The following is a 107,481-nucleotide window of genomic DNA, read 5'->3' on the forward strand; positions in this document are numbered from 1 at the left end:
AGGAAGAGGAGGATAAATGAGGAAGAGGAGGATAAATGAGGAAGAGGAGGATAAATGAGGAAGAGGAGGATAAATGAGGAAGAGGAGGATAAATGAGGAGGAGGATAAATGAGGAAGAGGAGGATAAATGAGGAAGAGGAGGATAAATGAGGAAGAGGAGGATAAATGAGGAGGAGGAGGATAAATGAGGAAGAGGAGGATAAATGAGGAAGAGGAGGAGGATAAATGAGGAAGAGGAGGATAAATGAGGAAGAGGAGGATAAATGAGGAAGAGGAGGAGGATAAATGAGGAAGAGGAGGATAAATGAGGAAGAGGAGGATAAATGAGGAAGAGGAGGATAAATGAGGAAGAGGAGGATAAATGAGGAGGATAATAAATGTGAAAGGCAACTAACTGCAGCTGTAGTTTTTATGTCACAGTTTACCTATAACAACAAAGTGTCACAAAGTCGTAAAACGCTGAAATTATGTCCTTTTCTAATGGTCCCCCCCCCCGACGAGGTGCCATCTTCTCTCCTCAGCAAGCATCATTAGAAGGTTATAACAGGCCCATCATAAGACATATGTGTTTGCTGCTGCAGGTGTTTTACTGTAGATATGCTGATAGATATAATTCCACAAGACAAAATAATAGACGTTAAATCAAGGATGAACCTCGTTTTGAACATTTATCATAAATAGTTTTAGACCGCCATCTACTGGTGAATTTAGATTACATTTTTTGTTATATAAGGGACTGTAAAATGACTAGTTTCTTACAGCAGGCTTATACAATCGCCACTATAATATTTAGTTCTTTGTTCAAGACATTCTGGTGTTGAGTTAAATTGTCAATATCAAGCGCTTGTGCTACACAAAATCTACACAAATGTCTCATACTACCGAGCCAAAAATGATACAGCGCGCAACATTTTCTCAGTAGCTTGGTACCTAATTGTTCTTTCTCAGAGGTAAAATGGAATATTGTCACACCTGTCCATGGGAAAAAGATGTTGGATTGCGTCATCAGTCGACAAGCGCAGAAAACAAAGCGACTGATGTTCTTGAACGTGGCCCTTCCTATTTGCGCCTGCGCAGAAAACAAAGCGACTGATGTTCTTGAACGTGGCCCTTCCTATTTGCGCCTGCGCAGAAAACAAAGCGACTGATGTTTTTGAACGTGGCCCTTCCTATTTGCGCCTGCGCAGAAAACAAAGCGACTGATGTTTTTGAACGTGGCCCTTTCTATTTGCGCCCTGTGCAGAAACAAAGCGACTGATTGTTCTTGAACGTGGCCCTTCCTATTTGCGCCTGCGCAGAAAAACAAAGCGACTGATGTTCTTGAACGTGGCCCTTCCTATTTGCGCCCTGCGCAGAAAACAAAGCGACTGATGTTCTTGAACGTGGCCCGTCCTATTTGCGCCTGCGCAGAAAACAAAGCGACTGATGTTCGTGAACGTGGCCCTTCCTATTTGCGCCTGCGCAGAAAACAAAGCGACTGATGTTCTTGAACGTCGCCCTCCCTATTTGCGCCTTCGCAGAAAAACAAAGCGACTGATGTTCTTGAACTTGGCCCTTCCTATTTGCGCCCTGCGCAGAAAACAAAGCGACTGATGTTCGTGAACGTGGCCCTTCCTATTTGCGCCCTGCGCAGAAAAACAAAGCGACTGATGTTCGTGAACGTGGCCCTTCCTATTCGCGCCTGCGCAGAAAGGCCGAGTGAAATGACAGCTCTCTCCTCTGTCTCTGTGGAAATCGACACAGCTGGTGATTTCTGGCAACTTCAAAAATGGAAAAGAATAAAAACATTACCTAGATAATTGCATGGAATGTAATGACTATATATATATATTGTTTCTGAAATATTAATGGTTTTTGTTGTAGTATCCGGTTAATGTCATTCGGGTTGTCAGCGTTTTTTTAGGGAGCTTTTTGTTTTGTTATAAAGCTAGCAGCAAGCTAACTGTTAGCTTTTACGAGAAGGCCAGACTTTTCTTTATTTGCTGTCATGATTCGCATGAACTAGTTAACTACCTTTTTATTTTACACAGGGAATAAATTAGCTCTACATATCGTCGTGCTTGCTCTGTTTGTTTACACTTGTTTATTTTCAAACTCTTGATTCTCTTACGTGACCGCATTTTATTTTGTAGGTTTTGTGTTGTTGAGGGGGACAATAAGGAGGCAAGTAACGTTTACTTGTTACTAGTCTTAGTTTCGGACACCTTTGTGTTTTATCTTCTGTATTGAAGTATCTGCTGAAAGGAAAGGGAACATTTTCCACCATGCTTGTGGAAGGTGCTGTGTTGATTTGGGCCAGTTTCCACGGTCCAAAACTGTAAAAACAACAAGGGACTTTGACGACTCAACAATCATCAGCTGTTTCACCTGGACGTGTTGGATACCAACGTTAAAACGACATCAACTCAACTACTTCACTTAACTTGCTCTGTACCAATTCACAGCTTATTTATCGACCTCCTCATATATGATCCGTTTTCTGTCTGGGACATTTTAGTTAACAGTTGTTACTTTTTCGTTTCCATCATGTCTTGTGTTCATTATAAATTCTCATCTAAACTCAACTACGACACGGTCACTTTCGACGGTGTGAACATCACTTTATCCGATCTGAAACGGCAGATTATGGGTCGGGAGAGACTCAAAGCTGTCGACTGCGGACTACAAATCACCAACGCACAAACTAAAGAAGGTAAGAAGTAGTTTTATGGTTTAACAAAACATGTGTAAACATTTTTTTGTTTCTTAACTAGTTAATTACTTGGGATGTTTTAAAAGCTGCTGACCAGCTGTTGTGATTTATAGCTAACTACTAGTAGCTTGCTAACTAGCTATTAGCTTAGCATGTTAGCATGCAGCTAGCTTGTCGCTAAGAACTAATTAGTCCAGTAACGACAAGCCCCTAAAATCAGACATTAAAACTTTGTTTTAATGAAATGTGTAACGTGATGTTACTGAGTTCTTCGTGTTTAGGTGTTTTTCTAACACTATAGTCCATCATCCACCATCACTATATCAGACAAAAACACGTGTGTGTGTTTGACTTGTGTCCTGTTGCTGTTTAGCTGCTAACTAGCTACTTTCTGACTTGACTAACCAGGACTACTGCTTCAACCTTGATGACAGCTAGCTTAGCTTAGCTTTGTAACTTTAGCTAACTAGTAAGTTGGTTGACGAGCTATATAGCTCAAGTGCAGGGCTTTTTATCCCGTGTTGGTTTGCTGATGCTGAAACCCTCGGGAAGCTGCACATACATAAAGGCCTGGATGAAAATCTAACGTTAGGTGACCTAGTGTCAACCAAAGGCATCAATAAGCCCTGTCGGGATCCATTGAGAATGAAGAAGTCTTGACAGCCAAGAACCACTGTGGTTACTGGTCTAGGGGGCCCCTGTCTATTGAGGGGTCAATGGGTTTGAGCCGTTTATATTGAAGGGAGATTTTTAATTTTATATAACTTTTTAGTTAGCTTACCTGTAAGGTTCCATCATCCACAAAACCCCCGTTTCAGCCCAGGTGGTTTGGCTTGTAAGGCCTGTCCCCTACCATGCCAGCACAGTCAGGGAATCTGGTCCCTCTTAAGGTTTCTAACTTCTAGTGTGAACTGCCTGCTATTTGGGGGTCGAGGACAGTTTTACTTTTAAAAGCACTTCCTGACAATCATGGATGTGAAACGTCATATGTAAATTGAATAGATAAGATGGATAGATTTTTATATTTGTATGTCAACTATTTGGGATGAGCCAACTATAGGATAGTACCCAGGGAACTAGATATCTAGACCTGTAGGATACCACCCTGGGAACTAGATATCTAGACCTGTGGGATACCACCCTGGGAACTAGATATCTAGACCTGTGGGATACCACCCGGGGAACTAGATATCTAGACCTGTGGGATACCACCCGGGGAACTAGATATCTAGACCTGTGGGATACCACCCGGGGAACTAGATATCTAGACCTGTGGGATACCACCCGGGGAACTAGATATCTAGACCTGTGGGATACCACCCAGGGAACTAGATATCTAGACCTGTGGGATACCACCCGGGGAATTAGATATCTAGACCTGTGGGATACCACCCGGGGAACTAGATATCTAGACCTGTGGGATACCACCCGGGGAACTAGATATCTAGACCTGTGGGATACCACCCGGGGAACTAGATATCTAGACCTGTGGGATAGTACACAGGGAACTAGATATCTAGACCTGTGGGATACCACCCAGGGAACTAGATATCTAGACCTGTGGGATACCACCCGGGGAACTAGATATCTAGACCTGTGGGATACCACCCGGGGAACTAGATATCTAGACCTGTGGGATACCACCCGGGGAACTAGATATCTAGACCTGTGGGATACCACCCGGGGAACTAGATATCTAGACCTGTGGGATACCACCCGGGGAACTAGATATCTAGACCTGTGGGATAGTACACAGGGAACTAGATATCTAGACCTGTGGGATACCACCCAGGGAACTAGATATCTAGACCTGTGGGATACCACCCGGGGAACTAGATATCTAGACCTGTGGGATAGTACACAGGGAACTAGATATCTAGACCTGTGGGATACCACCCTGGGAACTAGATATCTAGACCTGTGGGATACCACCCGGGGAACTAGATATCTAGACCTGTGGGATACCACCCGGGGAACTAGATATCTAGACCTGTGGGATACCACCCGGGAACTAGATATCTAGACCTGTGGGATACCACCCGGGGAACTAGATATCTAGACCTGTGGGATACCACCCAGGGAACTAGATATCTAGACCTGTGGGATACCACCCGGGGAATTAGATATCTAGACCTGTGGGATACCACCCCGGGAACTAGATCTCTAGACCTGTGGGATACCACCCGGGGAACTAGATATCTAGACCTGTGGGATACCACCCGGGGAACTAGATATCTAGACCTGTGGGATAGTACACAGGGAACTAGATATCTAGACCTGTGGGATACCACCCAGGGAACTAGATATCTAGACCTGTGGGATACCACCCGGGGAACTAGATATCTAGACCTGTGGGATACCACCCGGGAACTAGATATCTAGACCTGTGGGATACCACCCCGGGGAACTAGATATCTAGACCTGTGGGATACCACCCGGGGAACTAGATATCTAGACCTGTGGGATACCACCCGGGGAACTAGATATCTAGACCTGTGGGATACCACCCGGGGAACTAGATATCTAGACCTGTGGGATACCACCCGGGGAACTAGATATCTAGACCTGTGGGATACCACCCGGGGAACTAGATATCTAGACCTGTGGGATACCACCCGGGGAACTAGATATCTAGACCTGTGGGATACCACCCGGGGAACTAGATATCTAGACCTGTGGGATACCACCCGGGGAACTAGATATCTAGACCTGTGGGATACCACCCGGGGAACTAGATATCTAGACCTGTGGGATAGGACCCGGGGGGGAACTAGATACCTGGGATACCACCCGGGGAACTAGATATCTGGGATAGGACCCGGGGGGGAACTAGATATCTGGGATACCACCCGGGGGGGAACTAGATATCTGGGATACCACCCGGGGGGGAACTAGATATCTGGGATACCACCCGGGGAACTAGATATCTGGGATACCACCCGGGGAACTAGATATCTGGGATACCACCCGGGGGGGGGGAAACTAGATATCTGGGATACCACCCGGGGGGGGGGGGGGGGACTAGATATCTGGGATACCACCCGGGGGGGGGGGGGGGGGAACTAGATATCTGGGATACCACCCAGGGGGGGGGGGAACTAGATATCTGGGATACCACCCGGGGGGGGGGGGGGAACTAGGTATCTGGGATACCACCCGGGGGGGAACTAGGTATCTGGGATACCACCCGCGGGGGGAACTAGGTATCTGGGATACCACCCGCGGGGGGAACTAGATATCTGGGATACCACCCGCGGGGGAACTAGATATCTGGGATACCACCCGCGGGGGGAACTAGATATCTGGGATACCACCGGGGGGAACTAGATATCTGGGATACCACCCGCGGGGGGAACTAGATATCTGGGATACCGGGGGGGGGGCTACTATCAACAGACAGACCAGTAATTCCCTCGTCTCTGATCTGTAGAATACAAAGACGACGAGGCCCTGATATCCAAGAACTCCTCTGTCATCATCAGAAGAATACCCATCGGCGGAGTCAAGGCTACAAGCAAGACGTATAACATGTAAGTACATATTCGCATTGCATTGTGGGCTCCCGGGTGGCGCAGCGGTCTGAGGTCGCTGCATCTCAGTGCAAGAGGGGTCAATACAGTCCCTGGTTCGATTCCAGGCTGTATCACATCCGACCGTGATTGGGAGTCCCGTAAGGTGGCGCGCGATTTGCCCAGCATCGTCCGGGTTTGGCCCGGGCTAGGCCTTCATTGTAATTAAGAAATTGTTCTGAACTGACTTGCCTAGTTAAATTAAAGGTTAAATATTATTTTTTATTTAAAAAATTCAGGAACTATTCATACTCCTTTCTCCACATTGTGTTTTACGTTACAGCCTTATTCTAAAATGGTTTCAATATTTTTTTTCCTTCATCAATCTACCCCATAATGACAAAGCGAAAACGGTATTTAGAAATATTTGCAAATGTATTAAAAATAATATTTACCTTATTATTCTGACCCTTTGTGATGAGACTTGAAATTGAGCTCAGGTGCTTCCTGTTTCCATTGATCGTCCTTGAGATGTTTCTACAACTTGATTGGAGTCCACCTGTGGTAAATTCAATTGATTGGACATGATTTGGAAAGGCACACATCTGTCTATATATGGTCCCACAGTTGACAGTGCATGTCAGAGCAAAAACCAAGCCATGAGGTCGCACGAGTTGTCCGTGAAGCTCCGAGACAGATCTTTGCCTTGACACAATCCTGGGGAAGGGTAGCAAAACATTTCTGCAGCATTGAAGGTCCCCAAGAACACAGTGACCTCCATCATTCTTAAATGGAAGAAGTTTGGGACCCACAAAGACTCTTCCCAGAGCTGGCCGCCCAGGCAAATTGAGCAATCGGCGGAGAAGGGCCTTGGTCATGGAGGTGACCAAGAACCCGATGGTCACTCTGACAGAGCTCCAGAGTTCCTCTGTGGAGATGGTTGTCCTTGTGGAAGGTTATCCCATCCCAACAGCACTCCACAAATCAGGCCTTTATGGTAGAGTGGCCAGACGGAAGCCACTCCTCAGTAAAAGGCACATGACAGCCTGCTTGGAGTTTGCCAAAAGGCACCTAAAGGACTCTGACCATGAGAAACACGATTCTCTGGTCTGATGAAACCAAGATTGAACTCCTTGGCCTGAATGCCGAGCGTCACTTCTGGAGGAAACCTGGCACCACCACAATTTTGAAGCATGGTGGTGGCAGCATCATGCTGTGGGGATGTTTTTCAGCGGCAGGGACTGGGAGACTAGTCAGGATCGAGGCAAAGATGAACGGAGGAAAGTACAAAGAGATCCTTGATGAAAACCTGCTCCAGAGCGCTCAGGACCTCAGACTGGGGTGAAGGTTCACCTTCCAACAGGACAACGACCCTAAGCACACAGCCGAGAGAACACGAGTGCCTTCGGGACAAGTCTCTGAATGTCCTTGAGTGGCCCAGCCAGAGCCCGGACTTGAACCTGATCGAACATCTCTGGAGAGACCTGAAAATAGCTGTGCAGCGACGCTCCCCATCTAACCTTAGAGCTTGAGAGGATCTGCAGAGAAGAATGGTAGAAACTCCGCAAATACAGGTGTGCCAAGCTTGTAGCGTCAAAGTACTGAGTGAAGGGTATGAATACTTATGTAAATGATATATTTCCGTTTTTTATTTTGAGTACTTTTGCCAAAATGTCTAAAACCTGTTTTTGCTTTGTCATTATGGGCTATTGTGTGTAGATTTGAATCAATTTTAGTATAAGTCTGTAACGTAACAAAATGTGGAAAAAATCGAGGGGTCTGAATACGTTCCGACTGCTCTGTATTTCCATTTGAATAGCAGGACACTGTAAAGTCCATTATTCACCTGAAGAGTAGGAATTAGGCTTTTTGAGAAGGTTTTGAATTCTAAGCAACTTGCATACACATTTGTTTTTGATGTACAATAGACCAACTTAGCCACTGCAGTAGGGGAAAGCTGTGTGCTGGAATACATTGGTAGGCATTGTGATGCTCAAGTGAAGTTCCTTTATCGGCGTCATACCAATGCCTACTTCTCATTTAAAACAAACATAGATTTTATGTTTTAAATTTCCATGGATTTTTACCCCCTGCAAGGTGTTTTCTGAAAATTGTAATTTGCGCTTCCAAATTATGTTTTTAAAATAAAATATATGTTTTGTCTTAGATAATTTATTTCCCAGGGCCTTCGGTTTCCCAAAAGCATCTTAAGGATACTTGCATGGTTTTTACCTTCGTAGGGGCATCGTTAAATCTCAGAGCGGTTTTCGTAAAAACCCTCGTTAATGAAGTTGAACTTTTCCACGTCACTTTATACACAGAAGATCCCCGTTTTTAAACACAGAATCGAGACGTTTATCTGTCTCTCTGTGACCGCCGATCGCTTCAGAACCAAGTTCACTAGGATTTACAAAGTTGCCGATGTCTTTGCGATTGTTACAAACAAGCAAACGGTAAAAATGAAAAGAATGACTGGACACTAGTAAACAATAGTACGCAATTATAAACACCATGGGACCACGCAGCCGTCATACCGCTCAGGAAGGAGACGCGTTCTGTCTCCAAGAGATGAACGTACTTTGGTGCAAAAAGTGCAAATCGATCCCAGAACAAAAGCAAAGGACCTTGTGAAGATGCTGGAGGAAACAGGTACAAAAGTATCTATATCCACAGTAAAACGAGTCCTATATCGACATAACCTGAAAGGCCGCTCAGCAAGGAAGAAGCCACTGCTCCAAAACAGCCATAAAAAAATCCAGACTACGGTTTGCAACTGCACATGGGGACAAAGCTCGTACTTTTTTGAGAAATGTCCTCTGGTCTGATGAAACAAAAATAGAACTGTTTGGCCATAATGACCATCGTTATGTTTGGAGGAAAAAGGGGGAGGCTTGCAAGCTGAAGAACACCATCCCAACCGTGAAGCACGGGGGTGGCAGCCTCATGGTGTGGGGGTGCTGTGCTGCAGGGGGGACTGGTGCACTTCACAAAATAGATGGCATCATGAGGCAGGAACATTATGTGGATATATTGACTCAACATCTCAAGACTTCAGTCAGGAAGTTAAAGGGTGGTCGCTGATGGGTCTTCCAAATGGACAATGACCCCAAGCATACTTCCAAAGTTGTCAAAATGGCTTAAGGACAACAAAGTCAAGGTATTGGAATGGCCATCACAAAGCCCTGACCTCAATCCTATAGAAAATCTGTGGGCAGAACTGAAAAAGCGTGTGTGAGCAAGGAGGCCTACAAACCTGACTCAGTTACACCAGCTCTGTCAGGAGGAATGGGCCAAAAATCACCCAACTTATTGTGGGAAGCTTGCGGAAGGCTACCTGAAACGTTTGACCCAAGTTAAACAATTTAAAGGCAATGCTACCAAATACTAATTGAGTGTATGTAAACTTCTGACCCACTGGGAATATGATGAAATAAATTAAAGCTGAAATAAATAATTCTCTCTACTATTATTCTGACATTTCACATTCTTAAAATAAAGTGGTGATCCTAACTGACCTAAGACATGGAATTTTTACTAGGATTAAATGTCAGGAATTGTGAAAAACTGAGTTTAAAAGTATTTGGATAAGGTGTATGTAAACTTCTGACTTCAACTGTATGTGTGTTTTTATGTATTTACACAATACTTTATTCTGTTTACGGTACAAATCCCATTATTGTGGGAGCAGCAGCACCTTCTCAAAAACAGCCTAATTCATACTCTTAGAAGGTTTTTGAATCCTAAGCAACCTTCCTACACATAGTTTGAAGTACAATAGACCAACAAAGCTACTGTAGCAGGTCAAAGCTGTGTGCTGTCAAACCTTGGTGGAGCATGGGTGGAGTAGGCATTATGGTGCTGTAGAACCTTGGTGGAGCATGGGTGGTGTAGGTATTGTGGTGCTGTAGAACCTTGGTGGAGCATGGGTGGAGTAGGTATTGTGGTGCTGTAGAACCTTGGTGGAGCATGGGTGGAGTAGGTATTGTGGTGCTGTAGAACCTTGGTGGAGCATGGGTGGAGTAGGCATTGTGGGGCTGTAGAACCTTGGTGGAGCATGGGTGGAGTAGGTATTGTGGTGCTGTAGAACCTTGGTGGAGCATGGGTGGAGTAGGCATTGTGGTGCTGTAGAACCTTGGTGGAGCATGGGTGGAGTAGGTATTGTGGTGCTGTAGAACCTTGGTGGAGCATGGGTGGAGTAGGTATTGTGGTGCTGTAGAACCTTGGTGGAGCATGGGTGGCGTAGGCATTGTGGTGCTGTAGAACCTTGGTGGAGCATGGGTGGAGAAGGTATTGTGGTGCTGTAGAACCTTGGTGGAGCATGGGTGGAGTAGGCATTGTGGTGCTGTGGAGCATGGGTGGAGTAGGCATTGTGGTGCTGTAGAACCTTGGTGGAGCATGGGTGGAGTAGGCATTGTGGTGCTGTAGAACCTTGGTGGAGCATGGGTGGAGAAGGCATTGTGGTGCTGTAGAACCTTGGTGGAGCATGGGTGGAGAAGGCATTGTGGTGCTGTAGAACCTTGGTGGAGCATGGGTGGAGTAGGCATTGTGGTGCTGTAGAACCTTGGTGGAGCATGGGTGGAGTAGGCATTGTGGTGCTGTAGAACCTTGGTGGAGCATGGGTGGAGAAGGTATTGTGGTGCTGTAGAACCTTGGTGGAGCATGGGTGGAGTAGGTATTGTGGTGCTGTAGAACCTTGGTGGAGCATGGGTGGAGTAGGTATTGTGGTGCTGTAGAACCTTGGTGGAGCATGGGTGGAGTAGGTATTGTGGTGCTGTAGAACCTTGGTGGAGCATGGGTGGAGTAGGTATTGTGGTGCTGTAGAACCTTGGTGGAGCATGGGTGGAGTAGGCATTGTGGTGCTGTAGAACCTTGGTGGAGCATGGGTGGAGAAGGTATTGTGGTGCTGTAGAACCTTGGTGGAGCATGGGTGGAGAAGGCATTGTGGTGCTGTAGAACCTTGGTGGAGCATGGGTGGAGTAGGTATTGTGGTGCTGTAGAACCTTGGTGGAGCATGGGTGGAGTAGGCATTGTGGTGCTGTAGAACCTTGGTGGAGCATGGGTGGAGTAGGCATTGTGGTGCTGTAGAACCTTGGTGGAGCATGGGTGGAGAAGGTATTGTGGTGCTGTAGAACCTTGGTGGAGCATGGGTGGAGAAGGCATTGTGGTGCTGTAGAACCTTGGTGGAGCATGGGTGGAGTAGGCATTGTGGTGCTGTAGAACCTTGGTGGAGCATGGGTGGAGTAGGCATTGTGGTGCTCATGTGAATTTACTTGCTTTTTTTTGGGCTTCAGACCAGTGCCTACTTCTCACGTGAAACAGTTTTGTTTTTAATCGCCTGTATATTTGTCAAAGTATATTAGTCATTATTGTGATATTTTAATGGCGCTTCCTGATGATGGAAGCAGTGAGTCAGATCATTTATCTAGATTCGTTTCTACGTGAGGAGCTCTGGATTGTTTGTGTGACTGAGAACTGAGATTGTCTAAGTTAAGATATTCAAATTAGTGACGTTGGACCGCAGCTCTGCTCTCAGCCACCTGCTCTGATACCTGCTGCAGGGGGGGGGTACTGCTCTCAGGGTATGGTGATACTGGTCTGGTCTGAGGGGAAACGGGACTGTAGAGACAGGTCTGGTCTGGTCTGAGGGGAAACAGGACTGTAGTGACAGGTCTGGTCTGGTCTGGTCTGAGGGGAAACAGGACTGTAGTGACAGGTCTGGTCTGGTCTGAGGGGAAACAGGACTGTAGTGACAGGTCTGGTCTGGTCTGAGGGGAAACAGGACTGTAGTGACAGGTCTGGTCTGGTCTGAGGGGAAACAGGACTGTAGTGACAGGTCTGGTCTGAGGGGAAACAGGACTGTAGTGACAGGTCTGGTCTGAGGGGAAACAGGACTGTAGTGACAGGTCTGGTCTGGTCTGAGGGGAAACAGGACTGTAGTGACAGGTCTGGTCTGGTCTGAGGGGAAACAGGACTGTAGTGACAGGTCTGGTCTGAGGGGAAACAGGACTGTAGTGACAGGTCTGGTCTGAGGGGAAACAGGACTGTAGAGACAGGTCTGGTTCTGAGGGAAACAGGACTGTAGAGACAGGTAGGTCGAAAGTGGTCGGGTCTGAGTGGAAACAGGACTGTAGTGACGGTCTGGTCTGAGGGGAAACAGGACTGTAGTGACAGGTCTGGTCTGAGGGGAAACAGGACTGTAGTGACAGGTCTGGTCTGAGGGAAACAGGACTGGTAGTGACAGGTCTGGTCTGAGGGGAAACAGGACTGTAGTGACAGGTCTGGTCTGAGGGGAAACAGGACTGTAGTGACAGGTCTGGTCTGAGGGGAAACAGGACTGTAGTGACAGGTCTGGTCTGAGGGGAAACAGGACTGTAGTGACAGGTCTGGTCTGGTCTGAGGGGAAACGGGACTGTAGTGACTGGTCTGGTCTGAGGGGAAACAGGACTGTAGTGACAGGTCTGGTCTGGTCTGAGGGGAAACAGGACTGTAGTGACAGGTCTGGTCTGAAACAGGACTGTAGTGACAGGTCTGGTCTGAAACAGGACTGTAGTGACAGGTCTGGTCTGAGGGGAAACAGGACTGTAGTGACAGGTCTGGTCTGAGGGGAAACAGGACTGTAGTGACAGGTCTGGTCTGAGGGGAAACAGGACTGTAGAGACAGGTCTGGTCTGGTCTGAGGGGGAAACAGGACTGTAGTGACAGGTCTGGTCTGGTCTGAGGGGAAACAGGACTGTAGTGACAGGTCTGGTCTGGTCTGAGGGGGAAACAGGACTGTAGTGACAGGTCTGGTCTGGTCTGAGGGGAAACAGGACTGTAGTGACAGGTCTGGTCTGGTCTGAGGGGAAACAGGACTGTAGTGTCTGGTCTGGTCTGAGGGGGAAACAGGACTGTAGTGACAGGTCTGGTCTGGTCTGAGGGGAAACAGGACTGTAGTGACAGGTCTGGTCTGAGGGGAAACAGGACTGTAGTGACAGGTCTGGTCTGGTCTGAGGGGAAACAGGACTGTAGAGACAGGTCTGGTCTGAGGGGAAACAGGACTGTAGTGACAGGTCTGGTCTGAGGGGAAACAGGACTGTAGTGACAGGTCTGGTCTGAGGGGAAACAGGACTGTAGTGACAGGTCTGGTCTGAGGGGAAACAGGACTGTAGTGACAGGTCTGGTCTGAGGGGAAACAGGACTGTAGTGACAGGTCTGGTCTGAGGGGAAACAGGACTGTAGTGACAGGTCTGGTCTGAGGGGAAACAGGACTGTAGAGACAGGTCTGGTCTGAGGGGAAACAGGACTGTAGTGACAGGTCTGGTCTGAGGGGAAACAGGACTGTAGTGACAGGTCTGGTCTGAGGGGAAACAGGACTGTAGTGACAGGTCTGGTCTGAGGGGAAACAGGACTGTAGTGACAGGTCTGGTCTGGTCTGAGGGGAAACAGGACTGTAGAGACAGGTCTGGTCTGGTCTGAGGGGAAACAGGACTGTAGAGACAGGTCTGGTCTGAGGGGAAACAGGACTGTAGTGACTGGTCTGGTCTGGTCTGAGGGGAAAATGGACTGTAGTGACAGGTCTGGTCTGGTCTGAGGGGAAACGGGACTGTAGTGACAGGTCTGGTCTGGTCTGAGGGGAAACAGGACTGTAGTGACAGGTCTGGTCTGGTCTGAGGGGAAACAGGACTGTAGTGACAGGTCTGGTCTGAGGGGAAACAGGACTGTAGTGACAGGACTGTAGTGACAGGTCTGGTCTGAGGGGAAACAGGACTGTAGTGACAGGTCTGGTCTGAGGGGAAACAGGACTGTAGTGACAGGTCTGGTCTGGTCTGAGGGGTAACAGGACTGTAGTGACAGGTCTGGTCTGGTCTGAGGGGAAACAGGACTGTAGTGACAGGTCTGGTCTGGTCTGAGGGGAAACAGGACTGTAGTGACAGGTCTGGTCTGGTCTGAGGGGAAACAGGACTGTAGAGACAGGTCTGGTCTGAGGGGAAACAGGACTGTAGTGACAGGTCTGGTCTGAGGGAAACAGGACTGTAGTGACAGGTCTGGTCTGAGGGGAAACAGGACTGTAGTGACAGGTCTGGTCTGAGGGGAAACAGGACTGTAGTGACAGGTCTGGTCTGGTCTGAGGGGAAACAGGACTGTAGTGACAGGTCTGGTCTGGTCTGAGGGGAAATGGGACTGTAGTGACAGGTCTGGTCTGGTCTGAGGGGAAACGGGACTGTAGTGACAGGTCTGGTCTGAGGGGAAACAGGACTGTAGTGACAGGTCTGGTCTGAGGGGAAACAGGTGTGGTGCCAGGTCTGGTCTGGTCTGGTCTGAGGGGAAACAGGACTGTAGTGACAGGTCTGGTCTGAGGGGAAACAGGACTGTAGTGACAGGTCTGGTCTGAGGGGAAACAGGACTGTAGTGACAGGTCTGGTCTGAGGGGAAACAGGACTGTAGTGACAGGTCTGGTCTGAGGGGAAACAGGACTGTAGTGACAGGTCTGGTCTGAGGGGAAACAGGACTGTAGTGACAGGTCTGGTCTGAGGGGAAACAGGACTGTAGTGACAGGTCTGGTCTGGTCTGGTCTGAGGGGAAACAGGACTGTAGTGACAGGTCTGGTCTGAGGGGAACAGGACTGTAGTGACAGGTTGGTCTGAGGGGAAACAGGACTGTAGTGACAGGTCTGGTCTGAGGGGAAACAGGACTGTAGTGACAGGTCTGGTCTGAGGGGAAACAGGACTGTAGTGACAGGTCTGGTCTGGTCTGAGGGGAAACAGGACTGTAGTGACAGGTCTGGTCTGGTCTGGTCTGAGGGGAGAGAACAGGACTGTAGTGCAGGTCTGGTCTGGTCTGAGGGGAAACAGGGACTGTAGTGACAGGTCTGGTCTGGTCTGAGGGGAAACAGGACTGTAGTGGACAGGTCTGGTCTCGAGGGGAACAGGACTGTAGTGACAGGTCCTGGTCTGGTCTGAGGGGAAACAGGACTGTAGTGACAGGTCTGGTCTGGTCTGAGGGGAAACAGGACTGTAGTGACAGGTCTGGTCTGGTCTGAGGGGTAAACAGGACTGTAGTGACAGGTCTGGTCTGGTCTGAGGGGAACAGGACTGTAGTGACAGGTCTGGTCTGGTCTGAGGGGAAACAGGACTGTAGTGACAGGTCTGGTCTGGTCTGAGGGGAAACAGGACTGTAGTGACAGGTCTGGTCTGGTCTGAGGGGAAACAGGACTGTAGTGACAGGTCTGGTCTGGTCTGGTCTGAGGGGAAAAAGGACTGTAGTGACAGGTCTGGTCTGGTCTGAGGGGAAACGGGACTGTAGTGACAGGTCTGGTCTGGTCTGAGGGGAAACGGGACTGTAGTGACAGGTCTGGTCTGGTCTGAGGGGAAACGGGACTGTAGTGACAGGTCTGGTCTGGTCTGAGGGGAAACGGGACTGTAGTGACAGGTCTGGTCTGGTCTGAGGGGAAACGGGACTGTAGTGACAGGTCTGGTCTGGTCTGAGGGGAAACAGGACTGTAGAGACAGGTCTGGTCTGGTCTGAGGGGAAACAGGACTGTAGTGACAGGTCTGGTCTGGGGGGAAACAGGACTGTAGTGACAGGTCTGGTCTGGTCTGAGGGGAAACAGGACTGTAGGAACTTAACCTTGACTCTCACCACCAAACTGCCCATCGAAGGTCCTGGGATTGAAACAGACAGATGGACTGACATCTCAGGGACTGTAGAATATTACTCTGCTTTAGATTTCTAGGTCATAACTGAGACACACGGCCTAACCGTTATCAGACGTGGTGTTTGTAACACACACACACACACACACACGTCAGCCTAATGGTTTCCGACGTGTCGTTGTGGGATTTCAGGCTCAAACAAGTTCTGAATCCTGTCTTTTTTTTTTTTTTCTAGACTGAATATTTAAACTTGGAAGTGTCTGTCTGGAGAAGAGCGTCTCAATGACAAACATGAATTTAACTCTCTCTCTCTCTCTCTCTCTCTCTGTCTCTCTCTGTCTCTCTCTGTCTCTCTCTGTCTCTCTCTGTCTCTCTCTGTCTCTCTCTGTCTCTCTCTGTCTCTCTGTCTCTCTGTCTCTCTGTCTCTCTGTCTCTCTGTCTCTCTGTCTCTCTCTGTCTCTCTCTGTCTCTCTGTCTCTCTCTCTCTGTCTCTGTCTCTCTGTCTGTCTCTCTCTCTGTCTGTCTGTCTCTCTCTCTGTCTGTCTCTCTGTTCCTCTCTGTCTCTCTGTTCCAGTGATCGTTCTTCAGAACACAACCTCCCTGTTCAGAACTACCCCGTTGGATCCTCCAAAGCAGTATGTAACACACACACACACACACACACACACACACACACTCCCACCTCTCTCTCTCACACACACACACACACTCCCACCTCTCTCTCTCTCTCACACACACCACTGCACGTGTACCCATTTCCCCCCTCACACTTCTCACAAAGCAAGTCACACAGGATGTTAGCATGTGTGCTAACACCTACACAAGCTAGATCTTTCATTTTTTTAATTGAACCTTTTAGTTAACGAGGCAAGTCAGTTAAGAACAAATTCTTATTTTCAATGACGGCCTACCGGGGAACAGTGGGTTAACTGCCTTGTTCAGGGGGCAGAATGACAGATTTATACCTTGTCAGCTTGGGGATTCGATCTAGCAACCTTTCGGTTACTAGTCCAACGCTCTAACCACTAGGTTACCTGCCGCCCCTCCACTCTAACCACTAGGCTACCTGCCGACCCTCCACTCTAACCACTAGGCTACCTGCCACCCCTCCACTCGAACCACTAGGCTACCTGCCGTCCCTCCACTCTAACCACTAGGCTACCTGCCTCCCCTCCACTCTAACCATTAGGCTACCTGCCGTCCCTCCACTCTAACCACTAGGCTACCTGCCGTCCCTCCACTCTAACCACTAGGCTACCTGCCGTCCCTCCACTCTAACCACTAGGCTACCTGCCGTCCCTCCACTCTAACCACTAGGCTACCTGCCGCCCCTCCACTCTAACCACTAGGTTACCTGCCGCCCCTCCACTCTAACCACTAGGCTACCTGCCGCCCCTCCACTCTAACCACTAGGCTAACCTGCCGCCCCTCCACTCTAACCACTAGGCTACCTGCCGCCCCTCCACTCTAACCACTAGGCTACCTGCCGCCCCTCCACTCTAACCACTAGGCTACCTGCCTCCCCTCCACTCTAACCACTAGGCTACCTGCCGCCCCTCCACTCTAACCACTAGGCTACCTGCCGCCCCTCCACTCTAACCACTAGGCTACCTGCCGCCCCTCCACTCTAACCACTAGGCTACCTGCCGCCCCTCCACTCTAACCACTAGGCTACCTGCCGCCCCTCCACTCTAACCACTAGGCTACCTGCCGCCCCTCCACTCTAACCACTAGGCTACCTGCCTCCCCTCCACTCTAACCACTAGGCTACCTGCCGCCCCTCCACTCTAACCACTAGGCTACCTGCCTCCCCTCCACTCTAACCACTAGGCTACCTGCCGTCCCCCCACTCTAACCACTAGGCTACCTGCCGCCCCTCCACTCTAACCACTAGGCTACCTGCCGCCCCTCCACTCTAACCACTAGGCTACCTGCCTCCCCTCTAACCACTAGGCTACCTGCCGCCCCTCCACTCTAACCATTAGGCTACCTGCCGCCCCTCCACTCTAACCACTAGGCTACCTGCCGTCCCTCCACTCTAACCACTAGGCTACCTGCCTCCACTCTAACCACTAGGCTACCTGCCGCCCCTCCACTCTAACCACTAGGTTACCTGCCGCCCCTCCACTCTAACCACTAGGCTACCTGCCGCCCCTCCACTCTAACCACTAGGCTACCTGCCGCCCCTCCACTCTAACCACTAGGCTACCTGCCGCCCCTCCACTCTAACCACTAGGCTACCTGCCGTCCCTCCACTCTAACCACTAGACTACCTGCCGCCCCTCCACTCTAACCACTAGGCTACCTGCCGCCCCTCCACTCTAACCACTAGGCTACCTGCCGTCCCTCCACTCTAACCACTAGGCTACCTGCCGTCCCCCCACTCTAACCACTAGGCTACCTGCCGCCCCTCCACTCTAACCACTAGGCTACGTGCCGTCCCTCCACTCTAACCACTAGGCTACCTGCCGTCCCTCCACTCTAACCACTAGGCTACCTGCCCCCCCCCTCTAACCACTAGGCTACCTGCCGTCCCTCCACTCTAACCACTAGGCTACCTGCCCCCCCCTCTAACCACTAGGCTACCTGCCGTCCCTCCATTCTAACCACTAGGCTACCTGCCGCCCCTCCACTCTGACCACTAGGCTACCTGCCGCCCCTCCACTCTAACCACTAGGCTACCTGCCGGCCCTCCACTCTAACCACTAGGCTACCTGCCGTCCCTCCACTCTAACCACTAGGCTACCTGCCGCCCCTCCACTCTAACCACTAGGCTACCTGCCCCCCTCCACTCTAACCACTAGGCTACCTGCCCCCCTCCACTCTAACCACTAGGCTACCTGCCGCCCCTCCACTCTAACCACTAGGCTACCTGCCCCCCTCCACTCTAACCACTAGGCTAACTGCCCTCCATCCACTCTAACCACTAGGCTACCTGCCGCCCCTCCACTCTAACCACTAGACTACCTGCCGTTCCTCCACTCTAACCACTAGGCTACCTGCCCCCCTCCACTCTAACCACTAGGCTACCTGCCCCCCTCCACTCTAACCACTAGGCTACCTGCCGTCCCTCCACTCTAACCACTAGGCTACCTGCCGCCCCCCCACTCTAACCACTAGGCTACCTGCCGTCCCTCCACTCTAACCACTAGGCTACCTGCCGTCCCTCCACTCTAACCACTAGGCTACCTGCCCCCCTCCACTCTAACCACTAGGCTACCTGCCCCCCTCCACTCTAACCACTAGGCTACCTGCCGTCCCTCCACTCTAACCACTAGGCTACCTGCCCCCCTCCACTCTAACCACTAGGCTACCTGCCGTCCCTCCACTCTAACCACTAGGCTACCTGCCGTCCCTCCACTCTAACCACTAGGCTACCTGCCGCCCCCCCACTCTAACCACTAGGCTACCTGCCGTCCCTCCACTCTAACCACTAGGCTACCTGCCGTCCCTCCACTCTAACCACTAGGCTACCTGCCCCCCTCCACTCTAACCACTAGGCTACCTGCCCCCCTCCACTCTAACCACTAGGCTACCTGCCGTCCCTCCACTCTAACCACTAGGCTACCTGCCGTCCCTCCACTCTAACCACTAGGCTACCTGCCGTCCCTCCACTCTAACCACTAGGCTACCTGCCGTCCCTCCACTCTAACCACTAGGCTACCTGCCGCCCCTCCACTCTAACCACTAGGCTACCTGCCGCCCCTCCACTCTAACCACTAGGCTACCTGCCGTCCCTCCACTCTAACCACTAGGCTACCTGCCGTCCCCCCACTCTAACCACTAGGCTACCTGCCGCCCCTCCACTCTAACCACTAGGCTACGTGCCGTCCCTCCACTCTAACCACTAGGCTACCTGCCGTCCCTCCACTCTAACCACTAGGCTACCTGCCCCCCCCCTCTAACCACTAGGCTACCTGCCGTCCCTCCACTCTAACCACTAGGCTACCTGCCCCCCCCTCTAACCACTAGGCTACCTGCCGCCCCTCCACTCTAACCACTAGGCTACCTGCCTCCCCTCCACTCTAACCACTAGGCTACCTGCCGTCCCCCCACTCTAACCACTAGGCTACCTGCCGTCCCCCCACTCTAACCACTAGGCTACCTGCCGCCCCTCCACTCTAACCACTAGGCTACCTGCCGCCCCTCCACTCTAACCATTAGGCTACCTGCCGCCCCTCCACTCTAACCACTAGGCTACCTGCCGTCCCTCCACTCTAACCACTAGGCTACCTGCCTCCACTCTAACCACTAGGCTACCTGCCGCCCCTCCACTCTAACCACTAGGTTACCTGCCGCCCCTCCACTCTAACCACTAGGCTACCTGCCGCCCCTCCACTCTAACCACTAGGCTACCTGCCGCCCCTCCACTCCAACCACTAGGCTACCTGCCGTCCCTCCACTCTAACCACTAGACTACCTGCCGCCCCTCCACTCTAACCACTAGGCTACCTGCCGCCCCTCCACTCTAACCACTAGGCTACCTGCCGTCCCTCCACTCTAACCACTAGGCTACCTGCCGTCCCCCCACTCTAACCACTAGGCTACCTGCCGCCCCTCCACTCTAACCACTAGGCTACGTGCCGTCCCTCCACTCTAACCACTAGGCTACCTGCCGTCCCTCCACTCTAACCACTAGGCTACCTGCCCCCCCCCTCTAACCACTAGGCTACCTGCCGTCCCTCCACTCTAACCACTAGGCTACCTGCCCCCCCCTCTAACCACTAGGCTACCTGCCGTCCCTCCATTCTAACCACTAGGCTACCTGCCGCCCCTCCACTCTAACCACTAGGCTACCTGCCGCCCCTCCACTCTAACCACTAGGCTACCTGCCGGCCCTCCACTCTAACCACTAGGCTACCTGCCGTCCCTCCACTCTAACCACTAGGCTACCTGCCGCCCCTCCACTCTAACCACTAGGCTACCTGCCCCCCTCCACTCTAACCACTAGGCTACCTGCCCCCCTCCACTCTAACCACTAGGCTACCTGCCGCCCCTCCACTCTAACCACTAGGCTACCTGCCCCCCTCCACTCTAACCACTAGGCTAACTGCCCTCCATCCACTCTAACCACTAGGCTACCTGCCGCCCCTCCACTCTAACCACTAGACTACCTGCCGTTCCTCCACTCTAACCACTAGGCTACCTGCCCCCCTCCACTCTAACCACTAGGCTACCTGCCCCCCTCCACTCTAACCACTAGGCTACCTGCCGTCCCTCCACTCTAACCACTAGGCTACCTGCCGTCCCTCCACTCTAACCACTAGGCTACCTGCCGCCCCCCCACTCTAACCACTAGGCTACCTGCCGTCCCTCCACTCTAACCACTAGGCTACCTGCCGTCCCTCCACTCTAACCACTAGGCTACCTGCCCCCCTCCACTCTAACCACTAGGCTACCTGCCCCCCTCCACTCTAACCACTAGGCTACCTGCCGTCCCTCCACTCTAACCACTAGGCTACCTGCCGTCCCTCCACTCTAACCACTAGGCTACCTGCCGTCCCTCCACTCTAACCACTAGGCTACCTGCCGTCCCTCCACTCTAACCACTAGGCTACCTGCCGCCCCTCCACTCTAACCACTAGGCTACCTGCCGCCCCTCCACTCTAACCACTAGGCTACCTGCCGTCCCTCCACTCTAACCACTAGGCTACCTGCCGTCCCCCCACTCTAACCACTAGGCTACCTGCCGCCCCTCCACTCTAACCACTAGGCTACGTGCCGTCCCTCCACTCTAACCACTAGGCTACCTGCCGTCCCTCCACTCTAACCACTAGGCTACCTGCCCCCCCCCTCTAACCACTAGGCTACCTGCCGTCCCTCCACTCTAACCACTAGGCTACCTGCCCCCCCCTCTAACCACTAGGCTACCTGCCGTCCCTCCATTCTAACCACTAGGCTACCTGCCGCCCCTCCACTCTAACCACTAGGCTACCTGCCGCCCCTCCACTCTAACCACTAGGCTACCTGCCGTCCCTCCACTCTAACCACTAGGCTACCTGCCGTCCCTCCACTCTAACCACTAGGCTACCTGCCGCCCCTCCACTCTAACCACTAGGCTACCTGCCCCCCTCCACTCTAACCACTAGGCTACCTGCCCCCCTCCACTCTAACCACTAGGCTACCTGCCGCCCCTCCACTCTAACCACTAGGCTACCTGCCGCCCCTCCACTCTAACCACTAGGCTACCTGCCGCCCCTCCACTCTAACCACTAGGCTACCTGCCGCCCCTCCACTCTAACCACTAGGCTACCTGCCGTCCCTCCACTCTAACCACTAGGCTACCTGCCGTCCCCCCACTCTAACCACTAGGCTACCTGCCGCCCCTCCACTCTAACCACTAGGCTACCTGCCGTCCCTCCACTCTAACCACTAGGCTACCTGCCCCCCCCCTCTAACCACTAGGCTACCTGCCGTCCCTCCACTCTAACCACTAGGCTACCTGCCCCCCCCCTCTAACCACTAGGCTACCTGCCGTCCCTCCACTCTAACCACTAGGCTACCTGCCGCCCCTCCACTCTAACCACTAGGCTACCTGCCGCCCCTCCACTCTAACCACTAGGCTACCTGCCGTCCCTCCACTCTAACCACTAGGCTACCTGCCGTCCCTCCACTCTAACCACTAGGCTACCTGCCGCCCCTCCACTCTAACCACTAGGCTACCTGCCGCCCCTCCACTCTAACCACTAGGCTACCTGCCCCCCTCCACTCTAACCACTAGGCTACCTGCCCCCCTCCACTCTAACCACTAGGCTACCTGCCGCCCCTCTACTCTAACCACTAGGCTACCTGCCCCCCTCCACTCTAACCACTAGGCTACCTGCCCTCCATCCACTCTAACCACTAGGCTACCTGCCGCCCCTCCACTCTAACCACTAGACTACCTGCCTTTCCTCCACTCTAACCACTAGGCTACCTGCCCCCCTCCACTCTAACCACTAGGCTACCTGCCCCCCTCCACTCTAACCACTAGGCTACCTGCCGTCCCTCCACTCTAACCACTAGGCTACCTGCCGTCCCTCCACTCTAACCACTAGGCTACCTGCCGCCCCTCCACTCTAACCACTAGGCTACCTGCCGTCCCTCCACTCTAACCACTAGGCTACCTGCCGTCCCTCCACTCTAACCACTAGGCTACCTGCCCCCCTCCACTCTAACCACTAGGCTACCTGCCCCCCTCCACTCTAACCACTAGGCTACCTGCCCCCCTCCACTCTAACCACTAGGCTAGCTGCCGTCCCTCCACTCTAACCACTAGGCTACCTGCCGTCCCTCCACTCTAACCACTAGGCTACCTGCCGTCCCTCCACTCTAACCACTAGGCTACCTGCCGTCCCTCCACTCTAACCACTAGGCTACCTGCCGCCCCTCCACTCTAACCACTAGACTACCTGCCGCCCCTCCACTCTAACCACTAGGTTACCCTGCCGTCCCTCCACTCTAAGCACTAGGCTATCTGCCGCCCCTCCACTCTGACCACTAGGCTACCTGCCGCCCCTCCACTCTAACCACTAGACTACCTGCCGTCCCTCCACTCTAACCACTAGGCTACCTGCCGTCCCTCCACTCTAACCACTAGGCTACCTGCCGCCCCTCCACTCTAACCACTAGGCTACCTGCCGCCCCTCCACTCTAACCATTAGGCTACCTGCCGCCCCTCCACTCTAACCACTAGGCTACCTGCCGTCCCTCCACTCTAACCACTAGGCTACCTGCCTCCACTCTAACCACTAGGCTACCTGCCGCCCCTCCACTCTAACCACTAGGTTACCTGCCGCCCCTCCACTCTAACCACTAGGCTACCTGCCGCCCCTCCACTCTAACCACTAGGCTACCTGCCGCCCCTCCACTCTAACCACTAGGCTACCTGCCGCCCCTCCACTCTAACCACTAGGCTACCTGCCGCCCCTCCACTCTAACCACTAGGCTACCTGCCGCCCCTCCACTCTAACCACTAGGCTACCTGCCGCCCCTCCACTCTAACCACTAGGCTACCTGCCGTCCCTCCACTCTAACCACTAGGCTACCTGCCGTCCCCCCACTCTAACCACTAGGCTACCTGCCGCCCCTCCACTCTAACCACTAGGCTACGTGCCGTCCCTCCACTCTAACCACTAGGCTACCTGCCGTCCCTCCACTCTAACCACTAGGCTACCTGCCCCCCCCCTCTAACCACTAGGCTACCTGCCGTCCCTCCACTCTAACCACTAGGCTACCTGCCGTCCCTCCACTCTAACCACTAGGCTACCTGCCCCCCCCCTCTAACCACTAGGCTACCTGCCGTCCCTCCACTCTAACCACTAGGCTACCTGCCGTCCCTCCACTCTAACCACTAGGCTACCTGCCGTCCCTCCACTCTAACCACTAGGCTACCTGCCGCCCCTCCACTCTAACCACTAGGCTACCTGCCGCCCCTCCACTCTAACCACTAGGCTACCTGCCGCCCCTCCACTCTAACCACTAGGCTACCTGCCGTCCCTCCACTCTAACCACTAGGCTACCTGCCCCCTCCACTCTAACCACTAGGCTACCTGCCGCCCCTCCACTCTAACCACTAGGCTACCTGCCCCCATCCACTCTAACCACTAGGCTACCTGCCCCCATCCACTCTAACCACTAGGCTACCTGCCCTCCATCCACTCTAACCACTAGGCTACCTGCCGCCCCTCCACTCTAACCACTAGACTACCTGCCGTTCCTCCACTCTAACCACTAGGCTACCTGCCCCCCTCCACTCTAACCACTAGGCTACCTGCCCCCCTCCACTCTAACCACTAGGCTACCTGCCGTCCCTCCACTCTAACCACTAGGCTACCTGCCGTCCCTCCACTCTAACCACTAGGCTACCTGCCGCCCCTCCACTCTAACCACTAGGCTACCTGCCGTCCCTCCACTCTAACCACTAGGCTACCTGCCGTCCCTCCACTCTAACCACTAGGCTACCTGCCCCCCTCCACTCTAACCACTAGGCTACCTGCCCCCCTCCACTCTAACCACTAGGCTACCTGCCGTCCCTCCACTCTAACCACTAGGCTACCTGCCGTCCCTCCACTCTAACCACTAGGCTACCTGCCGTCCCTCCACTCTAACCACTAGGCTACCTGCCGTCCCTCCACTCTAACCACTAGGCTACCTGCCGTCCCTCCACTCTAACCACTAGGCTACCTGCCGCCCCTCCACTCTAACCGCTAGACTACCTGCCGCCCCTCCACTCTAACCGCTAGGCTACCTGCCGTCCCTCCACTCTAACCACTAGGCTACCTGCCCCCCCCCTCCACTCTAACCACTAGGCTACCTGCCGTCCCTCCACTCTAACCACTAGGCTACCTGCCGTCCCTCCACTCTAACCACTAGACTACCTGCCGTTCCTCCACTCTAACCACTAGGCTACCTGCCCCCCCTCCACTCTAACCACTAGGCTACCTGCCGTCCCTCCACTCTAACCACTAGGCTACCTGCTGCCCCTCCACTCTAACCACTAGGCTACCTGCCCCCCCTCCACTCTAACCACTAGTCTACCTGCCGTCCCTCCACTCTAACCACTAGGTTTGAGCTGGCAGTCTGTTCCAGAGTTTTTATAACTTTTTTAAATGTTTTTATACCATCAACACTCTTTTGACAGTAGATATCTAGCTCATGTGTTACTCTACAGAGTGTGTGTGTGTGTGTGTGTGTGTGTGTGTGTGTGTGTGTGTGAGACGGAGCAGTAATCTGATTTTTGTCTCTAATTCAAACAGATTGATGATCATGCTGCATCTATATCACTGGCCCAACTCTCAAAGGTATACTATATATTCTCCTCTCCTCTCTCCTCTCTCCTCCTCTCTCCTCCTCTCTTCTCCCCTCCTCTCCTCTCCCCTCCTGTTACATTGACTGACTTGGTTGGTTGGTTTTATTGGAGATGTAGAGATGTCATCCTTCTGTGTTTAAATGGGGTTAAATTATGTTTTTTTTTATTTATGTAACAGGATATTAGTCATTCATACAGTAATATTTATAATGTAATATATATATATACATATATATATATATATATATATATACACAAATATACAGTAATATTTATGTAATATATATATACAAATATACAGTAATATTTATAATGTAATATATATATATATATATATATATATATATATACAAATATACAGTAATATTTATAATGTAATATATATATACAAATATACAGTAATATTTATAATGTAATATATATACAAATATACAGTAATATTTATGTAATATATACAAATATACAGTAATATTTATAATGTAATATATATATATATATATATATATATATATATATATATATATATATATATATATATATATATATATATATATATATATATATATATATATATACATTATATATATACAAATATACAGTAATTTTTATAATGTAATAATATACAAATATACAGTAATTTTTATAATGTAATATATATACATTATATATACAAATATACAGTAATATTTATAAAAGACGATGTTAACTTAATTTTAAAACATTTCATTGCTGGTTTTATAATGATCTTGATTGTTGTTGTGATATTAATGTGATGTTTTGTTGTCCCTGGTCATGTAAAGAGACGTCTCTGTTCTGTCTTTTAGTCTGAAAGGGGGGGGATGTACGCTTGCTGCTGCTTACACTCGCCTCGTACACACACACTCGTACGGTACACACACGAACACACACACACGAACACACACACGAACACACACACGAACACACGAACACACACACACACGAGCACACGCACGTATCCGGAGCACAGTTACATTCCTGAAGAACGAAGTTTTCACAGCATTTTTTTTTTCTCTCTCAAAATGAAGACTCGACTGTTTTTAATTATTATTTTTTTGCTCATCCATGACCTTTCACCCCCGTAGGACACTAATTTAAAAACAATACCTGTTTATAAATCTTGATTTCAAACTTATTGAAGCCATGTAAACAACTTTTAACATTTTAAACTTGACAAATCCTCTCTACTGCACCATGCTTGGTCACCGCACTGTGTTTTTGAAGAGATTTACTTATATGTGTGTGTGTGTGTGTGTGTGTGTGTATATATATATATATCTCATTTAGCAGATGTAATTTATCCTCGAATATATTTGTTTTATCCTTTAAATATATAGTTGCTGAGGTAAGGCGGAGACCTACAGTGTGGAATGAACCACTGACCTGCTTCTTGTTTGAACCCTTTTTGATGTTGTGATGGAACGGTACTGTTGCTGTAATGTGTTTATATATATATATATATATAATAATAATAATCTATAATATATATATATATATATATAAATAATAATCTCTCTCTCTCTGACGTCAAATCAGAAAACAACATTACTACTTTTTAACGGTGTTAAAGGCTGTATGACAGTGAGCTATTAAAATGATTCTGTTTTGATGATTGGGTAGCTGGAATGTGGAGGATGAATGTTTTTTTGACTTTTTTTATTTATTTTTTTATCAATAAAACTTGGCAAACGTCTCGTAGACCCCTGACCATTTATGTGTACTACTCATCTATTCTTGAAGGAAAATCTGTTTTTATTTTCTCTCACCCCCCCGTGTATTTACACTTCCTGTCCTTTTTTAGTAAAGTCACTTCCTGTCCTTTTTAGTAAAGTATTTTTTAGTAAAGTAATAAGTTGCTAAAAGCAAAATGTGTATTCAGACTGACTAGGTTAGATACAGACTGACTAGGTTAGATACAGACTGGCTGACTGGGTTAGACACAGACTGGCTGACTGGGTTAGACACTGGCTGACTGGGTTAGACACAGACTGACTGGGTTAGACACAGACTGACTAGGTTAGACACAGACTGACTAGGTTAGACACAGACTGACTGGGTTAGACACAGACTGACTGGGTTAGACACAGACTGGCTGGGTTAGACACAGACTGACTGGGTTAGACACAGACTGACTGGGTTAGACACAGACTGGCTGACTGGGTTAGACACAGACTGGCTGACTGGGTTAGACACAGACTGGCTGACTGGGTTAGACACAGACTGGCTGACTGGGTTAGACACAGACTGGCTGACTGGGTTAGACACAGACTGGCTGACTGGGTTAGACACAGACTGGCTGACTGGGTTAGACACAGACTGGCTGACTGGGTTAGACACAGACTGGCTGACTGGGTTAGACACAGACTGGCTGACTGGGTTAGACACAGACTGGCTGACTGGGTTAGACACAGACTGGCTGACTGGGTTAGACACAGACTGGCTGACTGGGTTAGACACAGACTGGCTGACTGGGTTAGACACAGACTGGCTGACTGGGTTAGACACAGACTGACTAGGTTAGACACAGACTGGCTGACTGGGTTAGACACAGACTGGCTGACTGGGTTAGACACAGACTGGCTGGCTGGGTTAGACACAGACTGGCTGGCTGGGTTAGACACAGACTGACTAGGTTAGACACAGACTGACTGGGTTAGACACAGACTGACTGGGTTAGACACAGACTGACTGGGTTAGACACAGACTGACTGGGTTAGACACAGACTGACTGGGTTAGACACAGACTGACTGGGTTAGACACAGACTGACTGGGTTAGACACAGACTGACTGGGTTAGACACAGACTGACTGGGTTAGACACATACTGACTGGGTTAGACACAGACTGGCTGACTGGGTTAGACACAGACTGGCTGACTGGGTTAGACACAGACTGGCTGACTGGGTTAGACACAGACTGGCTGACTGGGTTAGACACAGACTGGCTGACTGGGTTAGACACAGACTGGCTGACTGGGTTAGACACAGACTGGCTGACTGGGTTAGACACAGACTGGCTGACTGGGTTAGACACAGACTGGCTGACTAGGGTTAGACACAGACTGGCTGACTGGTTAGACAGACTGCTGAACTAGGGTTAGACACGACTGGCTGACTGGTAGACACAGACTGGCTGACTGGGTTAGACACAGACTGGCTGACTGGGTTAGACACAGACTGGCTGACTGGGTTAGACACAGACCTGGCTGGACTGGGTTAGACACAGACTGGCTGGCTGGTTAGACACAGACTGGCTGGCTGGGTTAGACACAGACTGACTGCTGGTTAGACACAGACTGGCTGACTGGGTTAGACACAGACTGACTGGGTTAGACACAGACTGACTGGGTTAGACACAGACTGACTGGGTTAGACACAGACTGACTGGGTTAGACACAGACTGACTGGGTTAGACACAGACTGACTGGTTAGACACAGACTGACTGGGTTAGACACTGGCTGACTGGGTTAGACACAGACTGGCTGACTGGGTTAGACACAGACTGGCTGACTGGGTTAGACACAGACTGGCTGACTGGGTTAGACACAGACTGGCTGACTGGGTTAGACACAGACTGGCTGACTGGGTTAGACACAGACTGGCTGACTGGGTTAGACACAGACTGGCTGACTAGGTTAGACACAGACTGGCTGACTAGGTTAGACACAGACTGGCTGACTAGGTTAGACACAGACTGGCTGACTAGGTTAGACCACAGACTGCTGACTAGGTAGACACAGACTGGCTGACTAGGTTAGACACAGACTGGCTGACTAGGTTAGACACAGACTGGCGACTAGGTTAGACACAGACTGGCTGACGAGGTTAGACCCAGACTGACTGGTTAGGACACAGACGGACTGGTTAGACACAGACTGACTGGGTTAGGCACAGACTGACTGGGTTAGGCACAGACCTGACTGGGTTAGAACAGACCTGACTGGGTTAGACACAGACTGACTGGTTAGACACAGACTGGACTGGGTTAGACACAGACTGGCTGACTGGGTTAGACACAGACTGGCTGACTGGGTTAGACACAGACTGGCTGACTGGGTTAGACACAGACTGGCTGACTGGGTTAGACACAGACTGGCTGACTGGGTTAGACACAGACTGGCTGACTAGGTTAGACACAGACTGGCTGACTAGGTTAGACACAGACTGGCTGACTAGGTTAGACACAGACTGGCTGACTGGGTTAGACACAGACTGACTGGGTTAGACACAGACGGCTGACTGGTTAGGACACAGACTGGCTGATTGGGTTAGGCACAGACTGGCTGACTGGGTTAGGCACAGACTGGCTGACTGGGTTAGACACAGACTGGCTGGCTGGGTTAGGCACAGACTGGCTGGCTGGGTTAGACACGGACTGGCTGGCTGGGTTAGACACGGACTGGCTGGCTGGGTTAGACACGGACTGGCTGGCTGGGTTAGACACGGACTGGCTGGCTGGGTTAGACACGGACTGGCTGGCTGGGTTAGACACGGACTGGCTGCTGGGTTAGACACGGACTGGCTGGCTGGGTTAGACACGGACTGGCTGGCTGGGTTAGACACGGACTGGCTGACTGGGTTAGACACGGACTGGCTGGCTGGGTTAGACACTGACAGACTGGCTGGCTGGGTTAGACACTGACTGACTGGCTGACTGGGTTAGACACTGACTGACTGGCTGACTGGGTTAGACACTGACTGACTGGCTGACTGGGTTAGACACTGACTGACTGGCTGACTGGGTTAGACACTGACTGACTGGCTGACTGGGTTAGACACTGACTGACTGGCTGACTGGGTTAGACACTGACTGACTGGCTGACTGGGTTAGACACTGACTGACTGGCTGACTGGGTTAGACACTGACTGACTGGCTGACTGGGTTAGACACTGACTGACTGGCTGACTGGGTTAGACACTGACTGACTGGCTGACTGGGTTAGACACTGACTGACTGGCTGACTGGGTTAGACACTGACTGACTGGCTGACCGGGTTAGACACTGACTGACTGGCTGACCGGGTTAGACACTGGCTGACTGGCTGACCGGGTTAGACACTGGCTGACTGGCTGACCGGGTTAGACACTGGCTGACTGGCTGACCGGGTTAGACACTGGCTGGCTGGCTGACCGGGTTAGACACTGACTGGCTGACTGACTGACCGGGTTAGACACTGACTGGCTGGCTGACCGGGTTAGACACTGACTGGCTGACTGGCTGACCGGGTTAGACACTGACTGACTGACTGACTGACTGACCGGGTTAGACACTGACTGACTGGCTGACCGGGTTAGACACTGACTGACTGGCTGACCGGGTTAGACACTGACTGACTGGCTGACCGGGTTAGACACTGACTGGCTGACTGGCTGACCGGGTTAGACACTGACTGACTGACTGGCTGACCGGGTTAGACACTGACTGACTGACTGACTGGCTGACCGGGTTAGACACTGACTGACTGACTGACTGACTGACCGGGTTAGACACTGACTGACTGACTGACTGACTGACCGGGTTAGACACTGACTGACTGGCTGGCTGACCGGGTTAGACACTGACTGACTGACTGGCTGACCGGGTTAGACACTGACTGACTGACTGACTGACGGACCGGGTTAGACACTGACTGACTGACTGACTGACGGACCGGGTTAGACACTGACTGACTGACTGGGTTAGGCACAGACTGACTGACTGACCGGGTTAGGCACAGACTGACTCTCAGGACTTTCTCCTCTCCCCTCCCCTGTCTATATACTAGTTGACTTTCTCCCCTCCTCTCCCCTGTCTATATACTAGTTGACTTTCTCCCCTCCTCTCCCCTGTCTATATACTAGTCGACTTTCTCCCCTCCCCTGTCTATATACTAGTTGACTTTCTCCCCTCCCCTGTCTATATACTAGTTGACTTTCTCCCCTCCCCTCCCCTCCCCTGTCTATATACTAGTTGACTTTCTCCCCTCCCCTCCTGTCTATATACTAGTTGACTTTCTCCCCTCCCCTCCCCTTCTATATACTAGTTGACTTTCTCCCCTCCCCTGTCCTATATACTAGTTGACTTTCTCCCCTCCCCTCCCCTGTCTATATACTAGTTGACTTTCCCCCTCCCCTCCCCTGTCTATATACTAGTTGACTTTCTTCCCCTCCCCTCCCTGTCTATATACTAGTTGACTTTCTCCCCTCCCCTCCCCTGTCTATATACTAGTTGACTTTCTCCCCTCCCCTCCCCTGTCTATATACTAGTTGACTTTCTCCTCTCCCCTCCCCTCCCCTGTCTATATACTAGTTGACTTTCTCCTCTCCCCTCCCCTCCCCTGTCTATATACTAGTTGACTTTCTCCTCTCCCCTCCCCTCTCCCCTCCCCTCCCCTCCCCTCCCCTGTCTATATACTAGTTGACTTTCTCCTCTCCCCTCCCCTCCCCTGTCTATATACTAGTTGACTTTCTCCCCTCCCCTGTCTATATACTAGTTGACTTTCTCCCCTCCCCTGTCTATATACTAGTTGACTTTCTCCCCTCCCCTGTCTATATACTAGTTGACTTTCTCCCCTCCCCTGTCTATATACTAGTTGACTTTCTCCCCTCCCCTGTCTATATACTAGTTGACTTTCTCCCCTCCCCTGTCTATATACTAGTTGACTTTCTCCCCTCCCCTCCCCTGTCTATATACTAGTTGACTTTCTCCCCCTCCCCTCCCCTCCCCTGTCTATATACTAGTTGACTTTCTCCCCTCCCCTCCCCTCCCCTGTCTATATACTAGTTGACTTTCTCCCCTCCCCTCCCCTGTCTATATACTAGTTGACTTTCTCCTCTCCCCTCCCCTCCCCTGTCTATATACTAGTTGACTTTCTCCTCTCCCCTCCCCTCCCCAGTCTATATACTAGTTGACTTTCTCCCCTCCCCTCCCCTCCCCTGTCTATATACTAGTTGACTTTCTCCTCTCCCCTCCCCTCCCCTGTCTATATACTAGTTGACTTTCTCCTCTCCCCTCCCCTCCCCAGTCTATATACTAGTTGACTTTCTCCTCTCCCCTCCCCTCCCCTGTCTATATACTAGTTGACTTTCTCCCCTCCCCAGTCTATATACTAGTTGACTTTCTCCCCTCCCCTCCCCCTGTCTATATACTAGTTGACTTTCTCCCCTCCCCTTCCCTGTCTATATACTAGTTGACTTTCTCCCCTCCCCTCCCCTGTCTATATACTAGTTGACTTTCTCCCCTCCCCTCCCCTGTCTATATACTAGTTGACTTTCTCCCCTCCCCTCCCCTGTCTATATACTAGTTGACTTTCTCCCCTCCCCTCCCCTGTCTATATACTAGTTGACTTTCTCCTCTCCCCTCCCCTCCCCTGTCTATATACTAGTTGACTTTCTCCTCTCCCCTCCCCTGTCTATATACTAGTTGACTTTCTCCCCTCCCCTCCCCAGTCTATATACTAGTTGACTTTCTCCCCTCCCCTCCCCTGTCTATATACTAGTTGACTTTCTCCCCTCCCCTCCCCAGTCTATATACTAGTTGACTTTCTCCCCTCCCCTCCCCTGTCTATATACTAGTTGACTTTCTCCCCTCCCCTCCCCTGTCTATATACTAGTTGACTTTCTCCTCTCCCCTCCCCTCCCCTGTCTATATACTAGTTGACTTTCTCCTCTCCCCTCCCCTCCCCTCCCCTGTCTATATACTAGTTGACTTTCTCCTCTCCCCTCCCCTCTCCCCTCCCCTCCCCTCCCCTGTCTATATACTAGTTGACTTTCTCCTCTCCCCTCCCCTCCCCTGTCTATATACTAGTTGACTTTCTCCTCTCCCCTCCCCTCCCCTCCCCAGTCTATATACTAGTTGACTTTCTCCCCTCCCTCCCCTGTCTATATACTAGTTGACTTTCTCCCCTCCCCTGTCTATATACTAGTTGACTTTCTCCCCTCCCCTGTCTATATACTAGTTGACTTTCTCCCTCCCCTGTCTATATACTAGTTGACTTTCTCCCCTCCCCTGTCTATATACTAGTTGACTTTCTCCCCTCCCCTGTCTATATACTAGTTGACTTTCTCCCCTCCCCTGTCTATATACTAGTTGACTTCCTCCCCTCCCCTGTCTATATACTAGTTGACTTTCTCCCCTCCCCTCCCCTGTCTATATACTAGTTGACTTTCTCCTCTCCCCTCCCCTCCCCTGTCTATATACTAGTTGACTTTCTCCTCTCCCCTCCCCTCCCCTGTCTATATACTAGTTGACTTTCTCCTCTCCCCTCCCCTCCCCAGTCTATATACTAGTTGACTTTCTCCCCTCCCCTGTCTATATACTAGTTGACTTTCTCCCCTCCCCTGTCTATATACTAGTTGACTTTCTCCCCTCCCCTGTCTATATACTAGTTGACTTTCTCCCCTCCCCTGTCTATATACTAGTTGACTTTCTCCCCTCCCCTCCCCTGTCTATATACTAGTTGACTTTCTCCCCTCCCCTCCCTGTCTATATACTAGTTGACTTTCTCCCCTCCCCTCCCCTGTCTATATACTAGTTGACTTTCTCCTCTCCCCTCCCCTCCCCAGTCTATATACTAGTTGACTTTCTCCTCTCCCCTCCCCTCCCCTCCCCAGTCTATATACTAGTTGACTTTCTCCCCTCCCCTCCACTGTCTATATACTAGTTGACTTTCTCCCCTCCCCTCCCCTGTCTATATACTAGTTGACTTTCTCCCCTCCCCTCCCCTGTCTATATACTAGTTGACTTTCTCCCCTGTCTATATACTAGTTGACTTTCTCCCCTCCCCTCCCCTGTCTATATACTAGTTGACTTTCTCCCCTCCCCTCCCCTGTCTATATACTAGTTGACTTTCTCCCCTCCCCTCTCCCCTCCCCTCCTCTCCCCTCCCCTGTCTATATACTAGTTGACTTTCTCCCCTCCCCTGTCTATATACTTAAGTCCAGTTAATATCAAATTCTAATTTACAATGACGGCCTACACCTGCCAATCCCGGACGACGCTGGGCCAGTTGTGCGCCGCCCTATGGGACTCCCAATCACGGCCGTTTGTGTGAGACAGCCTGGATTCGAACCAGGGTGTCTGTAGTGACGCCTCTAGCACTGAGATGCAGTGCCTTAGACCGCTTTCTCCCTTCCCCGTACTCCTGTCGTCTCCCACTTCCTGGAGACTGATAACTTGTGGTTTTTGCTCGCGGCATTCGCCAATATCTAGAAGCCTTGGGGTTTTTGTTGTTGTGTGTGTGTCCTTTATGGGAAAGATAATTTCCAAGAGCTTTAGATGAGCAACACAGCCGATAGCTACTTACCAACCTTAAACATGTTCTATTCCACCTAACGTAGTGAGGCTGGCACCAATCACTAGACACTCAGACTTGTTCTCATGCATTTGGCTGGTTGTATCTGGGTTTGGATGTTCCTGTAAGGCCTCCCATTGACCAGCACCACACAGGAGTCCTGTCTGGTCGGTCCTGTCTGGAGTCCCAGACGCAGGATGCTGCTGCAGCAGCTACTTCTTTACAGGATACAGGCTGTGTTTAGCAGGATGCTGATGCAGCAGCTACCTCTTTACAGGATACAGGCTGTGTTTAGCAGGATGCTGCTGCAGCAGCTACCTCTGTGCAGGATACAGGCTGTGTTTAGCAGGGTGCTGCAGCAGCTACCTCTTTACAGGATACAGGCTGTGTTGAGCAGGATGCTGCTGCAGCAGCAGCAGCTACCTCTTTACAGGATACAGGCTGTGTTTAGCAGGATGCTGCAGCAGCAGCTACCTCTTTACAGGATACAGGCTGTGTTTAGCAGGATGCTGCAGCAGCTTCATCTTTACAGGGTACAGGCTGTGTTTAGCAGGATGCTGCAGCAGCTACCTCTTTACAGGATACAGGCTGTGTTTAGCAGGATGCTGCTGCAGCAGCTACCTCTTTACAGGATACAGGCTGTGTTTAGCAGGATGCTGCAGCAGCAGCTACCTCTTTACAGGATACAGGCTGTGTTTAGCAGCATGCTGCAGCAGCAGCTACCTCTTTACAGGATACTGGCTGTGTTTAGCAGGGTGCTGCAGCAGCTTCATCTTTACAGGGTACAGGCTGTGTTTAGCAGGATGCTGCAGCAGCTACCTCTTTACAGGATACAGGCTGTGTTTAGCAGGATGCTGCTGCAGCAGCAGCTACCTCTTTACAGGATACAGGCTGTGTTTAGCAGGATGCTGCTGCAGCAGCTACCTCTTTACAGGATACAGGCTGTGTTTAGCAGGATGCTGCAGCAGCAGCTACCTCTTTACAGGATACTGGCTGTGTTTAGCAGGTTGCTGCAGCAGCAGCTACCTCTTTACAGGATACAGGCTGTGTTTAGCAGGATGCTGCAGCAGCAGCTACCTCTTTACAGGATACAGGCTGTGTTTAGCAGGATGCAGCGGCTACCTCTTTACAGGATACAGGCTGTGTTTAGCAGGATGCAGCGTAGTCAGTGTTGCAGATAGAAATACAATGGATAGAGCTGCTATTGAAGACTTCTTGTTCTACGTGTCAGAGAAACATGTCTGTTTTATACATTTCTATCTGATGTTGTTCCCTGCTGAACACGGCCCCAGGGCATCAAATCTAATTTGTTATTGGTCACATGGTTAGCAGGTGTTAATGCGAGTGCAGTGAAATGCTTGTGCTTCTAGTTCCGACCGTGCAGTAATATCTAACAAGTAATATAATATAACAATTTCACAACAACTACCTTATACACACAAGTTTAAAGGAATGAATAAGAATATGTACATATAAATATATGGATGAGCGATGGCCGAACGGCATAGACAAGATGCAGTAGATGGTATAGAGTACAGTATATACATATGAGATGAGTAATGTAGGGGATGTAAACATTATATAAAGTGGTATAGAGTACAGTATATACATATGAGATGAGTAATGTAGGGGATGTAAACATTATATAAAGTGGTATAGAGTACAGTGCTGACCCCATTTCCACCATCCCTGGTCTCTATCTAACTGTGTCGTATATCCTGCTGACCCCATTTCCACCCCCTGGTCTCTATCTAACGGTGTCGTATATCCTGCTGACCCCATTTCCATCCCTGGTCTCTATCTAACGGTGTCGTATATCCTGCTGACCCCATTTCCTTCATCCCTGGTCTCTATCTAACGGTGTCGTATATCCTGCTGACCCCATTTCCACCCCCTGGTCTCTATCTAACGGTGTCGTATATCCTGCTGACCCCATTTCCACCATCCCTGGTCTCTATCTAACTGTGTCGTATATCCTGCTGACCCCATTTCCCCCCCCTGGTCTCTATCTAACTGTGTCGTATATCCTGCTGACCCCATTTCCACCATCCCTGGTCTCTATCTAACGGTGTCGTATATCCTGCTGACCCCATTTCCCCTCCCTGGTCTCTATCTAACGGTGTCGTATATCCTGCTGACCCCATTTCCACCATCCCTGGTCTCTATCTAACGGTGTCGTATATCCTGCTGACCCCATTTCCACCCCCTGGTCTCTATCTAACTGTGTCGTATATCCTGCTGACCCCATTTCCACCCCCTGGTCTCTATCTAACGGTGTCGTATATCCTGCTGACCCCATTTCCACCCCCTGGTCTCTATCTAACTGTGTCGTATATCCTGCTGACCCCATTTCCCCCCCCTGGTCTCTATCTAACTGTGTCGTATATCCTGCTGACCCCATTTCCACCATCCCTGGTCTCTATCTAACTGTGTCGTATATCCTGCTGACCCCATTTCCACCCCCTGGTCTCTATCTAACTGTGTCGTATATCCTGCTGACCCCATTTCCACCCCCTGGTCTCTATCTAACTGTGTCGTATATCCTGCTGACCCCATTTCCACCCCCTGGTCTCTAACTGTGTCGTATATCCTGCTGACCCCATTTCCACCATCCCTGGTCTCTATCTAACTGTGTCGTATATCCTGCTGACCCCATTTCCACCCCCTGGTCTCTATCTAACTGTGTCGTATATCCTGCTGACCCCATTTCCACCCCCTGGTCTCTATCTAACGGTGTCGTATATCCTGCTGACATCATTTCCTGGAAACAGACGGCGAACCTGGCGGAGGCCAACGCCTCGGAGGAGGACAAGATCAGAGCCATGATGTCACAGTCCAACCACGAGTACGACCCCATACAGTGAGTATTACCACGAGTACGACCCCATACAGTGAGTATTACCACGAGTACGACCCCATACAGTGAGTATTACCCCGAGTACGACCCCATACAGTGAGTATTACCACGAGTACGACCCCATACAGTGAGTATTACCACCCAGTCCAACCACGAGTACGACCCCATACAGTGAGTATTACCACGAGTACGACCCCATACAGTGAGTATTACCGCGAGTACGACCCCATACAGTGAGTATTACCACCCAGTCCGACCACGAGTACGACCCCATACAGTGAGTATTACCACGAGTACGACCCCATACAGTGAGTATTACCGCGAGTACGACCCCATACAGTGAGTATTACCACCCAGTCCAACCACGAGTACGACCCCATACAGTGAGTATTACCACCCAGTCCGACCACCAGTGAGTACCAGGATGTAACAGCAGCTCTATCCTCTAATCTTTAATGTTGTATTAATGTTGTGTTAATGTTGTGTTAATATTGTGTTAATGTTGTGTTAATGTTGTGTTAATGTTGTGTTAATGTTGTGTTAATGTTGTGTTAATGTTGTGTTTGTTCTATTAGTTATGTGAAGAAGTTGACGGGTCCCCCTCCAGCCAACTACACCTGTTATCGCTGTGGGAAGAACGGACACCACATCAGGAACTGTCCTACCAACGGGGTAACACAGCACTTCCTTGGTTTGTGTGTGTTATCGTTGTCCATAGCAACCCAGTGTGTGTTATCGTTGTCCAGGGCAACCCAGTGTGTGTGTTATCGTTATCCAGAGCAACCCAGTAAGTAAGTAAGTGTGTGTGTGTGTGTGTGTGTGTGTGTGTGTGTGTGTGTCAGAAGGAGAAAGGGTTTGAGCCGCCCCAGAGGATCAAGAAGAGCACCGGAATCCCCCGCTCCTTCATGAAGGAGGTGGACGACCCGTCGATAAAAGGAGCCATGTTGACCAACACCGGACGCTACGCCGTCCCTACTATAGACGCGTGAGTTACTGTTGACCCCTGACCCCCGTCCCCCCTGACGTCCACGTTAACCAACACTGGACGCTACGCCGTCCCTACTATAGACGCGTGAGTTACTGTTAACCAACACCGGACGCTACGCCGTCCCTACTATAGACGCGTGGGTTACTGTTAACCAGCACCGGACGCTACGCCGTCCCTACTATAGACGCGTGAGTTACTGTTAACCAACACCGGACGCTACGCCGTCCCTACTATAGACGCGTGAGTTACTGTTAACCAGCACCGGACGCTACGCCGTCCCTACTATAGACGCGTGAGTTACTGTTAACCAACACCGGACGCTACGCCGTCCCTACTATAGACGCGTGGGTTACTGTTAACCAACACCGGACGCTACGCCGTCCCTACTATAGACGCGTGGGTTACTGTTGACCTTTGCCCCCCGTCCCCCCTGACGTCCACGTGGACAAGGGGAGAACGCCGTCCCTACTATAGACGCGTGAGTTACTGTTGACCTTTGCCCCCCGTCCCCCCTGACGTCCACGTGGACAAGGGGAGAACGCCGTCCCTACTATAGACCCGTGAGTTACTGTTAACCAACACCGGACGCTACGCCGTCCCTACTATAGACGCATTGGTTACTGTTAACCAGCACCGGACGCTACGCCATCCCTACTATAGAAGCGTGGGTTACTGTTAACCAACACCGGACGCTACGCCGTCCCTACTATAGACGCGTGGGTTACTGTTGACCTTTGCCCCCCGTCCCCCCTGACGTCCACGTGGACAAGGGGAGAACGCCGTCCCTACTATAGACGCGTGAGTTACTGTTGACCTCTGACCCCCGTCCCCCCTGACGTCGGTGGCCTTCCACGTTGACAAAGGGGAGAACGCCATCCCTACTATAGAAAGAGCGTATTTTCATCAGAATCATAAAGCCTAGTCAAATCAAATCAAATTTATTATTGGTCACATGGTTAGCAGGTGTTAATGCGAGTGTAGATGAAATGCTTGTGCTTCTAGTTCCGACCGTACAGTATCGTAATTTCCGGACTATTAAGCGCACCTGAATATAAGCCGCACCCACTGAATTAAAAAAAATATATATTATTTTGAACATAAATAAGCCGCACATGTCTATAAGCCGCAGGTGCCTACTGGTACATTGAAACAAATGGACTTTACACAGGCTTTAACGAAACACGGCTTGTAACAAAAATAAATAGGCTTTAAACGAAACACGGCTTGTAACAAAAATAAATAAATTAGCAGTAAGCTTTAGTTGTCTTTTTGCACTGAGTCAATTCCTCACGCTGCTGTTTCCAACGTCTTATCATCGACTCATTAAGACCAAGCTCCCGTGCAGCAGCTCTATTTCCTTTTCCAACAGCCAGATCAATCGCCTTCAACTTGAAAGCTGCATCATATGCATTTCTCCGTGTCTTTTCCATGATGAGGGTGACAAAATGACTACCGTAATCAGAACGATGGGACGTTTGAGAGCGCTCGATTTAATCTAAAACAGTAAACAAAAATAGTTGTTTTGACCTTAACCCCGTTCGCCAATTTCATTGGTCTAATGAAAGCTTCATGCCGCCAAAAAAACTGAGCACGTCACAGAATGTGGGGGGTTTTTTTGGAGAAAAATAATTTAAAGCGGGAAAAATCCATATATTAGCCGCGTCATTGTTTAAGCCACGAGGTTCAAAGCCTGGGGGAAAAAGTAGCAGCTTAAAGTCCGGAAATTACGGTAATTATGAGATGAGTAATGTAGGGGATGTAAACATTATATAAAGTGGTATAGAGTACAGTATATACATATGAGATGAGTAATGTAGGGGATGTAAACATTATATAAAGTGGTATAGAGTACAGTATATACATATGAGATGAGTAATGTAGGGGATGTAAACATTATATAAAGTGGTATAGAGTACAGTATATACATATGGGATGAGTAATGTAGGATATGTAAACATTATATAAAGTGGCATTGTTTAAAGTGACTAGTGATACATTTTAATTACATCCAATTTTTTAATAATTAAAGTGGCCAGAGATTTGAGTCATCACCTCAGACATGAGCTTTAGAAAGGTTAAGGTTAGCCTGACCTTTAACCCCTGACGTCTAACCGTGTGTGTGCGCGTGTCCTCCACAGTGAGGCCTACGCTTTAGGTAAGAAGGAGAGGCCTCCGTTCGTCCCCAGGGACCGGTCCAGTTCGGAGGAGGACGAGGATCCGGTCCCTGATGAGCTGCTCTGTCTGCTGTGTAAAGACCTGATGACTGACGCTGTGGTCATACCCTGCTGCGGCAACTCCTACTGCGACGACTGTGAGTCAACAAACACACACACCTGTAAACACCTGACTGATGCTGTCTCCTCTCCTCAGGTATCCCTAGTGACTGATGCTGTCTCGGGTATCTCTAGTGACTGATGCTGTCTCCTCAGGTATACCTAGTGACTGATGCTGTCTCCTCTCCTCAGGTATCCCTAGTGACTGATGTTCTCTCCTCAGGTATCCCTAGTGACTGATGCTGTCTCCTCAGGTATCCCTAGTGACTGATGCTGTCTCAGGTATCCCTAGTGACTGATGCTGTCTCCTCTCCTCAGGTATACCTAGTGACTGATGCTGTCTCCTCAGGTATCCATAGTGACTGATGCTGTCTCCTCAGGTATCCATAGTGACTGATGCTGTCTCCTCAGGTATCCCTAGTGACTGATGCTGTCTCCTCAGGTATCCCTAGTGACTGATGCTGTCTCCTCAGGTATCCCTAGTGACTGATGCTGTCTCCTCTCCTCAGGTATCCATAGTGACTGATGCTGTCTCCTCTCCTCAGGTATCCATAGTGACTGATGCTGTCTCCTCTCCTCAGGTATCCCTAGTGACTGATGCTGTCTCCTCTCCTCAGGTATCCCTAGTGACTGATGCTGTCTCCTCTCCTCAGGTATCCCTAGTGACTGATGCTGTCTCCTCTCCTCAGGTATCCCTAGTGACTGATGCTGTCTCCTCTCCTCAGGTATCCCTAGTGACTGATGCTGTCTCCTCAGGTATCCCTAGTGACTGATGCTGTCTCCTCAGGTATCCATAGTGACTGATGCTGTCTCCTCAGGTATCCATAGTGACTGATGCTGTCTCCTCAGGTATCCCTAGTGACTGATGCTGTCTCCTCTCCTCAGGTATCCATAGTGACTGATGCTGTCTCCTCTCCTCAGGTATCCATAGTGACTGATGCTGTCTCCTCTCCTCAGGTATCCCTAGTGACTGATGCTGTCTCCTCTCCTCAGGTATCCCTAGTGACTGATGCTGTCTCCTCTCCTCAGGTATCCCTAGTGACTGATGCTGTCTCCTCTCCTCAGGTATCCATAGTGACTGATGCTGTCTCCTCAGGTATCCCTAGTGACTGATGCTGTCTCCTCTCCTCAGGTATCCCTAGTGACTGATGCTGTCTCCTCTCCTCAGGTATCCGTACGTCTCTGCTGGAGTCAGAGGAACATGTGTGTCCCACCTGTAGCCAATCGGATGTCTCCCCTGACGCCCTCATAGCCAATAAATTCCTACGCCAGGTAAAACTCTCTCAGGCAGCGCCTGCTCAACCCTGGGTTTTATTTAGGAAGGTAACGTGTATGAAATATTTTCTACAATATACATTGTCTTCGGAAAGTATTCAGACCCCTTGACTTTTTCCACATTTTGTTACTTTACAGCCTTGTTCTAAAATGAATTAAAATCTACACACAATACCCCATAATGACATCACAATACCCCATAATGACATCACAATACCCCATAATGACATCACAATACCCCATAATGACATCACAATACCCCATAATGACATCACAATACCCCATAATGACAATGTAAAAACAGATTTTGAGATTTTTGAAAATGGATTAAAAATAAATACAAAAATAAAATATTACATTTACATAAGTATTCATGACCCTTTACTCAGTACTTTGTTGAAGCACCTTTGGCAGCGATTACAGCCTCGAGTCTTGGGTTTGACTCTACAAGCTTGGCAAACCTGTATTTGGGAAGTTTCTCCCATTCTTCTCTGCAGATCCTCTCAAGCTCTGTCAGGTTTGATGGGGAGCGTCGCTGCACAGCTATTTTCAGGTCTCTCCAGAGATGTTTGATCGGGTTCAAGTCCGGGCTCTGGCTGGGCCACTCAAGGACATTCAGAGACTTGTCCCGAAGCCACTCCTGTGTTGTCTTGGCTGTGTACTTAGGGTTGTTTGTCCTGTTGGAAGGTGAACCTTCGCCCCAGTCTGGGGTCCTGAGGGCTCTGAAGCAGGTTTTCATCAAGGATCTCTCTGTACTTTCCTCCGTTCATCTTTCCCTTGATCCTGACTAGTCTCCCAGTCCCTGCCGATGGAAAAACATCCCCACAGCATGATGCTGCCACCACCATGCTTCACCGTAGGGATGGTGCCAGGTTTCCTCCAGACGTGATGCTTGGAATTCTTGCCAAGGAGTTCAATCATGGTTTCAACAGACCAGAGAATCTTGTTTGGCCGGACGGCCAGCTCTAGGAAGAGTCTTGGTGGTTCCAAACTTCTTCCATTTCAGAATGATGGAGGCCACTGTGTTCTTGGGGACCTTCAATGCTGCAGAAATGTTTTGGTACCCTTCCCCAGATCTGTGCCTCGACACAATCCTGTCTCTGAGCTCTACGGACAATTCCTTTAACCTCATGGCTTGGTTTTTGCTCTGACATGCACTGTCAACTGTGGGACCTTATATAGACAGGTGTTTGCCTTTCCAAATCATGTCCAATCAATTGAATTTACCACAGGTGGTCTCCAATCAAGTTGTAGAAACATCTCAAGGATGATCAATGGAAACAGGAGGCACCTGAAATCAATTTCAAATCTCATAGCAAAATTTGCTAACATTTCTTAAAACCTGTTTTCACTTTGTCATTATGGGGTATTGTGATGTCATTGTGGGGTATTGTGATGTCATTATGGGGTATTGTGATGTCATTGTGGGGTATTGTGATGTCATTATGGGGTATTGTGATGTCATTGTGGGGTATTGTGATGTCATTATGGGGTATTGTGATGTCATTGTGGGGTATTGTGATGTCATTATGGGGTATTGTGATGTCATTGTGGGGTATTGTGATGTCATTGTGGGGTATTGCGATGTCATTGTGGGGTATTGCGATGTCATTGTGGGGTATTGCGATGTCATTGTGGGGTATTGCGATGTCATTGTGGGGTATTGCGATGTCATTGTGGGGTATTGCGATGTCATTGTGGGGTATTGCGATGTCATTGTGGGGTATTGTGTGTAGATTGAGGGAACTTTTTTAATCCATTTTAGAATAAGGCTGGGGTCTGAATACTTTCCGACTGCACTGTGTATTCAATACTATGTACTGTTAAATAAAGGTTAAATAAAAATGAAATAAAACAACATACTGTTCATGTAACATACTGTAGAAACATGTTGAATTCATTAGTAACATACTGTAGAAACATGTTGAATTCCTCTCCTCTCCTCTCCTTCCCCCTCCCCCTCCTCCTCCCCTCTTCCTCTCCCCCTCCCCCTCCCCCTCTTCCTCTCCCCCTCCCCCTCCTCCTCCCCTCTTCCTCTCCCTCTCCTCCCCCAGGCGGTAAATAACTTTAAGAACGAGACCGGTTACACCAACCGCATGATGATGAGAGTAGCCCAGCCCCTCGTCGTCCCCACCCCTCCTCTCCAGCCTATCAGGAGCCAGCAGGACCCTCTCATGCCCCGCCCTCCAGCCTTAGACACGCCACCATTGGCTCAGCAGCAGCAGCAGCAGGTTGGCCCGCCCCTCAGGTAAGATAAATGTAGTTGTCACTAGTGTTAAATGCTGAATAACCCCTCAGGTGTCTGGGTGCCATTTTCCTCTGACGTCTATTGTGTTATTTCCACCGTAGAGTCGGGAACCATAATAACTCCTCCCACATGGCTGCTGGCTCCTCCTATAACTCAACGGGGCCCTCCCCTCAGCACCCAACCAATCACAACAACACGCTTATTATAACAAAGTAAGATTCTTAATTTTTCTCTCGTTCTCTCGTTCTCTTTGTCTCTCGTTAGTAACGATGCTACATGTCTGTTTTTCCAGAGAGCCAGAGAGTGGAGGAGTTCAGCCTGTGGTGGTCTCAGCCGACCCCCCTCTAGCCAAGGTGAACAACACACACACACACACACACACACACACACACACACACACACACACACACACACACACACACACACACACCTTCCAAATGGATCGGGTCTGTAATATCAGACGTCACGTTGTTGTTGCTACCTGTGTGTGTGTGTGTGTGTGTGTGTGTGTGTGTTGTCTATAGGGATATCGTGTTCCAGTGATGGGCCAACCCCAGTCTGACGGTCACTCCTCCCTGCAGAGGACAGGTAAACCCCCCCCCCTCAGAGTCCTTCTCCTCCAATCAACTCACACTGTTGAGGACAGACGTTCCGCCTGCGGAACCCCTAGCCAACAGCCAATGGCATCGCACGGCGCGAAATACAAAAAAACAACTAAAATACCACAATTCAATTTTCTCAAACAATCAACTATTTTACAGCATTTTAAAGACAAGACTCTCGTTAATCTAACCACATTGTCCGATTTTCAAAAAGGCTTTACAGCGAAAGCAAAACATTAGATTATGTCAGGAGAGAACATAGACCAAAATAACCACACACCCATTTTCAAACCTAGCATATAATGTCACAAAAACCCAAACCACAGCTAAATTCAGCACTAACCTTTGATGATCTTCATCAGATGACACACTTAGGACATTATGTTATACAATACATGCATGTTTTGTTCATATTTATATCAAAAAACAGCTTTTTACATTAGCATGTGATGTTCAGAACTAGCATTCCCACCGAAAACTTCCGGTGAATTTACTAAATTACTCATGATAAACGTTGACAAAATACATAAATTATTTTAAGAATTATAGATACAGAACTCCTTTATGCAATCGCTATGTCCGATTTTAAAATAGCTTTTCGGCGAAACCACATTTTGCAATATTCTGTGTAGATAGCCCGGCCATCACAGGCTAGCTAATTTGACACCCACCAAGTTTGGCGTTCACTAAACTCAGAATTACTATTAGAAAAATTTGATTACTTTTGCTGTTCTTCGTCAGAATGCACTCCCAGGACTTCTACTTCAACAACAAATGTTGGTTTGGTTCCAAATAATCCATAGTTATATCCAAATACCTCCGTTTTGTTCGTGCGTTCAGGTCACTATCCGAAGGGTAACGCGCGAGCGCATTTTGTGACAAAAGAAATTCAAAATATTCCATTACCGTACTTAGAAGCATGTCAAACGCTGTTTAAAATAATTTTTTATGCTATTTTTCTCGTAAAATAGCGATAATATTCCAACGTTGTATTCATTCAAAGACTGAAAGAAAAAAATTGTGAAGTCTCGTGAACGCGCATCTCCAGTCTCACTGTCCCCAGGCTGACCACTTACAAACAGAGCTGTTATACTTTGCCCAGAGACAGCAGACACCCCATTCCACTTTCTGGCGGCTTTAGAGAGCCAATGGAAGCCTTAGAAATGTCACGTTACAGCACAGATGCTGTAATGTCGATAGAGATGCAACAGAAGGACAACAAATTGTCAGACAGGGCACTTCCTGTATGGAATCTTCTCAGGTTTTTGCCTGCCATATGAGTTCTGTTATACTCACAGACACCATTCAAACAGTTTTAGAAACTTTATAGTGTTTTCTATCCAAATCTACGAATTATATGCATATTCTAGTTTCTGGGCAAGAGTAATAACCAGATTAAATCGGGTATGTTTTTTTAATCCGGCCGTGAAAATACTGCCCCCTATCCCAAAGAAGTTAACGGTGTTGTTCTCCTCCTAAACGACAGGTCCTCCTCCCAGACTTCCTGAAGGACCAGTCCATTGGGACAGATACAGGTGTGTGTTTTCTCTCTGTGTTAACTGCCTTTGCTCAGTCATCTCTTGCCTCACCTGACTAATGATGTCACGTTCTGTTCCTGTCTCTCTCTCTCCAGCCCCTCAGGTCGTGGCAGGAACCATAGCGACCGCGCCCCTCCCTCCCAGCCTCCGCCGCCCTCCAACGTGCCACCCCCTCTCTACAACCCTCCCTCCATTTTCTCCTCCCCTCTCCCCCATCCCCCAGGTGTCATACCCCCCCACTACCCGCCTCCCCACTTCCCCCCGGGGCAACAGCCCCCCTCGAACTTCTCCCTGCCCCCTCCTGGCTACCCCCCCACCCCAGGAGTCACCAACCCCCCCTGGGCGCCCCCCAACACCCAGCCCCCCCTCACCGGGAAGCCAATCCCCTCTTCCTTCCTGTCCAAGGATGAGTTCTACAGACAACAGAAGAGGCTTAAGGATAAGTGAGTAGACTGACTGTTTAGTGGGTAGTCTACCTCTGTTCTGATGGACTGTCTGTTTAGTGGGTAGTCTTCCTCTGTTCTGATGGACTGTTTAGTGGGTAGTCTACCTCTGTTCTGATGGACTGTCTGTTTAGTGGGTAGTCTACCTCTGTTCTGATGGTCTGTTTAGTGGGTAGTCTTCCTCTGTTCTGATGGACTGTCTGTTTAGTGGGTAGTCTTCCTCTGTTCTGATGGACTGTCTGTTTAGTGGGTAGTCTACCTCTGTTCTGATGGACTGTTTAGTGGGTGGTCTACCTCTGTTCTGATGGACTGACTGTTTAGTGGGTAGTCTTCCTCTGTTCTGATGGACTGTTTAGTGGGTAGTCTACCTCTGTTCTGATGGACTGTCTGTTTAGTGGGTAGTCTTCCTCTGTTCTGATGGACTGTCTGTTTAGTGGGTAGTCTACCTCTGTTCTGATGGACTGTTTAGTGGGTAGTCTACCTCTGTTCTGATGGACTGTTTAGTGGGTAGTCTACCTCTGTTCTGATGGACTGACTGTTTAGTGGGTAGTCTCCCTCTGTTCTGATGGACTGACTGTTTAGTGGGTAGTCTACCTCTGTTCTGATGGACTGTTTAGTGGGTAGTCTTCCTCTGTTCTGATGGACTGTTTAGTGGGTAGTCTACCTCTGTTCTGATGGACTGTTTAGTGGGTAGTCTACCTCTGTTCTGATGGACTGTTTAGTGGGTAGTCTACCTCTGTTCTGATGGTCTGTTTAGTGGGTAGTCTACCTCTGTTCTGATGGACTGTTTAGTGGGTAGTCTACCTCTGTTCTGATGGACTGTTTAGTGGGTAGTCTACCTCTGTTCTGATGGACTGACTGTTTAGTGGGTAGTCTTCCTCTGTTCTGATGGACTGTTTAGTGGGTAGTCTTCCTCTGTTCTGATGGACTGTTTAGTGGGTAGTCTACCTCTGTTCTGATGGTCTGTTTAGTGGGTAGTCTACCTCTGTTCTGATGGACTGACTGTTTAGTGGGTAGTCTACCTCTGTTCTGATGGACTGACTGTTTAGTGGGTAGTCTACCTCTGTTCTGATGGACTGTTTAGTGGGTAGTCTACCTCTGTTCTGATGGACTGTTTAGTGGGTAGTCTACCTCTGTTCTGATGGACTGTCTGTTTAGTGGGTAGTCTACCTCTGTTCTGATGGACTGTTTAGTGGGTAGTCTTCCTCTGTTCTGATGGACTGTTTAGTGGGTAGTCTACCTCTGTTCTGATGGACTGTTTAGTGGGTAGTCTTCCTCTGTTCTGATGGACTGTTTAGTGGCTAGTCTTCCTCTGTTCTGATGGACTGTTTAGTGGGTAGTCTTCCTCTGTTCTGATGGACTGTTTAGTGGGTAGTCTACCTCTGTTCTGATGGACTGTTTAGTGGGTAGTCTACCTCTGTTCTGATGGACTGTTTAGTGGGTAGTCTACCTCTGTTCTGATGGACTGTTTAGTGGGTAGTCTACCTCTGTTCTGATGGACTGTTTAGTGGGTAGTCTACCTCTGTTCTGATGGACTGTTTAGTGGGTAGTCTACCTCTGTTCTGATGGACTGTTTAGTGGGTAGTCTACCTCTGTTCTGATGGACTGTTTAGTGGGTGGTCTACCTCTGTTCTGATGGACTGTTTAGTGGGTAGTCTACCTCTGTTCTGATGGACTGTTTAGTGGGTAGTCTACCTCTGTTCTGATGGACTGTTTAGTGGGTAGTCTACCTCTGTTCTGATGGACTGTTTAGTGGGTAGTCTACCTCTGTTCTGATGGACTGTCTGTTTAGTGGGTAGTCTACCTCTGTTCTGATGGACTGTCTGTTTAGTGGGTAGTCTACCTCTGTTCTGATGGACTGTTTAGTGGGTAGTCTTCCTCTGTTCTGATGGACTGTTTAGTGGCTAGTCTTCCTCTGTTCTGATGGACTGTTTAGTGGGTAGTCTACCTCTGTTCTGATGGACTGTTTAGTGGGTAGTCTACCTCTGTTCTGATGGACTGTTTAGTGGGTAGTCTACCTCTGTTCTGATGGACTGTTTAGTGGGTAGTCTACCTCTGTTCTGATGGACTGTTTAGTGGGTAGTCTACCTCTGTTCTGATGGACTGTTTAGTGGGTGGTCTTCCTCTGGTCATCGTGCCTCGCCGCTGCGAGACGGTTAGCCCGCTGAACTAAAGTCTCAGGCCAAGTCTTTTTCGATCGCTCTAGTTTTATCGTTGAAACTTTTTTTGCGGTATTGCTTCTCTCTCTTCCTGTCGTCGTCCCAGCTCCCACTGTCGCTACGGTAACCGGGAAAAGTCCAAGCTGGATGAGTTCACGAACGACTTCGCCAAAGAGCTGCTGGAGTACAGAAAGATCCAGAAGGAGAGGAGACGGTCTTATTCCAGGTATAATACTCATATAATACAGAAGGAGACGGTCTTATTCCAGGTATAATACTCATATAATACAGAAGGAGAGGAGACTCTCTTATTCCAGGTATAATACTCATATAATACAGAAGGAGAGGAGACGGTCTTATTCCAGGTATAATACTCATATAATACAGAAGGAGAGGAGACGCTCTTATTCCAGGTATAATACTCATATAATACAGAAGGAGAGGAGACGCTCTTATTCCAGGTATAATACTCATATAATACAGAAGGAGACGGTCTTATTCCAGGTATAATACTCATATAATACAGAAGGAGAGGAGACGCTCTTATTCCAGGTATAATACTCATATAATACAGAAGGAGAGGAGACGGTCTTATTCCAGGTATAATACTCATATAATACAGAAGGAGAGGAGACGCTCTTATTCCAGGTATAATACTCATATAATACAGGAGGAGAGGAGACGCTCTTATTCCAGGTATAATACTCATATAATACAGGAGGAGAGGAGACGCTCTTATTCCAGGTGTAATACTCATATAATACAGGAGAGGAGACCCTCTTATTCCTGGTGTAATACTCATATAATACAGAAGGAGAGGAGACGGTCTTATTCCAGGTATAATACTCATATAATACAGAAGGAGAGGAGACTCTCTTATTCCAGGTATAATACTCATATAATACAGAAGGAGAGGAGACGCTCTTATTCCAGGTATAATACTCATATAATACAGAAGGAGAGGAGACGCTCTTATTCCAGGTATAATACTCATATAATACAGAAGGAGAGGAGACGCTCTTATTCCAGGTGTAATACTCATATAATACAGGAGAGGAGACCCTCTTATTCCTGGTGTAATACTCATATAATACAGAAGGAGAGGAGACGCTCTTATTCCAGGTATAATACTCATATAATACAGAAGGAGAGGAGACGCTCTTATTCCAGGTATAATACTCATATAATACAGAAGGAGAGGAGACGCTCTTATTCCAGGTATAATACTCATATAATACAGAAGGAGAGGAGACGCTCTTATTCCAGGTATAATACTCATATAATACAGAAGGAGAGGAGACGCTCTTATTCCAGGTATAATACTCATATAATACAGAAGGAAATGAGACGCTCTTATTCCAGGTATAATACTCATATAATACAGAAGGAGAGGAGACGCTCTTATTCCAGGTGTAATACTCATATAATACAGAAGGAGAGGAGACGCTCTTATTCCAGGTATAATACTCATATAATACAGAAGGAGAGGAGACGCTCTTATTCCAGGTATAATACTCATATAATACAGAAGGAGAGGAGACTCTCTTATTCCAGGTATAATACTCATATAATACAGAAGGAGAGGAGACGGTCTTATTCCAGGTATAATACTCATATAATACAGAAGGAGAGGAGACGGTCTTATTCCAGGTATAATACTCATATAATACAGAAGAAGAGGAGACGCTCTTATTCCAGGTATAATACTCATATAATACAGAAGGAGAGGAGACCCTCTTATTCCAGGTATAATACTCATATAATACAGAAGGAGAGGAGACCCTCTTATTCCAGGTATAATAGTCATATAATACAGAAGGAGAGGAGACTCTCTTATTCCAGGTATAATACTCATATAATACAGAAGGAGAGGAGACGCTCTTATTCCAGGTATAATACTCATATAATACAGAAGGAGAGGAGACGCTCTTATTCCAGGTATAATACTCATATAATACAGAAGGAGAGGAGACGGTCTTATTCCAGGTATAATACTCATATAATACAGAAGGAGAGGAGACGCTCTTATTCCAGGTGTAATACTTATATAATACAGAAGGAGAGGAGACGCTCTTATTCCAGGTATAATACTCATATAATACAGTAGGAGAGGAGACGCACTTATTCCAGGTATAATACTCATATAATACAGAAGGAGAGGAGATGCTCTTATTCCAGGTATAATACTCATATAATACAGAAGGAGAGGAGACGCTCTTATTCCAGGTATAATACTCATATAATACAGAAGGAGAGGAGACGCTCTTATTCCAGGTATAATACTCATATAATACAGAAGGAGAGGAGACGCTCTTATTCCAGGTATAATACTCATATAATACAGAAGGAGACGCTCTTATTCCAGGTGTAATACTCATATAATACAGAAGGAGACGGTCTTATTCCAGGTATAATACTCATATAATACAGAAGGAGAGGAGACGCTCTTATTCCAGGTATAATACTCATATAATACAGAAGGAGAGGACACGCTGTTATTCCAGGTATAATACTCATATAATACAGAAGGAGAGGAGACGGTCTTATTCCAGGTATAATACTCATATAATACAGAAGGAGAGGAGACGCTCTTATTCCAGGTATAATACTCATATAATACAGAAGGAGAGGAGACGCTCTTATTCCAGGTATAATACTCATATAATACAGAAGGAGAGGAGACGCTCTTATTCCAGGTATAATACTCATATAATACAGAAGGAGAGGAGATGCTCTTATTCCAGGTATAATACTCATATAATACAGAAGGAGAGGAGACGCTCTTATTCCAGGTATAATACTCATATAATACAGAAGGAGAGGAGACGCTCTTATTCCAGGTATAATACTCATATAATACAGAAGGAGACGCTCTTATTCCAGGTATAATACTCATATAATACAGAAGGAGAGGAGACGCTCTTATTCCAGGTATAATACTCATATAATACAGAAGGAGAGGAGACGGTCTTATTCCAGGTATAATACTCATATAATACAGAAGGAGACGCTCTTATTCCAGGTATAATACTCATATAATACAGAAAGATAATACTCGTTTAATACCTATGCAATTTTCACATAGTACTCATAACTGTAATAAAATACTCCTATAATACTTGTATAATAGTATTCTATACCTGCGTAGTAGTATTATATACTAACAATAGTATTGTATACTACTCACACTTAATCTCTTCCCCATCTCTCTCTCTCTTCCTCTCCATCTGTCCATCTCACTTTCTTTCTCTGTCTCCATCTGTCCATCTCTCTCTCTCTCTCTCTCTCTCTCTCTCTCTCTCTCTCTCTCTCTCTCTCTCTCTCTCTCTCTCTCTCTCTCTCTCTCTCTCTCTCTCTCTCTCTCTCTCTCTCTCTCTCTCTCTCTCTCTCTCTCTCTCTCTCTCTCTCTCTCTCTGTCTCTGTCTCTGTCTCTGTCTCTGTCTCTGTCTCTGTCTCTCTGTCTCTGTCTCTGTCTCTCTCTCTGTCTCTCTCTCTGTCTCTCTCTCTGTCTCTCTCTCTGTCTCTCTCTCTGTCTCTCTCTCTGTCTCTCTCTCTGTCTCTCTCTCTCTCTGTCTCTGTCTCTGTCTCTGTCTCTGTCTCTCTCTCTCTCTGTCTCTCTCTCCAGGTCCAGGTCTTCCTACAGTAGCTCATCCTACTCCAAATCCCGTTCTCGTTCATACTCCCGTTCCTCCAGTCGTTCCAGATCCCGTTCCAGGTCTCGTTCCAGATCCCGTTCCAGGTCTTACTCCCGCTCCTCTCCGTACTCCCGCCGCCGCGGACGACCTCGCGGCTACCGCTCCCGTTCCCGTGGCTATCGCCGATCGCGCTCGCCGCCGCCTTTCAGGGACCGAGACGGTGCGGGACGTGGTAGAGGACGGGGACGAGGTTACCGGTCACGCTCTAAATCACCTGGCCAAGGTGGGTACCGAACCCACACTCCTCCACCCACAAGCTCCAGGAAACCTGTCGTCGCTGGTCCGTCACCGGAAGGTGAGAGGAAATACCCGGGCCGGATCCGGGAGAGGGATCGGGAGCCGGCGGCGTACGACCGTGGTCCAGAACACAATGACCCGTACGAGAGGGAGAGGTACCGGGAGTGGGAGAAGGAGTACAGAGAATGGTACGAGAAATACTTCAAAAACTACAACTCCCACGACCCTCCTCCTCCCAATAACCCCCCTCCCTACAGGGGTCGACCCGCCTTTAGTTTCGCCCCCGCCCCTGTGCCACCCCAAGCCGGACGAGACAGAGACCCCTTCAACCCTCCTCCACCCTCTGACTTTTACCCCTCCCCTCGACACCGCCTGGGCCGTGGATCTTCCCCCTTCAGCCGTGAGAGGAGGCGAGGTGAAGACTATCCCCCTCCCTCCTCAAACCCTTCCCCCAGGGGCAGGAACCAGCCAATGACTTACCAGGAGAAGTGTGCCGAGCAGTTTGGTAATCTGCCGGTGACCCGGTCAGCCAATCAGGATCCTCAGACGCCGCTGAAGGTCGCTAAGGGTGACAGAGATCCGTCGTCGAGCGTCGCCGCGACCTCCGACCTGAAAGAGCAGAAGCACAGGAAGAGGAGGAAGACTGAGCAAGGGAAAGAGGCAGGGGAGGCCTTCAGTGCATCGGACTCTACGGACGACGCTCGGAAAGAGGAGGAGGAGGAGAGAACCAGGAGTACTCCCGTTGGTTCGTCAAGCCATGATGACTCCACCCCCGTACGGGACGAGCCAATAGACAGCGGCGACTCAGACTTAGTCCCCCCGGACAAAGCGGATAGGTGGACCAGGGACGTTAAGGAGAAGGAAGTGAGGAGAAAGGTGTATAAAGGCAGACCGGATTCCAGAGCAGCGAGGAAAGACTCGTCGTCCAAGAGCTGGAAGACCGCCAGAGATAGAGACGTAGAGACGGACCAGGACAAGACCGGTACAGCCCGGGATAAGACCACCCCAGCCGGAACGGCCTACCAGGAGACTTCTCTAACAGAACCGGCAGTCAAACGGGTCAGAGATGAATCTATTCCCTTCCAACCAGACTCTTCCACTTCCCCCCGAAGAGAGGTGGAACTCATATCCCCTGCACCTCTAGCATCAGCTCCCAAACGACCTCCTCCTAAACCCCACCCAGACTCATTCAAACCGGTTAGAACTGACCCAAACCGGTTTAAACCTGTCAGAACCGACCCAGACCAGTTCAACACAGTTAGAACTGACCTAAACCAGTTTAAACCAGTTAGAACCAGCCCAGACCAGTTTAAACCAGTTAAAACAGACCCAGACCAGTTCAACACAGTTAGAACTGACCTAAACCAGTTTAAACCAGTTAGAACCGACCCAGACCAGTTTAAACCGTTCAGAATCGACCTAAACCAGTTCAACACAGTTAGAACCGACCCAGACCAGTTTAAACCAGTTAGAACCGACCCAAACCAGTTTAAACCTGTCAGAACAGACCTGGACCATTCCAGACCAGCCAAGGAGGAGCAGAGAGGGAAGAGAGATCCAGGGGTTCGGCAGGACAGGGGCTCGGGGAGAGAGGACAAGCCCAGGAGAGAGGCTGACAACAGGCTGGGTAGAGAGCAGGAGAGAGCCTCTGGCAAAACTCCAGACACCAAATCTGAGAAGAGGAGGAGGAAGGAGGAGGAGGAGGAAGAGGGGAAACAGAGGAAAACAAGAAAGGAAGAGAGGAGTATGTCTGATAAAGAGATGGACGTGCCCCAAATCAAATCTCCCAGAGTGGAGCTCACCGACACCGTAAAAACCTGCAACCTCAAACGTGACGTAGAGAAAGAGACGGAAAGAGAGGACGAGAGAGCTTCCGTAAGGCCTCCGACGGAGAGGGGGATGAAAGGAGGAGAAACTCAGAGGAAGATCAAGACCAACAGAGAAGAAGGGAGGAGGACCGCTGGGGTTGTGAGCGTGGCCGGAGGAACAGAGGCAGCCAATCAGAGCAGCTGTATAAAGGGAAGCAAAGCCAAGAGGAACCGTAAGGTCCAAGCGTCCGACGGACCAGGAACAGTAGTGGACTACACCAGGTGAGACTGGCTGTCTGGGGAACTGACTGTTTCCTCTAATAGTAACTACCTGACTGGAATGACAGGAAGTCTCTCTGGGATAATACATGATACAGTCCTCCAGGGGGCAGTAGTGCTGTGTGGTGGAGGAGGTGGTGTCTATATTAACTATGTGTTGTAATACAGCACCAGTCCCCCAGGGGGCAGTAGTCCTGTGTGGTGGAGGAGGTGGTGTCTATATTAACTATGTGTTGTAATACAGCACCAGTCCTCCAGGGGGCAGTAGTCCTGTGTGGTGGAGGAGGTGGTGTCTATATTAACTATGTGTTGTGTAATACAGCACCAGTCCTCCAGGGGGCAGTAGTCCTGTGTGGTGGAGGAGGTGGTGTCTATATTAACTATGTGTTGTGTAATACAGCACCAGTCCTCCAGGGGGCAGTAGTCCTGTGTGGTGGAGGAGGTGGTGTCTATATTAACTATGTGTTGTAATACAGCACCAGTCCCCCAGGGGGCAGTAGTCCTGTGTGGTGGAGGAGGTGGTGTCTATATTAACTGTGTGTTGTTGTGTAATACAGCACCAGTCCTCCAGGGGGCAGTAGTCCTGTGTGGTGGAGGAGGTGGTGTCTATATTAACTGTGTGTTGTTGTGTAATACAGCACCAGTCCCCCAGGGGGCAGTAGTCCTGTGTGGTGGAGTCTATATTAACTATGTGTTGTTGTGTAATACAGCACCAGTCCTCCAGGGGGCAGTAGTCCTGTGTGGTGGAGGAGGTGGTGTCTATATTAACTATGTTTTGTGTAATACAGCACCAGTCCCCCAGGGGGCAGTAGTCCTGTGTGGTGGAGGAGGTGGTGTCTATATTAACTATGTGTTGTTGTGTAATACAGCACCAGTTCTCCAGGGGGCAGTAGTCCTGTGTGGTGGAGGAGGTGGTGTCTATATTAACTATGTGTTGTTGTGTAATACAGCACCAGTCCCCCAGGGGGCAGTAGTCCTGTGGTGGAGGAGGTGGTGTCTATATTAACTATGTGTTGTAATACAGCACCAGTCCTCCAGGGGGCGGGAGTCCTGTGTGTGGTGATGGAGCAGACGGCAGAGCAGATCAGAGGAAGACTGTCGTTAAAACACTGGAGGAATACACCAACAACATCTCGACACCTGCTGACGGCCATATTGTACTCATACAGGTCAGAGACACAGCTCTACACCTGTTAGACCAGATAGTACTCATACAGGAGACACACAGCTCTATACCTGTTAGACCAGATAGTACTCATACAGGAGACACACAGCTCTACACCTGTTAGACCAGATAGTACTCATACAGGAGACACACAGCTCTACACCTATTAGACCAGATAGTACTCATACAGGTCAGAGAGACACAGCTCTACACCTGTTAGACCAGATAATACTCATACAGGTCAGAGACACAGCTCTACACCTGTTAGACCAGATAGTACTCATACAGGTCAGAGACACAGCTCTACACCTGTTAGACCAGATAGTACTCATACAGGTCAGAGAGACACAGCTCTACACCTGTTAGACCAGATAGTACTCATACAGTAGACACACAGCTCTACACCTGTTAGACCAGATAGTACTCATACAGGAGACACACAGCTCTACACCTGTTAGACCAGATAGTACTCATACAGGAGACACACAGCTCTACACCTGTTAGACCAGATAGTACTCATACAGTAGACACACACAGCTCTACACCTGTTAGACCAGATAGTACTCATACAGTAGACACACACAGCTCTACACCTGTTAGACCAGATAGTACTCATACAGGTCAGAGACACAGCTCTACACCTGTTAGACCAGATAGTACTCATACAGGAGACACACACAGCTCTACACCTGTTAGACCAGATAGTACTCATACAGGTCAGAGACACACAGCTCTACACCTCTTAGACCAGATAGTACTCATACAGGAGACACACACAGCTCTACACCTGTTAGACCAGATAGTACTCAAACAGGTCAGAGACACACAGCTCTACACCTGTTAGACCAGATAGTACTAATACAGGAGACACACACAGCTCTACACCTGTTAGACCAGGTAGTACTCATACAGGAGACACACAGCTCTACACCTGTTAGACCAGATAGTACTCATACAGGAGACACAGCTCTACACCTGTTAAACTAGATAGTACTCATACAGGAGACACACAGCTCTACACCTGTTAGACCAGATAGTACTCATACAGGAGAGACACAGCTCTATACCTGTTAGACCAGATAGTACTCATACAGGAGAAACACAGCTGTTAGACCAGATAGTACTCATACAGGAGACACACAGCTCTACACCTGTTAGACCAGATAGTACTCATACAGGAGACACACAGCTCTACACCTGTTAGACCAGATAGTACTCATACAGTAGACACACACAGCTCTACACCTGTTAGACCAGATAGTACTCATACAGTAGACACACACAGCTCTACACCTGTTAGACCAGATAGTACTCATACAGGTCAGAGACACAGCTCTACACCTGTTAGACCAGATAGTACTCATACAGGAGACACACACAGCTCTACACCTGTTAGACCAGATAGTACTCATACAGGTCAGAGACACACAGCTCTACACCTGTTAGACCAGATAGTACTCATACAGGAGACACACACAGCTCTACACCTGTTAGACCAGATAGTACTCAAACAGGTCAGAGACACACAGCTCTACACCTGTTAGACCAGATAGTACTAATACAGGAGACACACACAGCTCTACACCTGTTAGACCAGGTAGTACTCATACAGGAGACACACAGCTCTACACCTGTTAGACCAGATAGTACTCATACAGGAGACACACACAACTCTACACCTGTTAGACCAGATAGTACTCATACAGGAGACACAGCTCTACACCTGTTAGACCAGATAGTACTCATACAGGAGACACAGCTCTACACCTGTTAGACCAGATAGTACTCATACAGGAGACACAGCTCTACACCTGTTAGACCAGATAGTACTCATACAGGAGACACACAGCTCTACACCTGTTAGACCAGATAGTACTCATACAGGAGAGACACAGCTCTATACCTGTTAGACCAGATAGTACTCATACAGGAGAAACACAGCTGTTAGACCAGATAGTACTCATACAGGAGAAACACAGCTGTTAGACCAGATAGTACTCATACAGGAGACACACAGCTCTACACCTGTTAGACCAGATAGTACTCATACAGGAGACACACAGCTCTACACCTGTTAGACCAAATAGTACTCATACAGGTCAGAGAGACACAGCTCTACACCTGTTAGACCAGATAGTACTCATACAGGGGACACACACAGCTCTACACCTGTTAGACCAGATAGTACTCATACAGGAGACACACAGCTCTACACCTGTTAGACCAGATAGTACTCATACAGGAAAGACACAGCTCTACACCTGTTAGACCAGATAGTACTCATACAGGAGAGACACAGCTCTACACCTGTTAGACCAGATAGTACTCATACAGGAGACACACAGCTCTACACCTGTTAGACCAGATAGTACTCATACAGGTCAGAGACACACAGCTCTACACCTGTTAGACCAGATAGTACTCATACAGGTCAGAGACACACAGCTCTACACCTGTTAGACCAGATAGTACTCATACAGGAGACAACCAGCTCTACACCTGTTAGACCAGATAGTACTCATACAGGGGACACACACAGCTCTACACCTGTTAGACCAGATAGTACTCATACAGGGGACACACACAGCTCTACACCTGTTAGACCAGATAGTACTCATACAGGAGACACACAGCTCTACACCTGTTAGACCAGATAGTACTCATACAGGTCAAAGAGACACAGCCTGTTAGACCAGATAGTACTCATACAGGAGAGAGACACAGCTCTACACCTGTTAGACCAGATAGTACTCATACAGGGGACACACACAGCTCTACACCTGTTAGACCAGATAGTACTCATACAGGAGACACACAGCTCTACACCTGTTAGACCAGATAGTACTCATACAGGAGAGAGACACACAGCTCTACACCTGTTAGACCAGATAGTACTCATACAGGAGACACACAGCTCTACACCTGTTAGACCAGATAGTACTCATACAGGTCAGAGAGACACAGCTCTACACCTGTTAGACCAGATAGTACTCATACAGGAGAGAGACACACAGCTCTACACCTGTTAGACCAGATAGTACTCATACAGGAGAGAGACACACAGCTCTACACCTGTTAGACCAGATAGTACTCATACAGGAGAGAGACACACAGCTCTACACCTGTTAGACCAGATAGTACTCATACAGGAGAGAGACACACAGCTCTACACCTGTTAGACCAGATAGTACTCATACAGGAGAGAGACACACAGCTCTACACCTGTTAGACCAGATAGTACTCATACAGGAGAGAGACACACAGCTCTACACCTGTTAGACCAGATAGTACTCATACAGGAGACACACACAGCTCTACACCTGTTAGACCAGATAGTACTCATACAGGAGACACACACAGCTCTACACCTGTTAGACCAGATAGTACTCATACAGGAGACACACAGCTCTACACCTGTTAGACCAGATAGTACTCATACAGGTCAGAGAGACACAGCTCTACACCTGTTAGACCAGATAGTACTCATACAGGAGACACACACAGCTCTACACCTGTTAGACCAGATAGTACTCATACAGGAGACACACACAGCTCTACACCTGTTAGACCAGATAGTACTCATACAGGAGACACACACAGCTCTACACCTGTTAGACCAGATAGTACTCATACAGGAGACACACACAGCTCTACACCTGTTAGACCAGATAGTACTCATACAGGTCAGAGAGACACAGCTCTACACCTGTTAGACCAGATAGTACTCATACAGGAGACACACAGCTCTACACCTGTTAGACCAGATAGTACTCATACAGGAGAGACACAGCTCTACACCTGTTAGACCAGATAGTACTCATACAGGAGACACACACAGCTCTACACCTGTTAGACCAGATAGTACTCATACAGGAGACACACAGCCTGTTAGACCAGATAGTACTCATACAGGAGACACACAGCTCCTCCTTGAAGATGAGCATGTTCTCTTCTCTCCTCCTCCAGGTCCCTCGCTCCAAGTGGGAGAAGGAGGACTACGAATCGGAGGAAGAGGAAGGAGGGGTCAGGGTTCAACTACTCCGCCCCTTGCTCGCCCCCTCCCTCCCTTTCCCCCCAGGACCCCACGTCGCCGTGACAACGGAGACGGAGGCAGGGCGATGGAAAGAGAGGGACTGTACCTTTCCCAAGCCAGAGAGAACTATGTCTCCCTCTAGTGGCAGAGACAGAGAAGACGGCCTGCAGGATAGGAAACACTCCGGAGACCACATACCTACTGAGAAAGACAGAGAGATGGAGAGAGAGAGAGATCGGTTAAAGGAAAAGGTGAGGGAGAGGGATACAGAACGGGACAGAGAGCGGGGGAAAGAGAGAGATAGAGAGAGGGAACACAGCCGCGCTTCTGACAAAGATATGGACAGACCGAGAAAGATTCTCTCTTCCTCTCAGCGGCCGGAGAGAGAGAGGAGAGAGAGAGAAGGAGAGAGGACTGGGGAGAGAGGGAGCGACCACAGCAGTGAGAAGAGCTCCTCTCAGCGTCCGGGGAGAGAGAGAGAAGGAGAGAGGACTGGGGAGAGAGGGAGCGACCACAGCAGTGAGAAGAGCTCCTCTCAGCGTCCGGGGAGAGAGAGAGAAGGAGAGAGGACTGGGGAGAGAGGGAGCGACCACAGCAGTGAGAAGAGCTCGTCTCAGCGTCCGGAGAGAGAGAGGAGAGAGAGAGAAGGAGAGAGGACTGGAGAGAGGACTGGAGAGAGAGGGAGCGACCACAGCAGTGAGAAGAGCTCCTCTCAGCGGCCGGAGCGAGAGAGGAGAGAAGGAGAGAGGACTGGAGAGAGAGGGAGCGACCACAGCAGTGAGAAGAGCTCCTCTCAGCGGCCGGAGCGAGAGAGGAGAGAAGGAGAGAGGACTGGAGAGAGAGGGAGCGACCACATCAGTGAGAAGAGTTCCTCTTCCTCATCACACTCTCGCTCACGGGATCGTAAACCTTTTTCTTCTTCCAGAGACCACAAAGCAACTACTGACCGTAGACCACCGGACCCCAGAACCAGGAAGCAGAGAGACCACAAGCAGAGAGACCACCACCACAAACATAAAGACAACAACGACCACAACTCCTCCACTGTTGACCGTAACACCGACTCTACTGACTGTAGACCACCAGGAGACCACCAGGAGACCACCAGAGAACACAGAGAGCTAGGCGGTGCCTCGCCCGTCTCCAAGAGCGACCTACCCCCATCTGACCCTTCCTCTTCCTCCTCCACTCAGAGATCTCAGGGAGGGTCTGAGCCCACCAGACCCAGCGAGAGCAGCCCTGGCAGGGACACGACGCAGGATATATACCCTTCTCCTCAGGTCTCCGGCTCCATGGAGAACCAGCCCGGGAGGGGAAAGGCTGAGGGAGAAGAGCCCAGAGCAGAGCGCTCCTCGGCGGGGAGACAGAGCCAGCAGGCCAGCCTAGGAACCCTAGAGAAGGAGATGAGTGGTGGAAAACCCCAACAACACCCGGCCTCACTCCTACAGCCCCCCAGGCCTGACAACAGGGCAGGGGTGCCCAGAGCTGTCAGAGAGAGAGAGAGAAAGAAAGAGAGAGAGTGGCAGATGCAAAAGATGAGGGAGAAGATGGAGAAGGAGAGAGAGGAGGAGAGAGAGAAAAGGGTGGATAGGGAGAAGGAGAGAGAGAGAGGGGTGGATAGGGAGAAGGAGAGAGAGAGAGGGGTGGATAGGGAGAAGGAGAGAGAGAGAGGGGTGGATAGGGAGAAGGAGAGAGAGAGAGGGGTGGATAGGGAGAAGGAGAGAGAGAGAGGGGTGGATAGGGAGAAGGAGAGAGAGAGAGGGGTGGATAGGGAGAAGGAGAGAGAGAGAGGGGTCGATAGGGAGAAGGAGAGAGAGACAGAGCACCCTAAAGCCAAACCTCCTCCCTCGGTCCCTTATTCCAAACCTCCTTCTGACCTGGTCAGAGAGACAGATGAGGCAGCCTTCGAACCTGACTACAGCGAGGGAGAGATCTCAGAGGGGGAGGACAGGGGGGAGGAGGAGGAGGAAGGAGAGAAAAAAGTGGGCGGACAGCGAGCGGTGGAGGGAGAGCGAGCGGTGCATGGGGGCAGCAGCAGCAGAAGTCGTAGCAGCAGCGCCAGCTCTGTCGGTAGCCTGGGCAACAAGAAACACAAGAAGAAGAAAGATAAAAAACAGAAGAAGAAACAGAAGAAGAAAGACAGAAAGCAGAAGAGACTGGAGGCTGAGGAAGGAGAGATCGCAGGACTGAAACACAAACACAAGAAGAAGAAGAACAAGGAGAAAGAGGACAATAACAGAGAAGAAGAGGAGGAGAGAAGAGGCGAAGACCAAACGGTTAGCGTAGCCTTATGAGACATTTCGTTGTGAAGCGTTTTTCCACACGTTTCAGCCCAAGGCTCGTGGCCCAAACCTTATTCCCTAACTAGTGCACGACTTTAAGGCTCGTGGCCCAAACCTAGTGCACTAAGAAGGGAATTGGGCGCCATTTTGGAGGAAAGAGATTTGGTTTCCTTCCTAGCTTCCTGTCAGTGAACTGTAAAGGTCTCAAAGAGGCGTCACACAGCCTCTGCATTCCAAATACCATCCTATTCCCTATATAGGGCACTACTTTTGACGAGGGCCCATATTCCCTATAATAATAGGGCACTATGTAGGGAATGTGGGTGTCATTTGTGACGGGACCCCGTAGTGAAGATCATAAGAGGACTCTGCAAGCTTGTTCACTTTAGTTCAACACTTTATTTGGGGGGGTTTTGTTTTTGTTTTTTGTTTTTTTTGCAGAGGATTTGAATGAATTTAATGAATTTAAGGCTGATGTATAAAATTATTAATTTTTTAGACTCTGCTCAACATAGGCTGTTGCTTGGACGAGTCAATTTACTTGAATGATGCTTCGATTTTTTTTTTGTGTTTAAAAAAAAATGTGTAATTGCTAAAACCTTGATTTGTCCCTGTCCCCCACCGTCCCCGTAGCCCCCCCTGCAAATTATTTTTGAAGAGTTTCTACGACCTGGGATGCATCCCAAATAGCAACCAGTTCCCGATGTAGTGGACTATATACAAGAATAGTGAACTATTATGGACACACACAATATACCATCTTTCATATCAGATATGTATTCTCTAGAGTGAAAACGTGTAGGAGGAGGAGGAGGGAAAAAAGCACTATCGAGATGTAAATGACTGTTACTCTGCTGTAAGCAGACTGAGCTAGAGTGACCTAGAGGTAGTTGTTGGCCTATGTTTTGCAAAATTACTTCCCCCCCCCTAAAATTCACCAGATTTCCCAGAAATCCCAGGTTGTAGGATTCACAGATTTCCTTCTTGATTTCAGGAATCTGTGATTTTTGTTGTTGTTGTGAAGTTACCAGAGTTGTTCAGCCCCTTAGTGATAGTTGTGTCTTATGATATCTGAATTATATTTACACAATTCTGACAATATGTGAATATTGTTTTTTGTTGAGCTGGACCAGGGGTAGAGATACTACACTGGAAGGTGTTAAAGGGCCACGTCTTCGATTTAAAAGGTTCCATGCAATTGCACTGTGAAGATTCATCAAATCTGTTACTTTTTGTTTTTATTTTTAATTTTTTTTATTTATTTTTTTGCAATGACCTCTATTTAATTTAAACTACCAGCTCGAATGAATACCGGAGGGACATTTTTTTTATTTTATTTTTTTCTCTTGTTTTGAAGATAATAATAAAATAAATTCTTGCAAAAAAAAAAAAAAAAAATTCTCCATTTTCTTGTTCTTTCCACCTTTAGTTTTTACCCAGAAATCAAAAGGGTGCTTCAAATGTAGATAACTTTATATTAAAGGGTCTGTAATAAATTATTTATAAACAGTTTGCTCACCTTTTTTTTTTATCATTGTTACTTCCACATTTGTTAATGTTTTACTAAAGCTAGTCACAAATGTATATTTGTGGGACTACAAAAATACTTTTCAAATGATTAGTAATTTTACATTTGGGGTTGATGATTAATACATGATGAACAAACACTTTTATAAATACTATATAAATGGTTTATTACGGACCCTTAAAGTGTTATCCAGACGTGTCCAAGTGAAAAGTTTGACGAGTGAAGAACTTGCACTTTGACCTTCTTCAGCTCAGATCAGCTATGCCTCGGCTAGGTTTTAGGAACTTTAATTGAAGTCGCCTACCATACTTAGTCAAGAGCAGGAACCGCAAGGAAGGTCGACGCCAAGATAAGGTTTTTAGGCCTCAGGCAAAAGAGGGAGATGGGGGAACGAGGTTAACAGAAGTCTGCAGCTTTATTTATTTTATTTATTTAACTAGGCAAGTCAGTTAAGAAAAAAATCTTATTTTCAATGACGGGCCTACCCCGGCCAAACCCCGGACGATGCTGGATCAGTTGTACGCCGCCCGTATGGGACTCCCGATCACGGCTGGTTGTGTTACAGTTAAACTAGTAGGGAGATATACGTTTTTAACTAGTTCGGTAAATGTTTTTAAATGAGTTGACTCATTGACCAAAGTGACAAACATGAGCGTCAATGATTCGCCCACGTAATGCCCATTTTAATCGGATGGAAAATATGGACCACCAGTCGTCGACAAGAGAGCGGTCCCACCTGAGGGAAAAGGTAAAAGTATTGACATAACAGGTTTGAAACGGAAGGTTAATTTACCATGTTTGTCCTGCAAATAATTACATTTACGTTTAACCTAGCGTAGCAGGCTAGCTGGCTACAGGCACTATAACGTTAAGGCTAGCTATAAACTACATGTATTTAATGTACTGTAGACTACTAACCTAACGTAGCAGGCTAGCTGGCTACAGGCACTATAACGTTAAGGCTAGCTATAAACTACATGTATTTAATGTACTGTAAGCTACTGTGTAGACCCGGCTACTAACCTAACATAGCAGGCTAGCTGGCTACAGGCACTATAACGTTAAGGCTAGCTATAAACTACATGTATTTAATGTACTGTAGACTACTAACCTAACATAGCAGGCTAGCTGGCTACAGGCACTATAACGTTAAGGCTGGCTATAAACTACATGTATTTAATGTACTGTAAGCTACTGTGTAGACCCGGCTACTAACCTAACATAGCAGGCTAGCTGGCTACAGGCACTATAACGTTAAGGCTGGCTATAAACTACATGTATTTCATGTACTGTAGACTACTAACGCTACGTTATTTCAGCAGGCTAGCTGGCTACAGGCACTATAATGTTAAGTCTGGCTATAAACTACATGTATTTAATGTACTGTAGACTACTAATCTAACGTAGCTGGCTACAGGCACTATAACGTTAAGGCTGGCTATAAACTACATGTATTTAATGTACTGTAGACTACTAACCTAACGTAGCAGGCTAGCTGGCTACAGGCACTATAACGTTAAGGCTAGCTATAAGCTACATGTATTTAATGTACTGTGTAGCACGTGTAACCGATGTGAAATGGCTAGCTAGTTAGCGGTGGTGTAACCGATTTGAAATGGCTAGCTAGTTAGCGGTGGTGTAGCCGATGTGAAATGGCTAGCTAGTTAGCGGTGGTGTAACCGATGTGAAATGGCTAGCTAGTTAGCGGTGGTGTAGCCGATGTGAAATGGCTAGCTAGTTAGCGGTGGTGTAACCGATGTGAAATGGCTAGCTAGTTAGCGGTGGTGTAGCCGATGTGAAATGGCTAGCTAGTTAGCGGTGGTGTAGCCGATGTGAAATGGCTAGCTAGTTAGCGGTGGTGTAGCCGATGTGAAATGGCTAGCTAGTTAGCGGTGGTGTAGCCGATGTGAAATGGATAGCTAGTTAGTGGTGGTGTAACCGATGTGAAATGGCTAGCTAGTTAGCGGTGGTGTAACCGATGTGAAATGGCTAGCTAGTTAGCGGTGGTGTAACCGATGTGAAATGGCTAGCTAGTTAGCGGTGGTGTAACCGATGTGAAATGGCTAGCTAGTTAGCGGTGGTGTAACCGATGTGAAATGGCTAGCTAGTTAGCGGTGGTGTAACCGATGTGAAATGGCTAGCTAGTTAGCGGTGGTGTAACTGATGTGAAATGGCTAGCTAGTTAGCGGTGGTGCGCGCTAGTAGCGTTTCAATCGGGTGACGTCACTCGCTCTGAGACCTTGAAGTAGTCGTTCCCCCTTTGCTCTGCGAGGGCCGCGGCTTTTGTGGAGTGATGGGTAACGATGCTTCGTGGGGTGGCTGTTGTCGATGTGTGCAGAGGGTCCCTGGTTCGAGCCCAGGTCGGGGGCGAGGAGAGGGGACGGGAACCTATATACTGTTATACAGGGGCTCCCAAATCTTCTCCACTCGGGTCCCACTTCCAGCAGAGGGGGGGGGGACATCGTATTTCGTCTGCAAGACAAAGGAGCTGATGGTGGACTACAGGAAACGGAGGGATGTCCCCATCCACAGGACATGGTCCCCATCCACAGGACATGGTCCACACACACCCCCACGGTCATGAAGAGGGCACGGCAACACCTCTTCCCCCCTCAGGAGGCTGAACAGATTTGTCATAAGGCTCTCGGATCCTCAAAGAGTTCTACAGCTGCACCATCGAGAGCATCTTGATTGGCTGCATCACCCAGTACATCACTGGGGACAAGCTTCCTGCCTTCCACGACGTCTTCCCTGTTGGCTCAGTTGGTAGAGCATGGTGTTTGCAACGCCAGGGTTGTGGGTTTGATTCCCACGGGAGGCAAGTTCACACAAAAAAAAATATATATATATATTTTTTTTAAATGCATGAGATTAGAATGAAATGTATGCATTCACTACTGTAAGTCGCTCTGGATAAGAACGTCTGCTAAATGACTAAAATGTAAATGTAAATGTCTCTATACCAGGCGGTGTCAGAGGAAGGGCCTAAAAATTGTCAGACTCATGCCTCCCAAGTCCAGTTCTCTCTGCTACCACACGGCAAGCGGTACCGATGCACCACATCTGGAACCAACAGGACCCTGGACATCTTCTACCCCGAATCCATAAGACTCCTAAACAGGACTGATAAATAGCTAATCAAATGGCTATTTGACTACCAACATTGACCATTTTTTTTGAACTAACTCTCTTGGGTAGAGTCCAGTGTGTGGGCCCTTTCCTATTTCAGCATGACACTGCCCACATGCACAAAGCGGCATCCATACAGAAATGGTTTATTCGAGATCGGTGTGGAAGGACTTGACTGACCTGCACCGAGCCCTGACCTCAACCCCATCGAACAACTTTGAGATGAATTGGAACGCCAACTGCGAGCCAGGACTAATCGCCCAACATCAGAGCCCCGACCTCACTAATGCTCTTGTGGCTGAATGGAAGCAAGTCCCCGCAGCAATGTCCCAACATCTAGTGGAAAGCCTTCCCTGAAGAGTGGAGGCTGTTATAGCAGCAAAGGGGGGGACCAACTCCATATTAATGCCTTCCCTGAAGAGTGGAGGCTGTTATAGCAGCAAAGGGGGGGGGTCCAACTCCATATTAAAGCCTTCCCAGAAGAGTGGAGGCTGTTATAGCAGCAAAGGGGGGGGGGGGGACCAACTCCATATTAATGACCATGATTTTGGAAGGAGATATTTGACGAGCAGGTGTCCACATACTTTTGGCCACTCTCTGGTACTCCCTGTATATAGCCATGTTATTTTGACTTGTTATTGACTGTGTATTCATTACTAATGCAGGGGGTAGATGGACTCAGTACTGGTACTCTCTGTATATAGCCATGTTATTCTGACTTGTTATTGACTGTGTATTCATTACTAATGCAGGGGGTAGATGGACTCAGTACTGGTACTCTCTGTATATAGCCATGTTATTTTGACTTGTTATTGACTCTGTATTCATTACTAATGCAGGGGGTAGATGGACTCAGTACTGGTACTCCCTGTATATAGCCATGTTATTCTGACTTGTTATTGACTGTGTATTCATTACTAATGCAGGGGGTAGATGGACTCAGTACTGGTACTCTCTGTATATAGCCATGTTATTCTGACTTGTTATTGTTATTATTTCTATATATTGTTATATATTTAACTCTGCCCTGTTGGGAAAAAAGACCCTGTAAGTAAAGCATTTCACTGTCGGTCTACAAAATGTGATTTGATCTAGTTTAAAACACATCTATATTCTAGGTGGGGTTTTTTTTCTTTTCTCTCCTGGTAATATTCAATCAACACAATACTCCACCTCTGTACCCCCTTACCTCATCGGATCTTCAGCAATAGGAGAGACCAGTCCATCCAGGACTTCCTGGGGATTTGGGTTTTTTTTGTGATATTTGTGGACAAAAATAAATAAAATGCTTGATATTTGCTGCGGCAATTCTGATGTTTTGCATGGCAGTATGTCATGATTTTGTTCAATTTATCACAAATGAGGCTGTCGACGGAAAAAGTTTCTTGACTTGATTGAAACGTATTATGCGGTAAATGTGCAGTGATTGGTTGAAATTGCGAGCGCCTCTTTTTCTACTGCGCTGATGGGTCAGTTTTACGCGACACAAATATGTGCGACGATTTGACTGTTTTATGCAGTAATTGATCACATTTGTAAGCTCTTGCATTAATATGCGGGGAATTGTTGATTTTGCGAAGAAGAAAAAAAACAAAACATTTACGATCGCAGAGTCCTGGAGGAACTGGGACAGATACAAGGAAAACAAACCTTATCCGACATAGCAGGTGATGTTGTGGTGCTATTTTTGGATAGTCTATTTTCAGATTGTAGTTTATGACTGTTCCTTTTTTCTCTCTGTCTGTCCAACCGGTTTCTAGTTCTAGTGTTGACTGTCTAAAGACCAGTTTATAGTTGTAGGGTTGACAGTCTAAAGACCGGTTTATAGTTGTAGGGTTGACAGTCTAAAGACCGGTTTATAGTTGTAGGGTTGACAGTCTAAAGACCGGTTTATAGTTGTAGGGTTGACAGTCTAAAGACCAGTTTATAGTTGTAGGGTTGACAGTCTAAAGACCAGTTTATAGTTGTAGGGTTGACAGTCTAAAGACCAGTTTATAGTTGTAGGGTTGACAGTCTAAAGACCGGTTTATAGTTGTAGGGTTGACAGTCTAAAGACCGTCTGTCGCTCTCTCTACCCGTCTCCCACTCCGTCCGTCTATCTGTGACACACAGAGTTAATGAAGAGATGGTGAGATAAGGGAGAGGAGTTGTTTTTGTTGCAGGCAGGTCAATGGTCACTTCATTGTGTTCTGTCACACACACACACACACACAAGGTTCTGAGTTACGCCATTCATAGATACGCTAACTACCTTTAGTTCCTATTAACGATAGTATCTTCTGACCGGGGCAGTGTTGCTAAGAGCCCCGATGCTAACTTCCCTTAGCGCCTATTAACGATAGTATCTTCTGACCGGGCAGTGTTGCTAAGAGCCCCGATGCTAACTTCCCTTAGCGCCTATTAACGATAGTATCTTCTGACCGGGCAGTGTTGCTAAGAGCCCCGATGCTAACTTCCCTTAGCGCCTATTAACGATAGTATCTTCTGACCGGGGCAGTGTTGCTAACAGCCCCGATGCTAACTTCCCTTAGCGCCTATTAACGATAGTATCTTCTGACCGAGGGGGGGGGCAGTGTTGCTAACAGCCCCGATGCTAACTAGCCTTAGCACCTATTAACGATAGTATCTTCTGACCGGGGCAGTGTTGCTAACAGCCCCGATGCTAACTAGCCTTAGCGCCTATTAACGATAGTATCTTCTGACCGGGGCAGTGTTGCTAACAGCCCCGATGCTAACTTCCCTTAGCGCCTATTAACGATAGTATCTTCTGACCGGGGGGGGGGGGCAGTGTTGCTAACAGCCCCGATGCTAACTAGCCTTAGCACCTATTAACGATAGTATCTTCTGACCGGGGCAGTGTTGCTAACAGCCCCGATGCTAACTAGCCTTAGCGCCTATTAACGATAGTATCTTCTGACCGGGGCAGTGTTGCTAAGAGCCCCGATGCTAACTTCCCTTAGCGCCTATTAACGATAGTATCTTCTGACCGGGGGGGGGGGCAGTGTTGCTAACAGCCCCGATGCTAACTAGCCTTAGCACCTATTAACGATAGTATCTTCTGACCGGGGCAGTGTTGCTAACAGCCCCGATGCTAACTAGCCTTAGCGCCTATTAACGATAGTATCTTCTGATCGGGGCGGCAGTGTTGCTAACAGCCCCGATGCTAACTAGCCTTAGCCCCTATTAACGATAGCAACACAGCCCCAATCAGAAGATACTATCATTAATAGACGCTAAAGGTAGTTAGCATCGGGGCTCTTGGCAACACTCCCACAAGCAGAAGATACTAAGAGCCCCGATGCTTGCTCTAAACGTTTACACACATCGCTTGGCGGTACGGTTTTGGAAACATAAGGAGCGTATCTCTAGTATCTTCTAGCAGATAACCCATACAAGTCCAGTCATTGCGCTAATGCTAGTTAGCAACTTTCTTCAAACCTCATGCAAAGACATAAAAATGGTATCCATGAGTTCGTCTGCTAGCATGCTAGTAGATACCATAGACTTCTAGTCATTGCGCTAATGCTAGTTAGCAACTTTCTTCGAACCTCACGCAGAGACATAAAAATGGTATCCGTGAGTTCGTCTGCTAGCATGCTAGTAGATACCATAGACTTCTAGTCATTGCGCTAATGCTAGTTATCATTGGCTCGTGAAACTTCCTTCATACTGGATACAGAGACATATAAATGGTATCCATGAGTTAATCTGACTCTCGGGAAGTAGATAAAGTCCGGGCCTCATTGCCAAAAATCCCGAAGTATCCCTTTAAATAAACAACACACCTTTTTATAGGGTTAGGGTTCCCACTGGGGGAAATATTTCCATGTTAGAGCGTTTGTTTACATAAAACAGACTGAAGACAAGAGTGGACAACCTGTGCTAATTAGCAATCTGCGTCTCCGAAACACCTGTGTGTGTAAACGGAAGACAAACGAGTTGTCATGGAAACATACTGTCAGCTGCAACTGTGATAAAACACTGTATTGTAAGTGTGTATTTAGCATTTGTGAGAAGAATTTCTTCTTTTTTTTGACGTTATATGAAAGTAGAGGGGTTTATGTTTTCTAGAAACAGTACCACAATTAGAGAACCGATTCACGTTTAGATGGGGAGTATTTGGCTGTTTTGGTTTCCCAGAGCCAGTTTGTCTTTTAACAGATGTACAGCTGTCAGAGCAGCTCACAGATCACTGCACCTGTACATAGCCCATCTATAATTTAGCCCAAACTACTACCTCTTCCCCTACTGTATTTATTTATTTTGCTCCCCATTATTTCTATTTCTACTTTGCACTTTCTTCCACTATAAATCTACCATTCCAGTGTTTTACTTGCTATATTGTATTTACTTTGCCACCATGGCCTTTTTTTGCCTTTACCTCCCTTATCTCACCTCATTTGCTCACATTGTATATAGACTTATTTTTCTACTGTATTATTGACTGTATGTTTGTTTTATTCCATGTGTAACTCTGTGTTGTTGTATGTTGTCGAACTGCTTTGCTTTATTCTTGGTCAGGTCGCAGTTGTAAATGAGAACTTGTTTCTCAACTAGCCTACCTGGTTAAATAAAGGTGAAATAAATACAAAATAAATAAAATACATAAACATGTAACGTTCTTACATTTTTCTTTGTCATTCAGACGACACTCTTATCCAGAGCGATTTATGTAACAGTGTAGGTCGCGACGCAAGGGGAACGACTACTTCAGGTCTCAGAGCGAGTGACGTCACTGATCGAAACGCTATTAGCGCGCGCCACCGCTAACTAACTAGCCATTTCACATCGGTTACACTTACAAGCATCGGTTTTCATGCCACCAGAAATAAGACCTTTGATATTTATTCGGAAAGAAGGAGCATCACTGTGTACTTTTACCCCCCCACCCTGTGAAGTTTATCATAAGTTATTTCATCTGTATGCTTTAAAACGGCACGCTTTCCCAACGAGCCGTAGTGGGAAGACCACACAGCATGTCATCGCGTGAATACAAGTTTAATTCCATATGATTATTTTTTTGGCGGGGCATAATTCATTTTACTGACACAAAAAGATTCCACCTTGTCTAAAGTAATTTTTTTTGTTTTGGCGACATTTGGAAAGTTGCTATGAGATTCGAAAATTGAGCTCAGGTGCTTCCTGTTTCCATTGATCATCCTTGAAATGCTTCTACAACTTGATTGGAGTCCACCTGTGGTAAATTCAATTGATTGGACATGATTTGGAAAGGTAAATCAATTGGAAAGACCCCGCAGCAAATGTTCCAACATCTAGTGGAAAGCCTTCCCAGAAGAGTGGAGGCTGTTATAGCAGCAAAGGGGGGACCAACTCCATATTAATGCCTTCCCAGAAGAGTGGAGGCTGTTATAGCAGCAAAGGGGGGGACCAACTCCATATTAATGACTTCCCTGAAGAGTGGAGGCTGTTATAGCAGCAAAGGGGGGGGGGACCAACTCCATATTAATGACTTCCCAGAAGAGTGGAGGCTGTTACAGCAGCAAAGCGGGGGACCAACTCCATATTAATGACTTCCCAGAAGAGTGGAGGCTGTTACAGCAGCAAAGCGGGGGACCAACTCCATATTAATGACTTCCCAGAAGAGTGGAGGCTGTTACAGCAGCAAAGGGGGGGACCAACTCCATAATTATGACCATGAATTTGGAATGAGATGTTGGACGAGCAGGTGTCCACATACTTCTTGGCCATATAGAGTAGCTATGGGAAAAGTCCATGAAAATAAAGTCAGGTGCGAGGGTTAGTTAAATGAAAGGGTTAGTTAAATGAATGGGTTAGTTAAATGAAAGGGTTAGTTAAATGAAAGGGTTAGTTAAATGAATGGGTTAAGTTAAATGAATGGGTTAGTTAAATGAATGGGTTAGTTAAATGAATGGGTTAGTTAAATGAAAAGGTTAGTTAAATGAATGGGTTAAGTTAAATGAATGGGTTAGTTAAATGAATTGGTTAGTTAAATGAAAGGGTTAGTTAAATGAATGGGTTAGTTAAATTATTGGGTTAGTTAAATGAAAGGGTTAGTTAAATGAATGGGTTAAGTTAAATGAATGGGTTAGTTAAATGAATGGGTTAGTTAAATGAATGGGTTAGTTAAATGAATGGGTTAGTTAAATGAAAGGCAAGTTTTATTTGGTGGTGGTGGGTTAATACTCTTTGAAGATTTCATCATGAACCTGCAGGAACGAGTCAGTGCTTTGATGTTTGCAGGTGTTGTCCAGGGTCACGCCAAGGTTTCATTGTACTCTCGGAGGGGGAACAACGTGGAGTTGTTGTCAACCGTGATGATGGAGAGGTCTTGAAGCGGGCTGGCCTTCCAACGGGGAGGAAGAGCAGCTCTATCTTGTCGAGGTTGAGCTTACGGTGGGCCGACATCCATGTTGAGATATCTGACCCGGCACACAGAGATGAGTGTCGTCACCTGGGTGTCAGAAAGGGGGAAGGAGAAAAGTAGTTGAGTGTCATCCGCATAGCGATGATAGGAGAGACCATGTGAGGATATGACAGAGCTGAGTGACTTGGTGTGTAGAGAGAAGAGGAGAGGGCCATCCTCATAGCAGTGATAGGAGAGACCATGTGAGGATATGATGGAGCTGAGTGACTTGGTGTGTAGAGAGACATCCACGAGTTCATCTGTATCTGTCTCTGGGGAAGGAGATAAAAGGGTCCTCTGCCAAAATCCCAAAGTATCCCTTTAATCCTGGTTGATGTGTCAACAATCAGCTACAAGTTATGAGCAGTTAGCAGTTCACACACCAAATAGGCCACTAGAAAGACAGACAGCTATTTATTTATTTTTTACCTTTATTTAACGAGGCAAGTCAGTTAAGAACAAATTCTTATTTTCAATGACGGCCTACCGGGGAACTAGTCCAACGCTCTAACTAACCACTAGGCTATGCTGCCGCCCCAAATTTAAAAAAGATGGGCCCCATAGTTTACAAAAAGACAGACAGCTATTTAATGAAGATGGGCCCCTAGTTTACAAAAAGACAGACAGTTATTTAATGAAGATGGGCCCCTAGTTTACAAAAAGACAGACAGCTATTTAATGAAGATGGGCCCCTAGTTTACAAAAAGACAGACAGCTATTTAATGAAGATGGGCCCCTAGTTTACAAAAAGACAGACAGCTATTTAAAGAAGATGGGCCCCTAGTTTACAAAAAGACAGACAGCTATTTAATGAAGATGGGCCCCTAGTTTACAAAAAGACAGACAGCTATTTAATGAAGATGGGCCCCTAGTTTACAAAAAGACAGACAGCTATTTAATGAAGATGGGCCCCTAGTTTACAAAAAGACAGACAGCTATTTAAAGAAGATGGGCCCCATAGTTTACAAAAAGACAGACAGCTATTTAATGAAGATGGGCCCCTAGTTTACAAAAAGACAGACAGCTATTTAAAGAAGATGGGCCCCATAGTTTACAAAAAGACAGACAGCTATTTAATGAAGATGGGCCCCTAGTTTACAAAAAGACAGACAGATATTTAATGAAGATGGGCCCCTAGTTTACAAAAAGACAGACAGCTATTTAATGAAGATGGGCCCCTAGTTTACAAAAAGACAGACAGCTATTTAATGAAGATGGGCCCCTAGTTTACAAAAAGACAGACAGCTATTTAATGAAGATGGGCCCCATAGTTTACAAAAAGACAGACAGCTATTTAAAGAAGATGGGCCCCTAGTTTACAAAAAGACAGACAGCTATTTAATGAAGATCGGCCCCTAGTTTACAAAAAGACAGACAGCTATTTAAAGAAGATGGGCCCCTAGTTTACAAAAAGACAACGACTAGACAACGACAGATTTCAGGAAATTATACTTCTCACTCCTGGAGATATCAGGAGACCTCTAGTTATAGATCGAACTATAAGGATTAACATTTAGGCTCCTTTAGTCCTGTATTGGTCTTTGTATGCTGTGTTACTGGACACCCTGCTTCCTGAAGAGGCTGTCTCTTTTTCTCTCCGTGTTTGTGTACTCTGTACAGCTCTCCCCTGGTCAGTTCTAAATTTGTGCTATATTGGCTCATACTTTAAGAGATACACCAGGAAGTTATCTCTCTCCCAGCCCCCCCCCCCTTTTCATCTATGATCTGAGTATTATCTTGTATTGACAGAATCTGTCACCATCTCTGTCTGACACCGGTTCTGAAAACTGAACTGCACACTAGTTTTAGGTTATTTTCCAGTGTTGGTAAAAGTACCCAAATGTCATTCTTGAGTAAAAGTATAGATACCTTTAATAGAAAGTTACTTAAGTAAAAGTCAAAGTCAACCAGTAAAATACTACTTGAGTAAAAGTCTAAAAGTATTTGGTTGTAAATATACTTAAGTATCAAAAATAAAAGTATAAATACTTAAATAGTTCCTTCTTTTAAACAGACGGCACCATTTTCTTGTTTTTAAAACATATGGTTAGCCAGGTGCACGCTTCAACACTCAGACATAATTAACCAAAGATGCATTTGTGTTTAGTGAGTCTGCCAGATCAGAGGCAGAAGGGATGGACCATGTGTTGTCTTGATAAGTGCGTGAATGGGACCATTTTCCTGTCCTGTCTAAGCATTCAAAATGTAACGAGTACTTTTGGGTGTCAGGTAAAATGTATGGAGTTAAAAAGTACATTATTTTCTTTAGGAATGTAGTGAAGTAAAAGTAGCAAAAATATAAATAGTAAAGTAAAGATACTCTCCCCCCAAAAAATATCTTAAGTAGTACTTTAAAGTATTTTTACTTAAGTACTTTACACCACTGGCTATTTCCCAATAACATTGAGAGCAGCCTGCAGGTGATCTGGAGTAGAGAGTTTATAAAGATCGCCTTATATTTTTGACTTAACACTTACTTTTCTGTACTGCATTGTTGCTTTAAGGGCTTGTAAAGAAGTAAGAATTTCACTGTTGTATTCGGAGCATGTGACAAAATCAAATTGTGATTTGCGTTATTGTTTTGTTGTCAATAACTTACTGATAAGAACTTAACTCTTATCAACTCTTGGACTTTGGTAACCTTGTAACCTAAGTTGTGTGAATGATACTGTAATCAACTTAGTACTCAAAACAAACCCCCTTTTTAGAATTGAAGTAGTGTATTTCTTCACTCAACACTAGCTACCAGTAAAAAACAGTGTCTAGGTACAATAACTCAGGAGAAGACAGACTTTTAGCACACACTAAGTCCTCTACTATAACTCAGGAGAAGAAGATACACTTTTAGCCCTCACTAAGTCCTCTACTATAACTCTGGAGAAGAAGATACACTTTTAGCCCTCACTAAGTCCTCTACTATAACTCTGGAGAAGAAGATACACTTTTAGCACTCACTAAGTCCTCTACTATAACTCTGGAGAAGAAGATACACTTTTAGCCCTCACTAAGTCCTCTACTATAACTCAGGAGAAGATAGACTTTTAGCCCTCACTAAGTCCTCTACTATAACTCTGGAGAAGATATACTTTTAGCCCTCACTAAAGTCCTCTACTATAACTCTGGAGAAGATAGACTTTTAGCCCTCACTAAAGTCCTCTACTATAACTCTGGAGAAGATAGACTTTTAGCACTCACTAAAGTCCTCTACTCCAAAGCCACCATTTTGGGTCTATGTGTGTCTCTGTGTGGCTTCTAGAGGAAGTGGTGCTCCAGCAAACTAGTTTCCTGCAGCCCCCCCCCCCTGAACACACACAGCGAGAAGAGGGGGAAAGCAACACAACACAGCGAGAAAGAAGGGGGAAAGCAACACACACACAACACAACACACAAAAAAAAGGTTAGCGAGTGAAGAAAATGGCGATGGTACAGGACAAATGGCTCCTCTCGTAAAAGCGGCAAATGCGTTGAATTTCTTTAGTCTTTAGCCTTACAGCCGGCTTCCATTTCCACTCTGTTGTTGCACTTTATATTGCATGAGGTAAGGCTTTTTTCTTCTAGATTGTGTTATCTATTGTTTTAGCCAGTATATCGATGTGTTACGCAGGTAACCGGGGGAAAGCTTGTCGTAGTTCAGTTTGTCCGCTGGTTGGTTACCTAGCTAGCTTGTTAGCCGGGTTTCTAATGAACATGTTAGCTACATAAGTCGTAGTTCAGTTTGTCCGCTGGTTGGTTACCTAGCTAGCTTGTTAGCCCGTTTCTAATGAACATGTTAGCTACATAAGTCGTAGTTCAGTTTGCCCGCTGGTTGGTTACCTAGCTAGCTTGTTAGCCGGGTTTCTAATGAACATGTTAGCTACATAAGTCGTAGTTCAGTTTGCCCGCTGGTTGGTTACCTAGCTAGCTTGTTAGCCGGGTTTCTAATGAACATGTTAGCTACATAAGTCGTAGTTCAGTTTGCCCGCTGGTTGGTTACCTAGCTAGCTTGTTAACCGGGTTTCTAATGAACATGTTAGCTACATAAGTCGTAGTTCAGTTTGCCCGCTGGTTGGTTACCTAGCTAGCTTGTTAGCCGGGTTTCTAATGAACATGTTAGCTACATAAGTCGTAGTTCAGTTTGTCCGCTGGTTGGTTACCTAGCTAGCTTGTTAGCCGGGTTTCTAATGAACATGTTAGCTACATAAGTCGTAGTTCAGTTTGCCCGCTGGTTGGTTACCTAGCTAGCTTGTTAGCCCGTTTCTAATGAACATGTTAGCTACATAAGTCGTAGTTCAGTTTGCCCGCTGGTTGGTTACCTAGCTAGCTTGTTAGCCGGGTTTCTAATGAACATGTTAGCTACATAAGTCGTAGTTCTGTTTGTCCGCTGGTTGGTTACCTAGCTAGCTTGTTAGCCGGGTTTCTAATGAACATGTTAGCTACATAAGTCGTAGTTCAGTTTGCCCTGCTGGTTGGTTACCTAGCTAGCTTGTTAGTCGGGTTTCTAATGAACATGTTAGCTACATAAGTCGTAGTTCAGTTTGCCCGCTGGTTGGTTACCTAGCTAGCTTGTTAGCCCGTTTCTAATGAACATGTTAGCTACATAAGTCGTAGTTCAGTTTGCCCTGCTGGTTGGTTACCTAGCTAGCTAGTTAGCCGGGTTTCTAATGAACATGTTAGCTACATAAGTCGTAGTTCAGTTTGCCCGCTGGTTGGTTACCTAGCTAGCTTGTTAGCCGGGTTTCTAATGAACATGTTAGCTACATAAGTCGTAGTTCAGTTTGTCCTGCTGGTTGGTTGGTTAGCTAGCTAGTTAACCGGGTTTCTAATGAACATGGTTAGCTACATAAGTCGTAGTTCAGTTTGTCCGCTGGTTGGTTACCTAGCTAGCTAGTTAACCGGGTTTCTAATGAACATGTTAGCTACATAAGTCGTAGTTCAGTTTGCCCGCTGGTTGGTTACCTAGCTAGCTAGTTAACCGGGTTTCTAATGAACATGTTAGCTACATAAGTCGTAGTTCAGTTTGCCCTGCTGGTTGGTTACCTAGCTAGCTTGTTAGCCGGGTTTCTAATGAACATGTTAGCTACATAAGTCGTAGTTCAGTTTGTCCTGCTGGTTGGTTGGTTAGCTAGCTAGTTAACCGGGTTTCTAATGAACATGTTAGCTACATAAGTCGTAGTTCAGTTTGCCCGCTGGTTGGTTACCTAGCTAGCTAGTTAACCGGGTTTCTAATGAACATGTTAGCTACATAAGTCGTAGTTCAGTTTGCCCGCTGGTTGGTTACCTAGCTAGCTTGTTAGCCGGGTTTCTAATGAACATGTTGGCTACATAAGTCGTAGTTCAGTTTGCCCTGCTCTAATGAACATGTTAGCCACATAAGTCGTAGTTCAGTTTGTCCGCTGGTTGGTTACTTAGCTAGCTTGTTAGCTGGGTTTCTAATGAACATGTTAGCTACATAAGTCGTAGTTCAGTTTGCCCGCTGGTTGGTTACCTAGCTAGCTTGTTAGCCGGGTTTCTAATGAACATGTTAGCTACATAAGTCATATTTACGAGGTAGTGTGTGTTTTTCTTTCCATGGAAGAAAATAGCGAAACGACTTGTTAAAAAAAAAAAAAAAAGGTTGAAAGGCCACTGTACGATTTTGATTAGTTAATATTACCGGTATTGTGGATGACCCGGTGTGAAAGTTTTGTTAGCTAGCTAGTTAGCTAAATGTTGGCTACGTTGCCTTGCAGACAAGACGATGGTGCAGAATTAAAGGGCGTTAAATATAAGGCTATTTTTCTGGTAACTTAGATTAATCAATATTGCCAACACATAGATGTTAAGATTTCTGCTTAACTGTTTGATCGATTTGTGATTTTTTTTTTTTTTACCAATAGCTAGTTAAGAGAATGTTAGTTGAGCTAACTGCTAGTTAGCATAAATTCAACCGAGTTGTCGCTTGGATACGCGGCTGCAGAATGTCCTCACTCTGTAGCCAAGGCACAGGTTTATTAACAAATCACTTTAGTGTGCAAAAAATCTCTTTATTTGTCCTTGGGTTGTTTTGATAGCCAGCAAGCTATTTCCCCGATGTTTCAGACTGTATTTTGTTTTAGTTAGCCTGTATTTTGTTTTAGTTAGCCTGTTACCTATCTAAACAACCGAGGTTTTATGCACAGGAGTAGCCTAGCGCTAGCTAGTTACATTGCATTAGCTAGTTATCGATTTTGGCTGTACTTCTTCTATCAAACCGAACAAGTGTTTCCTAAAGTAATACATATACATTTTAAACATGTGTGATGTTTACTAGTTAGCTGTTAACGCCGTGTGAATAAACACCTTTCGCAGAGCCAGCCAGTACAGTCAGTGGCCATGTTAAGCTGGTTAGCAAACCATTTAATGGGCGATCAACACCAAACGTTAAAACACTCCTATTTTCCTTTCAGGCTTAAACTCTTATTAACGTTTGGCTAGCTGACCTATAAGGGTGCAACTGCAGCCAGCAATTCGGGGCGTTCCTGTAGGATCCCCTCTTTTTTTAATACTTCTATTGGTCAATTTTTTTTTAGGCTATGACTTCAGTACATAGGCGGGAGGCTGAGGCGCTCCAGTACAGTAGATGGCGGTAATGCGCCATAACATTGGATGCCAACTGCTGATAAACCCCACAGAAGAGGGAAGCAATAACCGTAGCTAGCTATATGTAAACGATGTGAAATGGCTGGCTAGCTAGCTAGCTATATGTAACCGATGTGAAATGGCTAGCTGGTTAGCGGTGGTGTAACCGATGTGAAATGGCTAGCTGGTTAGCGGTGGTGCGCGCTAATAGCGTTTCAATCGGGTGACGTCACTCGCTCTGAGATCTTGAAGTAGTTGTTTCCCCCTTTGCTCTGCAAGGGCCCGCGGATTTTGTGGAGCGATGGGTAACGATGCTTCGTGGGGTGGCTGTTGTTGTGTGCGGAGGGTCCCTGGTTCGAGCCCAGGTAGGGGCGAGGAGAGAGATGGAAGCTATACTGTTACATATAGCTAGCACACACCGGTAGTGACCTTCGCCCCTGCTTGTCGGGGGCAATAACGGTAGCTAGCTATAGCTAGTACACACCGGTAGTGATCTTCGCCCCTGCCTGTCGGGGGCAATAACGGTAGCTAGCTATAGCTAGTAGACACCGGTCGTGACCTTCGCCCCCGCCTGTCGGGCTCTGTTTTCCCACAGTTCTGTTAACGACGGTGACGGCAGGCGTGTGCTAGCTTAGCCGGGAGCAACACTGTCTTAGCTGACTAGCAAGCTAGCTGTCGGGCACGGTTTTCTCTGGTACACAGGAGGTTGGGCGGTGACACCGTGTGCTAACTAGAAGCTAGCACACAGTGTTGCTAGCGGGAGGCGGGGATGACCGGTAGACAGTGCCCATGGCCCCGACAGGGTACACAGCAGGGGGGAGGCGGGGGCGACATAGTGTGCTAGCTAACAAGCAAGCTTGCACACAGTGTCGCTAGCTAGTTTGCGCGCGGTGTCGCTCGCTAGCTAGTTTGCGCGCGGTGTCGCTCGCTAGCTAGTTTGCGCGCGGTGTCGCTCGCTAGCTAGTTTGCGCGCGGTGTCGCTCGCTAGCTAGTTTGCGCGCGGTGTCGCTCGCTAGCTAGTTTGCGCGCGGTGTCGCTCGCTAGCTAGTTTGCGCGCGGTGTCGCTCGCTAGCTAGTTTGCGAGCGGTGTCGCTCGCTAGCTAGTTTGCGCGCGGTGTCGCTCGCTAGCTAGTTTGCGCGCGGTGTCGCTCGCTAGCTAGTTTGCGCGCGGTGTCGCTCGCTAGCTGGTTTGCGCCGTGTCGCTCGCTAGCTAGTTGCGCGCGGTGTCGCTCGCTAGCTAGTTTGCGCGCGGTGTCGCTCGCTAGCTAGTTTGCCGCGCGGTGTCGCTCGCTAGCTAGTTTGCGCGCGGTGTCGCTCGCTAGCTAGTTTGCGCGCGGTGTCGCTCGCTAGCTAGTTTGCGCGCGGTGTCGCTCGCTAGCTAGTTTGCGCGCGGTGTCGCTCGCTAGCTAGTTTGCGCGCGGTGTCGCTCGCTAGCTAGTTTGCGCGCGGTGTCGCTCGCTAGCTAGTTTGCGCGCGGTGTCGCTCGCTAGCTAGTTTGCGCGCGGTGTCGCTCGCTAGCTAGTTTGCGCGCGGTGTCGCTCGCTAGCTAGTTTGCGCGCGGTGTCGCTCGCTAGCTAGTTTGCGCGCGGTGTCGCTCGCTAGCTAGTTTGCGCGCGGTGTCGCTCGCTAGCTAGTTTGCGCGCGGTGTCGCTCGCTAGCTAGTTTGCGCGCGGTGTCGCTCGCTAGCTAGTTTGCGCGCGGTGTCGCTCGCTAGCTAGTTTGCGCGCGGTGTCGCTCGCTAGCTAGTTTGCGCGCGGGTGCGCTCGTCGCTCGCTAGCTAGTTTGCCGCGCGGTGTCGCTCGCTAGCTAGTTTGCGCGCGGTGTCGCTCGCTAGCTAGTTTGCGCGCGGTGTCGCTCGCTAGCTAGTTGCGCGCGGTGTCGCTCGCTAGCTAGTTTGCGAGCGGTGTCGCTCGCTAGCTAGTTTGCGCGCGGTGTCGCTCGCTAGCTAGTTTGCGCGCGGTGTCGCTCGCTAGCTAGTTTGCGCGCGGTGTCGCTCGCTAGCTGGTGGGGACAATCGGTAGACTGTTTTTCCACATTTCTGTTATGTATTTTTTGGGGGGGGGGGCAGCAAATCTCTTGTCAAATTGACTGGGCCTGAGCTGCACGCTAACTGTCTGTGGCGCAATCTGTTAGTGCGCTGTACTAAAACTCTCAGCCCCAGTTAATTTGACACCAAGAGATTTGCTGCCCCAACAAATATTACATTTAGCTTGTTTTAACGTCTCTATGTGGTCAACATGCTCATTGGCTCTGCCCAGGCCCATAGTACATCATGTACTAGGTTACATGTAGTAGGCATGGCAAACCCGTTTTGGTCACTTCTGGTAAATCTTCTAAAGTAAATAAATCGCAGTCAGGGCATAAAATGTACTTTTGGGTCCATCTACTGCAAGTAGATTTAAAAAAAATGTAATAAATATTAATACCAGCCAAAATATTTTTGAGGCCCTAAAATTATACCAGTAAAACACAAAAAATCAGATCAGCATGCTTTGTAATGTTTCTAAAACAAATGTTTTACGAGTAAGAGGTATATTGTTTAGTTTCATTTTTTTTGTCTATTAACCACAATATCACAGATTGAGACAACAAAAAAATGCCTGCCCCTTTAAGGGCAGCAGGTTACCATGGTAACATGACTTGTCATGTGACTAGTAGAAGTGTTCTCTTCTCTTCACAGTTAAAACTCAAACAATTTGGAAAAACATCCGAGCTTGTAAACTAAACAATGTAAATAGACCCAAGAAACACGAGGATTAAAGTCTCATTTCAGTTGACTTTCTTTTCAAGTAAATTAGACCAACTTGTCTGCCCTCGCTTCTAAAAACGAATATTTCACTCTGCACTTGACGTGCCCACAGCCCCCAACCAGGAAGTGTTGCAGCGTGAGGTGGAATAGGCTTATTTAAGATTTGTAGTTCTGACTTAGTGCTATTCATTTACCAGCTATGAAACAAAACGGCAAAAAATACGGAGAAAACAGCTACTGCTGCGTTCATTTGACTATAAATGTGATCATACTTGACTATTTTTATTCACAAATGTGAATGAAATGCTCGCACTGTAGAGCTCTGACCACCTGCCAACATGGCTAGTGAAATAGACATCGAACCTGCCGTTGCCAAAATGTACCCGTATTTGGCAGGTGGTGGGTGTTAATGTGAGGCCCTGATCGCAGCATGTTTTTGGACTCATTCAGCAGTTTTTCACCTCTGATTTTTTTTTAAGTACAATACCTTTTGGAAATTAATGTTGAAAATGATGCTGTTTCTGCTTCCTGATGACAAGACGTTTGATAAATAGCCCAATGTCAAAACAAGTTTTAACGTGTTCAGATCAATAACCAATATGCAGAAACGGTTTGATATATTGAAAACATAACATGTACTACCTGGTTAATCACATGACTTCATTCACCAAAAACCCTGTTTCAACTAGTGGCAATAAATCACTGATATCGATAAGGGGGGAAATCAGGTTGTACGAACGGATGAAACCAACAACAACATCTCCAGTTTCCATCACAGGTTAGCGAACAACCTACACAAGACAGTCCGCTACCCAAACAGAACGAGAAAAGCAACACTTAATAGCCAACTCATATCACGTTGAAATTTTAATTTGACATTTTAGTCATTTAGCAGACGCTCTTATCCAGAGCGATTTACAGTAGTGAATACATACATTTCATACATTTTTTTTCTTCTTCTCTGTAATGGTCCCCCGTGGGAATCGAACCCACAACCCTGGCGTTGCAAACGCCATGCTCTACCAACTGAGCCACAGGGGAAATCAATGGCATGAGAGCGGGGAGATGAGGTTAAACCAACACTGCTTTAACAAACAAAAAAACACAAGGGATTCTGGGAATAATGTGTACATCACTGTGTAGAGAACAATTTCCTAAAAGACTGCTAGCTTCATTTTGAAGTATTATGCTTTTTCCCCCTTTTTTTTCTTGAGTGGGTCGCCCAACGCAGTAAGAGTAACGCAACACTTTATTATTATTATTGTTGTTGTTGTTTATCACTTCCATCGACGTCACACTGAAATCAATAGAACAGGAAGCTAATGGTTTGGGGTTTAGCTCTGCTTAAACTAACACTGTTCACAGGCCACAGGGACTAACCTTTAACCTTTACGTGGTTGGTTAGATGAGCTCTTGCAGAAGGGTTATAACCTTTACGTGGTTGGTTAGATGAGCTCTTGCAGAAGGGTTATAACCTTTACGTGGTTGGTTAGATGAGCTCTTGCAGAAGGGTTATAACCTTTACGTGGTTGGTTAGATGAGCTCTTGCAGAAGGGTTATAACCTTTACGTGGTTGGTTAGATGAGCTCTTGCAGAAGGGTTATAACCTTTACGTGGTTGGTTAGATGAGCTCTTGCAGAAGGGTTATAACCTTTACGTGGTTGGTTAGATGAGCACTTGCAGAAGGGTTATAACCTTTACGTGGTTGGTTAGATGAGCACTTGCGGAAGGGTTATAACCTTTACGTGGTTGGTTAGATGAGCTCTTGCAGAAGGGTTATAACCTTTACGTGGTTGGTTAGATGAGCTCTTGCAGAAGGGTTATATCTATGTTCTGGAACGTTAGATGTTGATTTCGGGAAGGCTGTCACGACAGTAAAGGTAACAGACGTCTGTTTTTTGTTTTTGTTTTGTTTTTTACTTAAACGAATTACGACGCGACATAGGATATCAACAGTGACAACAGTTGGCTGCTATTTTAAGGGATAGTTTGACTGTCAAATCCCATGTTGGTGTGTGGCCATCGGCTTTTCTACATTTACATGTTTTTTTCCCCTTCATTTTGTTTGACATTTTAGTCATTTAACAGATGCTCTTTATGCAGAGCCACTTACAGGAGCAACTCGGGTTAAGTGCCTTGCTCAAGGGAACATCGATAGATGTTTTTTATTTTTTACGTGGCCAGCTCAGGGATTCGACCCAGCGACCTTTCGGTTACTGGCCCAACGCTGTCATTTCCAGTCTATCTCAGAAAGTTAACCAAATTCCATATTTTTTATTCTGAATCGAAAAACTTTTTAGTGTATTTCCTGAATGAAATTGAATTAAAATGGAATTGACCCAAACCCTGGTCCATAGCTAGATAAATGGAATTGACCCAAACCCTGGTAGACGGGTCCATAGCTAGATAAATGGAATTGACCCAAACCCTGGTAGACGGGTCCCTAGCTAGATAAATGGAATTGACCCAAACCCTGGTAGACGGGTCCATAGCTAGATAAATGGAATTGACCCAAACCCTGGTAGACGGGTCCATAGCTAGATAAATGGAATTGGCCCAAACCCTGGTAGACGGGTCCCTAGCTAGATAAATGGAATTGACCCAAACCCTGGTAGACGGGTCCATAGCTAGATAAATGGAATTGACCCAAACCCTGGTAGACGGGTCCCTAGCTAGATAAATGGAATTGACCCAAACCCTGGTAGACGAGTCCATAGCTAGATAAATGGAATTGACCCAAACCCTGGTAGACCAGGTCCATAGCTAGATAAATGGAATTGACCCAAACCCTGGTAGACGGGTCCATAGCTAGATAAATGGAATTGACCCAAACCCTGGTAGACGGGTCCCTAGCTAGATAAATGGAATTGACCCAAACCCTGGTAGACGAGTCCATAGCTAGATAAATGGAATTGACCCAAACCCTGGTAGACGGGTCCATAGCTAGATAAATGGAATTGACCCAAACCCTGGTAGACGGGTCCAGAGCTAGATAAATGGAATTGACCCAAACCCTGGTAGACGGGTCCAGAGCTAGATAAATGGAATTGACCCAAACCCTGGTAGACGGGTCCCTAGCTAGATAAATGGAATTGACCCAAACCCTGGTAGACGGGTCCATAGCTAGATAAATGGAATTGACCCAAACCCTGGTAGACGGGTCCATAGCTAGATAAATGGAATTGACCCAAACCCTGGTAGACGAGTCCATAGCTAGATCCATATAATATTTACATTTCTGAAATAAGAAACTTATTTCAAACTCTTAACGCCTAGTGGTCAATTCCATACTAACTGAATTAAAAATATATATTATTTCACCTTTATTTAACCAGGTAGGCTAGTTGAGAACAAGTTCTCATTTACAACTGCGACCTGGCCAAGATAAAGCAAAGCAGTTCGACAACATACAACGACACAGAGTTACACATGGAGTAAAACAAACATACAGTCATTAATACAGTAGAAAAATAAGTCTATATACAATGTGAGCAAACGAGGTGAGATAAGGGAGGTAAAGGCAATAAGGCCATGGTGGCGAAGGAAATACAATATAGCAAGTAAAACACTGGAATGGTAGATTTGTAGTGGAAGAAAGTTCAAAGTAGAAATACTGGGGTGCAAAGGAGCAAAATAATAAATTAGACAAAAAAAAATGTGTCTTTTAAAATGTTTACCAAACAAAAACCTTTGATTTTCAAAGGTTTTTTTTTTTTTTTTTACAAGCGCCACTGAAAATTGTACAAAAAAAAATCACATTTTACAGTAAGATCCTTTTCAGATACAAAGTTCTGTAGCAGAATTAAACGTGAGGGAGATTTTACTGTAATTCTGTTACCAAACTTTACATCTGCAGTTTGTTCCACTAAAATGTAATTTATTTTAGTGTAAATTGTTCTAAGTTGCTATTGTGCGTAAAGTTGTGTGGTTTGTTTTTAACCTTTTAATTTTTTTTTAAATCAATGGTTTTTATTTGGTTTACATTTTTAAATTCTCTACATAGTTCTGTTATTGTGGAATTTCCCTAGTCTGCTGTGGTTACTCTTAGACTGAAGAGTTAATTAGTGACCAGGATAAATGATCTGTCTTTGTTTTGACTGGAGAGTTAATTAGTGAGCAGGATAAATGATCTGTCTTTGTTTTGACTGGAGAGTTAATTAGTGACCAGGATAAATGAACTGACTGGTTTTTGTTTTGACTGGAGAGTTAATTAGTGACCAGGATAAATGATCTGTCTTTGTTTTGACTGGAGAGTTAATTAGTGACCAGGATAAATGAACTGACTGGTCTTGGGTTTTGACTGGAGAGTTAATTAGTGACCAGGATAAATGAACTGTCTTTGTTTTGACTGGAGAGGTTATTAGTGACCAGGATAAATGATCTGTCTTTGTTTTGACTGGAGAGTTAATTAGTGACCAGGATAAATGATCTGTCTTTGTTTTGACTGGAGAGTTAATTAGTGACCAGGATAAATGAACTGACTGGTTTTTGTTTTGACTGGAGAGTTAATTAGTGACCAGGATAAATGATCTGTCTTTGTTTTGACTGGAGAGTTAATTAGTGACCAGGATAAATGATCTGTCTTTGTTTTAACTGGAGAGTTAATTAGTGACCAGGATAAATGAACTGACTGGTCTTGGGTTTTGACTGGAGAGTTAATTAGTGACCAGGATAAATGAACTGTCTTTGTTTTGACTGGAGAGGTTATTAGTGACCAGGATAAATGATCTGTCTTTGTTTTGACTGGAGAGTTAATTAGTGACCAGGATTAATGATCTGTCTTTGTTTTGACTGGAGAGTTAATTAGTGACCAGGATAAATGAACTGACTGGTTTTTGTTTTGACTGGAGAGTTAATTAGTGACCAGGATAAATGATCTGTCTTTGTTTTGACTGGAGAGTTAATTAGTGACCAGGATAAATGAACTGACTGGTCTTGGGTTTTGACTGGAGAGTTAATTAGTGACCAGGATAAATGAACTGTCTTTGTTTTGACTGGAGAGGTTATTAGTGACCAGGATAAATGACCTGTCTTTGTTTTGACTGGAGAGTTAATTAGTGACCACAGGATAAATGATCTGTCTTTGTTTTGACTGGAGAGTTAATTAGTGACCAGGATAAATGATCTGTCTTTGTTTTGACTGGAGAGTTAATTAGTGATCAGGATAAATGATCTGTCTTTGTTTTGACTGGAGAGTTAATTAGTGACCAGGATAAATGAACTGACTGGTCTTTGTTTTGACTGGAGAGTTAATTAGTGACCAGGATAAATGATCTGACTGGTCTTTGTTTTGACTGGAGAGTTAATTAGTGACCAGGATAAATGATCTGACTGGTGTTTGTTTTGACTGGAGAGTTAATTAGTGACCAGGATAAATGATCTGACTGGTGTTTGTTTTGACTGGAGAGTTAATTAGTGAGCAGGATAAATGATCTGTCTTTGTTTTGACTGGAGAGTTAATTAGTGACCAGGATAAATGATCTGTCTTTGTTTTGACTGGAGAGTTAATTAGTGAGCAGGATAAATGATCTGACTGGTCTTTGTTTTGACTGGAGAGGTAATTAGTGACCAGGATAAATGATCTGTCTTTGTTTTGACTGGAGAGTTAATTAGTGACCAGGATAAATGATCTGTCTTTGTTTTGACTGGAGAGTTAATTAGTGACCAGGATAAATGATCTGACTGGTGTATATATTTAACTTACTTGCCTAGTTAAATTAAAGATCAAATTCTTATTTACAATGACGGCCTACCCCGGGTCAAACCTGAACGATGCTGGGCCAATTGTGCGCCGCCCTATGGGACTCCCAATCACAGCCGGGTGTGATACAGCCTGGATTCGAACCGGGGTCTGTGGTGACGCCTCTTGCATTGAGACGCAGTGCCTTAGACCGCTGCGTCTCTCGGGAGCACATTAGCGACCTAGATAGATGAACTGACCTGTCTTTTTTTTCTTTGTCTTTTTTTAGAGCTCTCAATACAACACAATACAAGCTGTTGCCAACGGAGAAACAAACTCAAGAGTTAAAACAGGTGAGTCCTGGATCTGGGAGTGGTTTATATAGAGCCCTGGATCTGGGAGTGATTTATATAGAGCCCTGGATCTGGGAGTGATTTATATAGAGCCCTGGATCTGGGAGTGATTTATATAGAGCCCTGGATCTGGGAGTGATTTATATAGAGCCCTGGATCTGGGAGTGATTTATATAGAGCCCTGGATCTGGGAGTGGTTTATATAGAGCCTTGGATCTGGGAGTGGTTTATATAGAGCCTTGGATCTGGGAGTGGTTTATATAGAGCCTTGGATCTGGGAGTGGTTTATATAGAGCCTTGGATCTGGGAGTGGTTTATATAGAGCCTTGGATCTGGGAGTGGTTTATATAGAGCCCTGGATCTGGGAGTGATTTATATAGAGCCCTGGATCTGGGAGTGATTTATATAGAGCCCTGGATCTGGGAGTGGTTTATATAGAGCCCTGGATCTGGGAGTGATTTATAAAGAGCCCTGGATCTGGGAGTGATTTATATAGAGCCCTGGATCTGGGAGTGATTTATATAGAGCCCTGGATCTGGGAGTGATTTATATAGAGCCTTGGATCTGGGAGTGATTTATATAGAGCCTTGGATCTGGGAGTGATTTATATAGAGCCCTGGATCTGGGAGTGATTTATATAGAGCCCTGGATCTGGGAGTGATTTATATAGAGCCCTGGATCTGGGAGTGATTTATATAGAGCCCTGGATCTGGGAGTGATTTATATAGAGCCCTGGATCTGGGAGTGATTTATATAGAGCCCTGGATCTGGGAGTGGATTTATATAGAGCCTTGGACCTGGGAGTGGATTTATATACAGCCCTGGATCTGGGAGTGGATTTATATACAGCCCTGGATCTGGGAGTGGATTTATATACAGCCCTGGATCTGGGAGTGGATTTATATACAGCCCTGGATCTGGGAGTGATTTATATACAGCCCTGGATCTGGGAGTGATTTATATAGAGCCTTGGATCTGGGAGTGGTTATATAGAGCCTTGGATCTGGGAGTGGTTTATATAGAGCCTTGGATCTGGGAGTGGTTTATATAGAGCCCTGGATCTGGGAGTGGTTTATATAGAGCCCTGGATCTGGGAGTGGTTTATATAGAGCCCTGGATCTGGGAGTGGTTTATATAGAGCCCTGGATCTGGGAGTGGTTTATATAGAGCCCTGGATCTGGGAGTGGTTTATATAGAGCCCTGGATCTGGGAGTGGTTTATATAGAGCCCTGGATCTGGGAGTGGTTTATATAGAGCCCTGGATCTGGGAGTGGTTTATATAGAGCCTTGGATGTGGGAGTGGTTTATATAGAGCCTTGGATCTGGGAGTGGTTTATATAGAGCCTTGGATCTGGGAGTGGTTTATATAGAGCCTTGGATCTGGGAGTGGTTTATATAGAGCCCTGGATCTGGGAGTGGTTTATATAGAGCCCTGGATCTGGGAGTGGTTTATATAGAGCCCTGGATCTGGGAGTGGTTTATATAGAGCCTTGGATCTGGGAGTGGTTTATATAGAGCCTTGGATCTGGGAGTGATTTATATAGAGCCTTGGATCTGGGAGTGATTTATATAGAGCCTTGGATCTGGGAGTGATTTATATAGAGCCCTGGATCTGGGAGTGATTTATATAGAGCCCTGGATCTGGGAGTGATTTATATAGAGCCCTGGATCTGGGAGTGATTTATATAGAGCCCTGGACCTGGGAGTGGATTTATATACAGCCCTGGATCTGGGAGTGGATTTATATACAGCCCTGGATCTGGGAGTGGATTTATATACAGCCTTGGATCTGGGAGTGGATTTATATACAGCCTTGGATCTGGGAGTGATTTATATAGAGCCCTGGATCTGGGAGTGGTTTATATAGAGCCTTGGATCTGGGAGTGGTTTATATAGAGCCTTGGATCTGGGAGTGGTTTATATAGAGCCTTGGATCTGGGAGTGGTTTATATAGAGCCCTGGATCTGGGAGTGGTTTATATAGAGCCCTGGATATGGGAGTGGTTTATATAGAGCCCTGGATCTGGGAGTGGTTCATATAGAGCCTTGGACCTGGGAGTGATTTATATAGAGCCCTGGACCTGGGAGTGGATTTATATAGAGCCCTGGACCTGGGAGTGGATTTATATAGAGCCCTGGACCTGGGAGTGGATTTATATAGAGCCCTGGATCTGGGAGGGATTTATATAGAGCCCTGGACCTGGGAGTGGGGTTATATAGAGCCCTGGACCTGGGAGTGGATTTATATAGAGCCCTGGATCTGGGAGTGGATTTATATAGAGCCCTGGATCTGGGAGTGGGTTTATATAGAGCCCTGGATCTGGGAGTGGGTTTATATAGAGCCCTGGATCTGGGAGTGGGTTTATATAGAGCCCTGGACCTGGGAGTGGTTTATATAGAGCCCTGTATCTGGGAGTGGATTTATATAGAGCCCTGTATGTGTGTGTCTGCCTGCCCTTCTGGCCTTTTCCATTGTGTGCGTGTGTGTGTACTGGAGGTAAAGTCTGGTGACAGCAGCTGCTGCTTGTCAAAGCACACCGCCGTTCGTTCCGTTGTAGCGTAGCGACCGAGCGGCCAGGCCCCGACTGCTGAGTAAGCGCTGCTGTTTTAAAGGCTAAATGAAAACCGCTGTCACACTTTTGCTGTAGACGGCTGTTTGTGTAGCTCATTGTAGTCATATAGTTCACGCAGAGACAAAAGACCTGTGACCCCCCAAGTACCCCTGTTCCCATCCCCCAGCTTCTACCCCGTCCCCAGACCCCCACTTCCCAGCCTCTACCCCGTCCTCAGACCCCCACTTCCCAGCCTCTACCCCGTCCCCAGACCCCCAGCCTCTACCCCGTCACCCTACCCCCATCCCCCAACTTCTACCCCGTCCCCAGACCCCCACCCCCCAGCTTCTACCCCGTCCCCAGACCCCCACTTCCCAGCTTCTACCCCGTCCCCAGACCCCTAGCCTCTACCCCGTCACCCTACCCCCATCCCCCAGCTTCTACCCCGTCCCCAGACCCCCGCCCCCCCAGCTTCTACCCCGTCCCCAGACCCCCGCCCCCCAGGTTCTACCCCGTCCCCAGACCCCCATCCCCCAGCTTCTACCCCGTTCCCAGACCCCCATTCCCCAGCTACTACCCCGTCCCCAGACCCCCGTCCCCCAACTTCTACCCCGTCCTCCATCCCCCAGCTACTACCCCATCCGCAGACCCCCATCTCCCAGCTTCTACCCCGTCCCCAGACCCCCATCTCCCAGCTTCTACCCCGTCCCCAGACCCCCATTTCCCAGCTTCTACCCCGTCCCCAGACCCCCATCCCCCAGCTTCTACCCCGTTCCCAGACCCCCAGCTCCTACCCGGTCCCCAGAACCCCATACCCCAGCTCTTACCCGGTCCCCAGACCCCCATCTCCCAGCTTCTACCCCGTCCCCAGACCCCCATTTCCCAGCTTCTACCCCGTCCCCAGACCCCCGTCCCCCCAGCTTCTACCCCGTCCCCAGACCCCCATCCCCCAGCTGCTACCCCGTCCCCAGACCCCCATCCCCCATCTGCTACCCCGTCCCCAGACCCCCATCCCCCATCTGCTACCCCGTCTCCAGACCCCCATCCCCCAGCTTCTACTCCGTCCCCAGACCCCCATCCCCCCAGCTTCTACCCCGTTCCCTAACCCCATCCCACAGCTTGTACCCCGTCCCTTAACCCCCAGCTCCTACCCCATCCCCTAACCCCCATCCCCCATCTCCTACCCCGTTCCCAGACCCCCATCCCCCATCTCCTACCCCGTCCCAAGACCCCCGTCCCCCAGCTATTACCCCGTCCTCCAGACCCCCAGCTCCTACCCCGTCCCCAGACTCCCATCCCCCAGCTTCTACCCCGTCCCCAGACCCCCACTTCCCAGTTACTACCCCGTCCTCCAGACCCCCATCCCCCATCTCCTACCCCATCCCCCATCTCCTACCCCGTCCCCCAGCCTCTACCCCGTCCCCCAGCTCCTACCCCGTCCCCAGACCCCCTGTCCCCCAGCTCCTACCCCGTCCCCAGACCCCCGTCCCCAGCTCCTACCCCGTCCCAGACCCCCTGTCCCCAGCTCCTACCCCGTCCCCAGACCCCCTGTCCCCAGCTCCTACCCCGTCCCAAGACCCCCTGTCCCCAGCTCCTACCCCGTCCCCAGACCCCTGTCCCCAGCCTCTACCCCGTCCCCAGACCCCTGTCCCCAGCTCCTACCCCGTCCCCAGACCCCCTGTCCCCAGCTCCTACCCCGTCCCCAGACCCCCTGTCCCCAGCCTCTACCCTGTCCCCAGACCCCCTGTCCCCAGCTCCTACCCCGTCCCCAGACCCCCTGTCCCCAGCCTCTACCCCGTCCCCAGACCCCCTGTCCCCAGCTCCTACCCGTCCCCAGACCCCCTGTCCCCAGCTCCTACCCCGTCCCCAGACCCCCTGTCCCCAGCTCCTACCCCGTCCCCAGACCCCCTGTCCCCAGCTCCTACCCCGTCCCCAGACCCCCTGTCCCCAGCTCCTACCCCGTCCCCAGACCCCCTGTCCCCAGCTCCTTCCCCGTCCCCAGACCCCCTGTCCCCAGCTCCTACCCCGTCCCCAGAACCCCCTGTCCCCAGCTCCTACCCCGTCCCCAGACCCCCCTGTCCCCAGCCCTCTACCCCGTCCCCAGACCCCCTGTCCCCAGCTCCTACCCCGTCCCCAGACCCCCTGTCCCCAGCCTCTACCCCGTCCCCAGACCCCCTGTCCCCAGCCTCTACCCCGTCCCCAGACCCCCTGTCCCCAGCTCCTACCCCGTCCCCAGACCCCCTGTCCCCAGCCTCTACCCCGTCCCCAGACCCCCTGTCCCCAGACCCCCTGTCCCCAGCCTCTACCCCGTCCCAGACCCCCTGTCCCCAGCTCCTACCCCGTCCCCAGACCCCCTGTCCCCAGCTCCTACCCCCGTCCCCAGACCCCCTGTCCCCAGCTCCTACCCCGTCCCCAGACCCCCTGTCCCCAGCTCCTACCCCGTCCCCAGACCCCCTGTCCCCAGCTCCTACCCCGTCCCCAGACCCCCTGTCCCCAGCGCCTACCCCGTCCCCAGACCCCCTGTCCCCAGCTCCTACCCCGTCCCCAGACCCCCTGTCCCCAGCTTCTACCCCGTCCTCCAGTTCCCAGATCCTACCCCGTCCTCCAGTTCCCATCACCTCTGTGAGGCCGATTTTATTTTTTCCTTTTTTTAAATGAACAGATAATTGAATAACAGAAAAATAGTTTTGAATATCGATGCATGTGAGACAAATAACAGGGTTTAAATACCCTGAATGTGGTGAATATATTTTAAATAAAACAGTTGTTAAAATAAATAAATAAATATGCCGTTACAAAGTAATGATTTGTATTAATTGATGTCAATAACAGCTGATGTAAAATACATTTGGCTGTGATGCTTATCGGTCTATATATATAGATAGTAAATTTGGCATAATTTATTTGTGTTAAATTGGCCTTAGTATTATTTTGGTTTAGTCATAGTTTTATTATTTATATAACACAACTATCAACACAGCATACAGAGCGAGCCAAGTACTTCTATACCAGTGATCCATATAAACACATTGATATACCAGTGATTCATTGACGGCTAAAGAAATTAGCTCATGGAACTCCTAGCTTATAGGCTAATTGCTAATTGCAGCAATTAGCCTATAACTTCCATTGGTCTTTCACACTGAGGATTGGTGATTTATCGAAGGGGAGATTATTTTTCTCCAAATAGCCTACTGTGAGGAACTATAGTTTTAATATATTATCATTCTCAATGGATGTTACAAAAAAACAAACATTTTTTCTTCATTTCTGAGCAGCGGGCCAGGTACTTCTATGCAAAACCCCTCCCAGCGTTAATCAGGACAGAGAAACCAGATGACATGAAGCCACTACAAACACCAGACCGATGAAAACACTTGACAAATCTCCTAAAAATAAACAAAAAACATATTTTATGAAATGAACCAAAAAGTGTAGCGGGTCGTGGAACTCTGCAGACCAACGTTTTCCACTCTGAGAATGAGAAACGGTTAAATGACTGTAATTAATACCTGCATTAACAGACATGAATGGAACCAAATGTTGGGGATGAACAGTACATTTACTAGTGGTGACGTAGTGGGGGAATTGATGTTTTTATTTTTTAATTAAAACTAAAGGCAAACGATTCACACAATGAAAACAATTTAATGCACAAGAATTGGCGGGAGACGGCAGAGCCGTTCTGGAGGGAGACTGGGCTTGTATATCTCCCTCCCCTTCCTGGAGGGAGACTGGGCTTGTATATCTCCCTCCCCTTCCTGGAGGGAGACTGGGCTTGTATATCTCCCTCCCCTTCCTGGAGGGAGACTGGGCTTGTATATCTCCCTCCCCTTCCTGGAGGGAGACTGGGCTTGTATATCTCCCTCCCCTTCCTGGAGGGAGACTGGGCTTGTATATCTCCCTCCCCTTCCTGGAGGGAGACTGGGCTTGTATATCTCCCTCCCCTTCCTGGAGGGAGACTGGGCTTGTATATCTCCCTCCCCTTCCTGGAGGGAGACTGGGCTTGTATATCTCCCTCCCCTTCCTGGAGGGAGACTGGGCTTGTATATCTCCCTCCCCTTCCTGTCTCGACATGTTTTTATTATTACTGAACACACGTTATCGTCACACGGATATCTGAGATGTTTTTCACATGACGGCTCAACTCCGTAATCAGCAAGACCTACTACTACACGCGCTCTGCCCAAATTACAGGCTTCCCAAGCAGTTTTTTTATTTACCCCTGTCCCCAGCTCCTACCCCGTCCCCAGACCCCCTGTCCCCAGCTCCTACCCCGTCCCCAGACCCCCTGTCCCCAGCTCCTACCCCGTCCCCAGACCCCCTGTCCCCAGCTCCTACCCCGTCCCCAGACCCCCTGTCCCCAGCTCCTCCCCCGTCCCCAGACCCCCTGTCCCCAGCTCCTACCCCGTCCCCAGACCCCCTGTCCCCAGCTCCTACCCCGTCCCCAGACCCCCTGTCCCCAGCTCCTACCCCGTCCCCAGACCCCCTGTCCCCAACTCCTACCCCGTCCTCCAGCTCCTACCCCGTCCCCAGACCCCCTGTCCCCAGCTCCTACCCCGTCCCCAGACCCCCTGTCCCCAGCTCCTACCCCGTCCCCAGACCCCCTGTCCCCAGCTCCTACCCCGTCCCCAGACCCCCTGTCCCCAGCCTCTACCCTGTCCCCAGACCCCCTGTCCCAGCTCCTACCCCGTCCCCAGACCCCCTGTCCCCAGCTCCTACCCCGTCCCCAGACCCCCTGTCCCCAGCTCCTACCCCGTCCCCAGACCCCCTGTCCCCAGCTCCTACCCCGTCCCCAGACCCCCTGTCCCCAGCTCCTACCCCGTCCCCAGACCCCCTGTCCCCAGCCTCTACGCCATCCCCAGACCCCCTGTCCCCAGCTCCTACCCCGTCCCCAGACCCCGTCCCCAGCTCCTACCCCGTCCCCAGACCCCCTGTCCCCAGCCTCTACCCCGTCCTCCAGTTCCCATCACCTCTGTGAGGCCGATTTTATTTTTTCCTTTTTTTAAATGAACAGATAATTGAATAACAGAAAAATAGTTTTGAATATCGATGCATGTGAGACAAATAACAGGGTTTAAATACCCTGAATGTGGTGAATATATTTTAAATAAAACAGTTGTTAAAATAAATAAATAAATATGCCGTTACAAAGTAATGATTTGTATTAATTGATGTCAATAACAGCTGATGTAAAATACATTTGGCTGTGATGCTTATCGGTCTATATATATAGATAGTAAATTTGGCATAATTTATTTGTGTTAAATTGGCCTTAGTATTATTTTGGTTTAGTCATAGTTTTATTATTTATATAACACAACTATCAACACAGCATACAGAGCGAGCCAAGTACTTCTATACCAGTGATCCATATAAACACATTGATATACCAGTGATTCATTGACGGCTAAAGAAATTAGCTCATGGAACTCCTAGCTTATAGGCTAATTGCTAATTGCAGCAATTAGCCTATAACTTCCATTGGTCTTTCACACTGAGGATTGGTGATTTATCGAAGGGGAGATTATTTTTCTCCAAATAGCCTACTGTGAGGAACTATAGTTTTAATATATTATCATTCTCAATGGATGTTACAAAAAAACAAACATTTTTTCTTCATTTCTGAGCAGCGGGCCAGGTACTTCTATGCAAAACCCCTCCCAGCGTTAATCAGGACAGAGAAACCAGATGACATGAAGCCACTACAAACACCAGACCGATGAAAACACTTGACAAATCTCCTAAAAATAAACAAAAAACATATTTTATGAAATGAACCAAAAAGTGTAGCGGGTCGTGGAACTCTGCAGACCAACGTTTTCCACTCTGAGAATGAGAAACGGTTAAATGACTGTAATTAATACCTGCATTAACAGACATGAATGGAACCAAATGTTGGGGATGAACAGTACATTTACTAGTGGTGACGTAGTGGGGGAATTGATGTTTTTATTTTTTAATTAAAACTAAAGGCAAACGATTCACACAATGAAAACAATTTAATGCACAAGAATTGGCGGGAGACGGCAGAGCCGTTCTGGAGGGAGACTGGGCTTGTATATCTCCCTCCCCTTCCTGGAGGGAGACTGGGCTTGTATATCTCCCTCCCCTTCCTGGAGGGAGACTGGGCTTGTATATCTCCCTCCCCTTCCTGGAGGGAGACTGGGCTTGTATATCTCCCTCCCCTTCCTGGAGGGAGACTGGGCTTGTATATCTCCCTCCCCTTCCTGGAGGGAGACTGGGCTTGTATATCTCCCTCCCCTTCCTGGAGGGAGACTGGGCTTGTATATCTCCCTCCCCTTCCTGTCTCGACATGTTTTTATTATTACTGAACACACGTTATCGTCACACGGATATCTGAGATGTTTTTCACATGACGGCTCAACTCCGTAATCAGCAAGACCTACTACTACACGCGCTCTGCCCAAATTACAGGCTTCCCAAGCAGTTTTTTTATTTATTTAAACAATCCACAGCTATTTTCATGCTTTCTGGTGAAATATTTAGAATTATTTTTATTTATTTCTGTACAAACTGGAGTAATTTTTATATATAATTTTGGTAAATATATTTTCCATTTATTTCACTATTAGACCCACCACTAAGGCATTTCTCTCTTTGTTCTATTGATTTTCATAGCAACTTTGTTTTTTGTTGTCCAGAAGGCAAAGCAACCCGTCCTAGTTGTTGCATCTTTAGAGCTCCCTCTGAAGTTTCTAACAGAGATTTTCAGCGGTGACAGGCTGGTTGATCTCCTCTCTCCACTAGAGCTCTGGTCTTGTCTCCTCAGCGGTGACAGGCTGGTTGATCTCCTCTCTCCATCAGATGCCCTGCTGCCTCTGTTCTGCTGCTGCCTCTGTTCTGCTGCTGCCCTGTTCTGTCAGGGAGGGAGGCCCTGCTGCCCTGTTCTGTGTACTGGCTACAGCATCTGAAAATGGACAAACTGTACTATTGCCACTTTTAGTTGGGGCCTCTTTTAGGCGAGTATATGGGCACGCTGAAGCACGCTGATGCCTTTAGACAGCTATCTGCTGGAGCACTTCAAGGATGGAGAGGAGGCTCATGGGAGGGTGGACTGGAGGCCCCTGGGAGGGTGGAGAGGAGGCCCCTGGGAGGGTGGAGAGGGGAGGCCCCTGGGAGGGTGGAGAGGGGAGGCCCCTGGGAGGGTGGAGAGGAGGCCCCTGGGAGGGTGAACTAGACTCACTTCAAGGATGGAGAGGAGGCTCCTGGGAGGGTTGACTAGACTCACTTCAGGGATGGACCGGAGGCCCCTGGGAGGGTGGACTCACTCCCTCCCTCCTTCCTTCTCCTGGTGGCTGACAGGCGGACGCCGAAGGACAGGCGGACGCCGAAGGAGAGGCGGAGTGAGAGTTGATTACGTCTCCCTGTGGAGTCCGGCGGTTTGGTCCTAAATTCTCTGACGGAGAAACTTTTCTCAGAATACAGTCCAATTCTTAAAAGGGACACTTTTGGGGATTTCGTCAGTGATGCCCCCTTTTTTTTATCTACATCCCCAGAGTCAGATTAACTTTTTATGTCTCTATGTCCGGTATGAAGTAAATTGGATGTAGTTTCGTGAGCTATACTCTTAACTAGTGTTAGCACAATGACTGGAAGTCTATGGGTAACGCTAGCTAGCAACTTCCCAAATTCTAAAGGTATCCCTTTAACAATAAGCACATTTAAAACAAATCTCATAAAACGTAGAGGGGTGTAACGATACACGTATTGGTAACGTTTGGTACGGTGACCTGGATTCAATCCTCGCTGCGAACCCGTTTAAAAATAAATAAATAAATGTTTGTGTATATTTTTATTGTTGTTTTTCTTTTGTTTTTCTTTTTTTTTTTAAATAAATGCATTTCAAGTTAAAATAAATAGCCAAATAAATAAATAAAAAACACAAGGCCTATAGTCTATGGTGCCTGCTCTGCGTTGTAGGACTGTTTTCTTGAGTAAATCTGAGCTTTAAAAAAATAAAAACCCACATTTCATTCTGTTTAAACAACTAGAGACGACGTACACGATACTTTTACGCTGCTGCTGCTCTGTTCATCCTATACATCTCTGTCTGTATATAGCCTCTCTGCTGCTGCTCTGTTCATCCTATACATCTCTGTCTGTATATAGCCTCTCTGCTGCTGCTCTGTTCATCCTATACATCTCTGTCTGTATATAGCCTCTCTGCTGCTACTCTGTTCATCCTATATATCTCTGTCTGTATATAGCCTCTCTGCTGCTGCTCTGTTCATCCTATATATCTCTCTGTATATAGCCTCTCTGTTCATCCTATATATCTCTGTCTGTATATAGCCTCTCTGCTGCTGCTCTGTTCATCCTATACATCTCTGTCTGTATATAGCCTCTCTGCTGCTGCTCTGTTCATCCTATATATCTCTGTCTGTATATAGCCTCTCTGCTGCTGCTCTGTTCATCCTATATATCTCTGTCTGTATATAGCCTCTCTGCTGCTGCTCTGTTCATCCTATATATCTCTGTCTGTATATAGCCTCTCTGCTGCTGCTCTGTTCATCCTATATATCTCTGTCTGTATATAGCCTCTCTGCTGCTGCTCTGTTCATCCTATATATCTCTCTGTATATAGCCTCTCTGTTCATCCTATACATCTCTGTCTGTATATAGCCTCTCTGTTCATCCTATATATCTCTGTCTGTATATAGCCTCTCTGTTCATCCTATATATCTCTCTGTATATAGCCTCTCTGTTCATCCTATATATCTGTCTGTATATAGCCTCTCTGTTCATCCTATATATCTGTCTGTATATAGCCTCTCTGTTCATCCTATATATCTCTGTCTGTATATAGCCTCTCTGTTCATCCTATATATCTCTCTGTATATAGCCTCTCTGTTCATCCTATATATCTGTCTGTATATAGCCTCTCTACTGCTACTCTCTGTTTATCATATATGCATAATCACTTTAACCATATCTACATGTACATACTACCTCAATCATCCCAACTAAGCAGCTGTCTATAGTCTCGGTTTCCTGTCTATGGCCTCGGTTTCCTGTCTATGGCCTCGGTTTCCTGTCTATGGCCTCGGTTTCCTGTCTATGGCCTCGGTTTCCTGTCTGTAGAGCCTCGGTGCCCTGTCTGTAGGGCCTCGGTGCCCTGTCTGTAGGGCCTCGGTGCCCTGTCTGTAGGGCCTCGGTGCCCTGTCTGTAGGGCCTCGGTGCCCTGTCTGTAGGGCCTCGGTGCCCTGTCTGTAGGGCCTCGGTGCCCTGTCTGTAGGGCCTCGGTGCCCTGTCTGTAGGGCCTCGGTGCCCTGTCTGTAGGGCCTCGGTGCCCTGTCTGTAGGGCCTCGGTGCCCTGTCTGTAGGGCCTCGGTGCCCTGTCTGTAGGGCCTCGGTGCCCTGTCTGTAGGGCCCCGGTGCCCTGTCTGTAGGGCCCCGGTGCCCTGTCTGTAGGGCCCCGGTGCCCTGTCTGGAGGGCCCCGGTGCCCTGTCTCCAGGGCCTCGGTGCCCTGTCTGTAGGGCCTCTCTGTCTTTTTACTGATGTTTCTATTGTTCACCTAATACCTATTTTTTTTTTACTTAAAAATTGCACTGTTGGTTGTATGTTAAATTACCTGTTGAGGTGTTCAAGTGGATTTCACACAGTCGCTTGCGATAAATTCTCACGTCCATCTTGATTTATGAATGCAGCATTTATGAATGTAAGCATTTTACTGTAAGGTCTACCTACACCTGTTGTATTCTGCGCACGTTGACAAATCAACTTTGATTTGATAATCAAAATTCGAAACTTTTTTTTTTTAATTGGTTCATTTCAAAATTCTAATCTTACTTGGTTGGTTTTTGTTTTCTGAGGCCCAACCAGGAAACGAGTTCTGTGCTGTGATGGAATTGATTGAAAACCAGCAGGATTCTCCATAGTTTTTATTTTTTTTTATTTTCTTTTTATCTACCAGTTTGGGAACATTTAGTCTCGACGACGGTAAATTGACAACGTGTGGATTCTAACACCCGTTAGTAGTGTGTCGTCACGGTGACTTGCCACACACCTTTTACGCTGACGTCACCCCAGGGTAGCGGGAGAAAGACGGAAACGGCAATGAAACGACACGACGACGTCGTCCCGCCCCCCCCTCAGCGTTCAAGCAGAGACCTTCAAAGCTGATTTTTCTGACCGGGTTTTTTTTTGTTGTACTGGCTTAATGTACACCCTGTGCTGCGTTTTGACTTAACAGTGACAGCAGTCACATGTACAGCGCGTTACAGACAAAAACACGCCCTCTTGCTGAGAGACACGCGACGTGCTCATCTGGTCCTGAAGAAAGGCAACAGGATGCTGCGTTCGTGAATCAACATGGACGTGGGGGGATTTATCACACGTCCACTGTGTGAAATCCACTTGGATAACTAACTAATAATAACTGACCTCACCTACTAAGGAAATCACATCCATAACAGCATTTTTTTTGGGGGGGGGGGCAGTTAAATGTAACAAATATTTATTTATTTTATTTGTTGGTTATTGGTCATTTCGGCCCCATGAGTTCATATCTCACGAATGCATTCAACTGGTATTTATGACTTCACAACTGGTAAATTCCCACCTCCCACATGGTTACGAACACAGCATCCGAGTGGAAACAGACAATGCCAGGAACATTGTGAATTCCATTTTAATTTCCCTGCTGTTTCCCCGAAACCAAACCATGACCCCAAAACCACTTTTAAGTACTGAACCATGGATTTGGTGAACCCCCCCGTGGTCTCTGGAGCAGCCAGCCGGTATGGCTTTACCGTTATGAACCCTCTGGAGCAGCCAGCCGGTATGACTTTACCGTTATGAACCCTCTGGAGCAGCCAGCCGGTATGAACCCCCGTGGTCTCTGGAGCAGCCAGCCGGTATGAACCCCCGTGGTCTCTGGAGCAGCCAGCCGGTATGGCTTTACCGTTATGAACCCCCTGGAGCAGCCAGCCGGTATGACTTTACCGTTATGAACCCCCTGGAGCAGCCAGCCGGTATGGCTTGTGGTGTGTTTTAGTGTATAGGTATTGAGTAGTGTAGTGGAGCTGCTTGGTGTTCAGACTGGGCCTTTTGGTTCCTCCTTGGTGACCTTGAAGTCAACAAACTTTGAGTTCCCACGTTCAACCTGCTCCTCCAGAAAGACCTCGGACTCCAACTCTCCCTCTTTATAGGCACAGACCGGAGGGGGGGTAGACTGGAAACGTTTAGGGGGGGTAGACTGGAAACGTTTAGGGGGGGTAGACTGGAAACGTTTAGGGGGGGTAGACTGGAAACGTTTAGGGGGGGGTAGACTGGAAACGTTTAGGGGGGTAGACTGGAAACGTTTAGGGGGGTAGACTGGAAACGTTTCGGGGGGGAACGTTCTGGGAATTTGACAACTATTCAAAAAATGTGTCTTGTCGCCTAAAAGTTGTGCGTAATACACAGACTGATTAATCATTAAACAAACCAGGACCTATTATCGGAGCCTGGCCAAAAGTAGCAATACACTACATAGGGTGCACTACATAGGGTGCACTACATAGGGAGTAGGGTGCACTACATAGGGTGCACTACATAGGGAGTAGGGTGCACTACATAGGGAGTATGGTGCACTACATAGGATGCACTACATAGGATGCACTACATAGGGAGTAGGGTGCACCCTATTAGGGAATAGAAACATGATCCAGTCCTGCTCCAGAGACAGGACCCAGTAGTCGGGGTTCCCCCCCCAGAGGCAGGACCCGGTAGTCGGGCTCCCCCCCAGAGACAGGACCCGGTAGTCGGGGCTCCCCCCCCAGAGGCAGGACCCGGTAGTCGGGGTTCCCCCCCCAGAGGCAGGACCCGGTAGTCGGGGCTCCCCCCCCCAGAGGCAGGACCCGGTAGTCGGGGTTCCCCCCCCAGAGGCAGGACCCGGTAGTCGGGGCTCCCCCCCCAGAGGCAGGACCCGGTAGTCGGGGTTCCCCCCCCAGAGGCAGGACCCGGTAGTCGGGGTTTCCCCCCCCAGAGGCAGGACCCGGTAGTCGGGGTTCCCCCCCCAGAGGCAGGACCCGGTAGTCGGGGCTCCCCCCCAGAGACAGGACCCGGTAGTCGGGGTTCCCCCCCAGAGACAGGACCCGGTAGTCGGGGTTCCCCCCCCAGAGGCAGGACCCAGTAGCCGGGGCTCCCCCCCAGAGGCAGGACCCGGTAGTCGGGGCTCCCCCCCCCCAGAGGCAGGACCCAGTAGCCGGGGCTCCCCCCCAGAGGCAGGACCCGGTAGTCGGGGTTCCCCCCCCCAGAGGCAGGACCCGGTAGTCGGGGCTCCCCCCCCCCCCAGAGGCAGGACCCAGTAGTCGGGGCCCCAGAGGCAGGTCGGGGCCCCCCCAGTAACACAAGGCCCTTGTGTGGTGTATATAGATGGACCTAACGTCTCCCCACTCTGCCTCTACAGGGAACCAGCCCATAGAAGACAGAACAGTGGATTGACCAGCGAGAGACAGAGTGAAGAGGAAGGAGGATAAGATAAAGAGGGCTGGGGTTGGTCAACAGGTAAGAACCTTTTTAGATATTTAACATCGTCGACATTTACATAATACACTGTTTTTTGTTGTTGTTTTAATCTGTTGATGTCTAATCTACCAGGACTGACACTGACTGTCCTCTGTTTGAAAACCTCCAGTTTTTTGTTGTCCTTTTTGAAGAGCCAATAGATTCTCTGCTGTTTTAGTGAGATTTGAAACCCTGACGTGATGTAGAAACGTGTTGTTCTCTGAACATGGTCTTAAACAACAACAAGAACAACAACAACACAATGCTGCTACTATTTGGAGGTTTCCGTGGTAACACAAGTAGCCTTGGTCCCCCTGCGGCTCCTCAGCCCGGTAGCCTTGGTCCCCCCGGCGGCTCCTCAGCCCGGTAGCCTTGGTCCCCCTGCGGCTCCTCAGCCCGGTAGCCTTGGTCCCCCCGGCGGCTCCTCAGCCCGGTAGCCTTGGTCCCCCCGGCGGCTCCTCAGCCCGGTAGCCTTGGTCCCCCGGAGGCTCCTCAGCCCGGTAGCCTTGGTCCCCCTGCTGCTCCTCAGCCCGGTAGCCTTGGTCCCCCGGCGGCGGCTCAGCCCCGGTAGCCTTGGTCCCCCGGCGGCGGCTCAGCCCCGGTAGCCTTGGTCCCCCGGCGGCGGCTCAGCCCGGTAGCCTTGGTCCCCCGGCGGCGGCTCAGCCCGGTAGCCTTGGTCCCCCTGCGGCTCCTCAGCCCGGTAGCCTTGGTCCCCCTGCGGCTCCTCAGCCCGGTAGCCTTGGTCCCCCTGCGGCTCCTCAGCCCGGTAGCCTTGGTCCCCCGGCGGCGGCTCAGCCCCGGTAGCCTTGGTCCCCCGGCGGCGGCTCAGCCCCGGTAGCCTTGGTCCCCCGGCGGCGGCTCAGCCCCGGTAGCCTTGGTCCCCCGGCGGCGGCTCAGCCCCGGTAGCCTTGGTCCCCCGGCGGCGGCTCAGCCCCGGTAGCCTTGGTCCCCCGGCGGCGGCTCAGCCACGGTAGCCTTGGTCCCCCGGCGGCGGCTCAGCCCCGGTAGCCTTGGTCCCCCGGCGGCGGCTCAGCTCCGGTAGCCTTGGTCCCCCGGCGGCGGCTCAGCTCCGGTAGCCTTGGTCCCCCGGCGGCGGCTCAGCCCGGTAGCCTTGGTCCCCCGGCGGCGGCTCAGCTCCGGGAGCCTTGGTCCCCCGGCGGCGGCTCAGCTCCGGGAGCCTTGGTCCCCCGGCGGCGGCTCAGCTCCGGGAGCCTTGGTCCCCCGGCGGCGGCTCAGCTCCGGGAGCCTTGGTCCCCCGGCGGCGGCTCAGCTCCGGGAGCCTTGGTCCCCCGGCGGCGGCTCAGCTCCGGGAGCCTTGGTCCCCCGGCGGCGGCTCAGCTCCGGTAGCCTTGGTCCCCCGGCGGCGGCTCAGCTCTTGTGTTTTACCCTACATGGTTTCCCAGGCAGGCGAAGTGCCACAGCACCGCCCCCTGAGACAACATGGTGGGCTGCAATGTCAACACAACACTAAGGGAGAATCTCAATTTCCTTGATTTTTTTTTTTTTTGTGTCCTTTCACCGCCTCCTCAAAACCCATTGGATGAGAAGATCAGAGGAGGGGGAGGGACATCTAACCTTCTCATCCAATTGGTTTTGAGAAGGTGGTGAGGAAAGAGAACGTGAGTAATCAAGGAAATTACATTTTTAAAAAGAGGCCTACTTCCTTTTTTAATTGAGGAAACAGAACAGAGTTGACCTATTGAACTCTGGTGGGGGAACCAGTGCAGCGGGGCAGTGCGCCCAGACCAGGACATTGGGTTGTTTTTACTGGCAGGAGTGATACTGCCAGTACTGGCAGGTTTGAGTCAGGACTGGGTCTCAGTAGCAGGGTTAAATCATCTCCTGCCCTGGATAGCCACAGCCGGGTCCCCAGCACAGAGTAGCTACTAGCTAGTTACATGTTAGCCTAGCTGTTCTGCAGGGTAGCTACTAGCTAGTTACATGTTAGCCTAGCTGTTCTGCAGGGTAGCCACTAGCTAGTTATATGTTAGCCTAGCTGTTCTGCAGGGTAGCTACTAGCTAGTTACATGTTGTTAGCCTACCTGTTCTGCAGGGTAGATACTAGCTAGTTACATGTTGTTAGCCTAGCTGTTCTGCAGGGTAGCTTCTAGCTAGTTACAGTTTGTTAGCTACCCTGCAGAACAGCTAGGCTACTAGCTAGTTACATGTTGTTTAACCTAGCTGTCCTGCAGGGTAGATACTAGCTAGTTACATGTTGTTAGCCTAGCTGTTCTGCAGGGTAGATAGGGCTAGTTACATGTTGTTAGCCTAGCTGTTCTGCAGGGTAGCTACTAGCTAGTTACATGTTGTTAACCTAGCTGTTCTGCAGGGTAGCTACTAGCTAGTTACATGTTGTTAGCCTAGCTGTTCTGCAGGGTAGCTACTAGCTAGTTACATGTTGTTTAGCCTAGCTGTTCTGCAGGGTAGCTACTAGCTAGTTACATGTTAGCCTAGCTGTTCTGCAGGGTAGCTACTCGCTAGTTAGATGTTGTTAGCCTAGCTGTTCTGCAGGGTAGCTACTAGCTAGTTACATGTTAGCCTAGCTGTTCTGCAGGGTAGCTACTCGCTAGTTACATGTTGTTAGCCTAGCTGTTCTGCAGGGTAGCTACTCGCTAGTTACATGTTGTTTAGCCTAGCTGTTCTGCAGGGTAGCTACTAGCTAGTTACATGTTGTTAGCCTAGCTGTTCTGCAGGGTAGCTACTCGCTAGTTACATGTTGTTAGCCTAGCTGTTCTGCAGGGTAGCTACTAGCTAGTTACATGTTGTTTAGCCTAGCTGTTCTGCAGGGTAGCTACTCGCTAGTTACATGTTGTTTAGCCTAGCTGTTCTGCAGGGTAGCTACTAGTTAGTTACATGTTGTTAGCCTAGCTGTTCTGCAGGGTAGCTACTAGCTAGTTACATGTTAGCCTAGCTGTGTGCAGGGTAGATACTAGTTAGTTACATGTTGTTAGCCTAGCTGTTCTGCAATGTAGCCACTAGCTAGTTACATGTTGATAAACCTAGCTGTTCTGCAGGGTAGATACTAGCTAGTTACATGTTGTTAGCCTAGCTGTTCTGCAGGGTAGCTACTAGCTAGTTACATGTTGTTAACCTAGCTGTTCTGCAGGGTAGATACTAGCTAGTTACATGTTGTTAGCCTAGCTGTTCTGCAGGGTAGATACTAGCTAGTTACATGTTGTTTAGCTGTTCTGCAGGGTAGCTACTAGCTAGTTACATGTTGT

General features: G+C 48.2%; 1 protein-coding gene, 1 long non-coding RNA gene and 1 other non-coding gene across 3 annotated transcripts; 2 read left to right on the forward strand and 1 right to left on the reverse strand.

The window, feature by feature from the left end:
- Positions 1–1,610: 1,610 nt before the first annotated feature.
- Positions 1,611–64,193, forward strand: LOC115184200 (E3 ubiquitin-protein ligase RBBP6). Its single transcript, XM_029745221.1, has 20 exons — positions 1,611–2,692; positions 6,123–6,222; positions 16,408–16,468; positions 25,571–25,615; positions 37,685–37,773; positions 38,346–38,442; positions 38,613–38,755; positions 40,897–41,069; positions 42,200–42,303; positions 44,361–44,554; positions 44,656–44,766; positions 44,847–44,907; positions 45,079–45,142; positions 46,643–46,691; positions 46,790–47,137; positions 49,403–49,522; positions 52,922–55,318; positions 56,340–56,484; positions 60,447–62,123; positions 62,265–64,193. Exons 1-20 carry the CDS (start codon positions 2,527–2,529, stop codon positions 62,805–62,807), a joined length of 6,687 nt encoding a protein of 2,228 aa, XP_029601081.1. The 5' UTR covers positions 1,611–2,526; the 3' UTR covers positions 62,808–64,193.
- Positions 64,194–77,033: 12,840 nt separating this feature from the next.
- On the forward strand, positions 77,034–104,217 carry LOC115184196 (uncharacterized). Its single transcript, XR_003874222.1, has 3 exons — positions 77,034–77,375; positions 89,132–89,195; positions 104,163–104,217. It is a non-coding gene; the product is annotated as an uncharacterized LOC115184196 (long non-coding RNA).
- On the reverse strand, positions 84,132–84,203 carry trnaa-ugc (transfer RNA alanine (anticodon UGC)). Its single transcript has one exon. It is a non-coding gene; the product is annotated as a tRNA-Ala (tRNA).
- Positions 104,218–107,481: the final 3,264 nt, after the last annotated feature.

Source organism: Salmo trutta, unplaced genomic scaffold (assembly GCF_901001165.1).
Source record: "Salmo trutta unplaced genomic scaffold, fSalTru1.1, whole genome shotgun sequence".
Classification (NCBI taxonomy): Eukaryota; Metazoa; Chordata; class Actinopteri; order Salmoniformes; family Salmonidae; genus Salmo; species Salmo trutta.

What these genes read in the sequence shown, in the direction of transcription:
- LOC115184200 (XM_029745221.1), top strand. Translation starts at nt 2,527, where the DNA reads ATGTCTTGTGTTCATTATAAATTCTCATCTAAACTCAACTACGACACG. An exon ending in CAACGCACAAACTAAAGAAG is followed by an intron (nt 2,693 to 6,122) that starts GTAAGAAGTAGT and finishes TCTGATCTGTAG; the next exon opens with AATACAAAGACGACGAGGCC. An exon ending in CCGTTGGATCCTCCAAAGCA is followed by an intron (nt 16,469 to 25,570) that starts GTATGTAACACA and finishes TAATTCAAACAG; the next exon opens with ATTGATGATCATGCTGCATC.